Genomic DNA, 144,179 nt, shown 5'->3' with positions numbered 1-144,179 from the left:
ATCTGTGGTTTTTCCTCAACTAAATTAAAAGTTCTTTGAAGCAAGAAATACATGACCTGACATAGAATTATATAAGAAATCTTAAAAAGGATACAAAAATAAAATCATATTAACAACCCATCTGTTTTGAAAAGAATAATATTTCATTAAATACAGTTCATCAGCAAAGTTTTATATACTGTAAAAATTAAGCTGGTTATTCATAAAAATTAGATTTTTTCATTTTAAGATGTTAATTTTAGGGGCTTCCCTGATGGTCCAGTGGTAAAGAATCCAACTTCAATGCAGGGGACACAGGTTCAATCCCTGGTTGGGGAACTACGAACCCACATGCCATGAGGCAACTAAGCCCGCACACCGCAACTACTGAGCCTGCACGCCTCAACTAGAGAGACTGCGTGCCGCAAACTACAGAGCCCATGCGCCTGGAGCCCACATGCCACAACTAGAGAGAGAAAATCCACACGCCACAACTAGAGAGAAGCCTGCATGCCACAACGAAGAGCCCGCATGCTGCAACGAAAGATCCTGCATGCTGCAACAAAGAACCCACGTGCCACAACTAAGACCCGATGCAGCCAAAAAATTAAAAATAAATAAAAATTTTAAAAAGATGTTAATTGTAATCCTCAGGGCAATTTCTAAGAAAATAATTCATAAAACATAGTGAAAGAAACAACAGCAAGAGAATTTAAATGTCATACTAGAATATATCTATTTAACACGAGAAAAAAGGCAATAAAGAAATTAGAGGAAAAAAAGGATATAAGATATATAGAAAACAAATGACAGGCAAAATCCTAGCTTATCAGTAATTATATTAAATGTAAATGGACTAAACATTCTAATCAAAAGGCAGATATTGGCAGATTAGATTTTTTTAATGATCCAACTATATGGTGTCTATAAGAGACATTGTTTTGATTCAAAGACACAAATAGATGAAAAGTTTAAAAATGGAAAAATGATATAGCATGCAACCAGTAACCAAAAGGGAGCTGGGGTCCTATATTAATATCAGGTAAAACAGACTTTAGGAAGAAGATTTTATGATGATGAAAGAGTCAATATATCAAGAAGATATAACAATTATAACATATATGAATCTAATAACAGAGTCACAAAATACATGAAGCAAAAATTTACATAAATGAAGGAAGAAATAGACAATTCAGCAATAATATTTGGAGTTTTCAGTAATCCACTTGCAATAACGGGTAGAACAATTAGGCAGAAGTTCAAAAAGGAAACAGAAGACTAGAAAAATATTATAAACCAACTAGACCTAACAAATATTGATAGAACACTCCACCCAGCTACAGCACAATACACATTCTTTTTTTTTTTCTTTTTTTTTTTTTGCGGTACGTAGGCCTCTCACTGTTGTGGCCTCTCTCGTTGCAGAGCACAGGCTCCAGACGCGCAGGCTCAGCGGCCGTGACTCACGGGCCCAGCCGCTCCACGGCACATGGGATCTTCCCGGACCGGGGCACGAACCCGTGTCCCCTTCATCGGCAGGCGGACTCTCAACCACTGTGCCACCAGGGAAGCCCAATACACATTCTTTTTAAGCATGCATGAAACATTCTCCAGAATAGACTGTGTGTTAGGGGAATAAAGGAAGCCTTAATAAGTTTTAAATGATTGAAGTCATACAAAGTATGTTCCTTGACCATAATGGAATGAAATTAGAAATCAATAATAGAAGTAAATTTGGGATTTTCACAAACATGAGAAAATTAAACAACACACTTTCAATAACCAGTGTATCAAAGAAGAAATCACAAAGAAAATTAGAAGAAAGTTTGAGATGAATGAAAATTAAGACACAACATGGCAAATTTGTGGAATGCAGACAAAGCAGTGCTTAGAGGAAAATTTAAAGCTTTAAATGTCTACATTTAAAAGGAAGATCTAAAATCAATAACCAAATCTTCCACCTTAGACTAGAAAAAAGAAGAGCAAACTAAAACCAAAGCAAAAATAAGAAAGGAAACAATAAAGATTAGAGTGGAAATAGATGAAATAGAAACTAGAAAAATAATAAAAATAAACTAGAAAAATAACAAAATAGATGAAATAGAAACTAGAAAAATAACAAAGTAACAAAAATAACAAAATAGAAACTAGAAAAATAACAAGACTAGAAATAGATGAAATAGAAACTAGAAAAATAACGAAAGAAATACAAAATTGACATGCCTTTAGCTAGACTGTTCAATAAAAAAAGAGAGAAGGGCTTCCCTGGTGGTGCAGTGGTTGAGAGTCCGCCTGCCGATGCAGGGGATACGGGTTCGTGCCCCGGTCCAGGAAGATCCCACATGCCCCGCGGAGCGGCTGGGCCCGTGAGCCATGGCCGCTGAGCCTGCGCGTCCGGAGCCTGTGCTCCACAACGGGAGAGGCCACACAGTGAGAGGCCCGCATACCACAAAAAACAAAAAAAGAGAGAAGATTCAAATTACTAAAACCAGGAATGAAAGAGGGGACATCACTATCAGCCTTATAGAAATAAAAAGGATCATAAGAAAATACTATGAACAATTATATGCCAACAAATTAGATAACCTAGATGAAATGGAAAAATTCCTAGAAAGACAGAAACTACCAACACGGACTCAAAAAGAAATACAAAATCTGAATACAGATTCTGCTATAAAATTAGTAATTGAAACACTTCCTACAAAGAAAAGACAAGACCCAAATGGCCTTACTAGTAAATTCTACCAAAGAGTTAAAGAGGAATTAACAATGCTTCTCAAATTCTTCCCCCCCAAAAAATAGAAAATATGAAACACTTTTAAATTATACTATAAGGCGAGTATTACCCTGATACCAAAACCAAAGACATCATGAGAAGAAAACTACAGACCAATATACTTCATGAATATAGGCACAAAACCCCTCACCTGATACTAATGAACCAAACCCAGCCATTTATAAAAAGAATTATACACCACCACTAAGAGTGATTTATCTTAGGAATGCAAGATTGGTTCAACATATGAAAATCAACCAGTGTAGTACACCACATTAATAGAATGAAGAGCAAAAACTACATGATCATCTTGAAAGAGATTGACAAGATAACATCTTTTATGATAAAAACACTCAGAAAACTAATACAAGGAAGTGTCATCAATCTGATGAAGGTCCTCTACTAAAATCCCACAGCTAACATCATATTTAATGAAGAAAAACTAAATACTTTCCCACCAAGATCAGGAACAAGACAAGAATGTCTGCTCTCATCACCTCTGGTGATCATTGTACTACAGGCTCTAACCAGAGCAATTAAGCAAGGAAAAGAAATAAAAGCATCCAGATTGGAAAGGAAGTGAAATTATCTCTATTCACAGGTGACATGATCTTGTATATAGAAAATCCTAAAGAATCCAAACAAAAAAAAATATTGGAACTAATAACTGAATCAGCAATGTTGCAGAATAGAAAATTAATATACAAAAATCAATTGTATTTCTATAAACTATCAATGAACAATACAAAAATGAAATTTAAAGAACAATTCAATTTATAATAGCATAAAAGATAATAAAAATACTGAAGAATGAATTTAGTAAAAGAAGTGTAAGAATATACCCTGAAAACTACAAAGCATCATTTAAAAAACTTAAAGTTTAACATCTACATTAATAGAAACACCTACATTAATTGAAACACACATTCTTCATGAATCAGAAGACTTAATATTATAAGATGGCAATACTCCCCAAATTTATCTACAGATTCAACATAATCCCTTTCATAATCCTAGCTACCTTGTTTTGCAGAAATTTATAAGCTGATGATCCTAAGACTCAAACGGAAATGCAAAGGACCCAGAACAGCCGAAATAACATTGAAAAAGAAAAAATTAGAGAACTCATGTTTTCCAATTTCAAAACTTACTACAGGGAATTCCCTGGTGGTCCAGTGGTTAGGACTCTGCACTTCCACTGCAGGGGGCACGGTTCGATCCATGGTTGGGGAACTAAGATACTGCAAGCCATGCAGCAAGGCCAAAAAAAAAGAAAAAACTTACTACAAAGATACAGTAATCAAAACAATGTGAGGGCTTCCGTGGTGGCTCAGTGGCTGAGAACCTGCCTGCCAATGCAGGGAACATGGGTTCAAGCCCTGGTCCAGGAAGATCCCACATGCCGCAGGGCAACTAAGCCCGTGTGCCACAACTACTGAGCCTGCACTCTAGAACCCACAAGCCACAACTACTGAAGCCCAGATCCCATGCTCCGCAACAAGAGAAGCCACTGCAATGAGAAGCCCGCACACTGCAAAGAAGAGTAGCCCCTGCTCTCCACAGCTAGAGAAAAGCCCACGCACAGCAACAAAGACCCAACACAGCCAAAAATTAAATAATTAATTAATTTTTTTAAAACCCAACAATGTGAGATTGGCATAAAGCTAAACATATAGATCAATGGGATAAATAGACCCATACATCTATGGCCTGGTTTATATACCAGAAATAAATCCATATATCTATAGCCATTTGATTTTCGACAAGAATGCCAAGGCCATTCATTAGGGAAAGAATAGTCCCTTCAACAATGATCCCGGACCACTGGATATCCATGGGCAAAAGAATAAAGTTGGATCCCTACCACACACAATACACAGAAATCAACTAAAAGAAGATCAATGTCCTAAAGAGCTAAAACCATAAATCTCGTAGAAGAAAATCTTCCAAGAGGGGACCTCTTCATGACCTCAGATTTGACGATGCATTCTCAGATATGACACCAAAAGCATAAGCAACAAAAGAAAAAGTAGATAAGTTGGACTTCTTCAAAATTAAAAGCATTTGTGCATAAAGGACATTATTAAGAAAGTAAAAGACAACATGCAGAATGGGAGAAAAAAGTATATACATACACATCAGATAAAGGTTTAGTATGTGGAATAAATGAACTCCTACAACTCAACAGTAAAACAACAAACAACCCAATTATAAATGGGCAAAGGACTTGAATAAACAGATTCCTAAAGAAGCCATATGGCCAAAAGGCACATGAGAAAATGTCAACATCATTAGGCATCAGGGAAACGCAAACTGAAACCACAAAGAGATACCACTTCACACGCACTAGGATCACTATAATCAAAAAGATAGATAATAAGAAGTGTTGGCAAGGATGTGGAGAAATGTGAACTGTCATACATTGCTGGAGGGAATATAACATGGTGTAGCCATTTTGAAAAACAACTTGGAAGTTCCTCAAAAATAAAACACAGGGTTGCCATATGACCCAGGGTTTTCACTCCTAGGTATAAACTTAAGAGAAATCAAAATATATTTCCACCCTAAATAAAACTTGTACACAGATGTTCATAGCAACCAAAAAGTAGAAGCAATCCAGTTGTCCTCAACAGATAAATGAATCAACAAAATGTGTATACTATTCATGCAATGGAATATTTTTCAGTCATTAAAAGGAATGTAGTATTGATATATACTACAACATGGATGAAAACATTATACCAAGTGAAAGAAACCAGACATGAAAGATCACATATTGTTCTTTTTAAAGATATTTTGGCTGTCCTGGGTCCCTTGCATTTCCATGACTCTTAGGATCATCAGCTCGGCCATTTCCACAAATAGAATCGATTTCATAGAAATGAAATCTATTTTGCAAATAGGCAAATCTATAGAGATAGAAAGTAGATTAGTGGTTGTCAGGGGCTCAATGAGTTGTCAGGGGGAAGAGAAAATGACCACTAATGGGTGCAGGATTTCCTTTTGGGGTGATGAAAATGTTCTAAAATTAGCTACTGGTAACGGTTGCAGAACTCTGTAAATCTGCTTAAAACTACTGAATTGCAGACTTTCAAAGAGTTAATTTTATGGTATATGGATGTGTGGTATATTTCAATAAAGCCATCATTTAAAAAAATCCAGTCCATCCTAGAAAATTGGGATGGCATAGTTATTATATTCATTTTTCTTTCTAGCCCTCACAATTTATAGCAAGATGCCTTGTACATAGAAGTGCCAAAAACACATACATGTATGAATGCATATTATTGTTCACAAAATGCCCCAAATATTAGTTGGAGTTTCTCAAGGGATTCAAACTCCTTGAGGCAAAGCCCATGTTTTAAATTTCATGAACATTCACCACTATTAGACATTGCATAATGATTACACTTAGCCTGGAAATAGTTACAGTGGGTAAAAATGCTCAGCATCTTAATCCACCTGTAACTCATGATTGTTAAGGAGGCCATGCTGTCATGGGAGGGAAGTCAGACTATCTAGGTTTAAATCCAACTTCTATGATTTAATAATGGTATGATCTTGGATGAATAACTTAACCTCTGTGAGCCTTATTTTCCTCATCAGTAAGGACAGGATTAATGATAATATTGATAGTAACCACCTTCCAGGGCTGTGTGAGGCTTAAATGAGGCAAGGGGTGTAAAGTACTAATATGGCCTTATTATTCATTCGTAGAGTTGCTCGACATTCACTGAGCACTGATTTTAATGCTCTGCCCTCAGAAGACAGAAGTAGAAGACAAATCAATGCAGTGAAGTGCTCTCGCTTGGAAAGACATCCAAAGAACACAAGAGGAGTTCCCAAGGGGTGAGAGGCTCTGTGTGTATGTGGATGGTCAGAGGCACAGGGTATGAAGAAAAGTTTTATGGAAGAAGTACCACTCGAACAGAACGTTTATTTAACTTTAAAAAAAGTATTCATTCCCCAGGTTGAGAGAAACAGGGAAATAGGACATTCCAAATGGATGGAGTGATAAAAGGAAATCATCATTTTTTCAGGGGGCTGTGATTAACTCAACACAAGAACAGATCCAAGGTGAGAGCAGTCACAGAAAAGGCTAGGGAAGCAGGAGCCGGATCGTAGAAGTCCTTGTTTTCCCCCTCACTAGGGCAGACTGAATTTCCTGGCAAGCGGGAATCACCCCTCCCCCACTCCAGCAGAGTCATTTTCTTTGGTTGATTTTCTTTCCAAAGGTCATAGAGCAAAACAGAGGAAAGACTGAACCTTTGAGGCAGCTTGAGTATTTCCAGAGTGTTCTGGTGATGTCAATGCTGACAAAGCCAGTCATTCGTTGGCTGATCATCACTGAGCACCCAGAGGCTGCAGGACAATTATCAGGAGTGACAGTTTTCCTTGATAAATGCATCTGTACTTTGCATAATTCCCAGTTTCCCTTGCGTGCTCCCAGCATGCACTACTCCCACATTGGGCACCGGAGGTTGAAACAAGATGGCAGCTCCCAGAGGAGTGCCTTCAATTACCCACAACAAGCATCTGGGCATAAGCCCCCAGCATAGGTGATTATGGCCACAGGTTAATCCAGCAGTTCCTCCTAATTGATAGCTTGGAGTATTGAAGAAGCCAGAAGTGGCCACAACTCTCCAAGTTTTTGGAAAAGCCCAGCTGGCTGAGTGTCAGCTTTCCGTTAGACCAAACCTTGGTGTGTTGTTTAACCACATCACCCTTTCCTGGAATCTGGCCCTTTGGCTGACACTCCTCTGTGGAGACAGAGTGTCCCTTTTGTGGTTCAGAAATACCATGTAGGCTTTTCTTCTGCCTCAGCATTCCCATTTCTCATTCTTTCGACTTCTTCCAATCTGTTCTTCGCTTCTCTCAGAAATACGCTCAGTCTTTCCTCCCTCGTTTTTTCAGTTTATTTTCTTCAGACTTATTTTATTTTTTTCTTTTCCTTCAAAAGACCTGATGTCCCTTTCTTTTCCTGCTCCTTGATTTCTCCATTTCTCTCTCTTTCCCTCTGCCCTCCTCCCTCCTTCTCTCACTTCCTGTCTTTCTATTTTTTTCTAAACTGACCTCAGATGAAAACAATAGATTAATCATATTGTATATTTCATAACACTCAGCAGTTTCCATGCATGGCCCTCTTTTATTTGGTTCATGTTTTTTCTAATTTCTTGTTTTTAATAATGTAATAAGCACCAATGAATCTAACAACTATTGAAACAAAAAGGGGGATCTCACAATATCCTACAGCAAAACATTTGGTAGCCTTCTATCGTAAGCCCTGGCTCCCCCACACAGGGTATCCACCATGCCGAATCCTGGCCATCATTCCTTCCTTTATTTTAATACAGTTTTATTGTTTCTACATGTAGTTCTAAAAAATGTCTTACTCTAGTTTTTTAAGTTTATGAAAGGTATGGTGCTTTTATCTACTTCTTTCTTTGTTTTAGCCTTACTTTATAGATTTCTTTTTACTTTTTATTTTGAAATAAGTTCAAAGTTACAAAAAAGTTTCAAGGATAGTACATAACTCCCATAGAGCCTTACTGATATATATTATTTATATTTTACTTATGTATTTGTTTGTTTGTAGAGAGAGAGTTATTATTCTCCAACTCATTTGAAAATAAGTTGCATACATCTTCCTTCTTTAGCCCCTAACACAGGGGTCCCCAACCCCTGGACCATGGACCAATACCAGTCTGTGGCCTGTTAGGAACCGGGCTGCACAGCAGAAGGTGAGTTGCAGGCAAGTGAACGAAGCTTCACCTGTATTTATAGCTGCTCCCCATCGCTCGCATTACCACCTGAGCTCCGCCTCCTGTCAGATCAGCAGCGGCATTAGATTCTCATAGGAGCACGAACCCTACTGCGAACTGTGCATGTGAGGGATCTAGGTTGCGCACTCCTTATGAGAATCTGATGCCTGATGATCTGCGGTGGAGCTGAGGTGGTGATGCTAGTGCTGAGGAGTGGTTGCAAATACAGATTATCATTAGCAGAGAGATTGAACTGCACAGAGGCCATGATAAATCAATTGCTTGCAGACTCATATCAAAACGCTATTAGTGAGTGGCAAGTGAAAACAAGCTCAGGGCTCCCACTGATTCTGCATTATGGTGAGTTGTATAATTATTTCATTATATATTACAATGTAATAATAATAGAAATAAAGTGCACAATAAATGTAATGTGCTTGAATCATCCCGAAACCATCTCCCCCCACACACCCCTGCCTGATCCATGGAAAAATTGTCTTCCATGAAACCGGTCTCTGGTGTCAAAAAGGTTGGGGATCACTGCCCTAACACATCAGTGTGTATTTCCTAAGAATAAGGAAAATCTCTTACATAACCACAAATGAGGAAATTTAACATTGATACTATGCTTATACTTTAGCAACAGTCCATTTTTAACTATCCCAATACAGTAAGTCCCCCACATGTGAACCTTCAACTTGCGAACGTTCAAAGATGTGAATGTGCATTTTCATGTCCAATCATGTAACTTACTTCAAGTGTCTGGCATTATCTGTAAAAATTGGGTACCTAGACTAACTTTATTGGACTTATAAACAAATTGGAGTTGCGAACGCACTCTCAGAATGGTACTCGATCATATGTAGGGGACTTACTATAACAGCATTTACAGCAGTTTTTTCAAGTACAAAAATCTGATTCAGATTTGCACATGACATTCAGTTGTGTGTCTCTAGTCTTCTTTAACCTCAAACATTTCCTCCACAATTCTTTACTCTTCATGACATTTAATATTTGTCTGGTATCTTGTTAACATCACTCAATTTGGGTTCTCCTGATGTTTCCTTTCTATTGCATTCAGGATACACTTTTTTGGCAGGAATACCACAGAAGTGATGCTATGTGCTATGTAAATCACATCCAAAGGCCCCTCATTAGTGACTTTAGCTTTGATCCCTTGATTATGGTGCTACCCTGTTTCTCTAGATGACATATTTGCATATATTCTTTGGAAAATTACTATTTCACTTAATAGCACACTGTTAAGACTCACCCACATTGATGCATGTCACTTTTCTCTCTCTCTCCCACACCCACCCACAGACACACACACCAACCTACACACACACACACACACACACACATACACACACATTTTCTTATTTTCTTTCTTCCTGTCTTCAATTTTCCAGCCACATTCTTACTCAAAATCAATTTGGAAGTATACAACTCTTAGCTGAAGTATGTACCATCTCTTGTTCAATTACTACAGACTAAATCTCCAAAGATTGGTGTATAACGTGCCAAAGATATGTGTTGTTATGAAAATAGGTGGCTTGGCAAAGAAGCAGATACCAAAGAGATCATAAAGGGACCCTTCGCCTTTTACTCACTCACCCAACTAACCTGTCGACATTCATTAACTGAGTAACTATTATGTTCCCAGCACCAGGCTTGACTAGAAGGGGGCATAAAAGTACAAAACCACAAAGGGCTTAGAAGCCCAATATATACACACACGCCACCAGTTCACCGTGGACACCTCTCTCACACTTCAAGGCTCAGCTCAAAAGTCACCTTCTCCTGCCAATGCAGGGGACATGGGTTCGAGCCCTGGTCCGGGAAGATCCCACATGCCGCGGAACAACTAAGCCCGTGCACCACAACTACTGAGCCTGCTTTCTAGAGCCCGCGAGCCACAATTACTGAGTCTGTGCTCTAGAGCCCGCGAGCCACAACACTGAAGCCCGCGTGCCGCAACTACTGAAGCCCATGAGCCTAGAGCCCGTGCTACGCAGCAGGAGAAGCCACTGCAGTGAGAAGCCCACGCACCGCAATGAAGAGTAGCCCCCACTGGCGCAGCTGGAGAAAGCCCACGTGCAGCAACGATGACCCAACGCAGCCAATAAATTAAAAAAAAAAAAAAAAGTCACCTTCTCTGTAAAGCTACCCATCCCTGCACCAATCCTACGTACCTGAGAACCTACTACTTGCCAAGCACAGTATTACATGCTTTCCTCAGAGCAGTTCAAGAAGGCTCTGCCTTCTTATTTCAGCTCTCCTAATACAAACTATGTCCTTTCCGTGGTCTATTTAGTGCCACATTTTTCACAACTTTGTGCTTTTTATTGATGATTTCACTGTTTAAAATGACCCCCAAGCGTAGTGCTGAAGTGCTGTCCAGTATTCCTAAGTGAAAGAAGGCTGTGATGTGCCTTACTGAGAAAGTATGTGTATCAGATAAGCTTCCTTCAGGCATGAGTTTTAGTGCTGTTGGCTGTGAGTTCAATGTTAATAAGTCAACTATATATTAAATAAAGTCTCCTTAAACAAAAACATACATAAAACAAGTTTACGTATTGACCAATTTACAGAAATGTGACCAGAGACTGTTAGGACCCTAATTCTGTATTTTCCCTAAGAGTAATGCTTTAGTATCGGTAGTGACTGGTGACTGTAGAAAATAATAATACTGTGAGTAATAAGAATCAACTGTAGTAGGTGACAAATATATGATGAAAAGATGAAGGAAAGAAGCCATCTGTTGGAAAAATGACATTAACAGAGGAAAAGTTGCTTTATGAACCCACATGAAGCCAAATATACATAAATAGATTTTATATTAATATGATAAAGAAGTGACAGAAAGTAGATTATCCTATAATAAGGAGAACATGCAAAGGGGAAGGGGTAATACATGTACATTTCCTACTCAATGGGAAGAAAATGTTCTGTGACAATTTCTTTCCAAAAGAATGAATATTTATTATGCAAATTCAAGCACATCTGGCTGCCGTGAATTTAACACTCCATAATTAATAACTTTCTGTATCTCACTGAGCACATTAAAAATCTGTATGTTTTACATTTGCAAAAATATAATAGCACCACATTTTTTAACCACAAAGGTTTTCAAGGGCCCACTGTAACTCTTTTCCAAATTTTTATTAATACTTTTTCCTTACTAAAAAACACAATGTGATTATCTCCATTTATTAAAAATGCACTAGAATATTTATCTTTGACCTCTTCATAAAGCAAGGAGAAGAGAGCTTTCAATTGACTTTGTAAAGCACATTCTACACTGTTGCATGATGGGAGAGGACCTGACCTGACAGTTCCTTATACACATGATTGTGGTAAAAGTAGACATAACATTATGGCTCAAACAGAACAAAGATGAGCTTACAAAGTACATGGTTTAAATAATTCCAGAGCTTTGGAACACAGATCTCTTTTTTCAAGACACAAATCTCATGTAACCATAATCATGATTGGTGGTGGGGAAGTTTAAAAACAGAGTGTCCCCCAAACCCTCCAGACTTAGTTATACCACAGCTAAATCAGGTGATTCCAACACATGATTCACATCCCACAAAAAATGAAATGTTTACAAAAACAAGGCTCCCAAAGGATAAAGTAGCCTTTTCTCAAAATCCATTCAAAATTTTAAGCCAATCTTTCTATGTTTTGCTTGCCATAACTACCAGGTTTCCTATTCTAAAATAAAAGGTTCATACAAACACACACACAATTTTCACATCTAAGTTTTAGCATTCTGACATATTTTTAAAGCAACTTTGCCTTAGCAGATTGAGGTCACAAGTCAAGGCTATTACTGTAGTGATTTGTATATACATACATTTTTTATTACGGAAATTTTTAACCATACACAAAATGGTAGAAGAAATAGTACAGCAAACTCCCATATACCAATCACCCAGCTTCAGAAATTATTAGAGATATTAGAGATATTTTTAAATGCAAAGAAAAAATTACACAGCATCATACCTTTTCCTGCCTACAACTACAGAAACAATAATATGACCACCAACACTGAATGCGTTATAGAATATGAGCTGTTTGACCTGCAAACACATTAAATTTTGACCCTAAAGTGCCCAGGGGAGTAGCTGCATAGAGCAATTTTCCTAAATCCCTTGTATAATAAAATTGATGGTAAAAATTCACGTTGACTGTAACATATGATGTTTTTAAATTTTTTTATTGTTATAAAGTTATGCATTTTCATTTTGTAAAGTTTGCAGACACAGTCACACAAATTTGCATATGGGTGGGTATTTTATGGTATTATGAAATAACTGTTCATTTTTTTGGTGAGATAACAGTATTATGTTTAAGTAAGAGTATTATTTTTAGGAGATGCATTAATGAAGTAATTGAAGGAGAAACGTTATAATGTCTGCAACTTGCTTTTCAAATGATTCAGCAAAAACTGTATATGTGTCTGTGTCTGTGTCTGTGTCTGTGTCTCTGTGTGTGTGTGTGTGTGTGTAGATCCAGGGTTGGCAAAATATTTCTGTAAAGGGCCAGACAGTAACAGTTTTAGGCTTTATAGACCAAAAGACAAAATCAAGGATATTTTGTAGATAACTGTATAACTAGTTAAAATGTTGCTGCTTACAAATGTAAAAACCCTTATTTAATTTATCAGTGTTGTACAAAGACAGGTGATAAGCAAGATTTGGCCTTGGCCTTAGTTTGCCAACTCCAAATGTAGACAGACAGATACATAGATACATATAGATAGATATAGATAGGGTAAATATGAGAAAACTAACAACTGTTGAGTCTAAGTAGAGGGCACGTGGATGTTCATTGTATTAGTCTTTCAAATTTTCTGAATGTTTGAAGAATTTCATAATAAAAACTTGGGGAAAATACAAACACATAAAAACACAATGAAAATAAATATCATCCACAATACGAGTACCTAGAGAGAGATTAACATCTTGGTAGATTTTATTTTTAGTTCTTGGAAGGTGTGTTTTTTCCGACTATAATGAGATCCTACTCCGTATAAAGTTTTATAGCCCGTCATTTTCATTCACCATTGATTCATAAGCATTTTCACATGTCATCATCATATAATGGACATATATATTCCACTGAACAAATGTTTTAAGATGTCTTAACTATTTCCCAATCATTGAACATTCAATGTGTTTCCAGTTCTTCACCCACACAAATAAGAATTTTTTAGCTTTTTTTCCATTTTCTACTTTTTATTTTGAAAAAATTTAAAGCTCTGGAAAAGTTACAAGGGCAATACCATGAACACCATATACCTTCCACCTAGGTTCACCAATTGCTAACAGTTTAACACATTTGTTTTATCTCCCCTCTGTATATTTATTATTGTTATTTTGAGAATCTTGAGTATATTACTCTTAAATTTCTTACTAAAATATTTGAAAACCACTGAAGAGCTGATTTCCTCAGGGTTTCCAGTTTTCACAGTAAATGTCCTCTGAGACCTAACTGATATTGAGTGGCAGAAAAAAGACTCAGAAATATACATATATATTAACAAACCTAGTAGCTATTTTTAAGGACAAACTCAAATTAAAATCTTCACTTTGCCGACAAAAAGTTACATCATGTATTATCAGGAGTTAGATCTCTAATGCTTTACTTACTCTGTAAAGAGACACAGCCCCAAACACATTTTTCCAAAATGAGAATGTGACGTGTTAGTGTCATATCACACCTCTGTTGTAATTTAATTTTCTCTTTATACAGATTTTGCTCTGTCTCCGTCCTCATCCAGCTTTGTGGGAAAACTGACCAAAGCTGCTTTGAATGTTTTTCTTTGACTCCACTGCCACCTAGTGTGGAGAAAAAAGAATTCTGGGCTCTGTAAAAAAAACTTGAATGTGTACTATCAATATTTGCTTACTTATCTGGATTCAAAGCCTGTTTTATTGCAGAATAAACTCTTGGGAACTACACCCACCATGGTCTTCTTGCTTTGCATTAAGTAACAATTCTACGAAAAACAATCATACTTCAAAAATTAGACTATATTTCACGTTATTGTGAAACAAGGTAGGAGATAAGGCTTGGTTTTCCCAACGTCCCTGTGGCCCACGTGGCCCTTTCACTCCAATCACATACTTAGGTCGTTAAGGTGGTATTTTCCTTCTTTCCAGTGTGATAGGTTGGAAAGAGGGTGGAGAAAAGAGGGAAAGAAGGATAAATTCAAAGGAAAGAGGAGGAGAATGAGAGAGGGTCATAGATGATGGGAAACATAATAATAAAGACACTAAAAAGACTAAAGATGGGGTACAGATACAAGAAAGAAAATGGAGAGGGAAAGCAGTGCAATGTTAGAATAAGAGACACAGAGCCTAGAAAGACAGGGAAATATAGGGGAAGATGCAAGGAACCAAGGCAGAAAGAGGAAAGAAAAGAAAAGGGGAAGGTGAGGGGGTGCCAGGGTTAGGTGGTCGTTCATTGATCAGCCTTGGGAGGGACCACTAGGCCAGGACCGCACACCTTGGGCAGTTTAGAGATCTCAGTCCCCCCTGACCCCACATCCCACCCCATTGCACACACACTTCTGCTCCCCAGCCCTGCTTCGTCCTTTCCCTGATGCCCACCGCCTCCTTTCCCACAGGACAACTAGGGTATTTGTTACACAAGCTGTCCACCAGCAGTGGAACGTAAGTTCAAGGAGGGCAGAGATCTTGGCCTTTTTTTTCTTCCTGTTTTGTTCTCTGATGGATCCCGTGTCTAGAGCAATGTCTGGTACATTATGACATGCATTTAATAAACATTTATTGAATAAATGAAGGCGTGGGGGGCACTCTAGAAATGGACAAGAAGATGTATTTGTAACGTTTGTTTTGCTTTATGACAGTGATACCTTTTCTCCTGGGCAGATCACATTTTTATTCGCAGGTTACCAGCTGGTTTTCAACACATCCTGCTACAGACTGAATGTTGTGTCCCCCTCAAATTTATATATTGAAACCTAACGCCCAATGTGATGGATGGTATTAGGAGGTGGGGCCTTTGGGAGGTGCTTAGGTCATGAGGGTAGAGGCCTCATGAATGGGATTAGTGCCCATATAAGAGACCCCACAGAGCTCCCTCGGGCCTTCTACCATGTGAAGACACAGGGAGAAGTCTGCGACCCAGAAGAGAGCCCTCGCCCAACCACACAGGCACCCTGATCTTGGACTTCCAGCTCCAGAACAGTGAGAAATAAACTTCTATTTTTCATAAGCCATGCAGTATTTCATTACAGCAGTCTGAATGGACTACGACACTTCCCTTCCGAGGAGACAAGCACTTGTTAAAAATTACTGGCACTCAACTCAACAGTGGTTCTGAAAGTCAAATTCTGACATCAGAAACAGAGGTACCGATAGGAAACACGTAATAGAATCAAATCACGTTTTAGAGACGACAAAGCAAACTAGAGAAGAGATAGGTCCTCACTTCAGGCTAAATCTTAGAAAGAATGTTCTAGAGCAAGAAAAGCAAGTTATAAAAGGTTGCTTTGTTTCTTGCTATTTAATATGTTTAAAATTTCTCCTTTTCCTACATTTTCCTCCTTGTAAATTATACTAGATGTCTTATCTTTCCAATACCAGGCTCAAACAGATAAAATGATAACTGAATTACTGAACCTTATCAGTATAATAAAAGATTCTGAAAACTCATTTAAAAAATTACTTAGGAGTTAGAAGATGACATGAAAAGATAGCAAAATCTTTAAGAAGGGCTATAGAAAGGGAAAGCTTAAGGAAGACGTTTCTCTATCTGAAATTTGAAAAATGTCTGTGTGACAATGGCACACTTCATTACATAATTGGAAACATTAGTGGCAGCTGAATTCAGTACTCAAAAATCAATGAAAAGGAATGTTTTCAAGTATCTCATGGATGGGTCTTCACTAGATGGAGATACAAAGGCTGATTTTAAAATCTGGTGCTTGAAGGACGTTTGTAAAATGCTGCTGATTCTACAAGTGCTCACACAAATAGGTCTTACCAGCCAGACACTAACATTGCTTTCAGATCGCACATCAAAATTTTCCAAGCATTCACGCATACGTTATCTTAAATTTGGTCCTCCCAATATGTCTGTGGTATAGATAGGACCAGGTATTATCTTCAGCTGCACCGTTTTGTGGCTTTAAAGGAGGGAAGCTGGATTTACCCTATTTTCCCATCTCAGCCTCCCATGTCGTGGACATGATAGCCACGGCAGCCCAGGACCAGAGGTCTCTCCCACCTTCCACCAGACCACTGTGTGTCCTGGAGCAAATATCATGGCGCTGTGCATCCTAGTGGGTGAATGCACAAGGGGTTCTACATCTCAGATGGGACTTCTAAATAGTTTGGAGGAAAGAGCTGGCACAGCTTGGTCACTGTCTGTGACCACAGGCAAGTAAACTCTTCAGGCTTTGGATTCCTCATTTATAAAGTGATCATGTAGTTCTGTGTGGTCTTTAAGGTAGTGGATTCCAGACAATGAGTCCATGGGTCAGTTTGAAAAAAAAATTTTTTTTTAATTTTAAGGATTAACATAGGCTTGCCAGCCCTTTATGTGCAAAATAAATTCAAGACGTCGACAACTACAACCATCTACTCACCCCACCCCTCCTCTCACCCTCACTACAATCAGTGAAGAATTGACACAGAGATCCAAATGAGGACCCAAAACCACTTTGTCACGGGGTTGGTCAAGTGCCAAGTGCTCCACAGAGTAATAGGGTGCCTCAGAAAGCTGAATAAGGGGATGCTAGCTGGCATCTCTGGAGGAGTTGGGTTTAGCAACCACGCCTGACGCCAGTCATGCAGCGCAGCCTGTCAGGGAAGGTGACTCCTCTGCCTAGAGGAGCTGGGCCTGTGCTCCCCACACCTGTCCTGGTGGCTGCTTCTGGGGGCTGAGAAGTGGGCAGCTCAGCTACTGCCCCAGAAGACTCTGAAGCAGGTCAAAACAGAATGTTAAGATAACTTTAAGGCCATATACACTATAGGCCAAAAGTCATTGCTTCTTCTGTTTTCCATTCCAAATGAGATTCCATTCAATACTCAACATCACTCACCAGAGACCTTGCAATGCACACCAGACAAAAGTCTAAAACACTCTAAATAACACAAAGCCAGCAACACATAAACGCCCAAATTTTAACCTAAACCTACATCAACGATTCCATTTCCAAAGAGAGGTTGAATTCCAAACAGGAAATCCTTTGATCTGGGTCAATTAAGGTTCAACATTTTCTCTCTCTCAGATTGCTGTATGGTACAAATCTTCTCAAGAACACAATCCTGACAGCAGAACTGTCTCTTTCATGAGTGTTACAGACAGAAGCTCATGGATCCCAGTGGCACAAAAGGCACTTTTAGGAGCAAGCCAGAGGTTAGAGGTACCATCCACAAGCAGGCTTCCAATGGGATGGATCCTGAGAGAGGAGCCATGGAAATTGTGGCACTCCTGTATCTCCTTGATTGCCCTATCTGTGCTTCTCAGCTGAGGTGAAGAATGTATCCCACATCTTCTTCCACTCCCCAGCTCTATGCTCAGGAAGATGCTAGGACTCTCTGTGCATTTTTAGGCCATTCCCAGAACTACTGGTACAACGGATACCAGCTGTCACGTTGAGGGTCTGGCTCAAGTTCCCATAGAGAACAGTTATATACATACAGTGGAATTATTAGCCAAGCTTAAAAAAGAAGGAAATTCTGACACATGATACAACGTGAATCAGCCTTAAAGACATTATGCTAAAAGTGAAAGAAGCTAGTCACTAAAGGATAAGTAAGATTCTTCTTATATGTGGTACTTAGAATAGTCAAATGCATAGAGACAGGAAGTAGAATGGTGGTTGTCAGGATCTGGAGGTAGGAGGGAGTTATTGTTTCATTGGTACACAGTGTCAATTTGAGAAGATGAAAAAGTTCTGGAGATGAATGGTGGTCATGGTAACCCAGCAATGTGAATGTACTTAATATCACTGAGCTGTACACTTAAAAATGGTTAAGATTGCAAATTTTATATGTATTTTACTACAATCTTAAAACTTTTAATCATAAAAAATCTCTTAGCCTGCTTGTAGAACTACAAACACCGTTGTACGATTCTCTTCCATGATTCTTTCCAGCCCTTAGCTATGCAGTGATGCCAGAAACGAGACCGTCAAAGCATTGAGGCTCTTTTACTAAATTCTATAGCCAACCCAGCCCTTCTGAACTCTCCATTTTGATTCATAGAGGAAGGCTCTTCCTCCAATATTTCCACGTCTAGGCCTATGCTGGGAAGAGAGCTTCCACTCCATGCTCTTGCCATCCAAAAGGAAGAGAAGCACCTAATCTGATCGATGAGCTGACATTCACAGGGTGTAGTTCACCGGTGGGCAAGGTCTGGGTGAGAGTTCACTGCACCTGTATGTCTCTTTGTGCAGTTAAGCAGGCTAAGCCCAGCCCAGTCTAGCAATCCAGAATTCTCTCTCTGCTCCACCTTCTCTGCCTGTGACTGGGTGTGAGTCAGATCAGCCTTGTGGAGTGGACCCGGTTGAATTTGTTTGCAAGGGAGGGAGAAGACTGTCCCCTGGACTGGATTTAGAGTGTTGCTGAGCCCTTGCCCAGCCCAGGACCAAAGTGATAGTTTGATCCCCATCTGGGTCTCAGTTTCTTGAGCCTCTTCTCCTCCAACAGGGGCAAGAGAAGCAAAACTTTACCTTTACCTGTCTTAGGCTTTCAGCTGGGGCTCTTAACAACAACAACAAATTAACAAGAGAAAAACAAAGCATGCAGCTCACATCAGTCAGGAGAAATCTAAATGAAGAATAACTCAAAGCGGTGGCTTAGAACTCTAGCTTATATAGCATCTTCAACCAAGAACAATAAATCTCTAGAGAAATGATAGGACAAAGGAAAGCAGTTTTAGACTTCCAAGAGCAGCAAACTGTGGGGAGGTAACCATATGGGAGGACACTAGTGGAGTAAGATTTGTTTGCAGATTCTTCTGGTGTCTCTGGGCTGATAAGAGTCTATCTCCAGTAAAAGGAGAATTTATAGGGAGTTCCCTGGTGGCCTAGGGGTTAGGATTCTGGGCTTTTACTGCTGTGGCCCAAGTTCAATCCCTGATCAGGGAACGAAGATCCTGCAAGCTGTGCCAAAAAAGTAAAAAAAATTGAAAATTAAAAAAAAAAGAATTTATACCCTGGCTTTAGGCGGAAAGCAGGGAGCTTTTCCTACATTTGCTGCTTCTTAATTGCTTTCAGCTCAAAACAACTTTTTCTGTCAAAGAGACATATTTTGGGGTGACATATTCTGGTTTTCTTCACAAGAAAGGGGGCAGCAAAAAAAAGGTAGAGAATGAAGGTTTCATTCCCCTCCAAATCAGAAAAGTAGAACAGATATTCTTTTTTAAAATCTCATTTTAAATTGAATACATTTTGCTTTATGCAAAAATCACTTTGTTTCTTTGTTTTTCATTCTGTTCGTATGCTGAAAGTGTCCTAATTATCATCAGTCCATGAACATACATCTGAGGAACACTTGAGGAGTATTCCTCTGAAGTACATTTTGCTCTAAAATTCTGTGATACTATTACTGTTGTCTCTGATTCCACCACGCCTCCCAGAATCCCAGGAAATGAAGGGGTAATAAAATATGAGCGTGGAAACCAGGTTTTAATGCCTTACAAAATGCTTTATGCAGATAAATATTTGACAGATAAAAAAAATAAGGTCTTTTCTCCTGTGCCAGGGCAATACAGGACCTCATCTAAACAAACCATCTGTTTATCTAAATCCAGGGTCTGCTTGGACTGGGACACTCTTATGTAGATGGAAAAAAAAAAAATACCAGCAGTGACACAGCTCTGGGGCACACTGCATCAAAAATGATTTCAGGGGCTTCCCTGGTGGCACAGTGGTTGAGAGTCCGCCTGCCGATGCAGGGGACACGGGTTCGTGCCCCGGTCTGGGAAGATCCCACATGCCACGGAGCAGCTGGGCCCATGAGCCATGGCCACTGAGCCTGCGCGTCCGGAGCCTGTGCTCCACAACGGGAGAGGCCACAACAGTGAGAGGCCCACATACCGCCAAAAAAAAAAAAAAAAAAAGATTTCAAAATAGGTACTCAGTTTATTTTTACTTCATGAGGCTGCCCGAAAATTCAGGTTTCTCTGGTTCATCTCCTTTGTGTTAGTATTTATTTATTAAAGTGAAATGATCATGTCTTTGTCATTTTATACACACCAGGAGTAAAGTTAAAAGTTACTTTAAACTGCCTTCATTCCATGAAGTTCTCCAGGTATTTGGGTTTGTGAGAACTCATCTATTTCTCTGACAATTATTAGCTCATTCTCTCCACCACGTTCCCATGTAGAGAGGGAGAAAGAGAACTCTCTGTCCCCACCCCCACATAAAAAGCCATTCTCTCTTTGCAAGTAATTTTCTTTTCAGCTGACACGTCCTAGATTGTTCTAAAAAGAACAGCGGCATGAGAAAATACAAGAACAGATGATTCAAAGACTCCCTGGGAACTGCCGAGCCAGCTCCTAATTGCAAATGCAAGGGTAGGCGAAACATCTGTATTCTGAGTCACTCCATTTTTCTAGAAGGGAGGATGTCGTTAGCCCTCCCGCTGCATGAACCTCTGTGGTCTGTAAGTGGGCCCCAGAGCTGGTTCACCGTGTGCTAGATCTAGATCTAGAGACCGCAACTGAGCTCCCAACCCCCGACACACACACACAAACTCAACATATTTTGAAGTCATCTTAATTAATTGACCACCTGCCTCTGAGAGTTTTTAAGTCTGTATTTTTAATAATGAGTATGCAAAGCAACATGTGTGTGTCTGTGTGTGTTTGGGGAGGAGAAGGAAGTAAATAATCTTAAAAACCTACACAGGTTTCTGACCTTGATTCTCTAATGCCTGGAATGATACAAATTCAGGGATACGGCCTTTTGTGGAAAGAGATCCTAGGAAAAAGTGAAAAGGGAAGCAGATTTTTTTCTAGAAAACTATAAAAAGAGTTATTCCAAAAGAGAGCTGGTTAAGGCTTTTTGATTAATGAATAACAAAAAGATGATGGCAAGAGAAAAGTAAGACATTGATGAGTGAAAACAAGAACTAACAGCAGTGAAGGCAGAGTCAAGTTCACCAATGTGTTTTTTAGGTGTTACTGCCTCTTCTGATGTGACTCCTATGGGGAAATTTCACTGTTTATACAGAGAGTGTAAACAAATCTGTTGACCTAACAAAACACCGGTTTTCATTCCTCACACCTTCCTCCCCCAGCCACGGTAAATAGCTTGACATTCAGGCTCAGGGGTTTTGGTGTGAGTCAGAGGTTCAAATCCTGGCTCTGCTATTCATAGCTGGGTGTCTTAGGACAAGCTTACTACCCCCTCTAAGTCCCAGTTTCCACACTTACATGATGAGGATAATGGTCAGGTCTGTCTTGAAGGGCAGCTGTACGAATATAAGGAGATAATGCAGGTAACTGCCACAGTGCAGCTCCTGGCACACAAAAAGGGCTCCACAACTGTTGGGGTGGAGTGGGATGGCCGTTTGTCGTTGATTTATCTAGATAAAGGCTCACACTTACGAACACCTGTTCTCCAGGGTAGGCACCAAAACCTCAGACCCTAAAGTGACAACATCACGAGAAATGCTTGTACAAAATAGCTCTGGGTAAGGAAATGCAACAAAACCTGAAAGAAGAACTGAGGATGCCAGAAATACCCACTCTGAAAACTCTGACAGGCTCAAGTGATTGCAAGAGGAAGATGGCACATTACGATACGGACTCCCTGAATTGGCCACGGGCGCTACCTGGTAATTCCAGATACTAAAATGGTCTGTCCTCAATCTGATTTTGCCCAAATGTCCTCAGAAGAACACTTGAGAATGTGATCTTTTCTATCTGATGGAAGAAATGGGGAGACAGATGGTGGCTGGAAGTAATTGTAGGAAGGACCTGAGATAGGACAGCATTAGGAAGAACACACCTTAGGAAGTGTGAGAAAGTTATTCATTACCCTCCTTTCCTCTCATCCTCCCTTTCACCAATCTCTCCCCCAATGCCATGGCCTAGAGCACTGGACAGTCTTCAAACTTGACCAGAAATGATACCATTGTAATGTAACATAATGATGTATTATTTTGTTATTACTTATAGTAGCTAGTACTAGACCTCATCTTCCACGAGGTCTGTCTTTGTTGGGAAAAGGCCTGGGTCAGTCCACTCAGAGAAGGGGAATACCTACGGGGTCACAGATGTTGGCTGGTACCATGGCTTCTTCAAAATTATCCTGCATGGGGTAAGATGCCTGTGATACTCCTGGAGTGGAAGAGGAAGAAGAGTCAGGAGAGAAGAGGAAATTGGAAGAGAGAGAGAAGAAAGAAGAGTCAGTGAAATGATGGGAGGCTGGGTAGCAATGGAGGAGACAGCTCCTCAAATTCTCACGAATACCACTAAACCCATGAAAACTTACTGAGTTCAGAGGTTACAAAACAGAATACACATGCAGAATCAGGAGCTAGAGAGGCAATGTGATTAAACATACAGGTACCTACTAAAGGCTCAAAATGTCATGAGCAGGTATGGAAAGGTCAAAAAGACCTAGAGAAAATGAGAATGTATGAAAGTGGCATGCCAAGCTGAGGGAACTGCCTAGGTTCATGCATACCTGCAACCATGCACACCATCACTCATGCATCATTATTGGTTGAACTCCTATTGTGTGCCAGGCACCGCACTAGGCTGTGGAACACCATGGTGACAAAACCAGAGTTCTTGCTCTCCTGGTGTTTGCACACTAGTGGGAGAGGCAGACATTGATCAAGTAATTGCACAAGGGACTTCCTTGGTGGTCCAATGGTTAAGGATCCACCTTCCAATGCAGGGGATGCAGGTTCAATCCCTAGTCAGGGAAGTAACATGCCACATGCCACAGGGCAACTAAGTCCGCACGCCACACTACTAAGCCCATGCACTGCAACTACTGCGCCCATGCACCACAACTAGAGATTCTGCATGCCGCAACTACAGAACCCACGTGCTCTGGAGCCCGCATGCCACAACCAGAGAGAAGCCTGTGCGCCACCCACGTGCCACAGCTAGAGAGAAGCCCACGCGCCACAACAAAGATCCTGCATGCTGCAACTAAGACCCGACACAGCCACAAATGAATAAATATTTTTAAAAAAGAATCCTCAGAACAAGCTTTTAAAAAAAATTGCACAAACATTGGTAAAATTATGATCGTGAGGAGTGCTATATAGGAGGAGCACATGATACTATGAGAGAATATAACAGAGAGATTGGCCCAGCCAGAGAGATCATAGAAGCTTCCCTGAATAAGTGATCTTATTGATCTTACTGATCTGAGCATTGCGTGATGAGATGTTAACTGGGTGAAGAAAGGGGCGGAAAGCAGCCCAGGAAGAAGAATATGTGTACAGGCCCTGGGGTGGCAGGTTTGAAGACTGAGAGAAGGCAAAGTGTGGCTAGGGAAAAGAGACCCCGGGGAGAATCAGCAGCATGACGCTGGAAGGCAGGGAAGGTACAGGCTCCTCGGAGACTGCGGACCATGTGATGGTGTCAGTCTTTATCTTAAGGGCAGGAGGAAGTCATCATAGGGAAGTTGACAGGAACCCCAAGAAAGTCTGAAAATGGCAAATGAGACCCCTGTTTACACTTTATTTCCACTTTCCTCGGCATCTCTACTGACTACCAATCAATGACAGCTTGTGTAATAGCATGCCCAAAATCAGAAAAGTAAACATTTAATTAACTTTGTTAACCTAGTGATTTCATTTAAATAATTAGTATTTTTAAATGAATTTTCCATCAACATACAAAAAAACTCTCAATTCTGAACCACCATCAAAACACAAATGCCCAGTATGTAAATTCATAATTCAGTATTTAGTCTTCCATTACTTATAGAATACTGAATTAGGAATCAAACAGCCTGAGGGGTTTTTTTTGGTTTTTTTTTTTTTGCGTTATGCGGGCCTCTCCCGTTGTGGCCTCTCCCGTTGTGGAGCACAGGCTCCGGACGCGCAGGCCTAGCAGCCATGGCTCACGGGCCCAGCCGCTCCGCGGCATGTGGGATCTTCCCGGACCAGGGCACGAACCCATGTCCCCTGCATCAGCAGGCGGACTCTCAACCACTGCGCCACCAGGGAAGCCCCCAGCCTGAGTTTTAATTCTGACTCTGGCACTTATTAGTCACAGGGCTTTGGGCTATTCCCCAAACCTCTCTGTCTCAACTTTCCTCATCTATAAAATAGGGTAATAACCCTTGCCCAACGTACCTCACAGGTTAAAGTGAGAGCCTTTTGTAACACCAAATAAAGAGATTATTATTAACCTTTCTCCAAATTGCAAAGGCAAATACACGACTTATTCAAATCAGATAATTTTTTTTTAACCTCACATATCAAACTGTTTTGCAATATTGTTACAAAATAATGCTTTATCTTTAAGGTCATTGCCCTCTAATACATTACAAAACTACTTGTGTACATAAAACCACCAAAATTCTTTGAAAAGTTTTTCCCTTATAGGTTATTACAAAATATTGAGTATAGTTCCCAATGCTATATAGTAGGTCCTTGTTGGTTATTTATTTTATATATAGTAGTGTGTATATGTTAATCCCAAACTCTTGATTTATCCCTCCCCCGTTTCCCCTTTGGTAACCGTAAGTTTGTTTTCCATGTCTGTGAGTCTATTTCTTTTTTTAATAAATTTATTTATTTATCTTTGGCTGCATTGGGTCTTCGTTGCCGTGCACGGGCTTTCTACAGTTGCAGTGGGGGGGGCTACTCTTCGTTGAGGTGCACGGGCTTCTTGTTGCAATGGCTTCTCTTCTTGCAGAGCATGGGCTCTAGGCACACGGGCTTCAGTAGTTGTGGTGCACGGGCTTAGTTGCTCTGTGGCATGTGGGATCTTCCTGGACCAGGGTTCGAACTCATGTCCCCTGCACTGGCAGGCGGATTCTTAACCACTGTGCCACGAGGGAAGTCCCTGTGAGTCTATTTCTGATTCATTAGTATGATGATCTCTAGGTCCATCCACATTACTGTAAATGGCATTATTTCATTCTTTTCTTCAGCTGAGTAATATTCCATTTTATATATATATATACCACATATTTTTTTTTTTGGCTGCATTGGGTCTTTGTTGCTGCATGTGGGTTTTCTCTAGTTGCAGCGAGTGGGGGCTACTCTTTGTTGTGGTGCATGGGCTTCTCACTGCAGTGGCTTCTCTTGTTGAGGAGCACGGGCTCTAGGCGTGCGGGCTTCAGTAGTTGTGGCACGTGGGCTCAGTAGTTGTGGTGCATGGGCTTAGTTGCTCCGTGGCACATGGGATCTTCCCAGACCAGTGCTCGAACCTGTGTCCCCTGCGTTGGCAGGCAGATTCTTAACTACTGCACCACCAGGGAAGTCCCAATGTACCACATATTCTTTATCCATTCATCTGTCGGTGGACATTTAGGTTGCTTCCATGTTTGCCTATTGTAAATAGTGCTGCATGTATCATTTATATTTACAAAAAAGAAAAAAAAGATAAACAAGAAACAAATAAATTTGCTTATCTATGGGGGTTGGGGGAAATTGAAGAGATGGAAAGGGGACAGGACCTGTCTGAATATAACTTTTATATAGTTTCATATTTTGAACCATGTTAAGCATTTCACATATTAAAAAAATAAATTAAATCAACAAGAATGGGTGGGTAGGAGGCCCTGAAAGTGAAAAAAATGAATTACCTTGATTATAACCACGTTAATAATACAATTACAAAGAAAAAAGAATTAATCCAAAAAATATCTGAACATAATAACAAATTATTCTGACTATACACTTTCAGTGGGATATATTCCAAGGACAAAAAAAATCTCAAACATTACTTGGTAAGCTTGTTTTGGATAATGCTGGTGAAGTAATTCTGAAACTGTTTTGTGTATGTTATAGAAATGAGCAAATGAGTAAATATATTGATGTTTTGAGGAAGCAGGGAGTTCACTGTGGGAAAACAAAGAGACAAATATGGAATGGAGGTAGAATTCTATACTACTGGATGGGATATCAATTAGAGTATCATTATGAACTCATGGATTTTAAGAAGTGTTTCTAGTACTGTCCATTGAGAGGACCTAAAAGCAATTTCACCCCAGAGCAATGAGCACACATGGCACCCAGGGCTTGTTTTCTAAACACCATTCCCCAAACCCTTTGGGAAAATGCATAATTTCAAGGTAAGCCTGGAGCATTTTCTAGTGCCAGAAATTAAGGAAGTACTCAATACTGAGGAAGATATGTCAAAGAGATATAAGAACCCATTTAAGGGGCTGCCACTTGCCAAATTTGGGACAATATGAGCATCAAAGTGAATAATGACAGGAAGGGATTATAACACACTGAATAAAATAGAATCCATGAGTCTACACTGATTTTTTTTTTAATTTTAAAGCAATTAGGAGGAGAAAGGAAAGCCTTCCTTTATAGAAGAATGCTAACTAATAAACATAAAAGAGATGATAGAAATAAAAGGTCACTATTTCACAACTACCGTATTAATATTTGATTTCAGGAGAGAATCATCAACGGATACTAAAACCATTGGGAGAAATATGGGGAAACAGGATCTTCACACAGTCCAAAATATCCCATCACAAGTCACTTATTAACTACAAAGGGAAAAAATGAATCTTTATAATGGAGAAATACAGTAGATAACACCTTAATCAAATAATCCAACTGATCATCATTAAAAGGACATATTCACATCATATATTCTCTGTTGTGACACACTCAGACGTGTGATATATCACCTATTAGTATTCCTGCCAAAAATGTTTACCCTAAGTCTAACCATGAGGAAACAATCAGACATCTGCAAAAGAATGCACTTGGACTCTTCAAAAATGTCAATATTATGAATAATAAAAAAAAGACTGTCAACCTGTGCTACATTAAAGAACAGAGACATGAAAATAAATACAATACAATGCATGATCCTTGCTCAAATCTAGAATACCAAAAAAAAAAAAAATGTTAAAGGACATTACTGGGACAATTGCAGAAACTTAAATATGGACTGCATATTAGAAAGTAGTATTATGTCAATATTAAATGTCCTGAGTGCGATAATTGCACTGTGGTTACAGAGGAAAATATCCTCATTTTTAAAAGATACATGCTGAGAGTTTGGGGGCCTAGGTGTCTAGATATCTGCAACTAACTATCAAATGGTTCAGCTAAACAACACACATATGCACAAAGGGAGGAAAAGAGGGAGGAGGGAAAGGAAGAAAATGTGACAAAATGTTAAAATTGTTGAATTATGTAAATGGTATATAGATATCCATTGTACATTTCTTGCAAATTTTCTATAGGTTTTCTATTTTTCAAAATACAATATGGTTGGGGGAGAAAGGGAGCTTTTTATATGGTCACTGCAAGAAGACAGCATAGTTAGAGATACTTAGATAACCTGAGAACCAGTAAGTATTCTTTAGTTGGGTGAATCCTTGCCAAGAGTTCAAGCTCCAGCAGAAAGCCTCCGGAAGATACTGGAGACAGCCAAAGTTAGCAACAACAAAATTAACTAGTTAATACAGGACACCCAGTTAAATCTGAACTTCAGATAAACGAGCAATTTCTTTTTTAGTATAAGTATGTCCCAAGCATTTTATCTGGCAGCCCCACTCAGAGAAGCACTGTGGTCTGTTCCATGCCCAGGGGATAAAGTACAACAGTTCAAGAATACTAGAACCATTCAAGATTAGAGCCATTGGTAATTTTTATTTACTATTTTTATTTAATCAAAGTCTACTCCATTTTCTGTAATGAAGACTACTCTTCAACCTATATTTTCTCCTTACATATGGTTGGTACAGCCCTAATTTAGGCTTCATTTTCTCTCTCTGCATTGCGAAGCTTTCCCCCACTTCCACCACCTTTGACTTCTAAATACTACTTTCCCATCCTCTTCACTACCTTTCTCCCTTCTCAATTTCTACCTGTTTGGCTCAGGAGAGAATAGTTTCAAAGCAATAGATGATACTTAGCTGAGACTGCTTCTGGAAATTTGAGTCACTGTGTTAACCCCACCCAATGTCATTAGTTAAATGCCTTGACCTAGGCTGGTTGGGGATCCTCCCCTCCCAATGGAACCCCTGGATGTCTTGACATAGCATTTTTGGTACATTTGGCATCCATCAGGCCAGAGCAGCTCAGAGAAAAGTTTTATATATTACACTCTCTGAAATTCTCTTTTATCAGAAATGCAAATCAAAACTGCAATGAGGTCACCTCACACTGGTCAGAATGGCCACCATCAAAAAATCTACAAACAACAAATGCTGGAGAGGGTGTGGAGAAAAGGGAACCCTCTTGCACTATTGGTGGGAATGTAAATTCGTACAGCCACTATGGAGAACAGTATGGAGGTTCCTTAAAAAACTACAAATAGAACTACCATATGACCCAGCAATCCCAATACTGGGCATATACCCTGAGAAAACCATAATTCAAAGAGTCATGTACCACAATGTTCATTGCAGCTCTATTTACAATAGCCAGGACATGGAAGCAACCTAAGTGGCCACTGACAGATGAATGGATAAAGAAGATGTGGCACATATATACAATGGAATATTACTCAGCCATAAAACGAAATGAAATTGAGTTATTTGTAGTGAGGTGGATGGACCTAGAGTCTGTCATACAGAGTGAAGTAAGTCAGAAAGAGAAAAACAAATACCGTATGCTAACACATACACATGGAATCTAAAAAAAATGGTTCTGATAAACCTATAGGCAGGACAGGAATAAAGATGCAGACATAAAGAATGGACTTGAGGACACAGGGACAGGGAAGGGTAAACTGAGACAAAGTGAGAGAGTAGCACTGACATATATACACTACTAAATGTAAAACAGATAGTGGGAAGCTAGTGCATTGCACAGGGAGATCAGCTCGGTGCTTTTTGACCACCTAGAGGGCTGGGATAGGGAGGGTGGGAGGGAGGCGCAAGAGGGAGGCGATATGGGAATATATGTGTATACATATAGCTGATTCACAATGAAACTAACACAACACTGTAAAGCAATTATACTCCAATAAAGATGTTTAAAAAAAATTCCCTCTTATCACTGAAGCTCCTCCTTTTTTGGTCTTATCAGCTTCTCTTATTTTTCTTAATGTCTAAATGCTGGACAGCCTCAGTGTTTAATTCTGGGCATTATCTCTTCTCTCCCTTGGGTCCAGTGCTTCCCGAAGTTCAATCATATGTATATCGTCTTCATGATTTTTGACATCTCTCAATAATTATTACTAGTTTTCTTTAAATGGATATGGGGTTTTTTTGCAGTACGCGGGCCTCTCACTGTTGTGGCCTCTCCTGTTGTGGAGCACAGGCTCCGGACGCGCAGGCTCAGCGGCCATGGCTCACAGGCCCAGCCGCTCCGCGGCATGTGGGATCTTCCTGGACCGGGGCACGAACCCGTGTCCCCTGCATCGGCAGGTGGTCTCTCAACCACTGCGCCACCAGGGAAGCCCGGATATGTTTTAATTTATATCTTTTTAATTAATTTTTATTGGAGTACAGTTGCTTTACAATGTTGTGTTAGCTTCTACTGCACAGCAAAATGAATCAGCCATACGTATACATATATCCCCTCCATTTAGGACACTACAGTGCATTAAGTAGAGTTCTCTGTGTTATCCTAATTTATATATTTTAAAAGAAGATTTTATACCACAACTATAAAGAGGAATTTAATATCATAAATAGAAGATAAATCTAAAAATAAAACCTCAAAATATATAAAATGTAATTTTTTACTTAGATTTAAAATAATCAATAAAACAAATTATTAACATATAAACAAATTATTAAAATGCACACCCCAAAATAAATTACTCACGAGAATAACTGAGCTTTTCAGGATCAGTCAGGAATAGTGACTGGATGTTTGGCATCACGTTCCCTGTCTTGGGCTTACAGTTAGAAACTGAATATCAGGAGGGAAGGTAATTTGCTGAAGATCAAAACAAAGTAGAGGCAGAGCTGGATCTATAGCCTGAGACTAATGAACCGCAGTTGCAGAGAGTGGTCTCAAAAATAGAATTCAGAAAGGAACACCAGCTCCTGACGGTGTGAGGGCTCAGTCAGGGGACAGGAGCTTGGTGCATGGTAGAGTAAAAAGAATATAAACACTGAAGTCTACAAGGCTGTGGTCACGTTGTGAATAGGCCGGTAAAGCCATGTTACCATAAGCCTATGACGACTCTTTGAACCTCGGTTTTCTGACTAACTCACAAATTGTAGAACTGCGAGAAGACAATCAGACACAAGTACTGAGTGCTCAGCCCAGTGGTTACACAATCAGTAGAAGTTTCCTTCCTTCCTCTCCCATCTTTGTATCACCAACACTGCCACAGACCTACCCACCACTAGCTATTATCTCCTTTTGAAGGAGATATGGATTTTTTTTCTTCTGAATAATCCAGTCCTGATTTCTCTCCATCACTGCCCTGTGTCCAGTGCTGGGAGAAAGGACTTCATCTGTGCTGGGCTGCTTGGCAAGCAGAGAGGCAGCAGCTTCCTAGTGTCTTTTGGGGGTTGGGTCTGTAAAGATGAAGATGGCCTAGAGATGACTTCTAAAAGCCTCAGGTAACCCTCAGCTTTCAGTTGCAATGGAAGGGCTGCAGGTTTTAGGGGGTAGCACATGAGCCCAGGAATATTCTCAGGTTCCTGATCCAGTGGATACTCAAAGGCCTCTTGGGAAGTTCGACCCCAGGAAAGCCGTGGGGGGCAGGGCTGTGGGGAACCTAAAAAAGTCTAGAGTGCAGCATTTGATAATTGTGAAGATGAGAAGCAGGCAACGGGACCTAAGAAATAGCTGGGAGTTGGGTATTCAGTTTCCATGGGAAAAGGGGCAGCTGAAACTTGGAAGTAGGGAGAGGAAGAAAGATGGGGCTGCTAGTCTCCGTGGCAACAGGGAGGGGAGCAGAACTTTCCATCACTCAGAGAGTAAGATTAGTTGAGGGAAAAGTTTGAAACATGTGGCCCATCCCCAGACTGGAACATGGGGGAAGTAGACTACCGAAGAGAAACATGGGATGATTTCAGGAGTGTGAAAATAACAGCAGGACACAGTCAAGCAGAGAACTGAAATTGGCACTTTCAGGTATACTTGAGATTCCTTGTGTTCTTGAAAAGAATCCAGATGTTTCTGGATTCTTTATTTATTTTTTTTTTTTTTTTTGCGGTACGCAGGCCTCGCACTGTTGTGGCCTCTCCCGTTGCGGAGCACAGGCTCCGGACGCGCAGGCTCAGCGGCCATGGCTCACGGGCCCAGCCGCTCCGCGGCATGTGGGATCTTCCCGGATCGGGGCACGAACCCGTGTTCCCTGCATCGTCAGGTGGTCTCTCAACCACTGCGCCACCAGGGAAGCCCCTCTGGATTCTTTTTGATGCCAAGGAAGACAGACAGCAAAGTAGCCAGGAGATTGCCAACTGGGGGGAAGTAGTGGACCACCCACAATGAAAATCTCCTGGGAGTTGCAGCTAGATCCCAAGAGGGATGCATGATGCCATCACGTGTAGTAGGATGGGTCCAAGCTGGCAACAGCGAACCACTGGAGATGGACTAAGCTGACAGAACTAACCACGAGTCCATGAGTCTCAGACCTCAGCATCAGATATCCAGCAACAAGGCAAAGAACTGAGCCTAGAAAGACCAAAGAAGCAAGAGGACCCCCTCAAAGAGCCTGTGGATGTGTATCTAGGCACACTTCTTTCCAATCATATGACTCCAGATCATCACATCTCCAGATAGCATGCAAAGGAAGTGGAGAAGGAAATCTGAACAATAGGGTGTATACCCAAGAGACCAAACCATCAAAGATATGATTTAAATTAGCAAAGACTTGAGATATGTTAACTGGCAAGTTAAATTTTTTTTCCCATAGTTCCCAGAGGGAAGTAGAGCCCCAGAGTAACATTAGCTCAAATTTAGGAGGAAAAAAAGTACATTCATCTAAGTGAGGTCTTAAATTTTCAATTTCAGGACATTTTTTACCTTTACCGTATTTTTCAACACTTTGAAAACAGGGACTGTGACTATTTCTCTCATATATCAGGCACATATCAGGAATTCAACATCTGTTGAAAAAAATGAAACGGATGAATGACCCTAAATAAATGGCTAACTCTGGAACAGCACAGTCTAGGTTTTAGTTCATAGCGTATACTAGCTCACTGATTTTCCTAAGGTTTGAAAACAAGCACTGGAAATAAAATTCCTTTACTTTACACAACTTCTTAGGTCATAAATATAAGGTCCTGAAACAATTTAAACTAAGAGACTTTGCGGCAGGCAGAAACGGGATCCTGTTAGCCCTCTGTAATTTGTTAATGATCTCTAAGGCAGACAGCCCCCATATTTCTGCTCCAAATTGTTGGAAATATGTCTGGACCATGACACAATCACTGCAAAGATTCTGAGAAAATCAGTATTCCCTCCAGTGACATCCAAAAAAGAATCAAACCAAACTTTTCAACTGGATTTTATGAACTCCATGACCAATTTAAATTCCCATTACAGTACAATATGGACAGAAAGAGGTATCTTACCTGTCAATATCTGTTGATTAGTATTGCATCTTGTTTTAGAGAGCCTCATTTATCCTCAAGATGAATCTTAAAAGTACATTTTGAATGGAAGTTAGGCTTTGGGAAACACACTGAAGAAAATGGAAATAAAAAATATTTTAAACTCTTAAAAAGATGTGTCCTCTACTGCTCCTGTAGAACTCTAGACAGTCAAGAGTGACATTTCCTAAACCGGTTGTTCCATACAGAGTTACTCGGCTGGGTGTGGTGGTGCTGCTCTTCCATATAATAAATGTAATAATGTATCATCACACTCCCTTTGGACTCCATAAAAGGCCATTGTCTGCCTGTCAGATTACTGCCTTGATTGTCATGTATTTTCAGAACCAAAGTATCTAGATAAAGCATTGTACAAAAGTTGTACCTACCTGTTTTAAATCACCTTTAGTATAGACAGTGGTTAAAAACAGACTCTGCGTCATTTGGGTTTGGATTCCAGCGGTTCCATTTACTTCACAATAAACGCTACTTCGCCCACCATCTTTAAAAGGGGGATAATGCTATTCTCCTAGTGGGACTGTTGTGAGGATTAAATAAGTAATTATTTGCAAAGCCCTCATAACAGTGCCTGGCAACAGCCGGTACTAATGTGTTCATTTTAAGACCATTATCCCCACAGAATCTCATGGCTTTAAATTTAAATACCCTTAAAGAGAAATCAAAAACTGTTGCATTTTCTCAAAGCTCCTTAATTTTATTAGTTGCTCGAGGCTTTCCAAGCATTTAGAACACTGCAGATAGCATGGAAGGTAAAGTCAATGGAAAAGAGAGAGAGAAAAAAGGAACCCAGTTGTTTGCTAGTTGCATTAAAAGTCTCCGTTTGAAAATTCGAGTATGAATGCCCTCCCTGGTCATCCTTTGCATTTACACATTTTCTGCGAAACCAGATTTTGTTTTTAATCCGTACACAATCCAAGAAAAAAGCACAGCATTTCTTTCTCTGAGCCATACTGTGATCCGGATGAACAGCGGAGGCTTAAAAGCAAGGGTCGGCCATTAAGACCTCACTGAGACGTTCAATCACTCGAATTATCAGTAAAACAGCACGAGCGCCACGAGGCCTCAGACCCACGCTGAACTTGCCCTGGAGTGGAGCATCCAGGGGCAAAGCGAGTCTCCGACCCGACCCGGGCACACGGCTACGCCTCACCGCTGGCTTCGCTTCTCTCGCAGAGAACCAGAGGCTTCCTCCGCACACCTCCCCAGTGCTTTTAAAGCCCAGGAGAGAGAGGAGCCCAGGCGAGGACAGCTCCGAGCGAGCAAGAACGGAGAGCCTACACTCCGACCCCGACGCAACTCCCGACTCCCGACTGCCGGAAAATGCGCCCGCGCGGCGGCGGCGGCGGCGGCGGCGGCGGCGGAAACGGGAGCGGCGGGGTGGTGGAGTTTCCGGCGTGCGCGGCGGAGCGCTCGGACTGGGGCACGGCCGGCTTCTAATAGCGCACAATGAGACAGCGCTGAGCGCCGGAAGTGGGGCTGGAGGAAAACACGGAGAGGGAGCCCGGCCGGGACAGGAAGAGGCGGGGGGCCGCGGCGGAGGTGGTGAGTGCTCACGGGCACCGTTTCCCCCCGTGTCCCTGTCAGACTCGCGTCCGGGGAGGGTCTTGGGTGGGTTCTCCGGTCTGCACAGTCGAGGGTGGGCCCGGCCCAGGAGATACGTTGGCTGCATCCTCCGCCGGCCTCCTCTCCCCAGTTGCGAGGTCCAGGGAACCCCCGAGCCGGTGGGGACTGAGCTGTCGGGCTCGAGTCCGCGTCTTCACTTTGTGTCAGACCCTGCGGGGGCTGGAGAAGAAGGGATCTGGGTGGAGGCACTCGGCCCCAGCCCCCTGTCCGGCCGGGGAGACCCCGGAACCCTATCGAGGAGGCAGGTCACTTCCTGCTTCCTGGTCCCCGCGGTGGCTTCTTGGCCAGAACTGCGGAGACGCCTCCTGTTTCTCCGCCTCCGACCCAAAGGGTGGAAAACGAGGCAGATCGGGGGTGGGGCGGTCCCATGGGGATCGAAGAGGGAGAATTGCTGTTCGTGACAAAACCAAACTTGTTTGGGGTGGGAGGATGAGGACTGGGGGGATTAGCTTGAGTTGTCCCTTGGTCAGAAAGCCAGCCCCACTGACCGGAGCGGAGCCTTGGTCGGGAGCCCTCCGTAGCCCAAGAGATCGAAGCCTGTCGTTCTGAATAGTCTCAAGCGGAGCCGAGGTGCCGGGGTACGTAGAAGGGACTGAAAAGTGGAGTTGAGAGATGTACTGCGTTTACAAAGTTTCGGTTACTTTGTAGTAACACTTAAAAGTAATTGCCAGCTTGTTTTTAAAAGACTGGGGAGTTCTCTAAAGTATAGGCTTGGGGTGAGGTATTTGGTTTTGGGGGGCTTTGGGGGGTTCTGAAGAAAAGAGCTTTTGTTATATCTATATAATATCTATGAAGATATTACTAACTATTATATTACTATCTATGAAGATACTATAGAATTAAGCCTCCTAACTTCTAGCATAACGCACTAATTATTGGAACGTGATGGAAATTAGGAAAAGAAGGGTTTCTTACAAGCTTTTGAGCATCTGTGCAATAAATGTGTGGTACTTTGTGAACTTAGTATGATACCTTGTTATAGTTGGTCTCCAAAATGCCTTCTTCCAGGTGAAGAGTAAGAAAATTGAAGTCAAAGATCATGGGAGATGCCACAAAACCTTATTTTGTGAGGCGTGCTAAAGAGCGAGGGACTACAGATGATGAGGATTTCAGAAGGGGTCACCCCCAGCAAGATTATTTAATAATGGATGATTATGCTAAAGGCCATAGCAGTAAAATGGAAAAAGGCCTTCCAAAAAAAAAAGGAACACCAGGGAACTATGGGAATACCCCCAGAAAAGGACCATATGCTGTTTCTAGCAATCCATATGCATTTAAGAACCCAATTTACAGTCAACCCGCTTGGATAAATGACAACCACAAAGATCAGAGTAAAAGATGGCTATCTGATGAACTTGCTGGTAATTCAGACAGTTGGAGAGAATTCAAACCTGGACCTAGAATTCCTGTTACAAACCGACCAAGAAGAGACTCTTTTCAAGAAAGTGAAGATGGGTATAGGTGGCAAGATGGAAGAGGGTGCAGAACTGTAAGACGACTATTTCATAAAGACCTGACAAGCCTCGAAACTATGTCAGAAATGGAAGCAGGAAGCCCTGGTAATGTTTCCAACTTGTCAAGTTACAACCCTGACGTCAGCAATGTCTTTTATTTTTCATTCAAATGAGTTTTATTATTTTCAGCAATGCAGTTCCAGTTTTTCATAGTTTCTGCTTATTTAATGTGATTATTTTAAGGATTGTAATCATGTTTTTTGGGCAACTTCAATATGTTGCATGTATTTCCCTTTAAAAGTTTACTTTGCCACAAGGCTTATTTTACTTTAGTAAAACTATATTTCCCATTGGTACTTTTTACAGAAGAGGGTGATGATATCCCCCTGGGGAGATATCGTAATTTCTGAGGGGTATGTATGTGTTTTCTAAATTATGTATTTTAATTTTGTACTTGAATAATGAATGTATCTGTAATATAAATGACAGAATATAAAGCTTAAAAAAAAACTTATTCTATGTAAAAACACGATGTAGACTGCATATATCTCCTGCTACAGAGGTATATGTGTCTTTTGTGTGGATCTCAATCTCTAGAGAAGGATAGTTTAAGATTTTTTTTCTCAAAAGTGAACATGGTAAACAGGTTGAAAAACATTGTTTAGAAAGTCAGAAATTCAGATAAGATAAAAGCTTGTCCTTTTAGTTTCAGTAAAACCAAAAGCCTTCTAAGCACCCTATGTGCTTGATAATAATTGCCCCAGAGTTATTATTTATACCTTTTTCTAAAAGGTGAATAGATTTTGTCCATGTAACAGAAGAACAGAAGAATCAACCAGCCTCGTAAATCTTTAAGCTAAAAAGAACTTGAAGGAATTGCAGTGCTCTGTCATGGTGTATCAAAGGTAGAATCACAATTTTATTCAATACAAAGCAGATAGCTGTGTCTCTGGAGAGGTTAAATTTATCCAGACTTGTGTATGCAGAGTGGTAGATGAGGAAGTGGAACTGAAATCAAGTACTGTGCTGCTCTGGCCATGAACTCGGCCTGGAATCTGACAGAGGGAACTGAACACGTATTCATAGTTTCTGGCGTTTCGATTCTAAAAGTTTGTGTATATTTAAGTAGTTCTTTATTACTGTGTCCAGGCGAGACATGGACATTCTAATTTAGTTACCAATTGTTGGTCTTTCAGAAAAGAAAAAGTTGATCTTAAGCAGCATTACCAAAAGAAAGATTTATAGGTCAAAAGTTTGCAACCAGATAGATACTAAAAGAGACTGTTTACAGACCAAAAACCTCTTATTCTGTATTCTATATTCTATATTCTTATTCTATATTCTGCCTAGTCTTAAAAGCAAAGCTTAAGTGATTTTGAATAGGACCTGCATTTTTACTATCTTTTTGTTGAAGTCAATCCAAAAGTCCTGTGTTTGCGATATATGAAATTATATGTGTGTGCTTTCAGTTTCCAAATGAAGGACTGTTCAGTTTCTATCCCTTGAAAAATCTTCATGAAGAAATATTAAGCTTTGGCATAACATTGCTTACTGTAGTGAGAAATTCAGTTTAAAGTATAAACTTTACACTGTACTCAGAGGATCCTAAAAAGGATCTCACTAAAGGGACTGAAATTTTTCTTAAATCAAACTTATATCTTAATAAGGAAGGAAGATATTAAGTTTGATTCCTTAAATCAAACTTAATATCTTAATATTCCTTAAATCAAACTTATATCTTAATCATCTTATTAAATGATGCAAGAAGATATAATGAAAATTATCTTAGAGTTGCTTTGTTTTTTAATGCTAACTTTCTATTTTTCAGTTCTACTTGACTGCCCCTACTTCATTCCTCATATATCCTAGATTGCCAATTTAATATATTTGGGACAATGCCATTAATAATCTTAGCTGGAAAATATCTGCTCAAATGCACTTGTCCTTTGTGAATGGAGTAATGGACCATATGCAAATGAAATATGAGAAACTTGGAGTACTGTATATAGAGAATTCATATTACTACAAAAAGCCTGGGATGAGCCAGGTAGTCTTCCTCTAAGTAATTATGAGAATTTTTTTTAGCAATACCCAGCTTTGCCTTTCTAGATTCCCTTCAATGAGATTTTAACTGTTTTTACCATGCAGGCCTATGAAACTCAGTTCAGAAGTTTGTATTGCCTTGTCAGTTCCTGCCTTTTTTTTTTTTTTAACAAACTAAGTGGTAGGGAGTTCTGGTCTATTTTAGATGTGAATGGGTTTGCTACAAGAAGGGATTTTTCTTATACTGTTAGATAGAAAGATGAATTTCAGAATTCCATCCATGCTCTAATCTCTGTTTTAAATCCGTTTATTGGATTTAGTCATGTGTCCCTGGACAAGTTACTTATTTTCTTGGACCAGCATGTTCCCTATCTGTATAATGGGGATAATATTAGCATCCATGACAGGATCACTGTAGGGATTAATCTGAGGCAGTGCACATAAAGTGCTTACATTGCATCTGTCACATGATAAAATACTCAGTATTGGTAGCTGCAGTTATTGTCATCATCAGACTATTTGTGCAGCCATCCACTTCTGTGTATAAAATAAGGAGTTAACTGTGCTCTTTGGAGGGAAATTAAAGTCACTCTTTCTAGAAAAATGATAGCAAATATAGTAAGAAGCCTTTGTGATCAAGAGAGAGGAGATGAAAAAAGGAATTTGGTTTCATATCAGTTTTTGTTTTGTGAACTAACAATGGACTTCTCTGATGATGTTGCACATAATGAGTGTTTGCCTAAGAAACTTTGCCCTGAAAACTGAAGTCAGATGCAGTTATTTAGAGTTTGTAATGATAAGCAAATTAAATGAGAATAGACACACCTCTGAGTTAAAAGAATTGCTTATCTCAAAGGTTTATGCGGACCAGGAGTACTGTCCTTAAAAGACTGTGATAATTTAATTGGGCGTAGGGGGAGTGTTAAAAAGCAATAGACCATTTTTGACTACTTACCTTTTAGTATTCTATTTGTCCCATTTTGATTGCTTTAAAAAAAAAAAAGACAACTGTATTTGTCCTAATACTTGTTTAATTTTTTTTAATTGCTGCTGTATTTGCAGAATTTCATTATATTCATCTTAGGGTAGTTTGAGTACAGTGCTTGCTGCTTTTCCTTTAGAGCTGTTGGCGATAGCTGTTTTTAAAATTAGAGGTCCTATACGTCCCTTTCCTGACATAATTTCTTTTCAGTCGACTGATTCATCATACTTGCTATACAAATAATGAGTTCCACTGAAAACTTGACATGGCAGTTGCCTCAGGCAGAGCATTTCAGTAGGTTTATATTTTCAGAGAGTATTTTTGGTAAGCCATTTAAAAACTATTCAGTCCACTTATCACAATGTTAATTGCGGAAATGAATTTCATTTTACTCTTATGTGGTACTAGTAGCTTCATTTTCAGAACTTGATAGAAATTACCAAAGCTATTAAAAACAATTTTTTGTAGATCAGTCCCACAAGCATCTTCAGTTTTACTGAAGTTGAAAAGTTATAAGTTTAAAAAAGGAATAGATTCATTTATTAGTTATAAGGACTGTAGAACTAACAGCAGGGTTTATAAACAAATGAATTAGTCTGTACTTGTAGAAAACTTTTATTTCAACTGCTAATTGTTTTTTTCCTTTGAAATATGCTCAGTGTGCAGGCCGTTCAAAGAAGCTAAAATGAAAGTAAAGATAAAATGGGTAATAGTTATCCTCGGTAAATACAGTTTTGGCTTGGACTTCTTGATATTAATGTGGGGGAGGGCCCAATAATATGAATGCTAAATTTACAATTTAGTGATGGATTTTCACTCCAGATAAGAATGTAGTTGATTTCTGAGTTCTTTGGAGATAGACTGTCCATCTTTGCTCCGTTGAGACTGTTCACTTATAAAAAATGAAAACAGATGTGGATAGTTTTCATTAGAATACCAGGTGTACTAGGAAGCGTTAGATACATGTACATTATATATTATGATATATTAATTACATTAGAATTACAGGTGTACTTCAAAGGATAATTTTTACTATTGCTTGAGTATGCTCAGCAGTATACCAGGAAGAGATGATAAAATCAAATTTTATGGTTGAAGTAGAATTCTTTTAAGTTTTCCAAAAAGGTGGTTTCTGTGGATTGGTGTGTCCAAATGTGAGGAGCTTAAGAGTATTTAAGCATTTTATCCACGGGAGAGGTATACCTTTCCTTTTGCTCTGTGTTCAGATGTCATTCAGATATCACATGATTTCATTAATAAATATGTAAGTTCTGCTTTTTACTCAGAGTGGTGTTATTCAGTATTGCCAATAATATTTTCCCACTAACTTAAGAAAACAAGAAGCAGAGGTCCAGACCTAGGAAGCCACGGAGGACTAGAAATGAGGAAAATGAACAGGATGGAGACTTGGAAGGCCCTGTGATTGATGAGTCTATGCTTTCAACTAAGGAGCTACTGGGCTTACAGCAGGCTGAGGAGCGATTGAAAAGAGACTGCATTGACAGGCTGAAAAGGGTAACAGCCTTTTGTTAGTTAAAATTTGTTAGTTAAAATCCTTGTTTTGGTTTAATCTATTAGTAATTGGGAACATGTGCTTTGATGAATTATATATCCTACTTTGGTATTTAAGCACTACAAGTCAAAAGTGATACTGTTTGATTTAATAGACTTACTTTTTTTTTAAGAATTATTTTTAAAAAATGATTATTAGCATAGTGATAAAGAGTGATAGTACTATATTAACAGTTTTTAAAGTGAATGAGAAATCATCTCCTGGCCAGTTTTTGTTTACCTGTATTTTGTCTCTGTACATCTTTCTCTCTATATGTCTCTATAAATATGTGCTTATGTGTATGTCTCTATAAATCTATTCAAATTGTAGCGACCGAGAAACTACCCTACAGCAAAGTACACCTGCAAACTCTGTGATGTTTTAATTGAATCCATTGCATTTGCTCATAAGCATATCAAAGAGAAGAGACACAAGAAAAACATTAAGGTAAGTTTACTATAACCCAAACAAATATGTTTACTTGTCAGTTATTACTTGTCATCTTTATGACTTTCCTTAAGATTATGGTATTAGTAATTTTGCTTCTTATATTGCTGAATTTATTTTGACCAAAATATTTTATACTGGTCAGATATGTTTGCTGGGCAGTCTTGTGAATTTCCTTAGGACAGTATCAGGATGAATGAAGACAATGGTAGGACCTAGATATATGTCCTTAGGTCAGTAATAATAAAGTAAATAATTTGCCATTGCTATTTCTAAAGTTCTTTCTTTACACTTTTTCCTTATTCCTGTCTTCCCTCTATTATCATTTTATGTGCATAAAGAAGTGTGTGCGTGTTTGATAAGATGAAGACTAAAACAGCTAAAGTGAGAAGGAGGGCTAAGAAGAATATTCCAGAATACTGTACAGGGTGTTGTCTCTGTGAATGGTAGAAGGTAAAAACTGTGTGAATCATTTTTAATCTCAACATTGATATTAAAAGGAGAAGCAGGAGGAAGAGTTGCTCACCACGTTACCCCCGCCTACACCCTCCCAGATAAATGCGATTGGTATTGCCATTGACAGAGTGGTACAGGAGTTTGGCTTACACAATGAGAACTTGGAACAGAGACTAGAAATTAAACGTATCATGGAAAATGTGTTCCAACACAAGTTACCAGGTATTTTCTAGATTTGTTTTTCTTTTTAGCTACCTAAAAGTACCCCATTCATTTTTCCTACCAGTAGTAATTTTTGCCTAATAGAAATTGATTTGCCATGTCCTGAAGCTCTCAATTTTATTGTATGTTTTTGTTTCTCCTGGCTTACCCTAAGGTAACAAAGACTTTTACATATGTTGTCATTAACCTGTCTTCATTGTGAGTTTCATTGTGTCTGTCCATTTACATGCCCTGTATTATTAGAGCACCATGGGACTCTTGTATATCTGTTTACCTTTCTATTTATTTATTTACTTTCTATCTCTAAGTTCAGTTTCTTTTTTTAATTGAAGTATAATTGACGTACAATATATTAGTTTCAGGTGTACAACATAGTGATACAGTATTTTCTATACATTACAAAATGATCATCACACCTTTCTACCTATTTACATTGACACAATATTTTGAGTTAAAATAAAGAAAAGTATCCTGGAGTCATTTTCAGGTTATCTGTGTCCATAAAAGGTTCTATTTAACCGCACTTAAAAGAATTGCACCATCTAAAATGAGCTTTCAAAACTAATTTGTAAGAGATTTTGTGCAGCGTTGAATTGATTTTTCCAAGTTATGTCTGTGGAGCCATGGAAAACTATTTTTTTTGAAAGCTCCACAAGTGATTCTGATCCACAGCCAGGGTTGAAATCACTATTTGAATTTATCGCCATACCACCCATAAAACTGTTCTACTGAAAGATCATTCATATAGTATATGATTCATATTAATATATATCTGTTAAAAAAAATAAAGGGCAAGATTCTGCTCATCCCCCTGTATAGGTGTCTCATCCTTTATGTTGTAGACAAGCTCCTGAGAAGTCATTTGTAATTTTGATTTTTGCCATAGATTTTCATTGTAAAATTGAATGTGCTTTGTCATGGAAAACCTGTTAAAACCCAAAGAAGTTGTTTGACTTAACAAACCTGGAAAAAAAAAAAATACAAAGTCCCCTGGCGAGAAGGGGTAATTTTTTGGCACAACAATAGTAAAACATTGGGAAAAATGCTGTAAAATAAATATAGGTGGTACACATACACACGTCTTCCTCTGAACTGTGAATCTCTTGCTGCCTAACATTTTAAGTTATATCAGTGATACTATAATTATTTTCTAAACTTTTCCTAAAGGGATTATATTATGTTAAATTAAGCTTTTTGTTCATAATACAATGAGTATTCATATTGAAAAGTAACTTTATGCTGATTTTTGTGATTATTGTTTTACTGAAACATGATCTTTATAGTAAATTATACCTATGTACGCTTTCAAAAAGGTGAAGTGTTTGTATTAACTCTTCAGTATATACATACTATCAGGTTTACAAACGTATGACAAAGTTAGGCATCCCTTTTCGACTTCCACATTTAAAAAATCATTTCAAATAGTATTTTCTGCACAAAACATGAAATAGTAAAGTAAGTTTTAACATGTTTTACAACTGATATGAAAAGAGTGGCTGTTAAACTAAACTGCAGTCAATACAGTCTTCCCTTTTAAATAAAATAAAATGAAGACAAGAGCAAAGAGTCACCCATTCTTGTCCTTTGCTTATGCCAGACTTGAACACTGTTTTTCTTTTGTGTGTAATTCTAATTGATGGTTACATTTCTGAAATAGCAGTGTCTTGTAATAACTTTTGAGAAATTTTACTTTATTTATGACTTGTATTTATTCAATTTTTTTTGTTTTAGATTGTTCTCTGAGATTATATGGGTCATCCTGTAGCAGATTGGGTTTCAAAAATTCGGATATAAACATTGACATTCAATTTCCAGCCATTGTAAGTACAAAGTGAAATGTTAGAATTTTCAGAGTGGTACAGAAATTCATTTTTTTCCCAAAAGTGAGCTATATATGGATATATTTTAGATACTTGAAGACAGTTTAAGTGTGATGTTTTTTTCCTAAAACTGCATTGTTTTTAAAAGTATAATTTTTTTCCTAAAATTGCTGTTTTTATGTTCTTCTGCATGCCTTCAATTTTAGAGCATTTCTTTTTATTCTACAGATCTTTCATACTTTCTTCAGACACTGGTCTTTTAACCATGTGAATCTGATCGGGTAATTTAGGTCTGTTAACTTGAAAGGATTAAATTATCTTGATAAGTCAACTTTCCAATGGCAGGAAAGAGTTTCAGATTTCAAATTGTGTATCTATATAAACATTTATGACCTGCAAGCTTAATTTGTTCCTGAGTTTCCTTATATACACCCACCTTGTAAAAATAATTACGCTTTTGAAGAACTACACCTAGCCTAGATTTCTGGTTTAAACATGGTTCAAAAAGATGTTGATAAGTCAGAACTTTAAAACTGGAAGGCACTTTGGTAGATTATCCATTTACTTACTGGTGGTTCCTGCAGGCCAGTTTGCAAATGGTTTATGCCCATTTACTTGTGTTGCTACTTAAAAATAAAAATGATTCCTAGTCTCCTCCCCCAGATGTTCTGTTTCACAACTTCTCATTCCTTGCCATCCCTGACTGCTATAGCTACCTGGTCAGCTGACCAATAGATTTTACTGTTCTTTTAACCTTAAATTCTGCTTAATAATTTACCAGCATAGCAGTTATTTTGATTTCATGTCATTCATTCATTTAGCAAATATTCAGTGAGTTTGAGTATATGTCAAGCACCATACTAGGTTCTAGAGGACAAAACAGATACCATTCCTCCCTCCTGGAATTCATACTAGGGAAGGAGATAAGTAATTATGTATGTATAATTAATTATAATGAGAGCTATGCAGGGAAACAAGGTTCTGTGAGAGAAAATAAAAGAGTGTAGATATAGTTGTCCTGAAGGCCCCTTTGAAGGGATTACATTTAAACTGAACTCTAAAAGATGAAAATGGGTGGGGACAGTGAAAGGGTAAAAGAGTGTTTCAGCCTGAGGGCACGTCATTTGCAAACAGTGAGTTTGGCCTATTCAAGGCACGCTAAAGGGAAAATTGTAAGGGCTGTGGTGAAGGCACCTTGAGAAAGAATAGTTTAAGATTAGGATAGAGGAGTAGTCTGGGGCCCAACGTACAGGAAGCCAAAATTTCATTTTGACCTAAGGGCATTAAGAAGCCAGACTGAGAGTTTTAAGGAGGGTCACAACTAGATCTAATGTATGATTTTAAGTGGTTTTGGTTCCTGTGTGGAGCAAAGATTAATAGAGAAAGGCAAGACTAAAGTGGAGACCCGGGTAAGCAATCTGTTGAAGTAGTCTCACAGAGTGAGAAGTAATATTGTTAACAGTTTGACAACCTCTAGCCACAACTTTGAGATTTGCTGAGAGGCTAACTACCTCGGGAATTAGTGAATCAGGAGTTAACTGCGTAGTAGGTCTCTTTTTGCCCACACTCATCCTCTTTTTGCTCATCTCTCTGTGTCTGACTGATGTGTGCACACAGCACAATGATTAATTCCTTTACTCTGGTAGCAAGGTGCTTTCTAATTTGGAAAAGAATTTGGGTAATTTCAAACGACTGTGTATTATCTCAGTGAAGCAAAAGTACTTATGGATTATTTGATATATTCACTGATTTATTTCCTAGATGTCTCAGCCAGATGTTCTCTTACTTGTCCAAGAATGTTTAAAGAACAGTGGTAAGGCCAAATTCTTTCCACATTTTGCTCTTAAATTTTTCTTTTGTCTATAATTTGAATATCTTATTTCTCAAACTTTGAAAATAAGAAGTCATGTTTTTTGATTTACTTATATGGGTAATATCCAAACAGAAAACTAAAGCAAATGCCCACGAATTATTAGCAAGTTAATTAGAGTCTTGTTAGTTGTCCTACTATGCAGAATAATTATTTTGTAAGTAAAGCTTTTAGCTTGGTGATAATGTCATAATTTAGAAAGATTATATTAGCCCTAGGCTGAGAGTAAAAGGAATCAAAATATGTAAAATTTACTCTTGAGGGTAAAAAACTAAAGGATAATCTTTTTAATTCTATGGTTTAAATTAATACTTTACAAATAATAAATAGTGTGGCCCAGCCCAGATGAATGAATCAACAAATCATTGTTCCCAATTAGGTTTATCAGTTGTCCAGAGTAATGTCCAACTGGGGCTTGACGGCTTATGTGCTTTCCATAGGCCTCATTCAATTGTTTCATCCCTTGAATTAGTCTTTCCCATCCTTTTTGTTTTGATTGAATGAAATATTTAAACATTTCTTCTTACTTCAGTCAGTATGTATTTTGACCCCATGTATTTTAGTAGCTTTTGCAGCAATTTTTTTTTAATGTCCTGTTCATATTTCTAATTATGTTACCCACGTAACATTTAAATGTTCTAATTCAATAATGTAGTCATTTCTAATCAGACATTAGTTTTTCAAAATAAGGATTTTAAATTAATGTGATTACTTGATTCTTGAATATAATACTTTTTTCCTTTTCAAGTCACTTTTATTTAATGATCATCTCTTGAGAACCTTATTTTGTAATGGTCTTTCAAAAGGTCAAACAGATAATTCACAACTGGTACTTGTACTTTATCTAGTTGTGCTTTTAAACAAAGGCTTAGTTAACTAACCTATCTGATATTCTTTTCTTTTTCCAGACTCTTTTATTGATGTTGACGCAGATTTCCACGCTAGGGTGCCAGTGGTGGTGTGCAGAGAAAAGCACAGGTCTCTGCTTCTTTAAGCTGTTTATTAAGTACCAACTTGCCAAAAGCACTTGTACTTTACTCCATCTTAATATCCAGTTTCTAGAATTGTTAGCTCCTATGTGGTTAATTTCACAAGCTTCCTGTTAGCATTCTCCCTGTACTGTTGGTGTTTAACACAAGAGGAAAAAGTGGTTTATTTTTAAAAGAGTAAAATTACTGAAAAAGAAAAAATATAGGAAGGAAGCATTTTGACCCATTTCAGTAAAAAACACCTCTGTCAAATAGTTACTTGCTCTAATCACCTTTATTTGCCATCCTTTTTAGAAGCATTTTAAACAGTGCTGAGTAACAGTTCACCCGGCTCTCTCTCCATCTGGAAGCATTACCATTACCACTGTAAATGGGTAGTTTGTAGGCTGTAATGATTTGCCATTAGGCAGATTCCTCCAACTAGGGAAAACACTTCATACTCCCATTCGAAAGATTTTACAGTATTCTCCTTACTTGCATTTTCCCCCCAAAATAATTTTAATATATGAAAACATGAAGTTTTAGTTCTTGAAAAATAAAGTTTACTCAGAAGAGAGCTGCCCTATCTTTTTTAATACAATATTGAGATGACCCATAAAGGTTTAGTGAGTTAGAAGTATTTATTATCAGTGTAAATTAGTTGGTGGTGGTGTAAAAGACACCTGATACCTGTATAATACTTTCTCTTTTTCCTTCCCATTCTCACCCTCTACTCCCACCAGTGGTCTTCTTTGTAAAGTGAGTGCAGGAAATGAAAATGCTTGTCTGACAACAAATCATTTAACTGCCCTTGGAAAACTAGAATCAAAGCTGGTTCCTTTGGTGATTGCATTTAGGTACTGGGCAAAGGTAGGTTTGAGTTCTTTAAATGAATGCACATTCTGTGTGTGCATAAGCAGTATGCTTTGATTTTTACATGGTTCATTTAATCTTAAATGTTTGGATGCATATTTATAGACATCAAGGGAGTTGGCATCTGAGTATTAGAACAGAAATTTTAATGTGTACAGAAAGGAAAACTCAGTTTCTGTTTCACTATGACATATTGCTCAAAAGATCAAAATGCTTTATGATGCTTATTAAAAATTAGATTTGTGGGGGCTTCCCTGGTGGCACAGTGGTTGAGAGTCTGCCTGCAGATGCAGGGGACACGGCTTTGTGCCCCGGTCTGGGAAGGTCCCACATGCCATGGAGCGGCTGGGCCCGTGAGCCAGGGCTGCTGAGCCTGCGCGTCCGGAGCCAGTGCTCCACAACGGGAGAGGCCACAACAGTGAGAGGCCCGCGTACCGCAAAAAAAAAAAAAAAAAAAAAAAATTAGATTTGTAAGTCAAATCCCAGAGTTATGGCCCAAGTGTTTACATTTTTTTTCTTTTCTTTGTATTTCTGATCCCTCACCAAACAAAAGTAAAATTTTGATGCTTTAAAAAAGACCTCGAAAGCTATTTCCATATATTTGTTAGTGGAAGCAACCAGCTGGCATTTCAGTGATGTGTCGTAAATCTAACATTACTCTCATCAGCTGGAGGCAAATTCAAAAACACATAGTTTGAATAACAGCAGAAGAGAATTCTGTCAGTCCCTCTCCCATTTCCCCCTTTCTAGTGGTAGAATGGCACAGCTATTACCCTCAGAAAAATGCAACTCTCCCAGAATCATATTTTTTTGTACAAGTCTATCTCACACCATAATTCTTTCCATGTTAATTGTGTAGCAGAGATTTTTATGGATTTCTCAGCTGACATCCTTGGAAGCAAGTTCACTTTATTTCATGAATTTATAAGGTTGTCTGTGCTTGATCAGCTTCACTAGCTAAACCCCCCATCCCTTAGTATCAGTTTGGGGCTGGATCTTGTTCACGTTGTCCTGCTCAATTAAGAGAGACAAAATCACACTGCTTAAAGATTCTTGATGTAGGTTGTCAGGAAAACCTGATAAAAACATGTGTGTGGATTAAGGCGAATTATGGCCATCAGTGAAAAGTCAGTTTAGAGTGCAGGACTCCCACAAGTGGGTTAAGAAGTCATTTTCTGCAGATCAAGAAAATATACTCATCACAATATTCCTACCTTTGTACCATATGAATCAAATACACTGTAAATAAACCAGGTCTTTGCTGAGGAAAAGACAATGTCTAAAAGCATTTATAAATGAAGCTGCAGCTTCATAAGATGAATCTCATCAATAGTATGTGACCCACCAACTGTTTACTTTTTAACTAGTTTCCAGAAGTGATTCTCAGGCACAGGAAAGTTTGAAATGAAGCTTCTCATACCATTTCCAATAATATACCCAGAGACTCCCAAAAAATGAAAGCCACTATCTGATATTGCTTTACATTTCTACGGTGTTTTAAATATGGTATCCTATTGAAATGCTCAAATAATCATGAGAGCATCTAACATTTCCCCAAAATGTAAGGTCTTATCATGATTATAAAATTGAGATTCTGTGTAGAGAAAAGCCAAAGCTTTACCGATTAAGACATGGCAGTAACAATACGTAGTTCCTGTTGCTTGGGTCCAGGACCCAACAGGGACAGAGGATGACCCACTCTTAACTGGGTGAATTGATAATCACAATGTGCTGTCTTTTGAAAGCAGCCTCCTACTTCATCACTAAGTAGGCCATGCTTTCTAAGTTGTTATTTCTGCTAGCGCTAATGAGTTTGCCTACATTCTAGCCTAATCACCTTTCTGACCAAAGCATGCATTTTCAAGGTAGTAGCTAAGGGTGAGGGGACCATTAAAGCAAAGCCAATTGTCTTACAGTTGGAATTGAACCATCATTTTGACTCCATTAACAAGTTTTTGAACCAAGTGAATGGAGTTACCATGGATATCAAAAAAATAAAACAGCAAATATTATTTTTAGGGCCCTTCACAAATGAGTTTAGTTAAAATGAAAAATTTGAAATTGAAACTGTCACTCAAAACCACAATCTGTGGTTACTCCAAAAGTACAAGGAAGTATTTTGTCACTGTGGAGTTTTATTTGGAGGGGTAAATCACGTGACACACAGAAATGAAGTAACGGGTTTTAGACCAAATTGCATAAATGAGAAGTTTACAAAAGAATGTACTTTTTGACAAGTACAAAAGAATGCTTATCCTCTTTTTGACAAGTACAAAAGAATGCTTATCGTCTTTTCTCTCATTTGTAGCTTTGCAGTATAGATCGCCCTGAAGAAGGAGGTTTGCCACCTTATGTGTTTGCCCTGATGGCCATTTTCTTTCTTCAACAGAGGAAAGAACCCCTTCTGCCTGTTTATCTAGGATCATGGGTATAAAACTTTTTTGCTTATGTATCTGATACTGATTTTATTACAGGGCCACAATCCCTTGTGTATAATTTCAGAGTGTAAAAACCTAACCAGAACTGACATGAATTTATTTATCCTACTATTGTGAATATTCATACCTTTCACTGCTGAAGTATTAATGTATTTGACTCAGGATGCTGCCCTGTACTCTGCTTAGTGACACTGTTACTTTTCTAAACTGAAAAAACTCTTGACTTATGGAACACATGATCTTGAGGTTTTCAGACAAGAGAATGTGAATATATTATCATTTGGTACACACTTTCTTTGGGTACAGTTTTATAATTTGATACTTGAATTTATATATCACCTCCAGACAGACTGTAGGAAGCTTTTGGTTCGCTATCACTTACTTTCTATTTCTAGTCTTTTGATTCTCTTTATGCCCCATTCCCTGTGAAACAAAAGAAAATATAAGTGCTGAAATTGCTACCTATAGCACAAGATGCAGAACTTAGCAGTCAGTCACCTCTTGAATAATATATTGCTATAATCTTTAAGATGAATTAGACTTCAGTGATGTGACTGTTCTTTCTTTCTGGATAAATTAAAGTTGAGCTGATGTATTCAAATAGTAAGATTTAAGAAGAAGCCACCTCAAAGTCAAAATGAGGTTATTCTCATTCTCTTGGAAACCTCACTGTTAATCCCTAGGTGTTTATCTTGATAAAAATCTTACGTGTACACTTACTTTATAAAAAGCGTCACTGGGTGAGAGCTTACTTTGGTACATCAGTATTTTAACTAGTCTTCTTACCATATGCAGGATTCTTGTCATTTAAGGAGGAGATGTTCTAGAGCAGTAGCCCTTAATTATGGGTCTATAAAAAAAATAAGATTTTAAGGAATTTTTTTATACTTAATAAGTTGAGAATTAAGCAGGGACCTTTGTCTGCCAGGCCCTGAGAATAAAGACTAAAGCAGAATAAGTCCTATATAAACTCTGTCTTGGCATTAGGGATTGCAGTCTGCTGTGCTGTGACCCAGTTGCCTAAAGGGAGCTCTCTTTGTGCTTGTGGTACTGAAATGAAAAAATTCAGGGTATCCTTGCTAGTCTGCTCTCCTGATAGAAAAAAGGGTGAGAGAACAAAATCAACCCTTAGTTGATAAATAACCCTTTTCATCAGACCCAAATAGGATTCTGTGAAAGTCTTTGAAGTTTTCTTTTCACTTTGATCCAAGAGAAACAGGAGTTTAAGATGGAACCAAACCAGTTGGACTCCTATGCCAAACAAAAAGCCTTAGAAGAGGTTGATGCATTGCCATGCTCACTAATGTCTTAGTGAAATCTGCCTTTTCTTGTGTCCTCATCATCTCTAAAGTAGGCATCTGTCACTGATGTGAGGATGCAGTAAAAAAAAAAAAAAGTGCTTCTATTCTGCTGCTGGGATTCTCCTCAGGATTTGCTTAAGAGAAGCATGAATACCCTTTCCTGTGGCCAGTGTATTATTTCCTCGGGAGTAGTACTGGAAGTCCTCTAAGATGACACAGAATTTGCTTTTGATTATACCATTTATTTATTTAAGATTTTTTTTCTTCTCTAGTCTTATTTATTTATTTTAACATCTTTATTGGGGTATAATTGCTTTACAATGGTGTGTTAGTTTCTGCTTTATAACAAAGTGAATCAGTTATACATATACATATGTTCCCATATCTCTTCCCTCTTGCGTCTCCCTCCCTCCCACCCTCCCTATTCCACCCCTCCAGGCAGTCACAAAGCACCGAGCTGATATCCCTGTGCTATGCAGCTGCTTCCCACTAGCTATCTACCTTACGTTTGGTAGTGTATATATGTCCATGCCTCTCTCTCGCTTTGTCACAGCTCATCCTTCCCCCTCCCCATATCCTCAAGTCCGTTCTCCAGTAGGTCTGTGTCTTTATTCCTGTCTTACCTCTAGGTTCTTCATGACATTTTTTTTCCCTTAAATTCCATATATATGTGTTAGCATATGGTATTTGTCTTTCTCTTTATGACTTACTTCACTCTGTATGACAGACTCTGGGTCTATCCATCTCATTACAAATAGCTCAATTTCGTTTCTTTTTATGGCTGAGTAATATTCCATTGTATATATGTGCCACATCTTCTTTATACATTCATCTGATGATGGGCACTTAGGTGGTCTCCATCTCCAGGCTATCGTAAATAGAGCTGCAATGAACATTGTGGTACATGACTCTTTTTGAATTATGGTTTTCTCAGGGTATATGCCCAGTAGTGGGATTGCTGGGTCATATGGTAGTTCTATTTGTAGTTTTTTAAGGAACCTCCATACTGTTCTCCATAGTGGCTGTACCAATTCACATTCCTACCAGCAATGCAGGAGTGTTCCCTTTTCTCCACACCCTCTCCAGCATTTATTGTTTCTAGATTTTTTGATGATGGCCATTCTGACTGGTGTGAGATGATATCTCATTGTAGTTTTGATTTCCATTTCTCTAATGATTAATGATGTTGAGCATTCTTTCATGTGTTTGTTGGCAGTCTGTATATCTTCTTTGGAGAAGTGTCTGTTTAGGTCTTCTGCCCATTTTTGGATTGGGTTGTTTGTGTTTTTGTTATTAAGCTGCATGAGCTGCTTGTAAATTTTGGAAATTAATCCTTTGTCAGTTGTTTCATTTGCAAATATTTTCTCCCATTCTGAGGGTTGTCTTTTGGTCTTGTTTATGGTTTCCTTTGCTGTGCAAAAGCTTTTAAGTTTCATTAGGTCCCATTTGTTTATTTTTGTTTTTATTTCCATTTCTCTAGGAGGTGGATCAAAAAGGATCTTGCTGTGATTTATGTCATAGAGTGTTCTGCCTATGTTTTCCTCTAAGAGTTTGATAGTGTCTGGCCTTACATTTAGGTCTTTAATCCATTTTGAGCTTATTTTTGTGTATGGTGTTAGGGAGTGATCTACTCTCATACTTTTACATGTACCTGTACAGTTTTCCCAGCACCACTTATTGAAGAGGCAGTCCTTTCTCCACTGTACATTCCTGCCTCCTTTATCAAAGATAAGGTGACCATATGTGCTTGGGTTTATCTCTGGGCTTTCTATCCTGTTCCATTGATCTATCTTTCTGTTTTTGTGCCAGTACCATACTGTCTTGATTACTGTAGCTTTGTAGTACAGTCTGAAGTCAGGGAGCCTGATTCCTCCAGCTCCGTTTTTAGTTCTCAAGATTACTTTGGCTATTCGGGGTCTTTTGTGTTTCCATACAAATTGTGAAATTTTTTGTTCTAGTTCTGTGAAAAATGCCAGTGGTAGTTTCATAGGGATTGCATTGAATCTGTAGATTGCTTTGGGTAGTAGAGTCATTTTCACAATGTTGATTCTTCCAATCCAAGAACGTGGTATATCTCTCCATCTATTTATATCATCATTAATTTCTTTCATCAGTGTCTTATAATTTTCTGCATACAAGTCTTTTGTCTCCTTAGGTAGGTTTATTCCTAGATATTTTATTCTTTTTGTTCCAGTGGTAAATGGGAGTGTTTTCTTGATTTCACTTTCAGATTTTTCATCATTAGTGTACAGGAATGCAAGAGATTTCTGTGCATTAATTTTGTATCCTGCAACTTTACCAAATTCATTGATTAGCTCTAGTAGTTTTCTGGTAGCATCTTTAGGATTCTCTATGTAGAGTATCATGTCATCTGCAAACAGTGACAGTTTTACTTCTTCTTTTCCGATTTGGATTCCTTTTATTTTTTTTTTTCTTCTCTGATTACTGTGGCTAAAACTTCCAAAACTATGTTGAACAAGAGTGGTAAGAGTGGGCAATCTTGTCTTGTTCCTGATCTTAGTGGAAATGCTTTCAGTTTTTTGAGGATGATGTTGGTTGTGGGTTTGTCATATATGGTCTTTATTATGTTGAGGAAAGTTCCCTCTATGCCTACTTTCTGCAGGGTTTTTATCACAAATGGGTGTTGAATTTTGTCAAAAGCTTTCTCTGCATCTATTGAGATGATCATATGGTTTTTCTCCTTCAATTTGTTAATATGGTTTATCACATTGATTGATTTGCGTATATTGAAGAATCCTTGCATTCCTGGAATAAGCCCCACTTGATCATGGTGTATGATCCTTTTAATGTGCTGTTGGATTCTGTTTGCTAGTATTTTGTTGAGGATTTTTGCATCTATGTTCATCAGTGATATTGGCCTGTAGTTTTCTTTCTTTGTGACATCCTTGTCTGGTTTTGGTATCAAGGTGATGGTGGCCTCGTATAATGAATTTGGGAGTGTTCCTCCTTCTGCTATATTTTGGAATGGTTTGAGAAGGATAGGTGTTAGCTCTTCTCTAAATGTTTGATAGAATTCGCCTGTGAAGCCATCTGGTCCTGGGCTTTTGTTTGTTGGAAGATTTTTAATCACAGTTTCAATTTCAGTGCTTGTGATTGGTCTGTTCATATTGTCTATTTCTTCCTGATTCAGTCTTGGCAGGTTGTGCATTTCTAAGAATGTGTCCATTTCTTCCAGGTTGTCCATTTCATTGGCATAGAGTTGCTTGTAGTAATCTCTCATGATCTTTTGTATTTCTGCAGTGTCAGTTGTTACTTCTCCTTTTTCATTTCTAATTCTATTGATTTGAGTCTTCTCCCTTTTTTTCTTGATGAGTCTGGCTAATGGTTTATCTACTTTTTCTTCTCAAAGAACCACCTTTTAGTTTTATTCATCTTTGCTATTGTTTCCTTCATTTCTTTTTCATTTATTTCTGATCTGACTTCTATGATTTCTTTCCTTCTGCTAACTTTGGGGTTTTTTTGTTCTTCTTTCTCTAATTGCTTCAGGTGCAAGGTTAGGTTGTTTATTTGAGATGGTTCCTCTTTCTTAAGGTGGGCTTGTATTTCTATAAACTTCCCTCTTAGAACTGCTTTTGCTGCATCCCATAGGTTTTGGGTCGTTGTGTCTCCGTTGTCATTTGTTTCTAGGTATTTTTTTACTTCCTCTTTGATTTCTTCAGTGATCACTTTGTTATTAAGTAGTGTATTGTTTAGCCTCCATGTGTTTGTATTTTTTACAGATCTTTTCCTGTAATTGATATATAGTCTCATGGCGTTGTGGTCGGAAAAGATACTTGTTACAATTTCAATTTTCTTAAATTTACCAAGGCTTGATTTGTGACCCAAGATATGATCTATCCTGGAGAATGTTCCATGAGTACTTGAGAAAAATGTGTATTCTGTTGTTTTTGGATGGAATGTCCTATAAATATCAATTAAGTCCATCTTGTTTAATGTATCATTTAAAGCTTGTGTTTCCTTATTTATTTTCATTTTGGATGATCTGTCCATCGGTGAAAGTGGGGTGTTAAAGTCCCCTACTATGAATGTGTTACTGTCGATTTCCCCTTTTATGGCTGTTAGTATTTGCCTTATGTATTGAGGTGCTCCTGTGTTGGGTGCATAAATATTTACAATTGTTATATCTTCTTCTTGGATCGATCCCTTGATCACTATGTAGTGTCCTTCTTTGTCTCTTCTAATAGTCTTTATTTTAAAGTCTATTTTGTCTGATATGAGAATTGCTACTTCAGCTTTCTTTTGGTTTCCGTTTGCATGGAATATCTTTTTCCATCCCCTTACTTTCATTCTGTATGTGTCTCTAGGTCTGAAGTGGGTCTCTTGTAGCCAGCATATATATGGGTCTTGTTTTTGTATCCATTCAGCCAATCTGTGTCTTTTGGTGGGAGCATTTAGTCCATTTACATTTAAGGTAATTATCAATATGTATGTTCCTATTCCCATTTTCTAAATTGTTTTGGATTCAGTATTGTAGGTCTTTTTCTTCTCTTGTGTTTCTTGCCTAGAGAAGTTCCTTTAGCTGTTGTTGTAGAGCTGTTTTGGTGGTGTTGAACTCTGTCAGCTTTTGCTTGTCTGTAAAGGTTTTCATTTCTCCATCATATCTGAATGAGATCCTTGCTGGGTAGAGTAATCTTGGTTGCAGGTTTTTCTCCTTCATCACTTTCGGTATGTCCTGCCACTCCCTTCTGGCTTGCAGAGTTTCTGCTGAAAGAGCAGCTGTTAACCTTATGGGGATTCCCTTGTGTTATTTGTTGTTTTTCCCTTGCTGCTTTTAATATGCTTTCTTTGTATTTAATTTCTGACATTTTGATTAATATGTGTCTTGGCGTATTTCTCCTTGGATTTATCCTTTATGGGATTCTCTGTCCTTCCTGGACTTGATTAACTATTTCCTTTCCCATATTAGGGAAGTTTTCAACTATAATCTCTTCAAATATTTTCTCAGTCCCTTTCTTTTTCTCTTCTTCTTCTGGAACCCCTATAATTCGAATGTTGGTGTGTTTAATGTTGTCCCAGAGGTCTCTGAGACTGTCCTCAGTTGTTCTCATTCTTTTTTCTTTATTCTGCTCTGCAGTAGTTATTTCCACTATTTTATCTTCCAGGTCACTTATCCGTTCTTCTGCCTCAGTTATTCTGCTATTGATCCCATCTAGAGTATTTTTCATTTCATTTATTGTGTTGTTCATCATTGTTTGTTTCATCTTTAGTTCTTCTAGGTCCTTGTTAAATGTTTCTTGCATTTTGTCTATTCTATTTCCGAGATTTTGGATCATCTTTACTATCATTATTCTGAATTCTTTTTCAGGTAGACTGCCTATTTCCTCTTCATTTGTTAGGTCTGGTGGGTTTTTATCTTGCTCCTTCATCTGCTGTGTGTTTTTCTGTCTTCTCATTTTGCTTATCTTACTGTTTGGGGTCTCCTTTTTGCAGGCTGCAGGTTAGTAGTTCCCGTTGTTTTTGATGTCTGTCCCCAGTGGCTAAGGTTGGTTCAGTGGGTTGTGTAGTGTAGGCTTCCTGGTAGAGGGGACTAGTGCCTGTGTTGTGGTGGATGAGGCTGGATCTTGTCTCTCTAGTGGGCAGGTTCACGTGTGGTGGTGTGTTTTGGGGTGTCTGTGGCCTTATTATGATTTTAGGCAGCCTCTCTGCTAATGGGTGGGGTTGTGTTCCTGTCTTGCTAGTTGTTTGGGTTAGGATGTCTAGCACTGTAGCTTGCTGGTCGTTGAGTGAAGCTGGGTGCTGGTGTTGAGATGGAGATCTCTGGGAGATTTTTGCTGTTTGATATTATGTGGAGCTGGGAGGTCTCTTGTTGACCAGTGTCCTGAAGTTGGCTGTCCTTCCTCAGAGGCACAGCACTGACTCCTGGCTGCACCAAGAGCCTTTCATCCACACGGCTCAGAATAAAAGGGAGAAAAAGTAGAGAGAAAAAATTAATAGAAGTAGGAAGAAAGAAAGAGAGAAAGAAAGAAAGGAGGGAAGGAAGGAAGAAAGAAGAAAAGGAAAGAAGGAAAGAAAGAAAGGAGGGAGGGAGGGACGGTGGGAGGAAGGAAGGAGGGAAGGAAGGAACAAAGAAAGAAGATAAAGTAAAGTAAAGTAAAATATAATAAAGTTATTAAATTAAAAAAAATTTTTAAACAACAACAACAAAAAAACGGACGGATAGAACACTAGGACAAATGGTGGAAGCAAAGCTATACAGACAAAATCTCACACAGAAGCATACACATACAGACTCACAAAAAGAGGAAAAGGGGAAAAAATCATAGATCTTGCTCTCAAAATCCACCTCCTCAATTTGGGATGAATCGTTGTCTATTCATGTGTTCCACAGATGCAGGGTACATCAAGTGGATTGTGGAGCTTTAATCCGCTGCTTCTGAGGCTGCTGGGATTTCCCTTTCTCTTCTTTTTTCTCACAGCTCCCAGGGGCTCAGCTTTGGATTTGGCCCCGCCTCTGCGTGTAGGTCGCCGGAGGGCGTCTGCTCTTCGCTCAGACAGGACGGGGTTAAAGGAGCCGCTGATTTGGGGGCTCTGGCTCACTCGGTTCCGGGGGGAGGGAGGGGCGCGGAGTGCGAGGCGAGCCTGCGGCGGCAGAGTTCAGCGTGACATTGCACCAGCCTGAGGTACGCCGTGCATTCTCCCAGGGAAGTTGTCCCTGGATCCAGGGATTCTGGCAGTGGCAGGCTGCACAGGCTCCCCGGAAGAGGGGTGTGGATAGTGACCTGTGCTCGCACACAGGCCCGTTGGTGGCGGCAGCAGCAGCCTTAGCGTCTCCCGCCCGTCTCTGGGGTGCGTGCCTTTAGCCGCGGCTCGCGCCCGTCTCTGGAGCTCCTTTAAGCAGCACTCTTAATCCCCTCTCCTCGCGCACCAGGAAACACAGAGGGAAGAAAAAGTCTCTTGCCTCTTCCCAGCTCCAGACCTTTTCCCGGACTCCCTCCCGGCTAGCCGTGGTGCACTAACCCCTTCAGGCTGTGTTCCCGCAGCCAACCCCAGTCCTCTCCCTGCGCTCCGACCGACCGAAGCCCGAGCCTCCGCTCGCAACCCCGCCTGCCTCGGCGGGTGAGCAGACAAGCCTCTCTGGCTGGTGAGTGCCGGTCGGCCCTGATCCTCTGTGCGGGAATCTCTCCGCTTTGCCCTCCGCACCCCTGTGGCTGCGCTCTCAGCGGCTCCGAAGCGTCCCCCTCCACCACCCGCAGTCTCAGCCCGCAAAGGGGCTTCCTAGTGTGTGGAAACTTTTCCTCCTTCACAGCTCTCTCCCACTGGTGCAGGTCCCGTCCCTATCCTTTTGTCTGTGTTTATTCTTTTTTCTTTTGCCCTACCCAGTTACGTGGGGGGGTTTCTTGCCTTTTGGGAGGTCTGAGGTCTTCTGCCAGCGTTCAGTAGGTGTTCTGTAGGAGTTGTTCCACGTGTAGATGTATTTCTGGTGTATCTGTGGGGAGGAAGGTGATCTCTGCGTCTTACTCTTCCGCCATCTTCCCCTCCCGCCTATTCAAGATTTAATAACAAAAACAAGTATGTGGTGGCCAAATACTAGATTGAATTCTGTGTGTCAATTACGGCAAACTCTGCTGCCTGAACCAAAGTGATCTGTAGCTTTCAGCATTTTTAAACTAGTCAAGTATCAGTGTGCTGGCTTCTGCTAGGGTCTTTTAGTCAAAAATGTGAAGCAAGGGAGAGAAAAGAAATTCAGTGCCTTGTTCATGCCAGATACTTTATATCACTCTTTCTGCAGAAAATCTATTGAGAACCTCAAAATTACGTGCATGAAAGTATCTAAACTGTTAACTCCTTCAAAATTTTTAAAACACTCTGTATGTTAGTCATTGTACTAGGCCCTGAAGGTAATACACAGATGAGTAAGGCTAAATTCTCTGTCAAGAAGTTTAGAGTATTGTATCTCTGTGCTCAGATCTGTGTTTTCGAAAATCTTTCAGCCATTCTCTCCCAACCTACTCAGATTTCTTCCATGTTGGAGATTATCTCTCTGACCTTTTACTCCCAATTAAAATTCCCATTTATTATCATTAGATATTGATATGTGAGTTGTGAATGATGAATAGGCTTAACCCTGTGTTCTTGGCATCTTTTATCCCCTACAACAATATTTTACTAGTCTCCTAGTAGATATTATTTGGAATCTTCCTTATTTTAGATTATGTAAACGTAACCCTTAGGAAATAGTTATTTACACTTTAAGAATGCCAGATAATATAGTAGAAAGAAGAGTAGTGTTAAAGTTTGGCAGCCCTGAGATTCACCCAGGATTTGCCACTTAAATCCTTGTGACCTTGAACAAGTTATTTAATCTCTGAGCCTTGGTGAAAGACTCATCTGCAAATTTTTGAAATGAGATCAGGAATGTAGAGTTCCTGGAACTCTACAGGTAGGAGAACAGATGTAGTCCTTTCCCCCTTCAATAGAAAGGCAAGTTCCACTTACGGTATGTAGGTGTGAACTCCTAAAACAAGTGATCCTTCTGGAAATAACAGCTATAAATTCTCAACAAAATACATAAAACAACAACGTGAAGGCTCTGGAGACTGAACAAATGCAAACAGACTTTGGAGAGAAGTCAAAACCTGTAGCAAGTGACCAACACAGAGTGAGTTTCTGTTTTTCAGTGGCTTTACCCCTGAAGGCAACCCTGGTAGAAAAACCAGTACTCTTTCTGGCCAGAGGAACTAAGGCCACCAGATAATAAGGGGAAGAAAAACCAGAAAGGGAAGATATAGAGAAGTGGAACCCTTAATTCTGTGTGGGAACTCAGTACATCACTGACTGACTTCTGAACCAGTCCAGCGTGCCATATAAGGAGATTGGAAGTCAATGCTCTATCCTCGCAAAAAGAAAAAGACTGAACATGCTGAAAATCAACAACTCTTTTTAGATCCATTAGAGAATTGAGGTCATGAGGAAAACCACTGCCCCCAAAATTGGAGAGACAGGCAAATATATAAGTTGTCAGAGCATAAGCCCAGAATCCTGCCCATGGAACGGCCACCAGGGTAGGAAAACATGGACTCTGATTCTGGAGGCTCAGTTTGGATAAGCTTGAAAGTGAAAAACAATAAGGGGGCCAGTCTTAGGGGGCTGATTTCATGAGTTTTATCTGCAAAAATGCCCACCATGTTGTCAGGGTAAAGATCTAAGAAAAATCCCCTTTGAGGGAAAAGCTAGCCATTTTGAAATTGCCTGGAGCATTCTGCTGTTAGAAACAGAAACCTGCCCTCAAGGGAAACTGTTTTACCAGAGCCTGACCACCTTGAGTTTTATCAGGGCCTAACTGACCTGGGTAAAGGAAAAATACCAACTCCAACCCTCTGTAGTTTCCTGTCTCACCTCAGGTGCGCAGGACTGAGAAGCACTTTGTGAAGGTCACAGTCTCACTAAAAGACTGAGATCTGAACATAGGACTATAGAATGCTTCCCCTCCCCTCACACCTTACTACAGCATCATTAGGCCTCCGGTGTAATAATGGGATTACAACAGACAGACCTCATATAAGAAGAAATCTCTTGGGAAACCCAAAAGCAATACAGGAGACAAAAACAAGGATACCAGCATAAGTTATAGCCCCTTGACATGTACAGCTACAACAAACAGTACATAGCCTGACTCCTAGCCAGGTAAAAGAAAACCTCACACCCCAGGCCCATACTTTACCCAGCTTTCCACAAAAAAATAATAAGGTATACTAAAAGGCAAATAACATAGTGTGAAGAAACAGAGCAAACATTGGAATTATCAGACCAGGAGTTTAAAAAACAAGAATATGCTAAGGGCTCTAAAGGAAAAAATGGTCAACATGCAAAAACAAATAGATAATATAAGCTGAGAGATGAAAACTCGAGGAAAGAATCAAACGGAAATACTAAAAATCAAAACTAACAAAAATGAAGAATGCCTTTGATGGATTCATCAGGAAACTGGACAAAGCTGCGGAAAAAATCAGTGAGCTTTATTCAATGGAAACGTCTCAAACTGCAAAGCAAAAAGGAACAAAAGAATGAAAAAGAAATGGAACAGAATAGCTAAGAACTGTAGGACAATTACTAAGGGTTGTAATGTATGTATAATGGGAATACCTGGAAAAGAAGAAAGAGAAACAGAAGAAAAGTTGAAGTAATAATGACTGAGAATTTTTAAAATAAATTACAGACTTATAAACCATACATTTGAAGCAGACTGAAAACAGTTAAGAGCCAAGGCTTACTAAACTGAGCTGAGGTCGGAGCTGCTGTCTACCAGAGAGGTGACAATCTGCATTTTGTCTAAGCAGTTAATTACCTATAAAACAAAAGTAGCTACACGTATTGGAGTAACATAAAGAATCCAGAATTTTCACAATACATTATAGTATCACAATATCCAGAATGCAATCCAAAAATACTCAACAATACAAAGAGCCAAGAAAATGGGGCACACTCTCAGGGAAAAGAAATCAACAGATGCTAAGCCCAAGATAAGATACCAAAGACTTTAAAAGCAGTTATTATAACTGCTCCATGAGACAAAGGAAGTACACTTGCAATAATTTGAAGAGATAGAGAATATCAGCCAGAGAATTAGGAAGTGTAAAGAGAAGCAAATGGAAATTTTAGAAGTGAAAGATACATTATTTTAAATTAAAAAAATTTACTGGATGGGCATCATAGCAGAATGGAGGTGACATAGGAAAGAGTCAATAGATATGAAAATAGATAAGTAGAAACTAATCTAAAGAAGAAAAAGAAAAAAAGTTTTGAAATAAATAAATACACCTCAGGGACTTGTGGAACAATTTCAGAAAAATCTAACCTATGGGTAGTTTGAGCCCCAGAAGGAGAGGAGCAAGAGAAGGGGATAGAAAAACATAAAGTTTCACAAATTTGACAAAAAGACAAACTTACAGTCTCAATAAGCCAAGTAAACCTCAAGTAAGATAAATTCAAAGAGAAGCATGCTTAGCACATCATAGTCAGGCTGCTGTAAACCAAAACTAAAGAGCAAAACTCAAAAGCAGCCAGAGGAACACCTTACATAAGGTGAGAAAGGGAAATAAGTACATATCAAGTGGTGGTCATTCTCTGAGGAAAAATAAACCAGGGTAGGAAGGACAGAGTGAAAGAGGAGGAGTTATTTAGAGTCAAAGATATTTGAGCAGAGCCTGAATGTGTTCCTCACTGCATGGGTTAGCTGATTTAGGGAAAAGAGCCTTCCAAGCAGAGGGAATAGCAGATGTCAGCTCCAAGCCAGGAGGACAGATCGAGAAAATGGGTCAGAGTAATAGCAAAGGACCAGATTACCTAGGCCCTAGAAAAGACTGAATTTCATCCTGAGTAAGAAGGAAACTGTCATGAGCAGGGGAGTGACATGATGTCTTCTGTTTTAGGATTGCTCTGTCTGCTAAACCAAAGAAGTAGTCCATTTGATGTGGAAATACATTGGGGAACTGGGGCTACCACAGACACACCCCACCCCACAATTCACTATGTACATTAACCTGTCTAAAAGGCTGTGATACATCCCTTTGTACCTGCAGTAAAGAAACCTGTTCACATTTGTACCACATTTCTTAGACCTTTTGAGCCTAGACTTTTCTTTAGCATCTTAACAATGTCAAAAGAAACACTTTATATTTTTTAAACACTTACTATGTGCCATACCCTGTATCTGAATGCTTTGTGTCCATTATTTTATTCCATAACTATCCCATGAAGGAGATTCTGGTGTTATCCCTTTTTACAGGAGCCTGAAACCTAAAGAAAATGAGGACCTTACTGAAGGTCTCACAGCTAGTACATGAGGGAGTGAGATTTGGGCCCAGGTGGTTTTATTCCAGAACCATGACCTTAGGCCTAGGCCATGTTGCCTTCTCTTAGAGTATTTACTAAAGAATTATTTCCAAAAATCACCAATTCTTTTGCAAATCAAAACCTTGATTTTTCCTTTAAATTTACAGATGTCTCAAAGATACTCCTTTTATAAAAAATACCTTTTATATTTTCAGTGAACTAAAGTATGTTACTTTTCATTTCTTCCAGGATTAATATGCTCTGATTGATATAAAATCGTTTCTGCCTTATAATAGTATGTGTCTAATTTTTCCCAGATTGAAGGATTCTCATTAAACAAACTAGGGAATTTCAACCTTAAAGAAATTCAGAAAGACTCTGTGGCCTGGGAGTACACTGATAATGCTGCAGGGGACGCAGACTCAGCAAAAGAAGAGGCACCAAAAGAAATGCCCGTTAAAAGGGGACAGGTCTGTTCTCCCTTGTTTCTAGTTTTACTGTCTATTTTTAATTTGTTGCTAATTGTGCAGTTTATGAGTTACTCAGTTCTTCCTCTCTTCTTTCCTCAACTATCTTAACTATTTCGTGGCTGTTTGGTTTCCTAGTCTATTCAGTCCTTTGAATAGACAAGTAATGAGAAAAGGTAAAATTCAAATCATTGAATCCACAGTTACTTACGTGGTTTCTTCTGTGTGCAAGGTGCTGTGAAAGAGGCTGAGAATTCAGAGATAAATTCCCATCTGTCCTCTAAGAGCTTAGGTCTTAGACAGTATTATGAGGTTTAAATATATGAAAAGTTAACTAACCTCAAATTACTAAAATAACAGTGAATAAGTCTGTGGTCTAGTGTACTTGTCCGTATCCATACTATTAGGGGTGGGCAGGAGAATTTATGCAAAAGGAAAGAATTGCCATTAGAATTTCAAACAAAAATCTGAACAATGTAATTATACTAGTAATAACAGTAGGATTCTGACCCAAATTGGTAAATGGTCCTTGACTCCATGAGCTTCCCCATAACCCTTTGGGGTAAAATGACAGTAATACCCACAAAATACTTCTGAGACCTGGATTCTTATCCTAGCTCTTCGCAAACAGGTCATGTCACTCTTTTAGTCCTTATTTACTCATGCCTAAAATGAGGAGATAATGGTGAATCATATGTTCTCCAGGTGTGTTTTCTGGAATCCTTGAGAGTTGAGGGGAAGAGGGTGGCGGTGGCACTCTACCCCTGCTGCCGCCGGAGCACGCTGCTGGTATCAGTTTTCTATTTGGGGTTCCAGGAGTGGCTAAAAGCACAGGCTGTGGAGCCAGAATATTTGAATTTACAAACACAAATGCAGCTCTCCCACTTCCTAGCTGTGTGTCTTTGGGCAGGTGACTTAATCTTTCTGTGCCCCAGTTTCCTCACCTGTGAATGGGGATGATATTGGTACCCTCTCATTGTCACTAATTTATAGAATGCTTCACTCAGTGCCGAGCATGTGGTAAGCACTTTGTAAATGCTAGTTGCTAGTCTTATTTTATTTGAGAAACAAAGTGTTCTCTACGTTAAAAAAGCAGAAACAATAACAACAACAACAACAAAAAGTGTAAGTACCACTAGTCTAGATATGTCAAAGGTCTCTTAAGTTCCATGTTATGATATTATCAAGTCATTTCAGTGAGATGCTTAAAAATCCTTAGTAATGCTGAATATATGGATAAAGAGGTGAGATCTAATGAAGCTTTCCATTTCTGGGGTTTTCTTTGTGTCCTCGACTATAGTGTGTGGGACCTAGACAACTTCCATTTTTAATCAGTTTTGCTTTGTAAGCCCACCTAATAACTTTATCTTATTTCACAGAACCTTTGTGGTTAAGATTTAGTGAATAAGTATGTGGCATTAATAAAATACCATACCACTTGTTTTGAAGCTTGATATAGTAAAGTTTGATTGGAAACAAATTTGTATACCCTAGAAGGAAAAGCTATTGCTGAAAGTCCAATTAAATACTTTATCTTTGCATTTGAATGCTAATTGGAGAGATAAATCATGCTGCCACTTCTGAAATTGAGACCTCAACAGTGTCGAAATTGCATGGTGTGGTGAAAGAACACTGGACTGGGATCAGGAGACATTGTCCTCATTTTGCTCCTGACAAGCATTGAGACCTTTGACAAGTCACTCTTTGGACTTCAGTTCCTTCTCTTGTAGCATATGCGAGTTGAACTAGATTACCTCTTAAGAGCATCTTACAGTTGTGACATTGTTTCAATGGTATATGGATTTCTTGTATTTAAAAAGACTATACCTAAATGAAAAAATACAGAGAGCAACCAGTCTGCCAGATGCTTTCCCTTGTTTTCTGATTTAATCCTCATAACTATCCTGTGTTATAGGTGGTATCATCCCTACTCTGCAGATAATGGTAGCGACCATTTTTTGAACATGTGTGCCAGGCACTGTGCTAAGCTCTTAACAGACACTCTCTCACTCAGTCCTCCCAACAACCCTATGAGGTGGGTACTGTGATCCCCATTGTTCAGATGAGGAAACTGAGGCTTAGACAGCTTGTATACCTTCACCAGGATCAGACACAGCCAGTAAATGGCAGAGCTGGATTTGAAAGCTAAGCATGTCCCACTCCAAAGCCAGTTCTCTTAGCCTCTGTGCTATACTGCCAATCCAAGAAAGAAGAAGCTAAGTCACAGAGCAGTTAAGATCTGTGAAGTGGCAAAATTGTATTTGGACCCATTTTTTTCTTTTCTAAGTCCTTTGTACTTTCCACTATATTCCATCACAGTATGTCCCAACTTGTCATGAGTCTGTGAGTGGAAAACTTAGTATTAATTTCTGATATCAAGAGTTACTTATTTGACTTTAAAATCAGTTGCTACCGGCAGATTCAATGAACTTAATGTAGCTTCTCAGAGCAAGTGAGAGGAGTGTTTTTCCTTTTGCTCTGTGCCTCTAGCTGTAGCCCATTTCTGTGTGTAACTGTGTAAAGGCACCCTCCAGAGGCAGGAACAGGGAGAGCTCAGTGCTGAGGGTAGTAGCAATCAGGGCACAGTTCTCTCCACCTGCCCTTAAGACTTCAAAATAAGGAGTGCTGCCTGGTTACATAAAACTGCCTGTCTATTCCTATGATAATGACTAGATTTTAACATACTTTAATCCTGGGAATTCAGTGAAGGAATGCTGTTTTCCCACAATCGAAATAGAACCTAGAATGTGGTTATCTAGATAGACTGTCAAATTCATATCTTTGCTAAGGTTTTTCAGATTTTTTTTATTTGATGCTTGAATGATCTCTTATTTTTCAGATTGTACTGACATCTGAAATAACCTGTATATTTTCTCTTTGCTGTTAATAGGTATCATTAATATTTGATTTAAAACACCAGCCTTCAGTACCGGTTGGGCAGCTCTGGGTGGAATTGCTTCGATTCTATGCTTTAGAATTTAATTTGGCTGATTTAGTGATAAGTATCCGTGTCAAAGAATCGGTATCTCGTGAATCAAAGGATTGGCCCAAAAAGCGCATTGCCATTGAAGGTACCTCAAAATGTTTATCTTTAATTTCCCCACCCCACCTTTTTTTTAAGGTGTCAGTCTAACAGCATGCTTTTTATTTCAGTCTTTTTTCAGCTCCTACATGTAAGGTAGGCCTGACCCCAAAAGTGAAATAGATAGCTAGAATCTTGCATGTGTTACAGTGAGTCATCCCAAGGGAACAAATTGTTCATCCTGGGTTTTTTAAGTGCTGCAATAAAACATCTTAATCACTTAAGCAACTAAAAGAATGTCTGGCTGTGTCCTTATTTTCTTTGTAAATTGCTTTAACAACTTGAAATGCTTAAAAAGTCTTTTCCAAGTGATGTGTAAATCCCACTTTCCTCTTTGCTGTTCTCATTTCTGGATTTTTAGATTCACTCCTTTCATGGATTGTTGTTGATGTTGTTTAGTTTTACAAAGGTTGAGGAAAATACCTTTTCTCATGAAAAATAACATTCTTCATTGGATTCCTCTCCATAGAGAAAAAGGATAGTTATTTTTGGAATATTTGCAATAACATTTAGAACTTATTCATGAAAACACCTTTTCTCTTAAAAAAAACACTTAAACTCTTAAATGAGTTAAGGTTCATTTAACTGAAACCATTGTATAAAAGACATACTGATGTGCCCTGTAGATTTCATTAAATGTATGAGATCTCAGCTTTACAAAGTCAGGAGGTGGAAACCCCACTAGAAATCTTAATTCTCCTCCTTCAGATAATTTAAAGAACCTCCTAAATGGAATTTTCTTATTTTTGCTTGATTTTTTTCAAGCCTTATATTGCATAAGAGGGTTTTTTGCATTTTGCATAAATTCTGTGTGCAGTCATGGGGATCTCACATTTTTAAACCCTCCCCTGCAGTTTCTCTGGCTCAGCTCTTCTGGCCAATTGCCTAACCTGCTGGAGTTCTAGGGGAGGAGAAAAGATTGAGAGAAGTGGTGTCTCCTCCTGGTGCCTCCCTCTCGCCCCTGAATTCAGTCCAGCCAGTTCAGTGATGGGGCTTCCCAGGGCAGAAGAGTGGAGGTAAGCTCTACAAACCGCAGGGCCTGGCTGAGTGGGGAGGCTGAGCACTCAGCAGAGCCTGGCGGGAAGACCTCGCTTCCCGAGGGCACAAGAGCCACACTGATGACATCTTTTTTTTTTTTTTTTTTTTTAACCTCCGCAGTCACAGAACAGAATAGGGAAGGGGTACTGGTTCTGAACAGAATGGGTTCTCTTCAGAGAGCAGATGTTTAAGAAAGCATTTCTTTTCGTTTTTAAACTGTATCTTCTTACTCCCCATCCCCAGTTTTTTAAAAAGCATATGATACATGATAAATTTTACTGTTGCTTACTTGTTGTCTTTATCTATAGCAGGCTAATTTTTAAAACATGAAATAGAAGTGTATGAAGTAGCAGATTTTTTTTTTCATTACAGATCCCTACTCTGTTAAAAGAAATGTGGCAAGGACCCTAAATAATCAACCTGTGTTTGAATATATACTTCATTGTTTAAGGACAACGTATAAATATTTTGCTCTTCCACACAAAATTACAAAATCCAGCCTTCCAAAGCCTCTGAGTACTGATACCTGTACTTCCAAACATTCTAAAGAAGTAGCAAAACGTGATCCAGATGTACAAGCGAAAGATGATAAACTCAAAACCTCAGTTTTGGCTCAAGGTCCTGGTGCTGCCACTTTAACTGCGAGCACCTGCAAGGTACCATCACTTACTCTTAAAGAGACTGCTGAAAGCTTTGAAAGCCCATCAACAGAGGAAATGGGAAACACACACATCAGTGTCCACCTGGAAAACTCAGACTATATCAAGGCAGAGGTCACTTGCGATGACTCTGAGGATGTTAAAGTACATCATCAAGAAACAGGAAGTAAAGATGAGAAAGAAAAATGTGGAATGGAGGGCAAGCATCCTTTGACTGCTGATGATCAAGCTTTAAGTAGTAGCAAACGTGGAGAGCTTGTCATCTGTGGCAGCCCAGGAAGTGACGAGACTCATGGCACTTTGCATTTAAAAGGCTTCGAAAATCCTACAGCTAAAGGGTGTGACGAATTTGCTACTTTAGATGACAAGGCTGATGTTGATGAAGAAAGCACTGAAGGTACAGATGAACTTGGAGATGCTCTAAGCCATTTTACCCCTTCAAGACAGGGCCAGACATCAGGAATCATTCACTCTGATGAAGAAGAGGAGGAGGAAGAGGAGGAGGAGGAAGAACCCAGGCTCTCCATTTCCCGAAGGGAAGATGAGGATGATGTTGCTAACGAAGATGAGTTAGACAACACCTACACTGGATCAGGGGATGAGGATGCCCTGTCTGAAGAGGATGAGGAATTAGGTGGATCTGCTAAGTATGAAGACTTGAAAGAATGTGGAAAACACCAGGTGGATGGAAATCTACTAATGGAACTTAATAAAATCAGTCTTAAAGAAGAAAATGTATGCGAGGAAAATTCAACTGTGGATCAGTCTGATTTCTTCTATGAATTTAGTAAACTCATCTTCACCAAAGGCAAGGTAATCAGTGCCACTCCTAGACATGGCACTAGGAGACTTGAAAGAGTTTTAATGCATGTACTTTCGATTTTTGTGTACTAAAACAGGGCTCTCCCCTCTCGGTAGTGGTTAACAAGTTGCTCTTTCACTCCAGTGCAACCACTAGGTCCACTTCCCTCCTTAATCTCTTAGGAATTTGCAGAGGAGAAAAGTAATGCTGTTGGTAGTAAAAATAACTGCCTTTTGCTCCTGCGTGTACCAAAAGGGTGTCCCCATCTCAGATACTTTGGAGTGGCCACACCATTATATTTTCATTCCTTTGGAATGTGAGAAGTAGAATGTGTACTTTGGAAAAAAGATTCAAGACCCCTTTATTTGGTAAATAAAGTTTTATCTTAAGTCTTTTATTATTTGCTTTGCCATCTTCCTGCAGTCTCCTACAGTAGTATGCAGTTTATGCAAACGCGAGGGTCATCTAAAGAAGGACTGTCCCGAAGACTTCAAGAGAATCCAGCTGGAACCTTTGCCACCATTAACACCCAAATTTTCAAATATCTTAGATCAAGTTTGCATTCAGTGTTATAGTAAGTTATTAACATTTCTTTTGATTTGTCAAAATATTAAATGGGCATTTTCTCAAGAGTTATCTGAATCACTAACCTGTTAGCTTCATTATAGGGGCTAAGTCTGTTCCATTCTCCATTGTATCCACAGTGCTCTGTGTATCCTGTTCCATTTGGGACATGCAATAAAAAATTGTTAAAGAAAGACACGGAGGGAGAATTTTTAAGTCTTAAGACTGGAGTACTATCATTTCCTAACTGGTATTCCTTGAAATGTTTTTCTAGGTGCCTGCCATTAATCGTATTTCGTCACAAGGAGTATTCCATAGGTCAAGTAGGGAATAACTCTATATCCTGCCCCCTCCCGTAGAGGTTTTTAGGGCACATTAGCATAATAAAGCCTTCTGAGAAATGCTATGGTAAAGAACTTATTTAACTCTTTAGTCTTATGTAACCCTTTTCCAAAATTTGAGCGTAGAGTACTTTTTAATTAATGCTAATTAATAACCTTTATAACAGCCCTTTAAGGAACACCAGTTTGGGGAAGTGTTGGTATACTGAGGTATAAAGCTCTACAAGGAAAAACATTACATGGAGAGGCATGGCAGCTGCTTAGAGTGAAAGATCCATCACATTGCTGTACCTTGAGATGTCTGTCTGTGCCAGAAGACACTTATCCTGAATCAGGGATTTCTTTTTTAAACCTCTTCAGAGAGTATAAGTGAGGAAAGAAAACTATTGGTTCTCTTTAGAAAAAAATACATACATATGCACATGCTCACAAACTATTGTGTTCACCCTGGCGGGGGCGGGGGGGAGGGGGGGCGGGGGGGGGCGGGAGTTTGTGTAGTTCCCTGAAGGCTGCCTTCATAGGGCTCTGGGTCTCTCTGAAACCCAGGAGCAGAACCCTTGTTCAGAGTGCTTTACATCTCAGGAGCAGTTCTTGGTGATAGACTCTTTCAAAAGGCGTCTTTATTTTACATTGCTTAATGCTGTCTACTGAGAAGACACACAAAATTTAGAGTTTTGTTTATTTTTTTTTAAGCCAGTTAGATTTTATTTAAAAATATAGTTTTTCAGAGAATGTGAACAATCTTTGTTTCTGAATGTATCTCTTTATTTTAAACAGAGGATTTTTCTCCAACAATTTTAGAAGATCAGGCACGTGAACATATTCGGCAAAACCTAGAAAGTTTCATAAGACAAGAGTTTCCAGGTAAATAAGTTTTTACCTTTAAGTAAAGAACGATAGTGTGACTTTCCTTCAGAATGAGTACATGTGTTACAACAACATTAATTTTGAGACTAAGAAAGCAGTGTTACAGTGATGGGGGAGACAGGGCTTCAGTTGTTCTGTGATATACCTAGGGTGGCTTTTGGTCTTCCCAATCCTAGTTTGCCAATAGAAAAGACAGACGCAGTGTAGTATTTTGCTTAGCAGATACCACAAGTGAACTTCATTTAGTATTAGGTTTAGAGTCAAAATTCAGACCTGTAAAAAGTGAATTTATTTAGAAAGTAGTAAGCTTACATTATTAAATGTTCTGAGATGATCCACATTTTCCTTGAAATGTCCTTGCATTTAAGAAGAAAGTGGCATTTGATAATCTTGCATGTCTTCTATTACTTGTATTTATTTATTTATAGTAAATTTTGAGAGAAAATAATTTATAATAAATGACTAGTTAATAAAAGAACATAATTATAATGAGATTGTTATAGGACAGTTAACAACTGGGTATTTTTGATTCATGAGAGAGTTGTTTCGATCAGAAGATTAAATGTACTCAGGTAATTAGGTATGACTTTTCATATATCCCTAACAGGAACTAAACTGAGCTTGTTTGGCTCCTCCAAAAATGGATTTGGGTTCAAACAGAGTGACCTTGACGTCTGTATGACAATTAATGGACTTGAAACTGCTGAGGTACAGTGACCACGTAAAACTTCCATTTGCTGTGGAGTGTGATTTGACAATCTTGACTGACAATACAGCATGGTATTTTCCAGATTTATCAGGGTGTATCATACGGAGTATGCCATTTGGCACAATCTGTCTGGTCAGATACCTTAGAAGTTGAGAAGTGAATGTGAGGAGTAGAAAGGCTTCTGCTTGCAACTTGTAGTGCAAACTAGATTTGAAAGCAACATCTGGGAATTCTAGAAAGCTAAACCAGCCTCTCCCGTGTCCCAGTGGCGTAGCCGCTAGGCTGACTCAGGTACATAAATATACCAACGTGAGGTTTTCTGAGAAGTTTTTTAGTAGGCAGGCAATGTGGTGCAGTGATAGGAGAGTGCTAAACTGAATTCAAGACAGACTTGGTTCATCAGTCCTTAAACATGTGGTCTTTGGTTGATAATCTCTAATATGGAAGTGAGATCCTCTTGCCTCAGGAGATGGTTGTGCTCATCAGCTTGGATCATGTATGTCAGGAGTCAGGGAACTATGGCTCGCTGCCTGTGTTGTAAATATCAATTTTTATTGGCATACAGCCACACCCCTTCATTTATGTATTGTCTACATCTGCTTTCACTCTGTAACTTCACCGGTTGAGTCCTTGCAACAGGCCACATGGTCCACAAAGCAGAAAAGGTTTGCCAGCCCTCATGGATATGAAGGCATTTATAAAATGTAAAATACTTTTGAAAAGGTGTAAAGTCTGAGAAGTACTGAATTTTTTATTTGTGACAGTCCAAATGCTGTATATCCAAAGGAGTGATTGCTGCTGTTGCTCAGGATCTTTTTATGCCTTTTTTGAGTTTCAGGTTTTTATCCTTTGAGGATGTATCTGACTTGGGAAAATAGTCAAAAGTTATCTAGCATGACTATGGTGAATAGGTGGCTAAGCAAGATTGGGTCCAATATATGGAATGACCTGATTATATCGGGTGGCCAAAAAGTTCGTTCGGGTTTTCCTGTAATGTGGAAAAACCCAAACGAACTTTTTGGCCAACCCAGTACATCATCAAGATTGAATTTTTACATGATTAATAAACTAGTCTTGAGGGCATTTTTAAATTAAATTCCAAATATATTCTGGGAAGTATATAGCCATCAGAAGGACTTAAAGTTTCAGCCCAAATGTTTTTAAATATTTGAAATATTATTCATATTTCCTGTATGACTTTCTTTTTGTGCATTATATTTTTTACTAGTTCTGTGGAGAAATAATCTGAGCTTAATTACTCTCCACAGCATTTCATCAGCTCTTAATTAAAGTATAATGAAGGTCTACCCAGAATGAATAAGACGGGCCACAGAAGCTCCCTCTTATTAATTCTGTCACATAGAGAGTACTTCTGAGTGACATAATTACATAGCGGGGAAAAATGGAGATCCTCGCTGGTTCAGAGACTTTTCTGGAGACACTGATTTCAGCCTTTCTTGTGCCTCCAAGAGCAACCCAATGAGGGTTTCCACATCCTTAGGATATTCCTATGAATGAGGATTAACGCTCACCTAAAAGGGAAAAATGTATGTAGAATAATTTGAAGTTAATTTTGTTATTTCTGGAGGAAATGGAAACTATAACAAGGTTAGGAACCTGTCTTCCATTTCTGATTCAGTAGTTTGTGCCTTTTTGTTTGTTTGTTTGTGCCATTTTTCTTGCAGGGGTTGGACTGTGTAAGAACTATTGAAGAATTGGCAAGAGTCCTCAAAAAACATTCAGGTACCTCTGTAAGCTTTTTCTAAAAAATATTTTTGTCTTTTTTATTAGTGTTTTGCATACTTAGAATTTATGAATGCCAACGAAACAGTGTAGTGGTTCATATAACATTTGTGGTATTGGTGTCTTTAAAAAAATCTTATGTGATTAAGTATGAAAAGCTGAGGAATTGGTTATAATATGTGTGTGCATGTTTTTGCCTCAGTCAGTTTTATTTCAAGACAAAGTATATACCACGCAGGAAATTTTGGGAATCGCTTTGCCTTATCAGCATTGTGTAAATCAAAGTGTAGGGGCTGCTCGCAGTGATGTGAAGTATAGTGGGAAGCACCACGGACTAGGGTGATGGATTGTACTTACAGCTGTTTAGCTGTGTGTGACCCTGAACAAGTATTTACAGCTGTAAAATGTACAGATTCTGTAAATTGTGCACAGAGCTGAAATGCCATTAGCATATTCTCCTGCCTCTCTTTGTCAGAGGCAGCTATGGATGCTGTTAACAGTGAGAGTCTTCTTTTAAACTGTGGTTCATCCAACTTCTGTGCTAAGAGTTGAAAATGAAAGTGAGCAAGATATTGTCGTTGCCTTTGTGGAACTTAAAATCCGTGCACCATCCATGGAAAGCTTTCTTATATCTTAGTCAAGAGTAGACCTAGGGCTTCCCTGGTGGCGCAGTGGTTGAGAGTCCATCTGCCGATGCAGGGGACACGGGTTTGTGCCCCGGTCTGGGAAGATCCCACGTGCCGCGGAGCGGCTGGGCCTGTGAGCCATGGCCGCTGAGCCTGCGCGTCCGGAACCTGTGCTCAGCAACGGGAGAGGCCACAACAGTGAGAGGCCCACGTACGGCAAAAAAAAAAAAAAAAAAAAGAGTAGACCTAAATTCACAGCATGGGCATGCACACATACATACATACATACATACACATAAATATGCACCTGGAATGCCCCTTTTTGTTGCATTCCTTTTTTAAATAAATTTATTTATATTTTATTTATTTTTGGCTGCGTTGGGTCTTCGTAGCTGCACGCGGGGGCTACTCTTTGTTGCGGTGCACGTGCTTCTCATTGTGGTGGCTTCTCATTGCAGAGCACGGGCTGTAGGTGCGTGGGCTTCAGTAGTTGTGGCACGCAGGCTCAGTAGTTGTGGCTCATGGACTTAGCTGCTCCGCGGCATTTGGGATCTTCCCAGACCAGGGCTTGAACCCGTGTACCCTGCATTGGCAGGCAGATACTTAACCACTGCGCCACCAGGGAAGTCCCTGTTGCATTTTTTATTTACAGGAGTTTAAAGAGGATACTGTGTTATTTAAGTAATGGGGGGAAAAAACTTAATTTTGATTTACTCCTAATGAAAACCTAGCGCATCAGTATTTTTTTAATATGTTTTGATATGATTTTTTTGGTCATTGAAGCAAGCATTTTGGGAATTTTACCTCTAAAGATCATATGCTTTTTTATTTTTATTTTTGAAGATTATGCAAAGAAACTAAATTGCTAAGCTTCCGTGACTATTAGTTATTTAGTACTGAGCTAGGTTTTGACTTTTGATTTTGAAATAATTTCAAAGTTAAAGGAAAGCAGCAAAAATTGTATAAAGAACTCTGTCTATCCTTCATTCAGATCCACCAGTTGTTAACATTTTACCACATTTGATTGATCATTCTATCTCTTGCTTGCTCACGATTTTTTTCTGTACCATATGAGATTAAGCTGCAAACATCACGTCCCTTTCCCCTAGATACCTGTGTGTATTTCCTAAGAATGAACCATGTTAAAAATAGGTCATTTTTAGACTAGAAATGACTTTTACATACAGATTACAATGTAATGCAGATTGCATGGAACAAAAATGGAATAATAGCTACAGGACTATGATTAAGAAAGCAGTCTCCCCATGTATTTTATTGGGTACTTGTTATGTGCTCAGCACTGTGTTGGGCACTTAGGGATGGTAGAAAAATAAGTCTGTATAGGTCTTTGACAGCTTTCAGATCTCAAACGTAAGATAATCTCACAGGCTGTGTAACAATGTGTGGTAGTATTCATTTATTAAAATGAGTTGTAGAAACTACAGCAAGTATTAAATAACTTCTGAAGAGAGAGATTCTGGGAAAAGAGTTGGGTAGGGGAGGTTCATGGAAGAGATGGGCTTTTTCTGATCTCAGATGATGATGAACATGATTTGAAGAGGATAGGAAGAGAAGTCATTTCTAAGATGCATGGATGTGAGTGCGAGAATCACTGTAATATATTTCTTAGGACAGTGAGAAGATTGGTACATTTTGAGAGGAATTTCAAGTGGGAACTATTAGGAGATAAGGTAAAGTCTGTAGATATTTGGAAGCCACTGAACTTTCTTCAGAGGGGAGAAACCCCATAAAAGCAAAACTTAAACTTTTTAGGGAGCTGATATACTCTTAGGGAAGATATAATCTAAGTGACAGGGCAGAAGGACCTTAACCAGTTGCCAGTGATCCTAAAAGGAAAAGAATACGAGAGATTCCAAAGGGAAATTTCCTAGAATTGGAACCTACAAGTAGGAAATAAGGGTTCAGGCTGATGTCTGGGTATTTGAGAAATGAGAATGTTTGCAGAGAACACCAGCGTGCCATGAAGCTATAATCTCCGAGAGTTAACAGTACAGCAAGCAGTTAGAAATATGGAGTTGTCAGTTAGGATTGAAGAACAAAATGAAACAGTTTTGTATTGAAATGCTTGAAGGAAGAAAGAGAGACAGAAGCCAAGAATAAAACAGAATTCCATGGGATCATTTGAGAGAAGTTGAGGACCAAGCTTTAATTCTTGAGTGTAGAAATTAGGGAAGGACACTGAAAAAAGAGCTATTGGAATGGTAAAATAGGAACCAGGATGATGTGCTATGAATAAATCCTAGAGAACAGGCTTAGAAGTGGTTAGCAGGGTCAAATTCTAGAATGGGAAGGAGATTGAGAAAAAGGATATCTAATTTAGAGCCAGTATAGCAAAGTAATTAATGGGGCTTCTAGAATCAGACTCTCTAGTTTTAAATCTTGGGTTCCTGCTTTCTGGCTGTGTGATCCCCAAAAGTCACTCAGCTTCATTATGAGCACTCAGTTTCTCATCTATAAAGCAGGAACAACAGAAATAGCATTTAAGATTAAGCAAGGCAATACATTAAACTACAGGGCCTGACATAACACAAAGTGTTCAGTAAGTACGAGCTTCCTTGCCTCTCCTCCCTATCAGTGTGTTAGACTTCTATCTCCCACACAGACCTTTTTTGCTGAAATTTCTTTCATCTGTGTACTTTTTTTTCTATATTCCAGACCGCTAGGTTTCTGCCCTCTAGCCATCACCACTTAACTCTCTCAGAAGGAGCTCAAACCCCAACATCTCAGGCTGAGCTCATCTTTCTCTTTACTGCCTCCCTTCTGCTACAGCCACCACTACCGGCTCGTCCTTCTGAATCCTCTTTCTTGCTTATTGACATTGGCTTCCTTGGAATCACCAAAATGAATGAAGTGATAATTAGCCTGTCCTAGACTAGGTTCAGTAGATTCAGTCATACCTAGATTTGAATCCCAGCTCCACAGTTCACCAACTGCACATTCCTAAGCACGTTCATTTCTCAGGGTCTCTGTTTCCTCATCTTTTGGGTAAGGGTGAATGGTCTTAGGAGGTAATGTTTGTAAAGGAATCTAGGTGCTCAGGAAATGGTCTTACTGTTACAGCCCTCCTTCTTCCTTATCACCCCTACTTCTACTTCCCCAACCCATCCAGTTACGGATGCTCTCACACATGTCTTACTGCTTCTCTGCCAGGTCAGTTTTTTTGTTTTTTGGTTTTTTTTTGCAGTACGCGGGCCTCTCACTGTTGTGGCCTCTCCCGTTGCGGAGCACAGGCTCCGGACGTGCAGGCTCAGCGGCCATGGCTCACGGGCCCAGCCGCTCCGCGGCATGTGGGATCTTCCCGGACCGGGGCACGAACCCGTGTCCCCTGCATAGGCAGGCGGACTCTCAACCACTGCGCCACCAGGGAAGCCCTGGGTCAGTTTTTATAATGGTCACTTAGTCTCTCTTCTGGGTGCCTCCAGTCTATCCATTGCCAGGGACCTTGTTTAAATAGATGTGGTCAGTGATTCTCCCCAACTTACACCAGTGCATTGGCATTTCTTTGCCTCTAAGGATGTATATGTTCCCTATTTGGACTCCTCCCAGTTTTTACCACATCTCCTATTACTCATTCTTTCTTTCCCTCAAGTCCACTCTGTAGCCTGAACGATTCCATGGAAGTTCCCTGAACATGCCGTTCTGCTTCAGGCATCTACCCTTTCCCTGTGCAGTTTTCCTTGCCTGGTAAATCCCGTCAGCCTTCTCTTTTTTTGCCTGTTCTTTTTCAAAGCCTAGCTCAAGCAATTTACTTCTCTGTTGAAGTCGATTCCTTTCTTTTACTGACATAGCTTCTAGCTCCAGGATGAGTAATTTTTGTTTTGAGGATTCTGATGATTACCCCTATGGGCTTTTCTCCATATTATATGTGTAGTCATATGGAGAGAATAGGTAGGGCCCACATAGTCCAGATTCTGTAGTAGTTTCCTCTTTTGTGATGTTTATCAGACTGACAGCCCTATACACATGCACATGATCCATTGAGTTCCTGAAGAGCAGTGGCTGCCTTGTTCATTCTTGTACTTCAGATATTGATGTGTTTAACAAATGTAAACTTTGCCAGAAGAGTCTTCCCAGATGTTTGTTAATAACAGAGAATTCTTTGACTAGTCTTAGTGACTCACATTAACATAAGAGCAACTTATATCCCCTGCTGCTGTATTTAATGACACTATCTTATTTCCCAACCTAGGGCTGAGAAACATCTTGCCTATTACAACAGCAAAGGTGCCAATTGTAAAGTTCTTCCATTTGAGAAGTGGTCTGGAAGTGGACATCAGTTTGTATAACACATTGGTAAGATTTTCTTTAGACTTTTTCTTTATGGAGATGAAGGGGAGCAAGTATCTCTTAATTTACACAATCTTTCAGTAAAATTAAACCATTCATTTCATCCAGTTCATTCTTTCAGTAGTTATTTATGAGTGCTTGCTAAGTGCCTGGCAGTGTTCTGAGGCTGGGGATATAACATAGAATTGAGTTAATATTAGTATTCATTTAAAATGAGGTCAGAGTGGCAAGTGCTTTTTGTTTGGCTTGAACTTTGTTTTAATTTTGGAGCGTGTATGTGTGTGTGTGTGTTTGTGTGTGTGTGTGTCTTTGGTCTCATACCTGGTTTATTTCAGGGCTTTATGGGACCTCTCTGGCCCCTAAGGACATTTAATTTGAATAATGGGCAGGAAGTGGGGGGTGCAGATCTTACATTGACTTAAATGGAACTGATTATTTTAATAGCCTATATTTTCTAGGAATGTTTAGACTAAGGAGGCCTGAGATCAGATGTCACTTATAATTCTTATCTAGTAAGTTAATGAAGTTTGTCTTCAGGGGAAAAATATTAGTTTCAGCCTAAATGTCTTCATCCTAAAATGAATTACAGTGTAAACCTTTTCAGAATATTCCGTCTTAAAACTTTTTCTTCTAACTGGTAGACTTATAGTGTAATTTCCCTTTTAACAGGCCCTTCATAACACAAGGCTCTTATCTGCTTATTCAGCCATTGATCCCAGAGTGAAATATTTGTGCTATACCATGAAAGTATTTACAAAGGTGAGTATGCTTCCTCTTGTGATTTATCAGGAAATTTCATTACATCTTCAACCTTGTTGAAAACATAAGTCCATAACAGAAACAGACTCAGTGATATAGAAAACAAACTAGTCGTTACCAGTGGGAAGAGGAAGTGGAGCGATAGGGGTATTATGGGATTAAGAGACACAAAGTACTATGTATAAAGTAAATAAGCAACAAGGATATATTGTACAGCACAGAGAATATGGCCATTATTTTGCAAAAACTTTTTTTGGCCTCACCGCACGTCTTGTGGGATTTTAGTTCCCTGACCAGGGATTGAACCCGGGCCCTCGTCAATGAGAGTGCAGAGTCCTGACCACTGGACCTCCAAGGAATTCCCTACTTTGTTATAACTTTAAACGGACTATAGTCTATAAAAATATTGTATCACTATGTTGTACACCTGGAACTAATATAATATTGTAAATCAACTATACTTCAATTAAAAAAAGAAAAAGAAAAGATAAGTGTGTATTTTTAAAGAACCATAGCCATGTCAAATGCTTCTTTTAACTATTTGAGAAGCCCTACTCAGCAAGCTAAAATTTTGTTGCTTAAATTTTACGTGGTAACCTAATATTGCTTCTGGCTGATAGTTCCACAGCTTTGTTAGGGTTTGTTTTGCTTTGATTTTTATTTATTTATTTATTTATTTGGTTGGTCTTATTTGGTTTTGTTGGCATATTTTAGCATTTGAAAATGTAATTTTTATATTAGTGCCCTGTAGAAGCACCTTATTCTTAGTGACAATAGAATAGATGCAAGTGTAGCAGAAGACATTGGTGGTCTTTCCTTTGTTCCTCCTTTTCCTTCCCCCCAGATGTGCGATATTGGCGATGCTTCTAGAGGCAGCTTATCGTCATATGCATACACGCTTATGGTGCTATATTTTCTCCAGCAGAGGAACCCACCAGTCATTCCTGTCCTTCAAGAGGTATTAGTAAAAGAAATTGTATTTCTCATCTGTAGAGCTGGGTGATCTTTGAGCCCTCTTCCTTCTCTAAAATTCTGTGGTTCTGTAGTTAAAATTTTTACTATTTTCCTACAAGTTTTTGTATCAATGCATTAAGTTTGTAATCCATACTAATAGTTTAAAAATTAATTTCAGATATACAAAGGTGAAAAGAAACCTGAAATATTTGTTGATGGCTGGAATATTTATTTTTTTGATCAAATAGATGAACTGGTACGTATTTTAATAGTAAAGAATTTTTACATCCTTGACTGAAAGTTACCTATCCTATGCTGTAGTGTAGATGGTCAACAACTATATTATCACTTGTAATATTTATTTATATTATGACAGTAAAAAAAAAATAGCACATACAGATGATTCCTTTGAAGTTGAAAACATTTTTTTTAAGCCAGGTGAGTTTCTAGGGACTATATTCAGGATTTCTTTAATGCCCAGTAATTCCAAATGGTCAAGTAACTTTATTCCAAATGAACAAATATTTGCTCTATGGTTTCCTACAGAGAATTTGGAAAGACTCTCAGTTACAGAGATATAATAACCAGGTGTCACCAAGGCTCTTAAAATTTATTTCCAGATTCTTCCACAAACATGCATTCTGAGGTTTGGCATTTAAAACCCTGAGCTCTTTCTGTCTCCAAGTCATAGGGTAGAGATTAATAAACTCATGTAAATGATATTTTAAAATATAAAAGAAAAGTTATATAATTATATTTTTATGTATTTAAACTCTAGTTAATTAAAATAAACCCAGATTTACTCCCTAAGATACAAATGACTATTGATATTAACACTTTACTATAGAGCATGATATCTCTTGTTCCTTCTATTTCTAGCCCACCTATTGGCCAGAATATGGAAAAAATACAGAATCTGTTGGGCAGCTATGGTTGGGACTTCTTCGTTTCTACACAGAGGAATTTGATTTTAAAGAACATGTTATTAGCATCAGGAGAAAAAGTCTGCTTACAACTTTTAAGAAACAGTGGACATCAAAATACATTGTTATTGAAGGTACAAATAAAATCAAACTTAAAACTGAATAGAATATAGAGATTGAACTGTGAGGGTGTTCTTCATCCTTGCAGAGCTCTCCCAGAGCAGCCATGAGCCACTGATCGGGGTGCGCCTTGCAGCCATCCCGTTACTGTCCACATCAGGCAGACTTGTCTGTTTCCAACTTAAAGATTTATTTTTAAATGGCTGATGCCCTCCCATGGGGTCTCTCACAAATCCAAAAGTCTTTGTTCACCATGACAAGCCCTTTACCTGTGTTTAACAGGTACTGGAGAATAAGGTTGCTATAGAGGTAAGCCAGCTTCAAAATAGTGGGACTTTTAAAACCTTCCTAAGTGAGGGTTTGAAGAGTACCTCCGAAAGTCAGTTTTCAAGGTCCTTATTTGCAGTTTATTGATGGAGAAGTTTACCTATAAGTAGTTAGATATAAAATTTGCCATTTATTTCGCCTGTGCTGAAGACTTCCTTGAATGCTAAGATCCGTGGGCCATTGTGTTTGTATTGATATTTGATTGTTTATTTCCACTTTGGGAGATTTTTGTTTCTATCTTTGTAAATTTTTTATTAACTATATATATATTTATATATTCACCAAATTATTTTCAGTGGTTGCTCAGTACTGGTTTTTTTTTATTGTTGTGTACTTGTTTTACAATATTATATTAGCTTCCTGTGTATAAAATAGTGATTCGATATTTTTATAGATTATTCTCCATTTAAAGTTATTATAAAATATTGGCTATATTCCCTGTGCTGTACGGTATATTCTTGTTGCTTATCTATTTGATATATAGTAGTTTGTGTCTCTTAATCCCATACCCCTATCTCGCCCCTCCCCATTTCCCTTTCCCTACTGGTAACCACTAGTTTGTTCTCTATATCTGTGAGTCTGTTTCTGTTTCATTACATTCATTTGTTTGTTTTATTTTTTAGATTCCACATATGATAAATGTGGAATTCCACACATTCCACAAATGATAAATTTGTGGGATTTTTAATTTTAAAGACAAAATGGAGTTTAAATGTTTAAAAATGAATTGAGAAATGGCTTAAATATTTTGTTGATTTGGGTCTTTTTAAATTTATTTTTAATATAATCATATCACCTAAATAATGTATTACTTTAGGTTATGCTTTTATCATTACTTCTGCTTATTGAAAGTATTAAAATACTGTGAACATTTGTAAAATTAAATTCAGATGACAATGAGTTATAGATACAGTTTTAACTTTTTGGTATCTGATATGTCAAAAACATAGAACTTTGTCTTAAACCTTTCCGCTATCAGAGTGGGTTCTTATGGTCTGCCAATTATTAATATTTTTTTCTTAATTTTTTGAAGCCTCATTATCTTTTGCTTTTAACTTTACATTATTTACAAACGAGCCATTAGTAATAGGCTATATTAGACGGAAGACTTTTAACTAGTTATTCTAGAACTGAGAAATTTCAGTGGTGGTAGTTTGTAGTGTCTGTATGATAGCTAATATCGTAGTATCTCTGCTACACCAAGCAAACAACCAAAAATACTTCCACATAGCACACACATAAAAATCACCAGAAGAAAGCATGACCAAACCTACTAGAAAGGTAACCTTCTCATAGCAGTTATTAGTACAGGGTTATACTGAGTAAAGGGTCCTATACGCCAGTAAACTCTTAGTGGGTCTAAATCCCAAATGGTATACCCCAGTTATTATACATTAGAAGCATAACAGACAACCAGAAGGAATGCCTCTTTTTACTTCGTTACTCTTTTTTTTTCTTTTTTTTTTGCGGTACGCGGGCCTCTCACTGTTGTGGCCTCTCCCATTGCGGAGCACAGGCTCCGGACGCGCAGGCTCAGCAGCCATGGCTCACGGGCCCAGCCGCTCCGTGGCATGTGGGATCCTCCCTGACCGGGGCACAAACCCGTATCCCCTGCATCGGCAGGCGGACTCTCAACCACTGTGCCACCAGGGAAGCCCCCTTTACTCCTTTTGTATGTACCATATACATCCTCCATTTTCTTAATGAGATGATCCCCAAAAAAGGTTTTGGGTTTATTTTTTCCTTTGCTTTCTTGAATATGTTTCTGGACATTTATTGGAAATAATTAAATATCTATACATAATGTTTAAATTGTGAATTATTCTGTATATTTTTATTTTAAATCCAATATAAAATAGTATTTTGGCTTAGAAATAGTGCTTTACCTGAATTTATTTCATGAACCAGTTTATTCAGATCTCACATACATCTTTGACATCAGCATTTTTTTCATCATTTCTACCACTTTTTGGATCATCTAACAAATAATATTTCAGATACATCATGTTTATATACCTATCTAAGATATTTGAGATGCAGACATTTCAGATCATGTGGGAGGGACTTCCCTGGTGGCGCAGTGGTTAAGAATCCACCTGCCAATGCAGGGGACACGGTTTTGAGCCCTGGTCAGGGAAGATCCCACATGCCGCGGAGCAACTAAGCCCATGCGCCACAGCTACTGAAGCCCACACACCTAGAGCCCATGCTCCGCAACAAAGAGAAGCCACCGCAAAGAGAAGTCCGTGCACTGAAACGAAGAGTAGCCTCCGCTCGCCACAACTAGAGAAAGTCTGCGCACAGCAACAAAGACCCAACACAGCCAATAAATAAATAAATAAATGAATAAATAAAATTCTAACACAAGCCATTTGATTAAAAAAAAAGATCATACAGGAGTCTTTTTTTTGGCTGCATTGGGTCTTCGTTGCGCATGCAGGCTTTAATTGTGGCGAGCGGGGGCTACTCTTCGTTGAGGTGTACGGGCTTTTCATTGCAGTGGCTTCTCTTATTGCGGAGAATAGGCTATAGGCACGTGGGCTTCAGTAGTTGTGGCTCTCGGGCTGTAGAGCACAGGCTTAGTAGTTGTGGTACACGGGCTTAGTTGCTCCTCAGCATGTGGGATCTTCCCGGACCAGGGATTGAACCCGTGTCCCCTGCATTGGCAGGCAGATTCCTAACCACTGCACCACCAGGGAAGTCCCAGGAGTCTTTATATAAAGCTTTTACTGGAAATGGAGATCCAGATAGCCATTGGTATGCTACTGGGACAGGTGTGTGTGTCTGTGTGTGTTTTCATTTATCTTATGTTTTATGAGCTTCGTGATAAATTATTTTCTAAAATGATGTTTTAAAGGCTGTTAATTAGCAGGAGCATTCAGTACTAAAATGTTTTAAATATATTTGTGACTTCTATATGCCTGTAAAACTAGCATGATTAGGTAATATCAGACTAATACGTCTTCTCCAAACAGTATTTTGTTGTTCAAAATGAAGCACCTTCTCATAATATGAAGGACTCTTTAAGGATTCAAATATAAAGCAATACCCTCTTTTCTGATGGATACTTTTGTGGGAAAACTTGCCTTATATTTAGGAATATATATATATATATTACTTAGTTGTATTATAGACTTAAAACTCATTAAAAAGGCAGTCATTTAATACTTTTATTAATGATAAAGTATGTAACACTTTCTTCTTGTTATATAGACCTCACTTAATGTATGAATACTGGTATTTCCTATTTGATTATCTTTTTATGTTTTCATTAATTTTCTTTACTTAGATCCATTTGATTTGAATCATAATCTTGGAGCTGGATTATCAAGGAAAAGTAAGTTATTACTTCGTTTATAAATATTAATGCCATCTCTTTTACTTTTAATCCCTCCAATTGAGCCTTTACTCTTTTCTCCTTAGTGACAAATTTTATAATGAAAGCATTTATAAATGGGAGAAGAGTATTTGGTATTCCAGTCAAAGGATTTCCAAAGGACTACCCCTCAAAAATGGTGAGTTTTGGAAATACAAAAAACCAATTCTAAAAGCCATTTAAGCACCTAATTTGTATACATTACTTCAATAGTAATCTAAATACTCTGGAAGTTTGGTGAGTCTAGCCAAGATAAAAACCTTTTAATAAACATCCCTGTTTTGAAGCCATTTATCAGGAGAACAGGAAGAGATAGCCGGAAGTGGAGTTTGGGTGGGAAAATTAATAATTTTGTTGCTGCTGCTTTTCGTCGGTAACACACATTGGTGGCACTGCTGTTCCACCAAGCATTCAGCTCCATACCAGCCTCTGCAAACCCAGTTTGCACATATCTAAGGACATCCCCCACCCCCTCATATGACGTCTAGATTTTTCCAGTCTGCTTGCAAAGAGTAATAAATCCCTTAATGGGACAAGAGAGAGTCAGTGCTGCCTGTGCTAAAGATCTGTCTGTTCTCATATAACCTAATAATCAGGTTTTTATGGAACCACACTCATTAAAAACAAAACAAAACTGCATTATAAAAATTCATTTCAGTGAGAGAAAACGGGAAGGGGTTAGGAACTAGAGAGTTTTATGTTAAAAACAAAGGGGTTTTTTTCCTGCATTAATTTTCTTAATAAAGACTTTTTAAATGAACCTTAAGTTATTGGGTGTATAAGCATGTTCAGCATTTGATTACATCTCTACATCTATTTTTTGCTAGATACTGCTGTGGTGGTCTTCTACACCAGTGCTTTTGAAACTTGTTCAAACAAATCACCTGGGGATTTTGTTAAAATGTAGGTTCTGATTCAGGAGGTCTGGAGTGGGGCCCAAGACTGTATGTCCTGCAAGCTCCCAGGTGATGCCACTTCTGCTGGTACCCACCTTAATTTTGGTGGCAAAGAGGCTAGAGTCCAGACCATTGTCTTTCCTTTCCTCTGATATTTTCCTTCAGAAGCCACAACAAAGCAACAGCACATAGCTTCTTTCTTTTTAGGTTTTAGCCTTTTCATTTTATGAGAAAATGAAGTCTTTGTACCTGGCCTCAGCTTCTCCCAAGTCCTAGGAAGCTGACTCACAGGGATGTGTAATGCTTTTGTTCAGAAGTGTGGAAGGGAACAAGCTACCTTTATGGTTAAACAGTGTCCTGCATGACGAATAGTAATAAACAAAAATGAATTTAGGTAAGCCTATCCTGAATTAGACCTCTTAATGGTTTTGATTTTGGAATTAAGCAATATAATAATAACTATTAAAATTAATATATCGATGTTGGTATGTCAGTGAGATTCCTGATTGATATTGGTTAGTTTTTGTGTTTGGATCTCATATTAATAGTTCAGATTTTTATGTATTTATATTCTGCTAGGAGTACTTTTTTGATCCAGATGTGCTAACTGAAGGCGAGCTGGCCCCAAATGATAGATGTTGCCGAATTTGTGGGAAAATTGGACACTTCATGAAGGACTGTCCTATGAGGAGAAGGTAAGCAGATATTCAAAAGGGGTGGTTTTGTTTTTGTTTTCTTGCTGTACCAGTTTTTAAATGAGGTTCTCTTGTAACAAAATAAACTTGTATTAAATCCAGCAGTTCTCAGATAAATTTGAGCTTTTTTTTTACCATGAAAATGAAGTGATTTAAAACATGGCTTTAAGTGCAGATGACTAGGATTAACTAGGGTGTACAGGAGACAGTCTTCCAGGCCCCGTCACCTTTCCTAATTTGGGGCACAGCCCTAATCATCACTTGATCATTTGGTTATCACACTCTCCAACAGGGATATAAGAACAAAAGAGGAAACTGAAATTCTTCCCTTTTACAGCAGTGAGGAGTTCAGAATCATTTCAGTCAATGAAAAGTAAAATGGGTTTTTTTTTTTTTTAGGATCTCAATTACACTTCTGTGTACAATAACTGGGGTGTACTTAATAATTGCTATGGTGACCTACTCAGTTTGGGCCCCATGCTTTCTTATGATAATGATTGCAGGAGGGCAGAGCGGGTTAGGTTAGGTTAGGTTGCTTGCTTGGGACACATTCTTATTTTGGGGTGGTGGTGGTATTTTTAACTGGACGATAATATTCTCATTTAAAAACTTGCCACTTAGAATAAGTCACCATCTGGAATTCAAGGCTCTTATTTAGTACTTTATTTTTATTCAGATAATAGTCACTGATCATGTAGGTCAAGGAAGAAATAATTTTGACAGTTTAAGAACATAAATCTCCTTATAACCATTGTTTCCTTGTGAACCTAAAGTTTCATGTCTCAAGTTTCCAGTGCTGGTAAAGAATGCTCATGGGCCAGAAAGGTTTAAGAAATCACTCCAAGGATAATTTGAGTTTCATTGCATCAGTATCAGAGTAGGTATTATATTAAGGAGTTCCACTAGTTGCAAAAACTGGTTTTACAGCACTAGAGTACTTGTGAAAATGAAAAAAACTACACCCTTAAGCCCTGAGGTTGCTTCTTAATAGAGAAGATGAACTTAAATTGTTAAATTCTTGTTTTTCCCTCTGATGCCGCCTATATCTGGTTGTCTCCTAAACCTGAAGTGGTCTTAGGAATTTATTTAGGTTTTTGTTCAGATTTTTCCTACTAATATTATATCTTCTACAGAGTGAGGCGACGGCGAGATCAGGAAGATACACTGAACCAAAGATACCCCGAGAACAAAGAGAAAAGAAGCAAAGAAGACAAAGAAATTCAAAACAAGTACACAGAGAGGGAGGTATCAACAAAAGAAGATAAGCCCATGCAGTGCACACTTCAGAAAGCCAAGCCAGTGAGAGCAGCTGTTGACCTGGGGAGAGAGAAAATTCTCAGGCCACCAGTGGAAAAATGGAAGAGACAAGACGACAAAGACTTAAGAGAAAAACGTTGTTTTATTTGTGGAAGAGAAGGGCATATTAAAAAGGAATGCCCACAGTTTAAAGGCTCTTCAGGTATGCACACCCATCACACCTTGATGTTCGCACTCACATCTCAAGGGAAATCTCTTTTTTAGAGTTCTTAACTATTTTATTTATATTTATTTCTTTAACAGATCTATTTACTGGAAAAGATTTTGTTTTTAAGAAGGTGAACCCACCTCTCCTGCCTTTACTTCTGATCCTCTCTATGTCTTGAACACTTATTGCTGGTTTTTTGAGAGGCTTATCAGAGTCATTTGGTTGACTTTTCTGATAAGATTATCAGTGAATCGAAGACCTGGTAATCCCCAGTACCTAAAAAATGTAACCTAAGTGACCAGAAAACAAGCTACCACTTGAGCTTTGCTACTCAGTGTGTGCACTTTTGAAATGGAAGCGCTGCAGGGCCATGGGGGAGTGATCTCAGGACACCATACAGTTCGTGAAGGAGCCGCTTGTATTGTTGTTTAAATACATGTGCGCACAGGCCTAGAAAGGGGACTAGAAGTAGAAGGGTTACACAGTTAGTGGTGCCTCTACCTGCAGCGGATTGTCTTTGCATTTCATCATTTTAATAATTTTCTGCAGTGAGCATGATTATTCTTATGATGAGGAAAAATATATTGATACTATCAGTCCATAGTTGAAAATCATCCACAGATCTTGCCCCTTTGAGTTGTCAGATCTTAATCCACTTTTTCTATTAAATGGGTGAAGTGTCCGTTATGGGCATCTTTTTAACAGACTGTTAAGAGTAAGCGTTCTTTGTGTGTGGGGGGATAAGTTATGGTTTACAAAGCAGTTTATATGCTCTCACTTTCTTTTCTCAGAACAAACCTGTGAAAGTGGATGAAATTTGATTAGCATGGAAATGAAACCCTGAGAAATAATGTTTTTGATTAAAGTGGTAACCCTGTTCTTGTCCTCGATTGTAAATGATGTTTATGTGCAGCATAAAAAATGTCAGCACTGACAATTTCCTTAAAATACTCACTCTAGTCCTTGTTGTTCCTGGAACACTAATACCTCTCTTCCATTCTATGATATCATATCAGCAATATAGTATCTCTTTTTCTTAAGGTAGAAACTTTTTAGATCAGCTATCCTTATTTTTTTTAAATGAGCTTTATATGAAAAGAAATATATTTTTAAATTGTTTTCATGATTGATTTTAAAATAGGACTTAAATGTTTATGAAAGTTACAGCTTCAGCTTGTCCTACTTCTAAGGAATTCAAATTCAAACTTTTTTGCCCTAACAAGGGATGTATACCAGAATAAAATGATCTTCTTTTATAATTATAAGAGGTAAAATGTTTAAAAGAAATTAAAAGCAATAGCTAACATTCATTGAGCACTTATGATGGGTAATTTCATCTCATTTTCACCACAGCCCCATTAAATGTGGTATTATTGATATCTCCAGTTTACAGATGAGGAAACTATAAACGGTATAGATAAGATGTAATATAGTCTCACCAAAATTCCTTTTGTAGGCTACCCTTCAGAAAACTCAGGTGTTGTGTTTACTCAGAGCAGGAGCATTGCGTTCCTCTTCGGTACAAGAGTGGTGAAGGAATGCCCCTGTCCTCCCGCAGCTTGGATGATCTCTTCTTTCTAGCTAGTAGCAAGTTTTAAGTTGCCTGCTAGTGAATCTCTCAAAATAGTTAGAGCAGGGAATTCCCTGGCCGTCCAATGGTTAGGACTCGGGGCACTTTCACTGCTGTGGGCCAGTCTGTGGTCGGGGAACTAAGATCTGGCCAAAATTAAAAAAAAAAAAAAGTAGTTAGAGTGGTGATTCTGGCTGCCTAGGGGGCAGTAGCAAATCAAAGAGAGATGGGATATCCTGGGGCAGGGATGGGGTATTATCAAAGCTACGGAAAGCACTAGAATCTTGGTTTCTTCAGACTGCAGTGTTTTCACATTAAATCAAGTAGTCATAATATAAAAGTAAAATAAAAAGGGGAGGAGTGGGGCTAGAGTATGGTGAATTTCCTCCAAGAGCAATTAAAAATAATCAGCTTCTTTCTGTCTAAAAATTATGTTGCTCCCTCTCATTTCTTCCAATATGTTATTATTTTGTCCACACAGTATACTGAGTAGAGTTTCTGTCATATCAACAGAAAATCATTCTGTGAAAGTTTGAAACAGGGCTACTACTTTGGATTTAAAGTAGGAACAAAAAGTGCTGATTTCTTTCTCAGGTCTGTCTAAATCTGATTGTGTATTTGGATCCCCTTCTTCACCTAGCCCTTTGAGACCAACTGGCACATTTGTTCAGGTAAACCTAGCTCAGGCCTGAGCAGGAAACCCTCCCATCCTCTGTCTCTCCTGCAAACACTTACTGAGTGCTAGCAGCTCTGTGCCAGGTGCTCGGAGGTGCTGGGCTGCCCCAGGCCCTCCCTGTCTCCATCCTCGTGGCTCCTCTGCTCTGCCCGAGGCACAGGTTGTGATGAGCTTGCTGTGCACCAGCTCACCGGGTGTGCTTTAAGGGGTCCTGCAGATGTGTCTTGCTTGTTGATTAACTTGCAAAGTTCTGCCACCCACATGCCTAATTTCAGCTCTCCTTGGATTTAGTTACAGTTTTCAGGCTGTTTCGGATGCTGTTCCTTTCGACTTTGTAAACCAGTCTATTTCGTTTTTTAGGCAGTGCTTTTACATGAAGACCAAAAGAAACAAAAAACATCTATATTTTTGAGTCCCCAGTCAGGTATGTGGGTTTGAAAAAAAAAAATGTGTGTTATTTTATTTACTGCATAGTGTACCACATGCCTTTTGAGGCACTTCCTTTGAATAAGTGGTTTTAACAGGGATTGGACATCAGAATCACTTGGGGAACTTTTAAAAATACAGCTACCCTGACCCCACCTTCATTTCTTTTTTTTTTCCTTTTTGTGGTACGTGGGCCTCTCACTGTTATGGCCTCTCCCGTTGCGGAGTACAGGCTCCAGACGCGCAGGCTCAGCAGCCATGGCTCACGGGCCCAGCCGCTCCGCGGCATGTGGGATCCTCCCGGACCAGGGCACGAACCCGTGTCCCCTGCATCGGCAGGCAGACTCTCAACCACTGCGCCACCAGGGAAGCCCAACCTTCATTTCTTAAATCAGATGCTTCAGGGGCTAGGCTTAGGCCTGTGTATTTTTTAAATGTTCTAGGTGATTCTTATACCATCCTTGAGTAGGAACCATAGTCTAGTTATTTGTTCCTCTTCTATACTTGTTGTTTCTGCTTTGAAATTGCCACTGTCTTGTCAGCAGTGTATTCTCATGGAGATTATTTACCATGCACCAAAGTAAGGAAAGAAAGTAATCATTGACCTGAACTCTCTCTCTCAGCTGCGTCATTTATTCATTCCTTCAACAAATATTTATTAAGCCACACCTCCCACCCACCCGCCCCCTCTAAGTTCAGGGTGTGGGCCTAAACACTGAAGATACAGCAGTGAATCAGCAAAGCCCCTTCTCTCATTTACTCTGCATTCTTGTCAGAAGAGAGACAAATATTTCACGTGGGACAGATGCTAAGAAATATAAAGCAGGAAAAGGGAAAGAGAATGTTGGGAGGGAGGAGGCCTCTCTGATAGAGTAACATTTAAGCAGAGAATCAAGTGAAAGAAAGAGGCAAGCCAAGAGGAAATTGGAGTTAGACTCTTACAACAGAGCTGAGAACAGTTTTGTCCTGAGTGGGTGACACTAAGTGGGATGAGGGTGAGGAGGGTTGGTTGGAGGGGAGGTCAAGGGTATACAAGTGTGGGTCATGCACCTCCTTCAGCAATGGTACGGATGGGATTTTTATCTCTGCATGAGATGGGCAACTGTTGGAAGGTTTTGAGCAAAGGAGTGGTATTATCTGAATTGTTTTAAAAGGTTCATTATGCCGTGAGGAGGCAAGGGTGAAAATTCAAACCAACAGGGAGGCTCCTGCTACAGTTTAGGGGAGAGTGGAGGACGGCTTAGATGTAGGTAGAAGGGGTGGAGGAAGTGAGGACTGCTAATGTTCTGGAGACTTTAAAGGTAGCGCCAACATGATCTGTTGATGGGTTAGATGATAAAGCATGACAGAAAATCATGAGATTTTGAGAATCAGAGCAGACATTGTGATTTTTGCTCTGAGCAGCTAGAAGAATGGAGTTTGAATTTCCTGTGCCGGGGAACCGTCAGGGAGAACAGATTATGGGGAGAAATAGAGTTCGGTTTTAGACGTGTAAGTTTTAAGAGACCTGCTAGATATTGGGTAGAGATGTTGAGTAGCCAAGTAGATATAGGAGCCTGGCATTTAGAGCAAAATCCAGGCTGCAGATACAAATTTGAGCATGCTCAATGTATAATAGATGGTAGTTATGTCCTGGGTCTGACTGCGATCACTTAGAAAAGAGAAAAAGCATGTAGAGGCTCAGGCAAAATAAACCAAGGAGACACAGGAAAAATGGTTCATGGGGACGGAGAAGCAGCAAGTTGGGTCCCGGAGTCCAAATGGAGAAAGTGCCTCAAAGAGGGAGAATTGACTTCATGCAAATTGCTGCTCATAGGTCTGTGCACCGAAGACTGAGAATTCAGCATTTTATTTGGCAACACAGAAGTCACTCACTGTGACTTTGAAAAGAGCCATTTCTTTGGAGTGGAGGGCAGAAAAACCTGATTGTAGAGAGTTGTGGTGAGAAGTGCTAGAAGAACTGTAGGCTGCTTAACTTCAGCTGTGGGTTAGTGCCAGGTGGGGTTAGTGCCCCATCCCCACCCAGGCCCCAGGCCTAAGGAAAGATGCTAAAAGGGAGGGGGAAATGGGAGGCTGTGAAGGCCTTCTCTTTCTCTTTCTTTCTCTCTAATCTTCAATAAAGTAGAGTTAAAGGAGGAACATTCTATAAGCAAATAGAGCATGTGTACTCTTTTTAACTTGATTGTATAGTTGATGAGAAAAGTTAAGTTTTTGAAATTTTAAAGCTTCATTGATATAACCTGACATTTTTATATATAATGTAAAACAAGCCACATATTTTATGCTCAGCTTTTACATATTGTGTCTTATTGCTAATGTGCAAAGAATGTTTGCTTTTAGATTGGAGAGGTGCCTGTGTTAGTTTACAGAGTGTGAAGAGGCTAATCTGTATCTACCATCAGGTGTCGGTTTCTGAGAGATAGCGCTCTCAGAGCCTCAGCAGCCTCCAGAGTCCCACCGTAGAGAGAACTCTTCCCAGCTTTCACCAAACCAGGCTGAAATAAGCCAGGGCACAGTGATCTCACCCTGGGAAAGCTGAGAGCTCCAGGCAAAGAGTATTTGGTTGTTTCTACTTTGAATGTTAACAAGAGAAAAATTAATTGAATTATTAAATTATTTAAGTACTTCCGTTTCTGTCAGTACCACGATGATTTATCTCCAGTATATAAAATGATCTACATAGAAGTAGGCATTTATTTTTATGATATGCTAATTTTACAGTTGGGTTTTTTTTTTTAATGATTGGAAAAAACATTTGAAATGGCATCAAATCTCTTTACAATCAAAATTTAAAAGGCCTGAGTATTGAGGTTGGTGTGCACAGTGAGGTAGAACAACTCAAAGAGAAACAGAAATCTTCAGAGAATTGCCACCCTTACCCAATAGGGGAATATGGTGTCCATGAAAGGTAAAGACATAGGAGACTCTGTAAGAACAGGCGAGAGCAGCTCTTTCCTGGGAAGGTCTTGTAATTGCTGTCAGTGGAATGCATGGACTTAAAAATAAGAAAAGTTCTACGGGAAAACACTCAAAATGAAATTGTGTGAAAAGAGAATGGGGCCTATCGTGAGAGGATTTGATTGACAATGGCAGCAGCCATGAAAGATGGATGAGATTGACAGGCTGCCTCTGAAAGCTACTTCAACAGATGAAAGTGTTTGGGAAACAGACTCCACTGCAGTTTGTGGGATTGTTTCCCGTAGATCCTCTGAGAGTTTGAGGATCACAAGGTTACCAGATGTAAGCAAGGCAAAAGAGCGTTGTTTTTACAAGCTTCAGCCTTGAACAGGCATTTCCAGAACATTTTACATAAGAAAATACTGATCCTTGGTTAGTTGAGATATTTGTTTTGCCAAGGATAAGGTGTTTCTGAATATCGGCTTTGCCATCAGATCGCATGGTGTGATTTCTAGCTTTGTGATCTTATCCTCCACTTCCTTCAGTTTCCTCATCTGTTACAAGGGGATAATAGCACTACTATCACTTGCCTGGTATGGCTGTTGAGAAACCCTCATAAAAGCACTTAGAACAGTAGCTGCATGCAGCGAGGGCGGAGGTTGACAGGGGGTGCTGATGGGGTTGATATTCCCGCAGGGCATCTGTCGGCATTGCTTCTGCTAAAGGCTTTACACATCTTGAGAGTAAAACTTTATAATTGTATAATTTTTTAAGTGGGGGAGAAATACAGATATTAGACATATGCCTAGAAATGGCATTACCAATTGACAGTAAGTTAGGATTTCAATAAATTTTCTTCTTAGTAAAAGACTTACATATTTATAAATCTTTTGAATAACTGTAAAACTTTATTTTTTTCCTGTAGTAAGTTTATTACAATAAATAGGTTTACTTTATACCAGAAAAGAAAACATAGGTGGTTAAAATTTATCCTTTCCAATAAATTAAACTTCAAGTTTAATTTATTGACAACTGTTAATACTGTCAAATTTACCCATGGTAAATTTATACAAGTTATCTATGTTGTTATAGATGTGAAATATGTCTCAACTGTAAGTAGTATTAAGTTTCCAAAAAGCTCTTCCTTTTCACAGGCTTATTTATCTGTGATGCACGGGTAGTTTCCTAACAAGAGCCTGCTGGTGTGGACAGCCCCTGCTCTCACACATCAGTTATATTGACCTTAGAAGAAATTAGCTGCTCTGAGCTCCAGATGTCACATTTATAAAATTGGCAGTAGCACCATCTGTGTCATCGGGTGCTGAGAAGATTAAAGCACCCATTCAGTAGTAAGCACTCAACCAAGTTCTCTTTTCCTCTCCTGATACCTCCCTCCATTCCTTTCCACTAAGCTACGTATAGTTCTTAACTCTCAAATGTGATAGTAGTAGATAGAAAATTCCATGAATTTCCTTGATCTTCATTGTTTCCTCCCTCCTGCACATACACACAGCCAACACAGTGCCTTAGATATTCAGTAAGTTTGGAAGAATAATCAAGAATACGAGTGTTAAAATCAGACTTACTTGAGTCTGAAATCCAGCTCAGTCATTTACTAGCTGCATTACCTCTGTCGAGTTATCGAACCTCTCAGTGCCTCAGTTTCCTTGTCGATAAATTGGGGCTGATATCTCACAGGGCAATTGTAAGGATTAATTTCATATATGTAAAGCCCTTAACACAGCATCTGGCACACATCACTCAATAAATTATTACTACTCTTATTACTGTGGTTAACGCAAAGTCTCCAACCATGCTGTACTTCTCTCTAACTTCTAGGACGAATATATAATGGAAATTTTTAACAAAACAGGAGTATGTGGAGATTGGAGAACCATAGTCATAAACTGTTCAGTATGAGAATCTCAGAAAACTAACATTTTTCTATTTCTTAATCCTCTACCGTTTTTGCAAAGAAAATTACTTTTCCAAAGAAACTACCTCTGTCTCTTCGTTTATTCCATTTTAATCCCAGGATTTGAAATCTTAAAAATTGGAGATACTGTAAGAGATTGGTGGATATCTTTTCTCTTTCATGATGATGTATACTTTTTTCCTTAACCAGAATGTTAAAGCCTACTTATTAAAAACAAAAACACAGTTCTCTTTATGATAGTAAATTTAAAATAATAGAAGCACTTTTTAGAAACCATATGGGGAGATCTTAGTATCAGTGAATATAGATCATTCTTTTTCATACCCTTCTTGATATTCCAGTATATGAATATACATTATTTATCTAACCATTCCTTATTAATGAGCTAGCTCTTTTCAAACATTTGTTATGTCAGTGTCTTCAAAACTTTTTTGCTCGCATACTCTCCCCCAAAATGTTGAACCACCAATATATCTCCTTGTATGTGTTTAAGTTTATATCTCCATTTTTCATCATAATTGCAAAACATGTAATTTCTGGAGGTTTTTTGTAAATATTGGCATTTTAAAAACAAAACTTTTAAATCAAGCTTAAATGTATCAAATGAAATGTAAATATTATTGCAGAAATTTTACATCTTTTTTTTTTCCGCCTTGAATTCTTTTGTTTCACTTCCATGGAATTTTATCTTAAGATGGTACCTTTTAATCATATATATTTCAAGCATTTTATTGACCAGCCTATCATACTTATCTGCAACAGAAGTGTTTATATAGATTGAATTTTTTTATATAAATTGAATTTTTAAGCTTTTTATTAAATCTCAAAGTGTAAACATTTCTTCTAAATTATTTTTATAGTTATAAGAATAATATAATTAGCCAAAACAAATGTTACAAATTTTGATTAAAAATTGCTTTTTATGTTTACTTACTGAAAATGACTGTCCTTTATTTAGATGGGATTTTTTTCCCCATGCATTCATTCAACTTTGGATCAGTACTACTTACTGCAGGACTGAAACAGTGAATCATTTCTGTTCCTAATCTTTTTGTTTTTATACTTGGTAAACATTGAGAAAACTCATTAGTCTTTATGATAGCAAATTAAAAGTAATAAGAAATACCTTTAGGAGTCTGGGAAGGGAAGATGTATTACAACAGTGCCACTCAGTTATTTTCATTCCTTTTTAATTAACTGACCAAAAATCACATAATAACGCATCATCAGAAATTATTTTGATGGTCATCAGCTATCAGTGTAATTTTGTGAAAGCTAAAAATTTGGGTTTTTATTAGAGGCATTCACATTTTATCACAGATACCAGCATTCTGTGTGCCTCCCTGCCTCCCAAAGTTTTTTTTTCACCCTGGGGCAATGTACCACATTAAGAGGTGGATGGTTAGAAGGTATGCCTCTCTGTCTTGTGAAAGGGGAAAGAAAAAGTGGTGTGATTCCTGAGAACCAGCCCAAAGCCTGGGCCACAAAGGCATTCTCAGAAAGAACTCAGAAATTGAAGCACTGTGGTCAGCTCTCTGATTGCCCAACGAATACGTTAAGCACTTGTCCTGTTAAGCTATTCAGGAATACAAGTACCCAAGGTTGAAGACCACTGTTTAAACATTATAATGTATATTTGCATGTTTGTCTAGTTATTTCCTCAGGATAAATACCCATTTAGGAGGATAATAGGTTTAAAGGTATGCATGTTTCGACAGAGATACAATTAATGCCGTGTTGTGATTGTTGACAATCTCAGAGAGTCATTCACAAACTTTCCATACCCTCACTCCATTAGGGTAGTCCTTTTTTGCCAGTCTGCTTGAAGTTCTACTATTACCATTAAACACTAACATTTCCCATGTTCTCATTTGTATTTCTTCATGTTATATCTTTGTATTTTCGTTGAGGATTCATTTTTGTCTTTAGTTCTTTCTACTTAGAAATTCATTCATGCTTTGTCAAATGAGTTACAGTAGGCTTCGCCACTACCACCAGTTTATTATTCTTTCAGCCTCATTTATGATTTATTTTGCCATACATAACATTTGTTTGTTTGTTTTAGTAGTTTGATCTAGCCAGCTTTAGGGTAGTTTCAAGTCATGCTTACACAATTTTAAGAATTTCATGTTCTTCCCCCAGATTACATAAAAATTCATATTTTATTTCTAGCAGTTTTATCTTTTTTTGTGGCCGCACCATGCAGTATGTGGGTTCTTAGTTCCCAACCAGGGATCGAATATGTGCCCCCTGCACTGGAAGTGTGGAGACTTAACCACTGGACTGCCAGGGAAGTCCCATAGTTTTATCTTTTTACATGTGAATTTTTTATATGAAGTTTCTTCAGGTATGATGAGATTTTGTGTGTGTGTATATATATATATATATATATATATATGTGTGTGTGTGTGTGTATATATATATATATATATAGGACTGCATGTTTAAGTGATGCAGTAATAAAACTATAAGTACTATTCTTAGAAAAGAATGGTTTCTTAACATTTTGGGGAAAAATTTTTTTAAAGGTACAGATAATATAACAACTACCCATCTACTAGAGAATTGGCGTTATTTTTTCACATTTTCTTTTCAATCATTTGTTAATAAAAGGTTAAGATGGTGACTACCCCAGGCCCATTCTGTCTGTCATGTCCCCCTCCATCCCAGAGGATCCATTATTATGACTTCAGGTACCAGTTCTTTTTAAGCCCTTACTTATGTATCCTTTAATATACGTATCCTTGGTGAATATTTAAATTTAAATGACATATCACACTGTATAATAAGAGTGTTCTACAACCTGCTTTTTTATATCTATTTAACGAAATTACTTTGAAATTTATATATGTTGTTGTATATAGATTTAGCCTCTTTCTTTACAGTATTGCATCATACAAATACAGAATATTTTATGTAGTCATTACCTAGTACGTGAACATTTAGATTACCTCTGATTTTTTCCTATTATAAACAGTGTTGTAATGATCATTCTTGTGTGAGTCTTCTTGAGCATGTTTTAGAGATTCTATAGGGTTTGAGTACCTAGAAGTCAAATTGTTGGGTCATAGCACATTTTCATATGTGCATATGTGCCTTTTCAGTTTAGTTAGATATTGTCGTATACCCTCTCATTGGTTGAAACAATTATCACTCCCATCAGCAGTTTTTATTCTTACAAATCTGATGAGTGAGAAATACTTTGGTGTTGTTCTAATGGGTATTTTTTTGACTCTGGTGATGCTAAGCACCTTTTTCTATGTTAACTGGCCAGTTGGAGTTCCTCTTCTATAAATGGTCTGTTCAGATCATTTGCCCGTTTTCCTGTTGCATTATCATTTCCTTAATAATTTACAAGCGTTCTTCATTCTGAATACTGAGCATTTATTATTATGTACTTCCTTAATATCTTCCTCCAGTATGTCTTGTCTTTCACCTTGTATCTATTGCCACTTCAGTTTTTAATTTTGAGATAATCAGATGATTGGTTTTCCCTGATTAGTTTTCATGGACATGTGATTCATGATTTTAGGGTTATCTTTCAGAAATTCTTCCCTAGCCTGAGGTTATAAAGATATACAACTGTATTTTTTTCTATTAGCTTTAAAACCTTATTTTTCCTATTTAGATCTTTAATCCATCCGAAGTGTGTGTAGAATATGAGGTGCAGTGATCTAAATTTTTGTCCTTCAAGTGAAAAGCCTGTCCTCAATACTTTGTGCAGTTCAGAATATCAAAGATGTGTATTTTTGACCAGTAGACACTCCGTGGTATAAATATGGTATTTATACACAAGCAGAGTACTTTGAATCTTCCTGACATAGCACTCATTTTTCACTGTGAGTTGACTATCTAGATGTCCTGCTTCGAAAAGTTTGCTTTTGGGGGGCATAAGTTTATATTTGCATACTTAATATTTTGGCTTTGGACATTTTAGAAAGTATAGTTTAAGCAAAATGAAAATAAAAGCCATTTATACTTGTCCCGTTCTAGAGCAATAACTATTGTTTAGGTTTTGGAGGTAAAATCTTCCCAGCTTTTTACATCAGTGTAATGATAATAGTTAGCATTTATTGAGTACTTTCTATGTGCCAGTTTCAGTTGCTTTACATGTATTAATTAATTTAATCGTCACAATAACTCCAAGGGGGTAGGTGTTATTGCCCTTATTTTACAGATAAGGAAAATGAAGCGCCAAATAGCTGATTGGTAGGGTTTTTCCTTTTTTAATTTTTAGTTTTAATGGAAATATTATTCATGTGGTTTTATAAACTGCTTTTTTCATGTTATTAATTATCCTCTGCATACCTAATAATCCTATTTTGTTCATGATATACTTAGTCATATCACAAGTTCTGGACATTTGAGTTGTTTGCATACTTAAGTTATTGTAAGGTTTGTATGAATATTCCTTTACCAAAATTTCTACCCACTTCCCTGTCCTTCTGCTTTTCCTTCAAACAATTTGGTGGTTAGGAATTGGTATCTTGTTTGCATTTCTTTGATTACCCATTGATATTGAATATTTTTTTGTGCTGTCTTTTTCTCTTTCATATATTGCTTTTTCTTTCACCAGCTATCTATTGGTGTTCATCTTTTCTCTATTGATTTGTAACTTCTTTAGTACTAAGCATAGAAAGCCTTTTTCATAAATAAAATATAATGTGATGTACTTAGGAAACTGTTTCCCCACCCCAAGATTGTATAAATAGCCACTACTTCTTATACCTTGACTCTCTTATATTTAATTCTATAATTCATTTGGAATTAGGTGGGGAGGAAAAGTATGATGTGAGGGAGGAAACTTATCTAACCCTTTTCTTCCAAAATTACTTATTTGACACAATACCAGTTATTGAACAATCCATACTTTCCCCCATTGATTTGAAATGTATATGATCAATGTGTATAACCTTTGTTATATACTACTTTCTTACAAGTAATCACTTAAGAATTTCTCAGTTTTCTTGCTTCGTTGATCGATTTGTTTAGACTCCAGAACAGAACTTATTAACTGTTCTGTGGTATGCATTTAATTAGCAGTCTTTATTTCTGTCCTTCACCTGTAAATATAATAAATTTCCTTTTTTTCTTTTAAATCAATGACTTATGGCTACAATATCACCATTCACAGCTTCGTGTCGTCAGAGTAATGACGCAAGATATACATTTCTGACCAAAGTATTCTTTGCAATCTATTCTGTTTGGTTGCAGATGCAGAGCAGAGCCTTTAAAAGTTCACCTGGCCTTCTGTACCAATATGTAAATAGTGAGCATGCAAATGTATTAAAATGATGTCACTCTAGCAACTCGTCTGCATTTAGAAAGAATGTGACGAGGCTTATGTTTAATAGATAATGTTCTATATATACCTTTTTACAATATATCTAGCCAAATTACTTGATTGAAAACAAGTGACCAGTATGAAAAGTTTCTGTGAATAATTAACAATAAGAAGTAACTGTATGGCGTTTACGATAAAGTGAGGCTTGTTTCATTTATGTTGGGTTTTGTTTTTTCCCCTCCTCTAGGTAGCCTTTCCAGTAAATATATGACTCAGGGAAAAGCCTCAGCGAAGAGGACCCAGCAGGAATCATGAGGGAAGGAAAATGCCGCACTCTAAATGGCCACTCAGGCGTTCCTATTCACTTTGAAAATTAGGTTCATTTCACAGGACACAGCAGCATAGATCAGGCTTCAACTTAACATTTAAGGGAAATGTCCGATTTTTTTTAACTTAATGAAATTGTTAATGAGGAAAAAAAATTTTTATATAGTCTTACCTACTACAAATCCCTGTAGATTTAAGGATTTTAATAGAAAGCCATGATGTATGTATTGAAGACAGGTTTAAAAAAAAAATGTAATTATGGGCCAGTATTCAGGAATACAATTTCATGCTTTTTAATTCTTTCAAAGCACACTAAAATTGGTGTGCTGATGAACTCCAAGTAAATTAATCCTTTTTTTCCCTTATAAATCCTTTTTGTTTGTTTGTTTTGAAGAGGGGAAATTATATTTATTGTTGTTGACTGAATCCTTGTGTGAACGCGTGTCAAATATGTGTGAACTGCCACTACTGTATTTACGATTTACAAACCTTACTTTATTGATATTTGTAGAAGAAGTGATAACGTGAACATGAGTACCTATTTATGTGAGCCTTCCGTGGATGAGCAGTGCCACTGAGGGGCTTTTAGTTTTCTTCCCTCTCTAATTTTAAGTAAGTTGACATATAACTACTATGGTCATAAAAATGAAGTAAGGAAAACAAGAGTCCTGTTTGCTGCTAAAAACATTTTCAAAGGAAAAATGACAAAAGTAATTTTTACTTTTTATGATATTCAGAAATTAGGGTGAAGGACTTTTAAAATCCCTGATTATTAAAGAGGCTATCTCTGCCAATCATGAGTTTGATTGGTCTGACTGGAGCCCTCCTGGAACTGTTTCTCTAATTCACAAGCCCTTCAGAAGTAGTACATGGTCTAAACTATGCCTCGGTTTATTTATCATTTTGAAATAAAATCACATTTTCAACCTGTAACTTTATCCATATTACTTTCCACTGAGAGTCCTACATTTCCTGAGGAAACTAGGTCAAGGATTAAGGGCAGTACAGATCTGCTCCTCTTTATCCCGTGTTCCCTTTACATGTGCTCATTCGATCTGGTGTTTATTGACACCCGACGCCTGCCAAGTCCTGAGAGTGTGCCTGTAAGAGGCACAGATTTATGGGGGGTGAATGCATAGGAAGGGCTGCAGGGGGTGCTTGCTGGGCAAACGTTCCCAGATAGAAGAGGGCTCAGAAAGTAGCACACCTTGTGTGCCCTTCTTTTAAACAAATTACTTGGAGACATTTTCCAGCTAAAAAAGAACCATATCAAAATTAACTTTAGAGGGGAGTTCCCTTTGGCTTAGTGGTTAGGATTCGGGGCTTTCACTGCTGTAGCCCAGGTTCAGTCCCTGGCCAGGGAACTGAGATACTGCAAGCCACGCGGGGCAGCGAAAAAAAGAAAAAAAAAATGAACTTTAGAGTAGGGAAGTTGTGGTAGAAAGAATTAGGCATTATTCCTTACTCAGTTTTGAATGAACAGAAACTCATGAATTAACAAGTGAATTAAGCACCCTGGGCTAAAACTGCTCTACCTGACTTTCCTCCGCTGCTCCTCTTTTCTTCTCTTGCCTTCGCACGTAAAAGTCGACTGGACACGTAATTCTTGTCACTTTCTTTGGAAAGACTGTTGATGGCATTCTGTTGTCTTCTGGCATAGTAACGAGATTGGGGCCAACCTGATTTTTGTTCCCTTATAGGTTTTATTTTTCTGCTTGGATGCTTCTGTGTTTATTTCTCCCTGTAACTTTTGTATCAGTGACATTTGTCTGAAACAAAAGTGAATCCAATGTCTCTCCCCACCTAAGGTTTTTTTTTTTAATTTGAGAGAATATCTATATTCATAATTTTAGTTCTCAAAAATACTTTTGTCTATTCTCAAATGCCTCTCCCTATCATCTCTTTTCTTTCCGGTTAGGAAAGCTTGTCAAGTTTAACCTCCACGTGACTGGCTTGATTTTTAGTGTCATCCTCCTGTTTGCTCTTTCTAACATGAGGTTTGTTATTGCACTTGTAACTTTCTTGAACTTACCTAACCCACCACCTTCCTTTTCCTCTCATTCTTTTAGTTTGTTCTTACTATCTTCCTTTTCATAGAAACCATATTTTCATATATCCTTTGAAGAATGTTGAAAGTTTCCTACATTTTATTCTGATTTCTAAAGTAGATTCTGCCTAATGTATTTGATAGCTTTTTGATTTTCAGTTCGTCACACTGAATCAGTGGGACAGTGACTAGTATTTGCCAGCAGACCTGGATAATGTATTGCCCTTGGTTCTCTTCACTCCCTTTACTTGGATGCTGGTCACAGCCCCTTCTCAGCACCCCAGCTGGGGGACAGGAACATCTGCTCCATGCTGAGTCCAGTTTCCAGGGTGTGGCTATCTTGCAGATGCAGCTGGTCTGTCTCTTACAAGCTGCAAAAATGCCCCACCACCAGGGTTCTCCCTTCCTCTTTCTCTCAAGAACAAAAATATGAAATCCATTTTTTATATCCCCTATCTACACTTTTTAATCTCTTGCTGAGTGTGTACAGTAGCAGGAATGTGCACACTTAGAGATGTTATTAAATGTTCTCAGATAACTTCAGTTTATTCAAATACATATATATATTACCCTAGTGGAAAAAATCCGGGGTAGATAAGTCAGTAGGGTTCAGTATTACGGCAAAAAAAAATGTTGAAAAGCAAACAGAATGTAACAAACCTCCCTAAAATTGCAAAGATGTGCTCGGTACTTCTTTTTCTTTGAAAGCAGGCTTGTTTGGACAGCAGCAGTCAAGAATTTAGCACACTTCCCACTGAGTGGAATTCTAGGCTTAATTAGATTCTGGCTCTGCCATTATTCCAGCTGAGAGTGTGGCAAATCCCTCTGACCTTTTAGCAGTTCATTTTCCTTGCCTGTAAAATGGAAACCATACCTGCCCTTGCACAGTAGTGAGGATCAAGTGCGGTCTTACTAAGAAAACACTTTTTTAAATGTCTAGAACCCTGAAATTAAATCCTGAAGTGCAGTGTTGAACATTTCCCTATTGTAAGTTTTTAACCTATTAGTGGAAATCTAGAAGTGGTTACAGCTTGGGACCACTTCAACAGTCTCCACACCCGCCTAACTTCAATACCACACAACAGCTGCTGCTCTGAGATAAAGGAGCACACATTTTTTATATAGTCATGAAGACACTTTCTTCTAACATGCCAGTTTCTTTCAGGGATCTGCACCATTTTCAAGTAACATTAGGTATGCCTGATCCACTGACCAGCAGATTATGTGGCTGAGCACATACATGCAAAACAGCCAACAAGTTAAAAACTGAGTAGTGTGTATTAAATAGAGGAAAGAAAGCTATTAGTCATACACAGGATCCTCAATCAGAAAATTCAGGACTGGATTTTTTAAATAGTGTCTAAGGCACTATACTAAAGGGCTTGAGTTTAAGCATCATTTATAAAATAGCCATGCCAACGCTCCTCTGTGTGGCTCAAAGTAGTGAGGCTCCAATGAGATAATGTGCTCAAGGGTTCTTCTGAAACCTGAACAGTGCTACGCAACTGTATAACATTTTTTCAATAATTGATAAAAATACATGGCATCTTTTTTTTACATTTTTATTAATAAACTTTATTTTTTAGAGCAGGTTTAGGTTCACAGCAAAATTGAGCAGAAAGTAGAGAGTTCCCTTATGGCCCCTGCAGCACACCAACCTCCACCACTGTCCACATCCTGTACCGGAGTGGGACATTTGTTACAATCCATGAACCTACATGGGCACATCATTGTCACCTGGAGTCCACTGTTTACATTAAGATTCATTCTTGGTGTAGCACATTCTGTGGCTTTGGATAAATGTATAATGACATTGTATCATATGAAGTATTTTCAAAATTCATGGCATCTTTGAATATCTATTACCAATTAGCACCGTTTATGGAGTGCTGCTGTGTGCTGTGCAGTCTTCCAAGAGCTTTTCATTTAATCTTCATATCTTTAGGAGACAAGGCATGAGAAGGAACGTGATCACCCACCTAGTCACAGATCACCACCTAGTCAAATCACCCACCTAGTTAAAGATGAAACCAAGAGACGATTCCACACTACCTCGCCTAATCCCCCAGTTTCTTCTGTGCACAGCGGGGCTTGGAAAACAACTATTCTCTTACTGTCAATGCGATCGCGTCTAAGTAGCAGAGAGAAAATTACTTAACTAATTCTGAACTATCCAATCCTGTAGGCTCTAGAGGATGAAAGATAAACTGGGTTCTAATAAACACTTCACACTCCGCGCGTGGCGGGGAGCGAGAGGAAGCCCTCGCCCAGCCCAGCCCAGCATTTTAAAATAAAAATAAAAAACACTTCACTGATTAGTTCTTTCCACGTCAAAACACTGAGCAAGAATCCATCCTCCCCAGCAAGACTCCACACAACCTCCTCCTTCCTTTCTCCCTTTAGCATTTAGAAATGCCGCCTTTTTTTTTTTTTTTTTTTGGTATGCGGGCCTCTCACTGTTGTGGCCTCTCCCGTTGCGGAGCACAGGGTCCGGACGCGCAGGCTCAGCGGCCATGGCTCACGGGCCCAGCCGCTCCACGGCATGTGGGATCTTCCCAGACCGGGGCACGAACCCGTGTTCCCTGCATCGGCAGGCGGACTCTCAACCACTGCGCCACCAGGGAAGCCCGATATGCCGCCTTTCTTGATGTTCTCCTCCCATCTGCTGCCCCTACTGCACTTCTCTCCTACCAGGATCTCCAATTCTTCCTTGGACCTTCCGTTTACCAGGCTTCCTGTGTACGCCTTGGGTATAGTGCTGGCTGCACAATGCCTGGGGCTCAGGAATGTTTGCCGAATTAAAGGACAGAAGTTCCTGAGCAGCCACAAGATCTGACAAGCAACAGGTATTCCATCAAGCTATCGACTGGTACTTGCTATAAAAGTATTCCCCGAGCTGCCCAGTCACATCTTACAGTAAAGCTGGATTCCAACCTAAAGCAAGCATTGTGTTAGTACCATATTTCAACATCCCAACATCCTAAGCAGCTTGGGGAAAGGCAGGGGAGAGAAGGAGGATGTTTATTGAGAATCTGCGGTAATTCTACGCTCTTAAGAACTGCCAAGCTGGACCAAAAAGGAAGACGGAAACGTATGTAGCTGTCCGGGCCTCGAATCCATTCTGCCCTTGTGAACCGCACCTACGGCCGCACCTTGTGAACCGCACCTACGGCCGGTAGACTCCTCTGAGTTCTTAAGCGGCGGGGCAGCACCTTGCCCAAAAGTCAGGGCGTGGAACGGCGCGCCTCCAGAGTCCACAAGTCCGAGTTCATTCCATGTGCCCCACTCCGGCTTGAGTCAGCGCGCGTGGATCTGCCGCAGAGCTACGACCTTGCGCTCGACCCCTGTGTCCCGCGTCACATGACCACGGCCCGGGCGCCAAGCCACGCTCTCTGCCTGTCACTCATACGGCCCGCCCCACGCCCGTCACTCATACGGCCCGCCCAATGGCGACGGCGTGGGCGGGCCCACGAGGGGCGGGGCCCAGGGCGCCGTGCGCCGGAGCTTGTGGCGTCAATGCGCCCGCCGTGTCCATGGAGAGAGGCTGAGGTGGCCGAGTTCCGGCCCGAGGTATCGGGGCGCCGGGAGGGCGAGGATGTCGGCTTCGTTAGTCCGGGCCACTGTCCGGGCTGTGAGCAAGAGGAAGTTGCAGCCCACCCGGGCCGCCCTCACCCTGGTGAGTGGCTGGGGCGCGCGACCGGGCCCGTTATATTGGTTCACCTTCGCCCCCGCGAGGGGGGGCACGGTGGCAGGGCACAGCACGGCCGGGCGGCAGCACCCCTGACCCGCTCCGCAGCCGCCGCATCGTCCCCACCCCCAACTCGCCTCTGCTGTGGAGATAAACAAGCACGGGCGGGGCTGCTCCTCGGGAGCCGGGCGCCCGGGAACTACGTTTCCCAGCAGGCGGCGCGCCGCCGCGTGCGGAGGGGGGAGGGGCGGCGCGAGCACGGCCCCTTGGGGGTCAGGCGCGGCTTTTCCGGAGCTTGGGGTTGCGGAGGGTCTTGCTGCGGCAGTGCTTGAGGTCGCGGGTTACTTAGAGGTCGAAGTGCCAGGTGCTGGGCGCAGCTGGGTGAGTGAACCAGGGTTCCTACCCTTGTGGCGCTTGGGGAGAGCCGAGCCTAGCCTCGCCCGGCCGCAGGACCACAGTGTGATGCGGGAGCGCCGGTGAGAGCGCGGAGACAACAAAGCCCACCCGCTTGCAGAGATCAAGGCTGCAGTGCACAAAGGGTTACTTCCTGGTGTCTGGGGTTGAAGAGGCTTTGAAACGCACTCTGTGCCTCCAGGGGCCCTAGGCCGTGGTGGCTCTAACAAAGGACAAAGAAGGATAAATTACCACCCTGAGTGAGTTTACAGCGTTCTCTGGGTGAAAGGTCAAACACACTCAAAGGAAACTTGCTGCAGATACTTACAGAACTTACTGTGCATGCTGGATCCCCGACGTACTGCACAGTTTTGTTTTGTGTTTTAAATTCACATAAAATTAACCACTTGTAAGCGTTCGATTCGGTGGCATTTAGTACATTCACAGTATTGTAAAACTGTCACTTCTGTGTAGCTCCAAAACACCTGGCCCCAAAAGAAAACCCCCTGTCCATTAAGCAGTCACTATTTGCAGTTTTGAAAGATTAATTTCATAGGAAATCTTATGATCAGTTCAGCATTCTTCTCACACACACCCCACTCTTGGTAAAGAAGCCTTTGTGCAAACATTCAATTCCTGAAGACTGGGGAAAACAGATTAAATTGAATCATGGATTCCGTTCAATTTAATGCCATGAGAAGGCCTGTTGCCGGAAAATTCGTTTCAGCAAAACAGGAGAAAGTCATGATCAGGTGGAAGAATATATTTTTATAATGAGTCACTGTTTTAGGTGCATAAGGAGGTTATTCTGTTTTTATGTGATACTGTATTCTACATTCCTTTTTTCTGTACCATCAAGCCCATTTTCCTGTCTGAAAGATACACTGTCAAATCTTAGAATTCTCCAAGATTTGAAATCATAAGAACTAGAAAGCACTACTCATACTTTGCGTCTCCTTTCAATCTCAGTAAAAATTATTCAGAAATCAAAAGAATTCTACCACTGGTACTGATAGAGCCAGGAAGAGTCAGAAAGTGTGGAGACACTTTTTTGCCTTTTCTTTCTCCACCATTTGGCATGGGTCATACCCTTTCTCTCCATTCCTACTTAGTCATCAGACATTTAAGACCTACGTTTCCCACCCTCTTGGGACACAGTCATGGGCCAGGCCTTTGGCACCTCTAGAAATTACTAGGAACAATAACCCAGCCCACTTTCTCAGACCTGCTCTCAATCCGTGCTTGCTCCTTTATGCTTCATTACCTGTCCCGGCTTACCAGGCCAATTCTGCTACCAGCACTGCTTTGTCATGTCAGTTCTCAGTTCACAAGGGCTCTGTGTTGCCTTTGATCAACATTTCCAATTAGCATGCAGGAGTCCATTGTCTGAATTTATCCTCCTTAACTGTCTAGCGGACTTTAGTCCCTTTCCCTGTGATCTTAGCTGGTGCCAACGCACATCCCTGTTTCTTTCCACCAAAGGTCTGTGGTAGCAGGCTTGCAGTTATTTTAATCCTGGCATGTGTTCCTAGTCTTAACACACTGGCATGCATGTATGGATATCTGTGCTTAATTTTCAAGTGTTTTTGCAAACGTTTAACACCATATTCATTTAAGTGCAAAAGCAGTGAAATCATCAAAGGACTAATGAGTGAAGACAGATGAGAGCAAATGAAATGAGATAGTTCAATGAAATGGGTAAGAAGAGATGATGAATATCAGCTAAGTATATAAATTTTGACATCAGGAATTCAACATGTTGCAACCTTTGAGAAGTGCTGTACCTGTGCAGTCTAGTCAGTGAGAGGTTAGGAAAAGGTATTGATGAAATAAAAGCATGATTCCATGTTTTCAGAGCCAAATTACCTGTGTTAACTGTTGTTAATCCAGGAGAGGATTGATGGTTTGCTGGAGAGAAAGACTTTAAAGACTGGTCAAGGCACTTTTATGCAACCAGGGGTGGGTCCTTGATAGAATAAGGTTTCAACCCACCACATCAAAGTCAGTACCCTTCATCCAAGGAGGATGACATCCCCCTTCCCTACTTCCCTGCAGGCCCAGGAATTGCGAATGAATTGTATGTATAGGAGCCAGAGTAAAATATGACTGAAGAACTTGAAGATTTAACACTACACTGCAGGCAGAGGCCTTTATTTCCATTGTTGTACAAAGCAGAATCATTGCAGCCCTAATTAGGGTTAGGGATATACCCACAACTGTCCTAAAGCTCAACCAAAGATGTGAAGATTAATGGTACAAAGCCAGCATCATTCTTGATGCACAAGAGAGAAGTTAATTCATTACATACAGTGGGTAGCTTAGGGCTTAATTTCTAGCAGCTCCTGGTTGAGAAGGGTCTGGAAACAATATGATGTTAAATACATGGGGGCGCAAGGAGGTGTTTATTCATTGAAGGAGTAGCCCCAGAAGTCCTTTGGAACAGTGACCAAGCTGTAAGATTGGTATATGGAGGCAATTTAAGGGGCATTACACAGGAAACAATTGGAAGTAGCCTGAATGAAAGGCCAAGTTAAATAAGTAAGAGTAAATCCTGTTGGCAAGATATGTAGTCATTGCAAGTAATGATTTTTTTTTAAAGGTTTGGGAGTCATAACTCTTAATTCTTTGACTTACTAGCCCTGTGCAAATTATTTAATCTTTAATACCTAAATCACAGAACTGAAAGAATAAAAAGATGATGCATATAAACCATTAAGCACCTAGAAAGTACTCAAGAAACAGTGAATATATATGTACGTTACTATGTATCAAATGAGTAGCATGTTAAACTTTCAGCAGTAGGCTACAAAATTGTGAATATGTACTATGATTACCTGCATGTACAGGAATAGGCAAAGACAAAAGGGAAACAGCATCATAATGCCATAGCTGTTAAAGAATGACTCAAACAAAATATACTGAAATTTATTCATTGGCTGCCCTTTATCTACCATCTTTTAAACCTTAAAATACCAGATTTACAATGAAACGAAACTAGGTTGTAGTTGTTGGCTCATGTTTAGTATACATAATCGTGGAGTTAACTTCGGGTTTTAATCTTGTTTCCTTAAACAGCAAAAAATGAAAATTGCCTGGGGGAATGACTAAGGAAATGCAGTATTGAGGATGGAAAGTTTCTGCTACAAGGAATAGAAACGCTATGGCATTGGATAAAGTAAAAGTATGTTGCTATGAAGTAGTCAAAAGATTCGTTTATCTGCAGTGCCTTCTCCCATAATTTCAGCCACAAAAACAGACTAGAAGTCGTTTTTTTTTTTAAGGCCAAAATATCTCACTCAAAGATACTCTTTCACTTGAAAGAATGTCTTGTTCTGTGATATACATATGAGAGAAATAATATTTCATTGAGTTTCTTGAATTTTATTTCACTGGCCAAATCTCAGGTGAATTAGACTCATTGATTATACATAACTTTCTTGGGTGGGTATGGGTAACTTAGTTGTTTGGGGGAGTATATTGAAACTGGAGGGCCGCTAGGCTTGCAGCATGTTGTTCTGCTGAAGTTTTTATACTATTTCCCAGAATGATCTTAAGTCCCAAACGTTCCCCTGTTTAGTCATTCTGACTTGTTCTGAAATTCAGATCCATTGCTTGGAAAGTTCTGATAACCATATCTTTACCCTGAAGTGGACTCTCAGCAGGGTTATACATCATCAGTAACACTCCTCCCAGTGGGGTATATTGGATTATTGCCTGACACTAGGAAATTAAGACATGTTTTGGTTCCTGTAAAGACATGTTTTGGTTCCCAGGCACGCAGGTAATTTTTCTCTTAAGCCCCTTTCTGTATGAAATGTTGAACATCAACCACTTTGTGGTAAGTGGACCACTCTCCATGAATTGCTTTTGTTTGCTGTTTAAGTGTTTTCTACTAAGAGTTGAGAAAAGAAGGAAATATATTGCTTTTGTAAAAACCAAATTAGATAATTTAGAAAGTCACATGAGACTCAGGAGTTCCCTGGTGGTCCAGTGGATAGGATTTGGCGCTTTCACTGCCATGGCCCAGGTTCAATCCCTGGTCAGGATGAAAAGAAACACGTGGGGCAGCATGGTATGTGTGCCCTGAGCTTACACCTCCCATCTGCTGGCAATAAACCAAGGCTCCGCATCAGGTTGGACTTCCAGTGAGTATTTTCCCACGACTGTGCCTTTTTTTTTTTAATTTACTGGAAATCTTTTGATTGTAATTTGACAGTAATTAGATTAATTTCTTCAGGACTCACATGGGAAATATCACCATGAAAATTAGGAAAGCTAGTTTTTACTGGCAATCATTTAGAAGTGTAACTAAGCATTTTTTAAAAATTTTTTCCATTAATATCTCTCTAACTATTTGAGGTTAATATACTGTGATCTTAAAAAATAAATAAAAATAATTCTCTGCAGAATTTCCTCCTTCCCCCCACCCCCCCATCCTATTCCCTGTCGTTGATCTGCTTGGTTCCTGTTCTGAAAGAACTGTGGGAAACGGCCTTTATAAACCACCCACTGGTAGTGATTTATTCAACTTTTTTTTTTAAGTGACACACAATAAGAAATACATACACACCGTATGTTAATAACTGAATCAAAGTTTCACTGTTTATCAAGTGCAGTGCACTGTTCTGTGATTTTTGTTTTTGTTTTTTGGCTGTGTTGGTTCTTCGTTGCTACGCACGGACTTTCTTTGGTTGCGGCGAGCGGGGACTACTCTTCGTTGCGGTGCACGGGCTTCTCATTGTGGTGGCTTCTCGTTGCGGGGCACAGGCTCTAGGTGTGCGGGCTTCAGTAGTTGTGGCACCCGGGCTTCAGTAGTTGTGGTACTTGGGCTTAGTTGCTCCGTGGCATGTGAGATCTTCCCAGACCAGGGATCGAACCCATGTCCCCTGTGTTGGCAGGTGGATTCTTAACCACTGCGCCATCAGGGAAGTCCCTGTTTTTGTTTTTGTTTTTTTAATGATAGTCTCAACCTTCTACATTGGTTTCATGACTTTTCTAAATTTGTCCAGACTCTGCTTCAGCATCTTCATCTGGCCAAGCCCCAACCAGACAGGGTGAAAGAGCACACTCGGGCCATCCATCAGGTCTGTACCCCCAGCACAGGCTTGAGTTCTGGCTACGATTACTACCTAGTTGTAGATCATAATGTCCACTCTGAGATTTCACAAACCAGGAAAATGCCTGTATAGAAAACTGGAGGACCGGCTCAGCATTGCCAGCTAGAGGAGCTAGTAAAACGAAACGTAGGAAGGACATGATCTCTTCATGATAATATATTCTCATTGTTATAATAATAGCTGGCTTATGTTGAGCTCTCTGTTCCTGGCGCTATTCTAAATGCTTTTCATGAATTCGTTCATTTAATACTCACAAGAATCCTGAGGAGGAGGGACTTTTATCCCTGTTTAAGCCAAGTAATGGGCTGGGACACAGCTAGGAAGTGGGCCAGGAATGCCCTGGGACAGGCTTTCTCCCTAACAGCCTCCTCAGGAAATTGGGGTTTGTAATGCTGATCTACGCATGAAGTACATTGAGACGTTTTCTTATTTTTGAGGACAACTGGACTTGGTTAAACAGCATTTCTCTTGAAAACTCTTCCATGTTCTTGTTTCTATTATTGACTAGCTTAGTTCTGAGCATCATCTAGATGCTCAGATGCTGATGTAATAATCTCTGTGGATAGGGACTTCCCTGGAGGCCCAGTGGTCAAGACTTCGTGCTTCCAATGCAAGGGGCGCAGGTTCGATCCCTGGTTGGGGAACTAAGATCCCACGTGCTGCGCGGCCAAAATCAATCAATTAATCAATCTCTGTGACATTTGGTGGGACTGGCACAAGAGGCACACTGGGTTATTTGATGCTGGTAACATTTTTTCCTCTAGGTGTACATTTTGATGGATCTGAAATAGATTTGGGGTAAACAGAATGAGCAATAGAGTTAATAATGATCAGTAGGAAAAATGCCTGAAGATTGGCTTTCCCAATGTGGTACTTGATATCATTCATTGACTGTCGAGTGCCTTCTGTGTGTCAGGCAATGTGCTTGTTGCTGGGCATAAAGTAGGAATTTGAAATAGATGCTGACTAGAAAAATTATATTTGTGATGTGAGTAGATAGTACCACAGAGATTATGACAGGGAGCTGACCTTGACTGAGGGGATGGGGGCAGGGGATGAAGAGGATGTTGCTAGTAGATATTTTTAAAAATGCTTTTAATTGAGTAGAGTTCATATGCTTGTGTATGAAATCCACAAGGTACTCTGGTGAGAATGGAACATAAATTCACCACATGAATTTGCTAAAGATAGACTTGAGTTGTCTTAAATACTAGGAAATATAAGGCTGAAGAAGGCGAAGTTTGTAACTAACAACTTAATAACCTTCCCTTTTTTCAGACACCTTCAGCAGTAAACAAGATAAAACAGCTTCTTAAAGATAAGCCTGAACACGTAAGTAAAACCAATCAGACAAATATTTAGTAAAAAATTGAAGTTGTATTTTCACAATGAATTTATCTTGTGATAAACAGTGTGCTTTCATTAATTAGGGGTTTTTATTTAAAAAGTAAAAAATGCTCATGATTTTTAAATGCAAGTAACACAACAGGGTATTAGGAAAAATATGAAAAGGAAGTCACTCTCTCGCCCCACATTCTTTATTCATTCTCCCTTCCAGGAGGCTGCCTCTTCGTGTCCTTGCACAGATCGTCTGTGCATTTTGTTACCTAGACCAAGGTTTCTCAGCCTCAGCACTGTTGATGTTTTGGACTGGATAGTCCTTGTTGGGAGTGGATTGCAGGATGTTTAGCAGAATCTCTGGCCTGTGCTGGAGTTGTGACAACCAAAACTAATTCCCTGAGGGGAACCGCTGGCCTAGACTTTGCTTGTTACATTTGCGTGTGTGTCTCTTTTCCTACTTAGGTGAGAACATACCACACACACTGTGGTTGCACTTTGCTTTGCCCCTAATAGTATAGCTTGAAGATCTTTCCATATCCTTACATAAAGATCCTTATTCTCTTTATGGCTGCATATACTAATGTATTCCGTTGAACAAGTTTATCTAGCCACGCTCTCATATTAAAGGTCTTTTGGGTTGTTCTCATTCAGTGCTTCCACAAACATTATTCAACAAATATTTAGCATCTGTAGTGTGCCAGGCCCGTTGTTCTGGACCTGTAGGCATAGCTTATTTCATCTACATAAGCTGTATTCTTAGATGTAGAATCGCTGGGCAAGGGGTGTGCGAACCATCTTAATCTTAGCACATTGTTCACTGCCTAAGGGATACTGTAAATGACTTCCAAGACTATTAATATTCAATAATTAGACTACAGAGTAGTTTCTAAGTTCCATTGTACAACCTGTATTACAGTGTAACAGGAGTTCGATCATCTTCCCCCTAAGAATTATTAAATCTAAGTATATCAGTGTTCCAACTCAATTCCAACTAAATTTGGGTAGACTAATGACTAGAGTATAAATTGACCAGTTGACACAATTTCACTTTTGTAGAGTTGAGGGATGTTTGTTCGTTTTGACATGAAAAGGGTTGAGCAAACACTTCTTCAGGTGTCATTTGTGGCATAAGCAATCCCTTTTCCAAACTCCAGGTACCTAAAGCTGTATTTTCACATACTCTTTAATAAAGTGTCTCTCTATTCCTAATAGTTGGACTTCCTGCTTGTTTGAGTCTTCCTATTTGCAAAGATAAAAACTAAGTTAAACAAGTATTTATGACGTGTGCTCCAGAATTTCAGCCAGGCACTTTATTATTTATCATGTTGAATATGTGAAATTCCCTCACACATTCTCTAAGCTGTCACTGTGAAGGTGAATAAAGCTATAGTTCTGTCTCCTTGTTTGAAGACAGAAGAGAATACTCTGAATGCTTCAACTCATCAAAACCACCAAATATCTTAACATCTAACTCATGCTCTTCATCAGGTGTCTTCCCACTTTATGTTTGCTTTCCTGGAGCAAGCACATGTTACTGCTGTTCAGGGAATCAGGATCTGCTTGCTAAAATGATACTTCTTATGATAATGCTGTATACGCACATGAAAAAGCAGATAGGACTCAAGAATAGATAGAAATTGGGTAGATATTGTTAGAAAACTACATTGAGGTAGACATTGGTATTTTAAAAGTGCTGTTTGGTCACTTTTTAAACTTCTTAACGTCTGTGTTGACTGCAGTCTTTTGCTTTCTGGTACTTGAGAATGTTTACAGAATTAAGGCCCCATGTCACATAGAGGCAATGTGATTGCCAGGTGATGACCTATGAACCTTGGTGAACCTAACCATAGGGAAATATCCTGGGAACATCTCACATGGTGAGGTGGAGCAAAAACATTTTTGAGCAAGTCCAGTTTTCTTATGTAGTCATCTCTGCCATCAGATATTTTTTTCCTTTTTTTTTTTTAAAAAAAAGGTGATTATTCATTTTTGGAATTAAAACTCTTCCCTTAAAAATGTTATTCCCAGAAAAAATGGTTAATAGTAATGGTTAAGTAATAAACATGCTTTAGGTGTAGTGGAATATTATGTAGGCATTAGTTGCAAATGATAATTACAAAAGCTAATTGCATGGGAAAATGATGTCTTAAGTGGGAAAAAAAGCAGAGAATAAATTTTTTATTTCTGCTCTAATAAAAACTATATTTAGGGAATTCCCTGGCAGTCCAGTGGTTAGGACTCTGAGCTTTCATGGCCAAGGGCATGGGTTCAATCCCTGGTTAGGGAACTAAGATCCCACAAGCCGCGTGGCACGGCCAAAAAAAAAAAAAAAACCATGTTTAGATTATATATGAGACAAAGACTGAAAGAAAATAGGAAAAAACACACAAGCTCATTTTTAGGGTACTGGTGACTGTAGTTTTAGGGTGCAGTGTTCCCTCTGTATTTCTTTCTTCGTATATAATTGGTTTTTATTCTTTTTGGATCCCTGCCAATGTTGTAATGATATTTGTACAGTAGTTAAATTTTTTAAATGCTAGTTTCCCATTCTGCTTATACTTCCTAAAGGGACTATTTATAGCCAGAAATCTAATATTTATCTTTTAGCTTTTGAAGAAAATATTATCAAATAGGGCTTTTATTACTATAACTGTTTAATCTGTACTACATTAAAACTAAGTTTATTTTTACAATGCCTTTTCAGGTTGGTGTGAAAGTTGGTGTCCGAACCAGGGGTTGTAATGGCCTTTCCTACACTCTGGAATATACAAAGACAAAAGGAGACTCTGATGAAGAAGTTGTTCAAGATGGTGAGTTTTATGCAAACTTTTTCTGGACACTTTGTTCTCCCTAAAATGTTTGGCCTTGTGTAGCATGGAGAGTAATGATGATAATAGTAAGAATGGTGTATTTAGTGCTCACTGTAAGGGAGGCATGGTTCGACGGGCTCTCATATATTAACTAATTTATACACAGCAACTAAATGAGAATGGTACTATATTGTCCCCATTTTGCAGATGAAGAAACTGAGGCACTGAGAGATTAAATATGTTTGCCTAAGGTCACACAGCCAGTAAGTGGCCTTATGAACATTTGAACCCAATCAAGTTCACTCCAGAGGCTGTGCTCTTAGTAACTAAGTGATAGATTATTGGATAAACTTGTTTATTTGTTTCAGTTATGAAAGGTTATCATTGTGTGCAGAAAGATTTTAAGATGATAAAACTTCAGAATGAACCAGCCACTTTGGTGTGAAGCATCTATGTCAAATAAGTAATGTCATTTCCTCCTTTAGAAGAGTCTATTTCCAATTTTTATTAAAAATTTCAGTGCTGTGCTTCCCTGGTGGCACAGTGGTTGAGAGTCCGCCTGCCGATGCAGGGGACGCGGGTTCGTGCCCCGGTCCGGGAAGATCCCACATGCCGCGGAGCGACTGGGCCCGTGAGCCATGGCCACTGAGCCTGTGCATCCGGAGCCTGTGCTCCACAACGGCAGAGGCCACAACAGTGACAGGCCCGCGTACAGCAAAAAAAAAAAAAAAAAATTGCAGTGCTTTAATTATATTTTGCCCCTCCCCCCCAGTCCCTGCCCCTACCCAATAATCTGATAAAATCTATTTAAAACAAAATAAATACTGCTACAACCTCAGGGGAGTTTCAGCGTGCATGGGTTCTGCAGCACTGGCTTTGTGTGCGCCATTAGCCAGTTTTCATGGGTTCTTGATGTGTATTCTTTTTATTGCACTTAAGTTACTGATCAATAAAGACATTTGTTAATATATTATTTTTAAAATCAATATGTAAAAGTATCTTAAACCTGAAAGTTTTCATCTTAAAGAAGAGATCTAATAAAGATAGTTCATATTTAAGTAATGATGCAGTTTTTTATAAGGAAGAAAGCTTTCTTAATCCATTAGTATTTACGAAGGTTCCCACCTCTACCAACTAGTTAGGTAGAGATAACTAGGGAGTTATGTTATTGTCAGTTTTCTGGTCCATAAGCAGAAAAACAGAACTGCTTGTACTGATTCATGATTTAGTCTTATTAAACTAGCCCATTATATCATAGTCCTTTGTGTTTCTCTAGGCTTGGCAGTGTGTTGTGTATACAAATGTCATTTCAGGATTTTCATTAATCTCATTGACTCCATCTTTACAGAACTCTTACTGAGAATATACACATTTTCTTCATGTAGCAAATTGAAGTATAGCGAAGAAAGGCAAATTCTAGTTTTACACAGAATTGTCATGGAATTTGCTGTACACAACTGTCTAGCCTAATACAATTGTTTTTGACATAGATTATTGTGTAGGAAAGGGGACAGAAAACTGAGCACTACATCCCTTAAAGGAAATAATGAGACAGATTCAAAAGCCTCTTGTTTGACGTTTGTTAGTGGTTACTATTTAAAGTTCAGTTGTGCTTTGAATCAGCAGGTTCCATGGGATGGCAGGCTTTATATGACTCATGTTTTCTTCTCCCCCAGGAGTCAGAGTGTTCATCGAGAAGAAAGCACAGCTAACACTTTTAGGAACAGAAATGGACTATGTTGAAGACAAATTATCCAGTGAGTTTGTGTTCAATAACCCAAACATCAAAGGAACATGTGGCTGTGGAGAAAGCTTTAATATTTGACTCCTCAGGACTGCTCAGGCTGTAGGCCCCAGGAGAGCTGTGGAAGCTCTATGGCTTATTGCAGAAGTCATAGGACTGTCGCATGCTTAAGGTTTGTAACATATGGCTGCCTTACAAGGAAAATAAAGTGATGCATTTGAAAATGAAGCCAGTGTGTTAGATTCCAGAAGAATTGATACTTGTGTCCTTTATAGGGGACAGAAAATGAGAATCTGTTGCTCTCTTTGTGTCGTTTTTCTGATCTGTAAAGAAAAAAAGTTTTACCCTGCAATTAAATTCTCCTTCCTGCATCCTTTCTGTTAGAGCTAGTTTCATGGAAGTTGCCTTCCTGGGGGGGATTTCAGAAAACATATTCTTAATAGGTGTAGATTGGTAGATCTTTTGAAAGGATTGAACGTACTTCTCCCAACAAGATGGATTTTAAAATTCAGAGGCAGGAAGTCTTGACTCCTGGTGTGGTGTGGTGGTGCATTGTTTTTCTACCCAAACTGGGCACAGCGTTTCTACATTTTTATCTAAAACTTCATTGTCTGATACCTCATTTGCTTACCCTGCAGCATCCCCAGCCATTAAAGTATTGGACAGAGATTTCCTTAACTGTAGTGCAGAATAGTTCTGAGTGATGGGATCAAAAGGTAAATACTTCACCCACCTGTTTTTAAGTCCAGTTCTTTTGCCCACCGTAAGCGTCTGCTCGGATATGGGATCTCAAGCGGACTTAGATCCTTTTAATCAGAAGTTCTCTTAAAAGCCATCTAGCCCATCCCCTCAGTTCTATACCCTGGGAAGCTGAAGGGCTTTGTCCCCCCTCACACTGCAGGCTGGGTAGGGGCACAGCCGGGACCACCCACATCTCCCCATCTTGTAGGTGACACGCCAGCCCTGCGCTCCGAGGAAGTCAGTGAAGGTAAACGGGTGGTCTGGCTTCTTCATCTGGTGAACATTTGGATGAGATTTCTCTGTAATTTGGAGAGTATATTTAGTTTTATTTTATTTGGGGTGAGAAGAATCTTATTTTAAATCCCATTTATGTGAATTACCATCTTGTTTCACCAGGACTGTGGAACAGTCGTTTATACTAGCAGGGAAGAAGACATTGTAGCCACCCAGAACTGTTCTTTTGGAAGGTAGTAGTAATTGTGAAGCAGAACATGGGGATCTTTTCTTATAATTCCCAATACGGTGTGTACACTCTGGGTCCTAAGTCCAATTGCTAAAATTTTTAAGCCTAATATTTTAACCTGACTTTTTTTTTTTTTTTTTTTTTTTTTTTTTTTTTTTTTGCGGTACTCGGGCCTCTCATTACTGTGGCCTCTCCCGTTGCGGAGCACAGGCTCCGGACGTGCAGGCTCAGCGGCCATGGCTCACGGGCACAGCCGCTCCGCGGCATGTGGGATCTTCCCGGACCGGGACACAAACCAGTGTCCCCTGCATTGGCAGGGGGACTCTCAACCACTGTGCCACCAGGGACGCCCTTTAACCTGACATTTTATCACCAACTTTTCTTTAACAGTGTTCCTTTTGTCATTTAGTTATTGATTTTCCTGGGTTTGACGTATTAAGTGTTCTGTGGGGTGACATATTTGCTTTTTTTGAAAGCCAATTCTTATGAATTGCAGTAGCTGAGTTCCTTTATGTTTGTCATATTTACTAAAATACCAGGCACAAAATGCACCAAAACCTAGAGCAGTAGCTTTATGTAAATGCTCATGAATTTGTATTAATATAACTGTCAACCCACTTATAATTTGTGCAATACTGTATATATGTAGATTGAGTTGCCAATAAAAAGAAAATGTAGCCTCTTTGTGATCATAAAATTGCCTTTTCTTTTAAGAGAGCAGGGTTTGTGAATAGCAGCCATTGTTGCTACTAATAAGTAATGTTCTATTTTCCTAACCAGTCTCCCTGCTGCCAGGATTTTCCCCACCTGATTCTGTTGCATCCACTCTTTTAGTTGTTGGGGTCCCCTTGCAGCCCACTGACAGACCATTTCAGATTGCTCTGGGCTCCAGAGTCCTCATTCCCTTTCTCCTTCTGTATCGCCTTTCTCCCTTTTTCACTATAAGGGTCATTCACCTCATCCAAGCTGCTTCTACAGCGTCCCACGCAAATTTCATCCTTACTTTCTCACATGTTGTTATTCACGGTAGGGAATGCTTTTTCCAACTCTGTTGTCTGAGCTTTATGTTCATCTCCCTGCGGTAGTTACCTTCAGGCATATTTGTGAGCACCTGCTCTCCACCATCCCTTAGGCTTCACAAATAACCAGAGACCGTCTCTGAAAGATCTTAGCGTTGACAAATGAGACAGACACCAATGAAAAGAATAGGGTAAGTGTTGCTAATAGCATTTATTCCATACTTGCTACATTCCAGGAACTGTTCTAATAGTCTTCACTACAACCCAGTGAAGTAGGTCTGATGACTGTCGTTTTCGTAGATGAGAAACTGAAATATGGCATGGACAAAATAGTTGACCTAAGGCAAAGTGATAAGTGGCCAAGTCAGGATGACACCCCACACCATCTGGCTCCAGCCCTGTGCCCCTCGCAGTTAGGCTGCACTGCACGTCACGATAAGAGCTGAGATTGCAGGTGCCCTTCTAAAAAGGTATCTAAGAGGGCTTCGCTGGTGGCGCAGTGGTTGAGAGTCCGCCTGCCGATGCAGGGAACACGGGTTCGTGCCCCGGTCCGGAAAGATCCCACATGCCGCGGAGCGGCTGGGCCCGTGAGCCATGGCCGCTGAGCCTGCGCGTCCGGAGCCTGTGCTCCGCAACGGGAGAGGCCACAACAGTGAGAGGTCCGCGTACCGCAAAAAAACAAAAAAAAACAGCGTGCTTGATTTTGGCATACATCCAGTCAATCCTTATTATTTGAAGATTCCCTACTTGTGAGTCTGCCTGCTTGTTAAAATTGATTTGTAACTTCTAAATTATGTGTTGATCCGTTGGTGAAAATGTGGTGATCAAAGGCTCCCAGGAACCCAACCCTGTATTTCCTCTAGGAGCAATGGTTCAGTATTCTAGAATTCAGTGTTGGTGGTTACTTTGTAGAACATAACTACTGGGAATAATAAGAATCAGCTGAACAGTACATCCACTGAAATGAATTTTATATGATGTATGCATATACACAAATGCATGGAAAACTATGAAAGAATATGCACAGGCATACAAACAGTTATACAAACAGGTAATGAATAGAATTATGGTATCTTAAATTTTCTTATTTTTGCCAACCTGCATTTTCTAGTTTTTTTCATAATAACTATGTATTACGTGAATTGTAATTATTAAAATGGATTTGGTGCATCTTCAAACAGAAAATGAATTCATCATATTCAGGTATTTGATCATTTTCATTGTATAATAAAGATGAAAGAATACGGGAATAAGAAGGGCTTTTTTGGTTTTGGCATTTTTTCTTTTTTAAAGTCAGAATAGTAATTTCAAAGGTAATAGGCTGTTTCCAACCTTTAATCCACTTCGTTGTTGCTTCCCTTTACTTTCACCCCGGATCTTCATTGTACAAGCATACCTGGAGGTTTATCATTAACCACTTAAAGTTGATTAAAACTGAACCTATGATTAAAAACCAAACCCACATTCTTAACAGGTGAGTGGATAAACAAACTGGTACTTCCAGATAATAAAGCCATGAAAAGACCTGGAAGACACATAAATGCATATTACTAAGTTTTAAGCCTACCTGAAAAGACTACATCCTGTATGATTCCAACTTGATGACGTTCTGGAAGACAAAACTATAGAGACAGTAAAAAGATCCGTGATGGCCAGGGGCTTGGGAGGAGGAAAGGATGAATAAACAGAGCACGGAGGATTTTTAGGGCAGTGAAACTACTCTGAGTGATACTATAATGGTGGATACGTGTCGTTACATGTTTGTCAAAACTCAAGGAATATAGAACAACAGGGATGAACTCTAATGAAACTATGGACTTTAGCTGATAATACCATATCAACATTGTCACATCAATTACAACAAAGGTACCACATTAACACAAGATGTTAATGATAGGGAACTGGGAGTGGGGAGGGTTATAGGAACTCTCTGTAGTTTACACTCAATTTTCCTATAAATCTAAAACTCCTACAAAAACAAACAAAAAAAAACAGTCTATTAAGACCAGAACAAAACAACTCATTCAGTTTCTTTTGGAAATTGTAAAGAAATGTGTTGCCTTGTACAGGACAAAAAGCCTTGGCTACTAAGTTTGACAGTTGAGGGCTTCCCTGTTGGCACAGTGGTTGAGAATCCACCTGCCAGTGCAGGGGACACGGGTTCGATCCCTGGTCCAGGAAGATCCCACATGCCACGGAGCAACTAAGCCTGTGCCACAACTACTGAGCCTGCGGTCTAGAGCCGATGGGCCACAACTACTAAAGCCTTCGTGCCACAACTACTGAAGCCCATGCACGCCTAGAGCCCGTGCTCCACCACAAGAGAAGCCACCACAGTGAGACGCCCACACACAGCAACGAAGAGTAGCCCCTGCTTGCCACAACTAAAGAAAGCCCGAGCCAAGCAACGAAGACCCAATGCAGCCAAAAATAAATAAATTTATTTATTTAAAAAAAGTTGCCAGTTAAGGACAACAATATAAACTTCACCATATTGTTTCTCTATCTCTGTGGCCAATTCCTTTTCCAGATTGAATACTGGCAGTGACAACTTTGTTTATTCCACATTTATGAGATTTTAAAAAATATTTTGTGTTTTTTTAAATTTTTTTGCGGTACGTGGGCCTCTCACTGTTGTGCCCTCTCCCGTTGCGGAGCACAGGCTCCGGACGCGCAGGTTCAGCGGCCATGGCTCACGGGCCTAGCCACTCCTCAGCATGTGGGATCTTCCCTGACCGGGGCACGAACCCGTATCCCCTGCATCGGCAGGCGGACTCTCAACCACTGCGCCACCAGGGAAGCCCTATTTTGTGTTTTTATTTTGTTCTTAAAATCAATGTGATTTTCTTTGCCTCAAGTAGCACTACCATGACATTTTTTTCTAAACTAAGATCTCATTGTGCTTTTTTTTTGAATTTTATTTTATTTTATTTTTTATACAGCAGGTTTTTATTAGTTATCTGTTTTATACATACTAGTGTATAATGTCAATCCCAATCTCCCGGTTCATCCCACCCCCACCCTCCCCCCCCCATTTCCACCCTTGGTGTCCATACGTTTGTTCTCTACATCTGTGTCTCTATTTCTGCCTTGCAAACCGGTTCACCTCTACCATTTTTCTAGATTCCACATATATGCATTAATATATGATACTTGTTTTACTCTTTCTGACTTACTTCTCTCTGTATGACAGTCTCTAGGTCCATCCACATCTTTACAAATGACCCAATTTTGTTCCTTTTTATGGCTGAGTAATATTCCATTGTATATATGTACCACATCTTCTCCATCCATTTGTCTGTCGATGGGCATTAAGGTTGCTTCCATGACCTGCTACTGTAAATAATGCTGCAATGAACATTGGGGTGCATGTGTCTTTTTTTGGTTTTTTTAACATCTTTATTGGAGTATAATTGCTTTACGTTGTTGCATTAGTCTCTGCTGTATAACAAAGTGAATCAGTTATATGTATAAACATATCCCCATATCCCCTCCTTCTTGCATCTCCCTCCCACCCTCCCTATCCCACCCGTCTATGTGGTCAAAAAGCACCAAGCTGGGCTCCCTGTGCTTTGCAGTTGCTTCCCACTAGCTAGCTATTTTACATTTGGTAGTGTATGTATGTCAATGCCACTCTCTCACTTCATCCCAGCTTACCCTTCCCCCGCCCCATGTCCTCAAGTCCGTTCCCTACATCTGCATCTTTATTCCTGTCCTGTCCCTAGTTTCTTCAGAACCACTTTTTCTTTTTTTAGATTCCATATATATGTTAGCATACAGTATTTGTTTTGCTCTTTCTGACTTACTTCACTCTATGACAGACTCTGTGTGCATCCACCTCACTACAAATAACTCAATTTCATTTCTTTTTATGGCTGAGTAATATTCCATTGTATATATGTGCCACATATTCTTCATTCATCTGTTGATGAACACTTAGGTTGCTTCCATGTCCTGGCTATTGTAAATAGTGCTGCAGTAAACATTGGGGTACATGTCTCTTTTTGAATTATGGTTTTCTCAGGGTATATGCACAGTAGTGGGATTACTGGGGCATATGGTAGTTCTATTTTTAGTTTTTTTAAGGAACCTCCATACTGTTCTCCATAGTGGCTGTATCAATTTACCTTCCCACCAACAGTGCAGGAGGGTTCCCTTTTCTCCAACCCTCTCCAGCGTTTGTTGTTTGGAGATTTTCTGATGATGCCCATTCTAACCAGTGTGAGGTGATACCTCATTGTAGTTTTGATTTGCATTTCTCTAATAATTAGTGATGTTGAGCAGCTTATCATGTGCCTCTTGGCCATCTGTATGTCTTCTTTGGAGAAATGTCTCTTTAAGTCTTCTGCCCATTTTTTGATTGGGTTGTTTCTTTTTTTAATATTGAGCTGCATGAGCTGTTTATATGTTTTGGAGATTAATCCTTTGTCCGTTGATTCGTTTGCAAATATTTTCTCCCATTCTGAGGGTTGTTTTTTTGTCTTGTTTACAGTTTCCTTTGCTGTGGAAAAGCTTTTGAGTTTAATTAGGTCCCATTTGTTTATTTTTGTTTTTATTTCCATTACTCTAGGAGGTGGGTCAGAAAAGATCTTGCTGTGATTTATGTCAAAGAGAGTTCTTCCTATGTTTTCCTCTAAGAGTTTTATAGTGTCTGGTCTTACATTTAGGTCTTTAATCCATTTTGAGTTTATTTTTGTGTATGGTGCCAAGGAGTGTTCTAATTTCATCTTTTACATGTAGCTGTCCAGTTTTCCCAGCACCACTTATTGAAGAGACTGTTTTCTCTCCATTGTATATCCTTGCCTCCTTTGTCATAGATTAGTTGACTATAGGTGCATGGGTTTATCTCTGGGTTTTCTATACTGTTCCATTGATCTATATTTCTGTTTTTGGGCCAGTACCATATTGTCTTGATTACTGTAGCTTTGTAGTATAGTCTGAAGTCAGGGAGTCTGTCCTCCAGCTCCTTTTTTTTTCCCTCAAGATTGCTTTGGCTATTCATGGTCTTTTGTGTTTCTATACAAATTTTAAGATTTTTTGGTCTAATTCTGTAAAAAATGCCATTGGTAATTTGATAGGGATTGCATTGAATCTGATCTGTAGATTGCTTTGGGTAGTATAGTCATTTTCACAATATTGATTCTTCCAATGCAAGAACATGTTCTATCTCTCCATCTGTTTGTGTCATCTTTGATTTCTTTCATCAGTGTCTCATAGATTTCTGAGTACAGGTCTTTTACCTGTGTAGGTAGGTTTATTCCTAGGTATTTTATTCTCTTTGTTGCGGTGGTGAATGGGATTGTTTCCTTAATTTCTCCTTCAGATCTTTCATTGTTAGTGTATACGAATGCAAGAGATTTCTGCTCATTAATTTTGTATCCGGCAACTTTACCAAATTCACTGATTAGTTCTAGTAGTTTTCTGGTGGCATCTTTAGGATTATCTATGTATAGTATCATGTCATCTGCAAACAGTGACAGTTTTACTTCTTCTTTTCCAATTTTATTCCTTTTATTTCTTTTAATTCTCTGATTGCCGTGGCTAGGACTTCCAAAACTATGTTGGATAATAGTGGAGAGTTGACATCCTTGTCTGGTTCCTGATCTTAGAGGAAATACTTTCAGTTTTTCACCATTGAGAATGATGTTTGCTGTGGGTTTGTCATATATGGCCTTTATTATATTGAGGTAGCTTCCCTCTGTGCCCACTTTCTGAGATTTTTTATCATAACTCGGTGTTGAATTTTGTCAAAAGATTTTTCTGCATCTATTGAGATGGTCATATGGTTTTTATTCTTTAATTTGTTAATATGGCATATCACATTGTTTGATTTGCATATATTGAATAATCCTTGCATCCCAGGGATTAATCCCACTTGATTATGGTGTATGATCCTTTAATGTGTTGTTGGATTCTGTTTGCTAGTATTTTGCTGAGGAGTTTTGCATCTATATTCATCAATGATACTGGTCTGTAGTTTTCTTTTTTTGTAGTATCTTTGGCTGGTTTTGGTATCAGGGTGATTTTGGCCACGTAGAATGAGTTTGGGAGTGTTCCCTCCTCTGAAATTTTTTGGAAGAGTTTGAGATGGATACATGTTAGCTCTTCTCTAAATGTTTGACGGAATTCACCTGTGAAGCCATCTGATCCTGGGCTTTTATTTGTTGAAATATTTTTAATCACAGTTTCAATTTCAAAACTTGTGTTTGGTCTGTTCATATTTTCTATTTCTTCCTGGTTCAGTCTTGGAAGGTTATACCTTTCTAAGAATTTGTCCATTTCTTCCAGGTTGTCCATTTTGTTGACATAGAGTTGCTTGTAGTAGTCTCTTAGGATACTTTGTATTTCTGTGGTGTCTGTTGTAACTTCTCCTTTTTCATTTCTAATTTTAATGATTTGAGTTCTCTCCCTCGTTTTCTTGATGAGTCTGGCTAATGGTTTATCAATTCTGTTTATCCTCTCAAAGAACCAGCTTTTAGTTTTATTGATATTTGCTATGGTTTTCTTTGTTTCTATTTCATTTATTTCTGCTCTGATCTTTATGATTTCTTTCCTTCTACTAACTTTGGGTTTTGTTTGTTCTTCTCTAGTTCCTTTAGGTGTAAGGTTAGATTGTTTTTTTGAGATTTTTCTTGTTTCTTGAGGTAGCCTTGTGTTGCTATAAACTTCACTCTAAGAACTGCTTTTGCTGCATCCCATAGGTTTTGGATTGTCATGTTTTCATTGTAGTTTGTCTCTAGGTGCTTTTTAATTTCCTCTTTGATTTCTTCAGTGATCTCTTGGTTATTTAGTAATGTATTGTTTAGCCTCCATATGTTTGTGTTTTTTACATTTTTTCCCTGTAATTTGTTTCTAATCTCATAGCGTTGTGGTGGAAAAAGATGTTTGATATGATTTCAATTTCTTAAATTTACCAAGGCTTGATTTGTGACCCAGGATGTGATCTATCCTGTAGAATGTTCCATGTGCACTTGAGAAGAAAGTATAATCTGCTGTTTTGGGATGGAACGTCCTATAAATATCAATTAAATTTATACAGTCTGTTGTGTCACTTAAAGCTTGTGTTTCTTTATGAATTTTATGTCTGGATGATCTGTCCATTGGTGTATGTGAGGGGTTAAAGACCCTCACTATTATTGTGTTATTGTCAGTTTCCTCTTTTATATCTGTGAGCATTTGCCTTATGTATTGAGGTGATCCTATGTTGGGTGCATATATATTTATAATTGTTATATCTTCTTCTTGGATTGATCCCTTGATCATTAGGTACTGTCCTTCCTTGTCTCTTTTTGCATTCTTTATTTTAAAGTCTATTTTATCTGATATGAGTGTTGTTACTCCAGCTTTCTTTTGATTTCCATTTGCATGGAATATCTTTTTCCTTCCCCTCACTTTCAGTCTGTATGTTTCCCTAGGTCTGTAGTGGGTCTCTTGTAGACAGCACCTATATGGGTCTTGCTTTTGTATCTGTTCAGCGAGCCTGTGTCTTTTGGTTGGAGCATTCAGTCCATTCACATTTAAGATAATTATCAATATATATGTTCCTGTTACCATTTTCTTAATTGTTATGGGTTTGTTTTCGTTGGTCTTTTTCTTCTTTTGTGTTTCCCACTTAGAGAAGTTCCTTTAGCATTTGTTGTAGAGCTGGTTTTGTGGTGCTGAATTCTCTTAGCTTTTGCTTGTCTGTAAGGCTTTTTATTTCTCCACCAAATCTAAATGAGATATTTGCCAGGTAGAGTAATCTTGGTTGTAGGTTCTTCCCTTTCATCACTTTAAATATATAGTGCCACTCCCTTCTGGCTAGTAGAGTTTCTGCTGAGAAATCAGCTGTTAACCTTATGGGAATTTCCTTGTATGTTATTGGTTGTTTTTCCCTTGTTGCCTTTAATAACTTTTCTTTGTCTTTAATTTTTGTCAGTTTGATTACTATGTGTCTCAGTGTGTTTCTCCTTGAGTTTATCCTGCCTGGGCCTCTCTGCATTTCCTGGACTTGGGTGGCTCTTTACTTGCCCATGTTAGGGAAGTTTTTGACTATAACCTCTTCAAATATTTGCTCGGGTCTTTTCTCTCTCTCCTCCTTCTGGGACCCCTATAATGTGAATGTTGGTGCATTTAATGTTGTCCCAGAGCTCTCTTAAGCTGTCTTCATTTCTTTTCATTCTATTTTCTTTATTCTGTTCTGCGGCAGTGAATTCCACCATTCTGTCTTCCAGGTCACTTATCCATTCTTCTGCCTCAGTTATTCTGCTATTGAGCTCTTCCAGTGTATTTTTCATTTCAGTTATTGTATTGTTCATCTCTGTTTGTTTGTTCTTTAATTCTTCTAGGTGTTTGTTCTTTAACTCTTCTAGGACTTTGTTAAACACTTCTTGCATCTTCTAGATCTTTGCCTCCATTCTTTTTCCAAGGTCCTATATCATCTTCGCTATTATTATTCTGAATTCTTTTTCTGGGAGGTTGCCTATCTCCACTTCATTTATTTGTTTTTCTGGGATTTTATCTTGCTCCTTCATCTGGTACATAACCCTGTGCCTTTTCATTTTGTCTGTCTTTCTGCGAATGTGGTTTTCGTTCCACAAGCTGCAGGATTGTAGCTCTTCTTGCTTCTCTCATTGTGGTCACTCTTTTCTCAGTCACCTAAAAGGCATTTTTAACTTTTCATTCAGTTATGATTTACAGATATTTATAATATTATAAATACGGGATTTAAAAAAAACTATTGCATCAATAAACATTGTAACAATAATGCAAATCAAAAACAGGAAAAAAACCCTCAGACTTTCAGAGTGAACCCTGTCCATTTTCATTTTTCCCTCATATAAAGGCACTATATATTGAAATCATTGGATAAATACAATGTTGTATTTTCTTTACAATAATGTATATGTATTTTTCATATTTTTATATAGTTTGACAATTAAAATTTTAAAGGAAACATATTTCAAGTTAAAATAACACAATTATTATTAAACATGGTTTGTTTTTAATTTTTTATATTGTAAATAAAATGTATAGAAAAGTGTTCATGCATATAACTTTTTTTTTTTTTTTGCGGTACGTGGACCTCTCACCGCTGTGGCCTCTCCCATTGCGGAGCACAGGCTTCAGACGCGCAGGCTCAGCGGCCATGGCTCACAGGCCCAGCCGCTCTGCGGCATGTGGGATCCTCCCGGACCGGGGCACAAACCCGCATCCCCTATATCGGCAGGCGGACTCTCAACCACCGCGCCAGCAGGGAAGCCCCATGCATATAACTTTTTATTTTTTAAAAAAGATATTACTTTAGAATAAATTTTCAAGAAATAGATCACTGATTTTTTAATTTTTTGACACTGCAGGTTAGAAATTAATTTATACCAAGACAGTGTTATCTTGAGGCACATTTTTCTTTAATACAGTTTGGACTTTATGCATCTCATTAGGTAAAATTATAGAGTGCCTCATATCAAAATAATACTGAGATATATCAGTGATTCAAGTGTAAAAACTAAAACCCATAAAGGAATAGAAGTAAATATTAAGAATATGTTTACAGTCTTGGAGAGAAGACCTATTTAAGCCTGCAGCAAATAAATAAGTAAAACAATTGACAGATTTGATTAAGTGAAAATTAAAATCCTTTGCAGAGCTAAGGAAAAAAATGCAAGTTGAAAAAATATGTTTGCAACACATGACAGCCTAATTTCCTTAGTATAAAGAGTGCTCATAAATGAATAAACAAGGACAAACAGCCCCATAGGAAAATGGGCAAAGGACCAGAAAAAGTAAGAATAAAAGTGACCAAGGGGCTTGCTTCCCTGGTGGCAATTTTGTGGTATTCCAAATTCCACATCTTCAGTGTTCTCAAGAACCAGGATTCTCAGGGTCAAAGAGAAGGAATAGGGCTTCCCTGGTGGCGCAGTGGTTGAGAGTCCGCCTGCCGTTCGTGTTCCGGTACGGGAGGATCCCACATGCCGCCGAGCGGCTGGGCCCGTGAGCCATGGCCGCTGAGCCTCCGCGTCCGGAGCCTGTGCTCCACAACGGGAGAGGCCACAACAGTGAGAGGCCCACGTACCGCAAAAAAAATAATAATAATAAAAAGAGAAGGGATAGAGATGTAAAATAATAGAGATTAAGTAAAACTCTGTAGCCCTACATTTGAATTGGAAACATCACTTTGAGACTATGATATACTTTTTATAAAACAAAATAAACCACTTTTTTCCATGTCTTTCTGAAAAAGCTTTGTAAAAAATGACAACCCCAGTAGCAGTGAGGACCTCCAGCACCTTGGTTACTCTCCAAATCATCTTCCATTGAAAGGAACCAGGGCTCCTTGGAAAAATCACTGATACCAAGTCTGAGACAGGAAATGTACGAGATGAGCCTGAACATCATATCATATTAGGAAGCAAGGAAGTTATCAAAGCTACAGGAGTCATATCTGAAAGACCAGAAGCCAACTTGAAGGGTTCCCATTAACCAAAAATAGCTTAATTTAACCTCCATACCCCGCCTCCCAGCCCTCAGTACAGGATCCCCTCTAGTCATGAACCATGAAAACTGAATCCTGTCTCAATAGAAACCTCCCATCTCCTGTGCTGAATATGTGGAATGCCAAGTTTGAATATTCTTTAGTCTATACCTGGGGGAAGGGGGCACTAACCAAAAAGGCTTCAGACTGACCCAGATCTATTTGATTTTTCTATTCCCCACCACCTCAACCTCACCCCATCCCCTCTCACTCACCCTTAACACACGCAGCCATCTACTCAGTCCTTCCCTCATCAAAAAGGCCTTCCCTATTCTTGCCAGGTGAGAATGGCTTTACATAATATTCTTTCCATATCATCTCAATGGCTAAAGTGATCTGAGTCAACCAGGTCTTGGCTCTTGCCATTTCAAGAGAGGGCTTTTGAAATTCGTAAAGACCTGTATCTCTCAGTCAAGCCTTTCAAACAACCATTGATTCAATGCTCAGGAAGTCAGAGGGAAACCCAAAACTTAAGTGTCAGAGAAGAACAAAGTGTTTATGTCTTCAAACCTGTTATCCTTCAGCTACTGGGCCTGTCAGTCAATCTCAGCATCACTAAAAGTGGAACACACAGACATTATGTGTTCCTGAGGGGATGCAATTATGATTTGCACAGCACAGCACCAACTGTGAACTAGTCATACCTTAAAACACTGAACCTGAATCTAATCAAGTTTTAAATATAGCTTTCAATGCAGAGGAAATACGAAGGTGCAATAAAAGTTAAATAACACCCTGAAAAAACAGATAAGTCATAGAACATTCTGTGGGACAAAAGCATGTATAAAGAAGGGGAGGGGGTATATGCTGCAGATTCAGAAACTAAAGAAACAGAACAATGAAATGAAACATGTGGACCTTGCTTGGGTCCTGACTCAAACAAACATTATAAAAATACATTTTTAATGCAATCCCTGATTTTTTATGCAATTAGGAAAATTTGAATATAGACTAGGTATTACCCAATATCAAGGAATTACCACTTATTTTGTTAGACGTGCTTTTTAATAGAAAAATGTTCTGATGTTTTAAAGATGCATATTGAAATATGTTGGGGTAAAATAACATGATATTATGGATTTATTTTAAAGTAGTTTATACTTTTTCAAAATATTTATTTATTTATTTAGCTACACCGGGTCTGAGTTGCAGCACACTGGCTCTTTAGTTGCGGCATGTAGGATCTAGTTCCCTGATCAGGAACCGAACAGGGGGCCCCTGCATTGAGAGAGTGGAGTCTTAGCCACTGGACCACCAGGGAAGTCCCTATTAAAGTAGTTTTTAAAAAAAAAGAAGAATTCAATCTAAATGTACCAACCTGAGAAAATGTCTATAATACATTTTCTCAGGTTGGTACATGCAAAATGCAAGTTGAAGATAAAAATATATAACATAATTATATTTCATCAATATAAAATTTTGTAGTTAGATGATAGATATAGAAATTTGACCCTATACATGTGGATAAAATAGGAATAAAATGCACAGAATTTAAATAACAGTTACCTTGGGGGAAAAGTGTTGCTTGGAAAGAAAGAGGACTTTGAAATATAACTTTTAATAATTGTTTACAGTTGTACTGTAATTGATGAATATTTACTTTTTGTTCTTTAATTATTTGTCAAATAAAAAATTAAAAACCTTAAAACCACAAACTTAAAATTTAAACCTATTCTACCTATTACATATATAGAAAAATGAAGAGAGAACATCTGGAAGGACAAGAGTTAATGGTGATTTCCTCTGAGAACAGGCATTTGGAGGAGCTGGCAAGACAACTAGAAATTTCATCCTGCAGACCTCAGTACTGATTGAACATTTTATAACAAGCATGAGGTAAATTCACCATTGAAAGAAAAAGGAAAAAAGTTAATACACAAACTCAAAGCCTAGAAAAAACAATTAAATCAAACATCTTTTTATATACAACCTATCAACTTCTTGAGGATGCATATTTCATCAAATATCTGCTCTTAATAAAAAAGAGAAGAAACAGTAAAATGTTACCAACTGGTTAAAAACAAACACCAAGTTGTTGCGATCAGCTTTGGGTTTAAAATCCTGGATTCAAATCCCAGAGTTGTCACTACAACTATATGACCTTGGCCAAATTACAACATCTCTCTTAGCCACATGACAACTATGAAAGGGGTTAAATAACAGGAGAAGCCCAAACCAAATCCTTGTTCGACCATTTACCATCTGTTGTGTCCTTGGTTGAGTGACAATTTCCCTGTGCCTCGGTTTTCTCATCTGGAAAATGGAGGTAACAACCTCCTAGGATTGTGGTGAAGATTAAAGGAGTTACATACAAAACATTTAGAACAATGCCAACCCCAAATAAACCCTTCAGTAAGTGGGGTTATTATCACCTCCTATGCAGGAACTACAAAAACTTAAATGAGATTCTGCACATTGAGCACTTTGCACAGTACCTTGGTAGCCGTTACACTCATCAATCCAGGATTAAGTGTATTTTTTTATTGTGGTTAAAAAATATATATACATAAATTGTGCCATCTTAACCATTTTTAACTGTACAATTCAGTAGTGTTAAGTATATTCACACTGTTGTAAAATAGATCGCCAGAACTTTTTCATCCTGCATAACTGAAACCTTGTACCCATTAAACAACAACTCCCTTTTACCCCTTCTCCCCAGCCCCACCATTATACTTTCTTTTTCTATGAATTTGACTACTTTAGGTACCCCAAACTAGTGGAACCATACAGTATTTGTCTTTTTGTGGCTCACTTATTTCACTTAGCATAATGTCCTAAAAGTTCATCTGTGTTGTAGCATGTGCAAGGATTTCTTCCTTTTTGAGGCTGAATAATATCCCATTGCTTGTATATACCACATTTTGTCTATTTGTCCATCCGTTGATGGACACTTGGGTTGCTTCCATCTCTTGGCTATCATGAATAGTGCTGCTATGAATATGAGTATGCAAATATCTCTTCAGCACTCTGCTTTCAGTTCTTTTGGATATATACCCAGAAGTAGGATTGCTGGATCATATGGTAGTGCTATTTTTAATTTTGTGAGGAACTTCCATACTACTTTCCCTAGCAGCTGTACCATTTTACCTTCCCACCAACAGTGTGCAAGAGTTCCAATTTTATCACATCCTCTCTAACACCTGTTATTTTCTGTTTTGTTTTCTTTTAATAGTAGCCATCCTACTATCAAGTATCAGGTGACATCTCAGTGGTTTTGATTTGCATTTCTCTTATGATTAGTGAGGTTGAGCATATTTTCATGCAGTTGTTAGCCATTTGTATTTCTTCTTTGGACATATGCCTATTCAAGTCCTATTTCTCTTAAAAAAGAAAGAGAAGAAACACTAAAATGTTACCAACTGGTTAAAAACAAACACCAGTATGGTTATGATCAGGTTTGTGTTCTCTCTCTCCCTCTTTTACTGTGTCCCCCCATGGCAGACAGAGAGAGAGTTCTTTGGCATCCCTTCTTATAAGGAAAGGACACTAATCCTATCAAATCAGGGCCCCACCCTTAGGTTCTCATTTAACTTTAATTCATAAAGCCCCCATCTCCAAATACAAGCACACTGGGGGTTAGAGCTTCATGAAGTTGGAGGGGGACTCAACTCAGCCCATACCACTGAGTAAGTGCATACAGGTTCCATAAATCTGCTGTGGCTTGTCACCCTTGCCATGAGCTTCTTCAAGCTACAGCCATCTCACAACGCCTATATCACTGTAATCATCACCCTCACCTTCATCCTTATCATCAACAAATTGTAGTTTTCTTTCCAGGGAGATTCTCTCAGGCCCCCTTGATGGAGCTTTATCAAGACAAATGTCTAGCATATCAAGGAAACAAAGTCTTGTGGACTTTTACAATAACCAAGGAGAGGCGGATCCACTAAGACCTAAACTGAAATTCTTCAGTAACCTGAGTCCTCAGCTAGAGCAAAATCTTCTACTGCAAAGCTGCTCTCCTCTTTGAGCAGGGGGCTGAATGCTGAAGGTCATAAAAAATTCAACAGGTGCAAGTACTGCTCATGAACTCTAATAATTTATTTTGCATTCATGGTGCATTTAGGTTTATAGGACATTGTCAATAAATTATTGCAATGTGCATTTATGTTTATGATTTATAAATATTGTAAATACTATGATGATTATTGAAAGGCATACTGACAAATCTTACTGATTACCAATGTTTAAATATGTCAGTTTTGTTTGAAGGGTAAAAACTGTCCGTACTTTTTAATTCTCAAGGCTCTTATCTCTAAAGTGGACACATTTTTTTTTTTTTTTAGTTTTTTTATTATTCACTTTATTTTCCAGTTTGGGTCACATATAATGATTTTTTTCTTTTTTTTTTAACATCTTTATTGGAGTATAATTGCTTTACAATGGTGTGTTAGTTTCTGCTTTATAACAAAGTGAATCAGCTATACATATACATATATCCCCATATCCCCTCCCTCTTGTGTCTCCCTCCCACCCTCCCTACCCCTCTAGGTGGTCACAAAGCACCGAGCTGATTTCCCTGTGCTACGTGGCTGCTTCCTACTAGTTGGCTATTTTACATTTGGTAGTGTATATATGTCCATGCCACTCTCTCACTTCGTCCCAGCTTACCCTTCCCCCTCCCTGTGTCCTCAAGTCCATTCTCTATGTCTGGGTCTTTATTCCTGTCCTGCCCCTACGACACATATCTAGAGGTATCAAGTAAAACAAGATTCCAAATATGGAGGAAATGGTCCCCGTTCTTGTGACAGCTACTTAATAAAGTAATAAAACAAAGGTAAAAGCTAGACAACATGTAAAGCTGGCCACCAAGAGAGTAAGTCACAAACTGAACATAGCACTTTCCTCCAGGCTAGATCTTACAGACACACACACCATCGGTTTCAAAATCATTTTAGAAGAGACTCAGAAAACCGCCCTGCCTCATCCATAGGTTCCTTAACTTCAAGGGTCCCAACTCTAGTGGGGAGCTGACCCAGGTCATGCCTATTTCACGGTCCTGCAAACATTCAAGGGACCCAATTAAAAGCCACAGGCATGATGGCAGCCAGGCCAGGAGACCCAGTGGCCCCTCAGATATCTCAACGGAGTCAAGTTAACATTGATTGTTATGGAGACGGCCAGTTTTCTTCATGAATGAACAGCTGTTCCATCACTCTGTCCAAAGGAACACTGCCAAAGTCTGGGGGCCCAGCTGGCTCCCAACAAAGGCACACACTGCCAGAGAGGGGGCTCAGCGGGAGAAGTGACCCAGCCTTCTTTGACAGGTCAATTGAGCTCTGCTGTAGAAAATGCTTCACACAGGCCTGTTTTCTCTCCCCCTCACCCGCAGGGCAAACATGGCTTGATTGTTAAAATGACCATGAATAACTGTGGCTGGCTTTTTTCCCTGTTGGTGGCTGCACATACTGATTTTTCCACTACTTTCAAAATCCTTTCTAAAGGGTGTTGGGAGGAAGTTCTAGAAGACAAACACTCCGTATAAATGAACACCCAAACAGAGGGGTGTTATCACCGACCTCAGAGCAGCCTTTCAAGTATGCAGATTCTGTCTGTAAGACACCACCTTCTCACTAATTGAAAGGATGCTAATTCTTGCTGAGTCCCTCTTGCTTGCTCTACAAAGTTGAAGCTGGTTGGATCTAAACTTTGTGCTGTGTTCTCTCTTTGTATCTGCTTTTTGTAGAACATTACCTGTGGTGGAGGATATAACTATGGAGACTGGAGTCCCTGCCCTCAGTAAACTCACGGTCACTTGGACCCGCAAGTGCACAAGAAGATGGGGTGGAATAGAAAAGTGGCACTGAGCTGATACCCAGCTTGCCAAAGTCAAGCCTGTGTCCTCACAAACTCCAGAGCTAAGCAAAGGGAGGATGAATCACAGAAATACATGGCTTTAAAGCACTGAGGTCAGGACTGTGCACCCATTAAAAAGAACAAGGCAGAGCCATATGTGCTGACAGGGAGCAAGCCCAGAACACACTGGACACTGACAAAAGTAAGAGCAGAACAGTGCGTATGATGTGTTCCCATTCATGCCGAAAGCAGGGAATGGGGAGGAAGAGGATATAAATATGCAGAGAATAAACACAGAAACATTACCAAGAAACTGCTAACAGAGATTTCCTTTAGGGACAAAAACTGCATGACTAGGAGTTAGAGAGGGGGGTGAGTGGGATGGGACATACTTTTCACTACTTTTGAATTTGTTATAGTATGAATGTACTATCTTTCAGTATCTTTTGAATTTAACTTAAAATAATTTCTAAGACACCTATGAGTAGCGTTCTTCATTTGCGGTATAGAGAAGCAAAAATGTGTGTGTGTGTGTCTGTGTGTCTGTCTGTTTATTCAATGCAATCTCAATCCAAATCTCAGCATGCTTTTTTTCTGATTCTAAACTGATTCTAGAATTCAAATGGAAGTGCAAAGATCCTGGAAGAGCCAAAACAAGTCTGGAAAAGAACAGAGTTGAAGAACTAACGGTACCTGATTTCAAGAACTATTATATAGCTACACTATTTAAAACACCACGGTATTGGCGTAATGGTAGACAAAACGATCAGTGGTATAGAGTAGAGTGCGCATGCGTAAAAAACTCTAGAAGGATATACAAAACACTAATGGCATTTACTATCTTCTTGCAGGCTGGGAGTTGGTTGGATGAAGAGCAGGAGGGGGAGCTTTATACATATTTAATGTGTGAATCATGTGAATGTATTACCTATTCAAAAAATGAAATTCAAAAGCACTTATGCCACTTCTTAAGGCACAGTTTATGCTAAATTTCGAGAGCAAATTATCAGGAAGTATTGCAAATCTTCCATTTTGGTAAGAAAAAAAGTCAAATTGTCCATCAGATCAATTTAAGCCAAGGTTTGGATCCTGGGGCTATTGTTGTTTACAAAGACACTAAGTTATTTCTGAGAACATTAGGAAATGTTGCGTCTGAGCAAGGTATTTTTTAACCCTATGCCGTGGTCACATCTGGTCCCAAAGCAAAGAAACTCTTTATCAAGAAAGAAGGTGAATTTCTGGTTCCCTCCTCCATCTGAGATCTCAACCAACAAGACTTTTTCCTTTTCCTTCCTTTTCTTTTTTTAATTGAAATATAGTTAATTTACAATGCTGTGTTTTCTTTTTTAAGGCAGTTTTATCGAAGTATGATTGGCAGACAATAAACTGTACACATTTAAAGTGTATAATTTGATGGTTGACATATGTATTGAAAATTGCAAAATCTCTCAACACGAAGACTCCATCCAATCCCCAACACTAAGAGACTTGACCAAACTCTAACTTGGCTCCTAGTAGCCTAACGCTGTGTCCCTGGGTTGACCCAGCCCCCCTAAGTTCCTGCCTGGGAAAACCCAGGCTGCCAAAAGAATTTACTGTTTGTTCCAGCCAAGACCTGATAAGCCCCCATCTCCCTTTTCTTAGAGCATTTATGTTAGAAAACTTGCAATTGTAAGTCCTTTGTCCTGTCCCTTTGAGAAGTATATGTATCTTCTACAACCCAGGAATGTCTTTCTCAAACGGAGCCTTTCCTTTGAAATGTGACCATCAAGAAGGATAAGGCCCCTGTCATGCAGTCTTTGTGGGAGGGTAGGAACCAACTTCAATAAGCACCAGTTAGCAGACACAGGTGGCAGAATCATATCTCTCTCTCTTTTTTTTTGAGAGCTATTTAAAGTATTTGAATATTAAAAATTCTAATTTTTCATAAAGATGCATTATAATTGCAAGGAGCTTACAAGAATTATCTTCCTATTAAACATCTCCTAGAAAATACATATTCCACTAAAGCAAAGATTACTAGCTACCCTCCAAAATATGCGTTACCACATTAATAATGCAGAATTTTATTTTAGGAAGAAGCGCATGAGGGAGAGACTTCATTTCCCATTCCCTTCTTTTGTTTTGCCCACAAACCGTCTGCTTGTAGAAAATACACCCATAATTATCATTAATATAATTGTCTCAGCTTTTAGCATCCTCCTTAATAAACACGTCAGGATGAGGAAATGCTAAGAAAGGCAAACCTTTGCCTGGAATGGGCATTACCTCTAATCACATCTCTTAATGTCCTCTAGGACTTCTCCTTAGTTCACTCTGGCGTTTACTTTTTAATTTAATTTAATTTAATTTTCACCTCAATGTTTAAAAGGCCCTCCCTACCCTCCCCATCCATTCCTCAACCTCAGGCAACCACCGATGTGCTTTCTGTCCATATAAATTGCATTTCCGAGACTCCCTCCCCCAGTTTTATTGAGATAGAGTTGACCCACATCACAGTATAAATTTAAGGTTGTTGAAGAAAATTCAATTGACTATGAAGTTAAGAGGAAAAGAAGGGAATTTTATTAGAACCAAACTGAGAATTATAACCGCGGAAGCAGATTCTCAGAAAGCTCTGAGAACTGTTCCTCCTGTTGGAAGTCGAATACACTTTTTGAGACAAAGGGTCATACATCAAAATGACATACTGATATGTTACATAAAGTTCACTAAGGATACATAGTCCAGGTAAGCACGTACAAAGCAAGCAGCAAGTCACCATGACCCCCCACAGAGCTGCGAAAGAACGCTATTCTTTAAGTTATATTCCTAGCATCAGAAGAAAGAAAAAAAAAAGATCTTTATGGTTGAGCAGGCTCTCCCATCTCTGAGAAGCCCTGGTTAATGTGTAATGCAGATGCACACTGCACATCAGGGAGGGAGGAGGCCCAAACAGACACACAAAGAGAATTTTATATTTAATTTGTTCTTGTCCAGTCTTAAAATATAAATTTTATTTCATCAAGGTGCACAGCATAATGGTTTCATTTACGTATATTGCGAAATGATCACCACAATAAGTTTAGTTAACATCCATCATTTCACACAGATACAACAAAAAGAGAAATCAAAAAGGAAAAACGTGTTTTCCTTGTGATGAGACCTCTGAGGATGCCCTTTCTTAACAACTTGCCTACATATCACACAGCAGTGTTAACTACCGTCATCATGCTGTACATTACAGCCCTGGTAATTATTTATCTTGTAACTGAAAGTTTGTACCTTTTGATCACCTTTCAACAATTCCAATTCTAAAAAATGTAGACTTTTAAAATATATATGGAATCATACAAATATTTATTCTTTTTGTCTGGTTTCTTCACTCAGAAAAATTGAGAGCCATCCATGTTGTTGTGTGTGTCAATAGTTCATTCCTTTTTATTGCTGGGGAGTACTCTATTCTGTAGATATATTACATTCTTTCTTATCCATTTACCCACGGATGGGGGTAGTTTCCTGGTTGGGGCTCTTGCAAATAAAGTGGCTATGAACATTTGTGTACAAGTCTTTGCATGGATGAATATTTCCTTTTCTTTTGTTTAAATATCTAGTAGTGGAATGGCTAGATCATATGGTAGATATATGTTTAACTTTTTAAGAAATGGCCAAATTCTTGGTTCTACTGTTTTTTTTGTTTATTTCTTTTTTCAAATTCCATCTGATATTTTGATGGAATGTTCTGATAGATGCACTTGTGTGCACATAAAGACAGTTTTACTTGTTCTTTTCCAATCTGGATGCCTTTTATTTATTTTTCTTGTCCAACTGTACCCCTAGTACAATGTTAAATAAAAGTGGTGAGAGAAAACATCCCTGTCCTATTCCCGGTCTTAGGGGGAAAATATTCAGTCTTTCACCATTAAGTATGACGTCAGACAGGTTTTTTGCAGGTGCGCTCTATCTGATTGAAGAAGTTCCCTTTTACTATTAGTTTGCTGCAAGTTTTTGTAAGAAATGAATGTTGGATTTTGTCAAACACTTTTTCTCCATCTATTAAGATGATCATATGATTTGTTTGTTCTTGTTTTTTTAGCTAATATAGTGAATTATAATAACTGATTTTCAAATGTTAAAATGACTCTGCATTCCTGGATAACCCCCACTTGGTCATGTTGTATTATTCTTTTAATATATTGTTGGATTCAACTTGTTAAAATGTTAGAATTTTTGCGCCCATATTCATGAAGGATATTGGTCTGCAGTTTTTTTTTTCTTGTGTTACCTTTGACTGGTGTCAGGATCAGGGTGATGCTGGCCTTACATTGTAGAATGAGTTAGAAAGTATTGCTTATTCTTCCTCTTCAATTTTGAAGGAAGAGTTTGTGTAGAATTTTTATTATTTTTTCCTTAAATCCTTTTTAAAATTCACCAGTAAGGCCACTGGGGCTTGTGTCTTAGTCCATTCAGGCTGCCATAACAAAATAACAGACTGGATGATTTATAAACAACAGAAATTTCTCTCTCACAGTTCTGGAGTCTGGAAGTCCGAGATTAAGGTGCCCTCATGGTCAAGTTCTGGTGAGAGCCCTCGTCCTAGTGCAGAGAGCTGACTTCTCATTTTATCCTCACATGGTGGAAGGAGCAAGGGAGCTTTCTCCGGCCACTTTTAAAAGGGCACTAATCCCATCCACGAGGGCTCCATGCTCACGAGCTAATAACCCCAAAGGCCCCCACCTCTTAATATCATCACCTCGGGGGCTAGGTTTCAACATATAAATTTTGGAGGGACACAAAGATTCAGACTGTAGCAGCTTGGAGTTTTCTTTATGAGATGGTTTTTAATTACAATTTCTTCAGTAAATATAGGGTTACTCTGGTTATGTATGCTTTTCTTCAGTGAGCTAGGGTTTATGTCTAGTGTTTATATCTCTCAGGAATTTGCCCATTTCATCTAAGTTGTTGAACTTATTGGCATTAAATTGTTTATGTTATTCCCTTGTTATCTTTTTAACATCTGTAGCTGTCGCCCATCTCATTCCTGATATTAGTAATATGTGTCTTTTCTTCTTTACTTGATCAGTCTGTCTAGAACTTTATCAATGTTATCAATCTTCTCAAAAACCAGATTTTCATTAATTTTGTCTATTGTTTTCTATATCACTGATTTCCACTTTGATATTTATTTCCTTTCTTCTGCTTCATTTGGAAGGAAGAAAGAGAAAAGAAAGTATACATCCCCTCCTTTTGAGGCTATGTCCCAGAAACTATTAGACATACACCACTTCCCCTTACATCCCACTGGCTGTAAGTAACTTAGCCACATGGGCAGGCTTTGCTTCCAGGGAAGCTGGGAAAATGGAAAGTATATTCAGGGTGGTCACATGTCCCACTGAAACGCAAGATTGCTACTGCTGAAAAGAAGAGAACAGATAATGGGGGACAAGGATTAGTCTCTGCCATCTGTAAAACTAAGTACAGAGCAAATTCTCAAAAGAATCTATTGTTGTGGGGTTAAAGAGATGATTCCAACTGGATAAATGGAATATAGCTGGGAATTCCAGGGAACACAAACCCTTATTTCCCAGAGTTAGGTGTGAAAAGAACATTTGTCCCTTTTTACTTCGAACTATTTGGACCTGTAACACAGTACTTCTCAAACTTTAATATGCAGATTAATCACCCAGGCATCTTGTTAAAAATGCAGTTTCTGATTCAGTAGGTCTGGGATACACCCCAAGACTCTGCATTCCTAACAGCTCCTAAGTGAGGCCAGTACTGCTGGTCTGAGCATCATATTTTGAGTAGCAGAGTATAGAACCTATAATGGGTTGAATTGTATCCCCCAAAAAGATATGTTCACATCCTAACCTAACCTCCAGTACTTGCGACTGTGACCTTATTTGGAAATAGGGTCTTGGCAGATATAACTAAGATGTAAATTAAGATGAGGTCATACTGGATTAGGGTGGGCCCTAGATCCAACCACTGGTGTCCTTGTAAGAGGAGAGGATACACAGAGATCCACACAGGGAAGAAAGCCACGTGAAGATCGGAAGAAGAAACCGGACGTGGTGTAGCTATAAGCCAAGGAATACCAAGGATTGCCAGTAGCCACCGGAAGCTAGCAGAGGCGAGGAAGCATCCTCCTTTATACTCGCATCCTTCAGAGCGAGCGTGGCCCTGCCTGTGACTTGAATTCAGACTTCTAGCCTCCAGAACTGTGAGAAAACATGTTTCTGTTTTTTTATGCCACCCAGTTTGTGGTAATTTGTAACGGCAGCCCCAACACACTAATACACACCCCTTGATTTGGTGTGTGGGGGGCTGGAAGAGTCTCTCAGAATCGTACATTGTCAAAATTGTGTCATACTTCATTTCCTTCACTCCCAAGGCAACATTTCTCAAAGCATAGAGTAATGAGTTAGGATCTTCTCTTAAAATCCACATTTATGGGCCCCACTCTAGCCATGGAATCAATATTCCTAAAGATTGGGCCCAACATTAGCTTTTCAAACAGGCACCCCAGGTGACAGGCTCTGTAGCTGTTTCCTTAAGGTCCTGCGATGTACACAGCTTCATTACGTGATGTGGATTCAAGGCCAAGATGCCGACAGCTGCCTCTCCATTTAAGGTCCACCCTGAAATCTCACTGTGAAGACCTCAGTCCTTCAGCTAAATGGGTAAAGGATTAAAAAGCAGATGCCTCATTGTTACCGACCTGGGTTCTTGGACTCTTTAATCGGTAGAAGTTGATAAGAGGCTGGACAAGAATTCAGGCAGGTTTTGTGGTTACGCAGGTAAATCCATTTGTCAACCCAGCGAGTGTCTGTGCATTTCACTGTATCTAAATATTCCATTCAAGAAAATACCAAAGAGTTTCATTTCTACCTCATGAAAACACCACTTTTGGGCATATAGGAAAAGAAGAACATGCTACCAAATGGTGGCCCAGGCTTGTATTAGGACACAGAGCCAGACCTGAATTCATGTTTTCTGGTCACCAAGAGGCCTTGGTCAGAAAGGCTCTTGCTTCTGTCTGTGAACTTGGAGCACCATCAGAGTATGAACTACGTCCAGTACAGTAAGTGCCCTACATATGAACGAGTTCCATTCCAAGAGCACGTCTTTAAGTCCAGTTTGTTCGTAAGTCCAAAAAAGTTAGCCTAGGTACCCCACTAACACAGTCAGCTATATAGTACTGTACTGTATAATAGGTTTATAATACTTTTCACACAAATAATACATAAAAAATAAACACAAAAAATAAAGAAAACATTTTTAATCTTACAGTACAGTACCTTTAAAAGTACAGTAGTACAGTATAGCAGCTGGCATACAGGGGCTGGCATCCAGTGAACAGGCAAGAAGAGTTACTGACTGGAGGAGGGAGAGGAGGTGGGAGCTGGAGAATCGTCAGCAATAGGAGACTTAGCAGTATCAGCTATAAAAACCGCTGCTTTTACGCTTGCTTCCAGACATACTAGGCTTGAAATAAAGATACTGTACTACTGTACTCTATACAGTACTGTACAGTAAAGTACACAAAAGCACAACCACTTGTAGAGGACGCATGCCTGTGGCAATGTACGCCAGACATGTGAACTAACCTATGTGATTGGACTTGTGAACAC

General features: G+C 39.1%; 2 protein-coding genes across 6 annotated transcripts; both read left to right on the top strand.

The window, feature by feature from the left end:
- The first annotated feature begins 34,031 nt into the window (after positions 1 to 34,031).
- TUT7 (terminal uridylyl transferase 7) lies at positions 34,032 to 101,817 on the top strand. 5 transcript variants are annotated; one of them, XM_082655868.1, is made up of 29 exons: positions 34,032 to 34,753; positions 35,843 to 36,393; positions 40,647 to 40,828; positions 41,196 to 41,312; positions 41,813 to 41,990; positions 43,722 to 43,810; positions 45,572 to 45,623; positions 46,589 to 46,658; positions 47,392 to 47,518; positions 49,830 to 49,949; positions 63,371 to 63,523; positions 66,411 to 66,591; positions 68,013 to 69,112; positions 69,525 to 69,675; positions 70,784 to 70,870; positions 71,481 to 71,581; positions 73,268 to 73,325; positions 78,162 to 78,265; positions 78,929 to 79,018; positions 79,863 to 79,976; positions 80,151 to 80,228; positions 80,852 to 81,029; positions 84,632 to 84,679; positions 84,766 to 84,857; positions 86,194 to 86,309; positions 87,443 to 87,768; positions 89,939 to 90,015; positions 90,381 to 90,444; positions 100,812 to 101,817. In XM_082655868.1, the coding sequence occupies exons 2-29, from the start codon at positions 35,874 to 35,876 to the stop codon at positions 100,877 to 100,879; spliced, it is 4,641 nt and encodes a 1,546-aa protein (XP_082511994.1). In that variant the 5' UTR covers positions 34,032 to 34,753; positions 35,843 to 35,873; the 3' UTR covers positions 100,880 to 101,817. The 5 variants fall into 5 exon arrangements, with proteins under 5 accessions (XP_082511994.1, XP_082511993.1, XP_082511995.1 ...); XM_082655867.1 differs by lacking the exon at positions 34,032 to 34,753 and adding an exon at positions 34,785 to 35,412; XM_082655869.1 differs by lacking the exons at positions 34,032 to 34,753; positions 89,939 to 90,015 and adding exons at positions 34,785 to 35,412; positions 87,870 to 87,904.
- Positions 101,818 to 106,414: 4,597 nt separating this feature from the next.
- ISCA1 (iron-sulfur cluster assembly 1) lies at positions 106,415 to 118,259 on the top strand. Its single transcript, XM_082656575.1, has 4 exons — positions 106,415 to 106,614; positions 113,415 to 113,468; positions 116,182 to 116,287; positions 117,964 to 118,259. The coding sequence occupies exons 1-4, from the start codon at positions 106,534 to 106,536 to the stop codon at positions 118,110 to 118,112; spliced, it is 390 nt and encodes a 129-aa protein (XP_082512701.1). The 5' UTR covers positions 106,415 to 106,533; the 3' UTR covers positions 118,113 to 118,259.
- Positions 118,260 to 144,179: the final 25,920 nt, after the last annotated feature.

This window comes from Grampus griseus (genome assembly GCF_964374135.1).
Source record: "Grampus griseus genome assembly, chromosome: 6".
Taxonomy (NCBI): domain Eukaryota; kingdom Metazoa; phylum Chordata; class Mammalia; order Artiodactyla; family Delphinidae; genus Grampus; species Grampus griseus.
Note: the sequence above shows the minus strand (reverse complement) of the source record. Positions and strands in the feature narration are given on the sequence as shown.

Excerpts from the sequence above, each read along its gene's own strand:
- TUT7 (XM_082655868.1), top strand. The coding sequence starts at position 35,874 with ATGGGAGATGCCACAAAACCTTATTTTGTGAGGCGTGCTAAAGAGCGA. Across the intron at positions 45,624-46,588 it reads AGAATGTTTAAAGAACAGTG|ACTCTTTTATTGATGTTGAC; the intron begins GTAAGGCCAAAT and ends TTCTTTTTCCAG. Across the intron at positions 84,858-86,193 it reads AGGACTACCCCTCAAAAATG|GAGTACTTTTTTGATCCAGA; the intron begins GTGAGTTTTGGA and ends ATATTCTGCTAG.
- ISCA1 (XM_082656575.1), top strand. The coding sequence starts at position 106,534 with ATGTCGGCTTCGTTAGTCCGGGCCACTGTCCGGGCTGTGAGCAAGAGG. Across the intron at positions 113,469-116,181 it reads TTAAAGATAAGCCTGAACAC|GTTGGTGTGAAAGTTGGTGT; the intron begins GTAAGTAAAACC and ends ATGCCTTTTCAG. Across the intron at positions 116,288-117,963 it reads TGAAGAAGTTGTTCAAGATG|GAGTCAGAGTGTTCATCGAG; the intron begins GTGAGTTTTATG and ends CTTCTCCCCCAG.